Raw genomic sequence first — 136181 nt, 5'->3', positions numbered from 1 at the left:
TATGTACTTAAACAAGCCTCTTGCCAGTGGTATAAAAAGTTAAATCACCTAATTTTGAACTTTGGATTCACTTAAAAGGTTATTGATCAATGCATATACCTTAAGGCTAGTGAAAAGTAAGTTTATAATTTTGGTTTTGTATATTGATGATATTTTTCTTGCAACTAATGCTTTGAGTCTTTTACATAAGACAATTGATTTTCTTTCTTCTCATTTTGATATAAAGGACATAGGCAAGGTCGCATATGTCAATAGTATTAAATCTGTCGTGATAGAATTAAGGGTGTACTCGGTCTCTCTAAAAAATCTTATATCCTTAAAGTGCTTAAAAGATATTGATAAAGAATTACTCTCTAAGTTATGCACTCATAGTGAAAATGGATAAATTGAGACTAAAGGACTGTCCTTAGGATGATAATAAAAAAACTCATATGGGAAATGTCTTGTATGCTTTGGTGGTTGGGAGTTTGCAATAGGCACAAACCTGCACATAGTCAGATATCACATTTGCTGTAAGAATGCTTGATAAATATCAGTCTAATTCAGGCATTACACACTAAAAGACAACGAAGAAGGTCATGCGCTATTTGCAAGAAACCAATGACTATATGTTAACCTATAAAAAAGGGTGATCACCTAGAGGTCATTGAATATTTTGATGTAGACTTAAGAGGATGTCTTGACAGTAGAAAGTCTACTACTGGATACATCTTCTTACTAGCAAGTGGTGTCGTCTCATGGAGATGTCAAAAGTAGTTTGCAACTGCAACTCATACCATGAAAGTAAATTTTTTTGCTCTATAGAAGATTTCATCTCTGCTATTTATTTGGATAAGAAACTTCATTACAGGTCTTGGTATTGTGGACTATTGAGCGACCACTAAAAATCTTATGTCATAATTAAGTTTTTGTGTCCTTCTCGAATAACAATAAGAGCTTCACCTCATGTCGACATATAGAGTTAAAGTATTTTGTTGTTAAAGAAAAGGCTGTCAATCATTTAGTGTGTATTGATACAATCGATACAAAAGAAATGACTATGAATCCTTACTAAAGGGCTAACACCGAGATTATATTTTCAATATGTAATGATGATGGGTCTGTTTGATTCCTTCTGATGTATGATAATATATTATGGTTATATGTGATCGTATTTGTTAGGCTAAATTGATTCTCTATGACTATATATTGTTGATTTTGTATATAAAATCTCTCATTTGGGTGAAGAAAATAATAGAATAATAATATTAAAGGACCAATAGAATGAGTTAAAGACCAACATATTCATAAAAGTAATCTTAACATGCTAAACCACTAAAAATAAATTATATTATAGTGCATAAAAATATGATATTTCATAAAGAGGTGTTCATCTCTATGATTCATATGATTCATTCTTGTGATATAGGATAACATGTGAACCCCCATGAAAATTAAATCAAGATAATGGTAAAGAACTTCAATTATATACTTTTCGGTGTTAATGAGTCAAGTGAAAAAATGTTGGACTTTTTGGAGCAGGTCCAGCCAGATGTAACCCGATTTGACATAGGGAACACCAAAAGACAAATAATGAGAGTGGGGAGGGTTGTTACATGAATGTGAAGGGTTTGCATAAGTGTCATGCATGTAACTCTCACTCTCCTCCAACTATATATAGAGATCTATGGTAGCTTGATAGGGACTACCAATTGTTGATTTTTTTCTCACAATGGGTTCAAGGGCCTTGCTCACCTTTTGACCTGATGGCTTGAGCTCATTGAGGGCGTTGATAGGCTGAGGATAATGCCAACCAATCACGTATATGCAAACTTTCACTAAACTGACGATGGTGGCTTCTCCAACAACTAGATCTAGCAATAAAACAATACAAACCAAGTGATTTACATGTAAAAAATGCAATAGGATTAGATTTTAATCTGAATCTGAACTCAAATCTGACATATAATAATATCTGAATATGAAAGAAATCTGATTTGGTAATTCTGAATGTGATCATTATCAACATTTGGATCTTATTGTAAGGATCTGATTATGAAAACAATTGGTTGGATTCATATTAGATATCCGATTATATCGGATCCATTTGTCCTTCTAGCACATGGCGTTAGAATCTTAGGGCTGTCAATGGGACATGTCTGTAGAATTAATGTAATAGGTACTCGACACAACCCAAATCCATATATTTGGATATCCACTTAAAAATGTCAGCCTGAATTTGTATTTGGGTTGACCCAAACCCGACCCAAAAGATATGTGTTGGGCTGGAGCGATGATTTTTGTCAGATGTGTGACCCCTCTCTCTCTCTCTCTCCATCCAGAGGTCATGGCCGGGAGTGAGAGGGAGAAGGAGAAGGAGAGAGGTGTGTTAGGGTTTCACAATGGAGAAAAGTTAAACATATAAGGGATTCACCTGGGGCGTCCGATCAAAACACGATCAGACGACCCTGGTTCATTAAGCATGTTTAGCGTGGAGTCCATTTAGCAGATTCTCTCTCTCTCTCTCTCTCATATATATATATATATATATATATATATATATATATATATATATATATATATATATATATATATATATATATATATATATATATAAAAGGAGGATGGTCCTACCGTTCTTTTCATTAGGTTCCCTTAAGACCCTCCAAAAGTCATACTTTCAGATATTTTTTTCTTGATTTGAACAAGTAAATGTGTTTATTATTATTTACTAAATAGAAAACATGTATTTGATTGAATTTTTTAGGCTCATATGTGTATTTTAAAGAGGTAAAAAATCAACGGTTGATATTATACTAAAATTTAATAATAAAATATTAATATTTTACATCAAATAAATTTGAAAGAAAGCTTATTTCTTAGTAAATAAGTAATGATAAACACAGCTAACGGTTGTTACTTAAAAGTATGATTTTTTCTAGAGTTGTTCTAAGAATCATTGAAGGGTATATGTCGTGAGACCAATCTGCAACCCAAAACTCCTTTAGCCATTAATGGGCATGTTTGAAATCAAGAAAAATTCTCACAGGAAAAGGAAATTTTGCCTATGAGAAGTTTCGATATGATAACTTTTCTAAATAAATTTTTTCACTAGTTTGTATAGCATGAGAAAAACGAAATGAAAAATGTGAGAAAAACGATATATAGAGAGAGAGACCTGAAAATGATATGGGTGAAAAGAAGATGATGGAGGAAGCTCATCCTGTGACAGCTCATGGGAAGCTCATCCTGTGATAGCTCATGGGATGAGATATGTTGTTGGTGAATGATTGCCCTAATAAAAAAATTCTTCTACTTTTATAGGGAAAATAATTTTTTCTATAAAAAAACACACTTGTTAGAAAAACTTTCTTTTAAAAAAATCTCTCATTTGTAATGGTTGAAAAAAATATTATTTTTGTTTCCGAACTGTATTTTCCTATCATTTTCTCGCTTTGAAACTTACCCTTAAAGAATCAATCTTTCCATTACAGAGCCAACCGCCTTGCATGGAATAGCATAGGCCCTGTTTAGCAATTTCTGATCCAACTTCATCACTAAATCCGAGAAACTAATTTTGTTAATTTGATGAATAGCCCATAAAATGGCTACGGGAATCCCATGACCTACTCTTCTCAATTGTATGGTTCATACATGACTGAGGCACCATGGAGTAGTACTAACAACATGTCCTTTTACATGGAGATATTTTTGGTGGTAGTGGTACAAATGGGTTCATTACAAACACTACCAAGTTGATGATTTAACCCAAGAATGTGCTCGATGTGTTATTTGGAAATCTGACATTTGTCCAAAAAAATAGTGTATAAGGTCAGAGGCACCTCTGATGGGAGTAGGAATGTAAACTGGTCGGACTCGGGTCTGGTTTTGGCATTACTAAAACCGACTTAATCAGGTATGGTCTAATCGTGTTTGGATGGAATTAGATAAAACCAAACTGGTCGGACTTGGGTCAGGTATAGTCTAATCTGATATAAAGATCTTTCTTATTGGTTTCAGTTTTTTATTTTGATTAGTGAAGGGTCAAAATTAATGATTCTTAATTTAAAATATTTTTTATTTAGATTTTGATATGTATCAATTATATATTTATTTTTTAGACAATCGTTATGACATAAAATGATTTGCATTTTTTTTAAAGGCAAGCTGGGTTTAGGTAGACCCCTACCATTGGGTTTTGAACTTGCAACGTCCCAACACAAGGTGACGTGCCCTGACAGCTCCTACCAAACAAAAAGGGCAACAGTTGGCAACTTTTTGTATTTATGTGTATTAAAATTATATAGAAATAAAATCAATCCATGAATGTTTTACTTACAAGGGTGATCCATAAATATTATAGTCTTTCACATATTCATAATTAATATATTTATAAACCCGATATTTACACTTAATCAGGTCGGGTTTTAAAGGTTCTGGGGTTTTGGTGACTTCGGGCTTGAATGCAAAACCTAAAACCAAACCTGCATCTGATTATTCATCTGTTGCTAAGTTTCCTACCAAACCAGAGTAAAAGGGTTCAGTTCGGTCGGGTATCAGACCCAAACCCATTTTGTTTTCATCACAGGAAGGGAGAGGGGATCTAGTGCCCAATGATGTGACACATCCAATCATATGACAACGTTTCATGTAGGGGTGGCAAAACCAGACACGACCCCCAACCCACCTCTTAGGCGGGTTCGGGTTTGAAAAAATGAACCCGTTTAATAAACGAGTCAACCCGCCTAACCCATTTATTAAACGGGTCGGGTTCGTGTTAGGGGTATGCCAACCCGCCTGACCCGTTTAATAAACGGGTTAGGCGGGTGGGTCAACCCGCCAACCCACCAACCCGTCTGCCAACCCGCCAACCTGACCCGCAAACCTGAGAACCCGTTTACCCAACCCAACCCATTTATTAAATGGGTTGGCGGGTCATGTAGGGTTACCCGTTTATTAAACGGTCCGGGTTCGTGTTTGCCACAGCCAACCAGTTTAATAAACGGGTCGGGTCTGGGTTGAGGTATGCTGACCCACCAACCCGTCGGGTCGACGACCCGTCAACCCGACACGATTGCCACCCCTAGTTTCATGTAGGGTTTGCAGTTTGTTTCGGTAGCCCCCATGCAAAGCTGTCATGTGATTGGTTAGTATCACATAATCATGCACTTAAGCGTTCCTTGGATCCCAACTCATCGTTAATCCATGTACCGTTCATCCTGTGGGTCCAGTGGGCGTAGCTAGGATTCATGTGAAGGGGGGAAACAGGGGTGTAGCAAAAAAGAAGTTTTTTTGTGTGATAGTCAGGGGTTCGGGGGCAGCGCCCACCCACCCCCCCCCCCCCCAAAAAAAAAAAAAAATTTTTTTTTTTTGAGATAAAATAAAAAATGGCTACAATTATTAATAAAAATCTATTTCATATGGACGAATCAAACTATTTGCTGCAGTCAGGGCTGGGCTAGGACTGGGCTTTTTTTTAAAAAAAAAAGTAACTGTTTGGGGGAGGCAGCCCCCCCCAAGCTACGCCTTTGCTGTGGGATGAACGACCTCTCAAACATTGCAACTGCGTTTTTTGAATCTTAGATGAGTCCCACAAAATTTCAGTCATTGATGCTTTAGATGAAAGGCATCTAAAGCATTAAAAATGGACGGCTATAAATAAATCCCAAGTCTTGTGTTCAAAGCATTAAAAAACTGCCATTATTATATTCCAAGCGTTAATCATACCACATAAAAACGCAGAAACATGGGTACTCTTGACAATTAAATAATAACTGTCATTAAACTTGATTTGAAAACAACATCACTCTTTCTTCATGTGATGTATGAAATTTTAAAGTTTTCTTGGCTGTGCCCTCTGCATAAATTTTGCATATTTTTGTTAATCCTATCCAAAAAGAGCTTAACCATTAGATTATATGGTTTCCGATCCCGTATCACCTCTCTTCCACGCTCAAGCACTACTGGTTTCTTTTATTGTGGCCAATTCATTTTAACTTGTTTTATTGTAGTATTTTTTATTGGATAAGATTCCAAACGACAACCCTTTATCATCCCTTTTCACTTTGGGGGTAAATGTTGCCTAAGCACTTCTCAAACTTTACTTGGTACTTCTCAACCATAATAATTATAATTAAAATTAAAATTAATTTCTCTCTCTCTCTCTCTCTCTCTATATATATATATATATATATATATATATATATATATATGAGGAATGAAAACCTACCCAAACATGCCAAAACTACATGTTTTATTGGATTTTTGGTATTTTTTCAAAATTCACACTACAAATGTGATCTATATGCTATTTTTTATAGGAATCAATTCTTGGAGCATTTGATTCCGATGCATGGATAGGTTTTTATAAGTTTCAATAATCAATGGCGTACAATTTTCATAAATTTTTGAAGCAACAAATACCACTTTCTCTATCCAAAATTCATGATCCAGGTATTGATTTCTAATAAATCAATCATGCTAAACACATCTGTATAGTTAGAATTAAAAAAAATACTATTTTTTTTTCATTGGGTAGGTTTGGCATGTTTTTTTAGTGGGTAGGTTTTCATTCCTATATATATATATATATATATATATATATATATAGGGTGATGAATAGCTGCTGACTCATTAGGTGCTCAAACAGAGGTTACTCATGCTGACCGTCCTCGATGGATGCTTAATGTCTTTTTTGTGAAAAAACTTTTACTGACGTAATTTTAGTATCAATAAAAGTCAAAAAGTGTCTGCTAATACTTTTAGCAGTGCTATTTTGGTGCCACTAAAAGTTTTTTTGCGCATTGAGCATCTCTCATGCCGCGCGACGTTCAGCATGAGTGACCTCCGTTTGAGCACCTAACGAGAGTGAGCAGCTAGTAACTCATCACATTGGATGAGCAAATCGTTCACTGTTATCAGACACATATCTGACATTGATTGCGCACAGATAAGCAGCAGACCATTTTTTGTCAAAAGTACATTTGGCGGTGATCACACCGCCAATAAACATCCATTTTCCGCCCAGAGCATTAGTGGCAGTTGTGACTACTGCTAATGCTCTTTTTTGTGCAAAATCAACACATCAGTGAGCATCCAGCATTGTTCGATGTTTAACCCGTCTGACGTTACAAATTTTCATATATATATATATATATATATATATATATATATATATATATATATATATATGTGTGTGTGTGTGTGTGTGTGTGAGAGAGAGCAATAGTTAAAGAAATTGACAAAACTATCAATGAGTTTTTTCCTTGAAGTTCAAATAATGAAAAAAGTGTGATTTTTTATTTGTAGTATGCATTTTTTAAATAAGAATAGTAAATAACTTCAAATTTATAATTTATTGACATGACTGCATCTTTTTTTATGAGATATTTTGTTTTGTTTCTACAACAAAGTTTTAAATGAGAATATAGGCGTTTTCTACCTTAATTATTTAATGATTTTTACTTAACACAAATTTTTTACCATAGAAATATTTAAACTAGGTACCATACTTGTTATTCCATGAAGGTTATGTTTGGCTATGTTTGGAAACTCGTGTTGGAGGGATTTGCAAGGAGTCAGAGAAAGTACAAACTATTGGAATTCTAGAGAAATGGAGTTATGGACTCTATTGTTTGGAAGCTTAACTAACTATTTAAGGGTTCAAGCTTTCAACTACTAGTAATTCTTCACATGTTTGGAATATGTAACATGATATTTGATTTGCAAAGTATGTAGAAAAACATTATATTATATTTAAATGCATCATTGGCATATAATTTTTTTTTTGACAAACAAGTGACATTTAACTTAAACCTACTTCAATATTAAGTATTCCAAAACAAGTCCAAAGTATGAACACAAAAATAAAAGTCCATTATAATGACTTTATTCAAAAAGTGTTCTCACACTTCATATATATAAAAACCAAACCCATTTGACTTCATGACCTCAAAGCGAGGCATGTATCGGTGGAAAGTGGAGCTAAGCCGTCATGCAGCCCCAGTCTAACGGTTTTGCAAACTGATACGCGAGGGAGAATGGGATGATTAACTCTTCTTATTAGGGTTTGTAAACGAGCCAAATGAACCAACAACAATCCAGAGCCTAAAGATTGAGAGAAAACGGTAGGGGAGCTCATACTAATCTGGGTGCCACCCAGGTGCACGTATCAATTTTCTCCCAATCAAAGGAAGGAGAGGGCCTTCAATACAAACTTGTATGTACAGAGAGTAAAATGGAGTGTCCGGGTACCGTAGCTCAACACTCACCTTGCACTGCCATATTCCATTGCAACTGCTGGAGTTACAAGCTAGTTAAGAACATAATTCAGAATCGGCAATAGGTAGTGTTCTAGTGTACAAGTAGAATGCCTACAATTCTGTGAATGTCCCTATGTTGCCTTTAATCCTTCACTAACTTCCAACGAGTGACCTTGTTCTGTTCATATAGAAGCTTCTTCATGCCATAGTTGCAAGGCCTTTCAACTTTAGTTAACCCATCATATGTCTTTAATGAAATGCAATCAACAGAAAGTTTCACTACCTTCCATTCTACAATCCATTGAAACAACGAACTTGTGCTATAAAGGCCAATAATGGAGTCCTCCCCACTCCAGTAGATGCTCAAATTGAAGAGCACTTGGGTTTTGTAATTCAGATTGTTTATTTCAACATCGCCATGCATTGATAAGTATTCAACAGAAACTTGGAATAACGACATTGTGAGAACTTGACTTGATAATCATCCTATAACAAAACTTAACACAATTCTCAAAGATTCGAGCACCATTAAGTAGATGCTTTCTGGTTAGCAAATTGTTTGGCCATGAGGTGAGGTGTCTTTGAGGTCTTTCCTCATACATGTTGCACGGAAAGATTTTTTCCCCATGATTATCTTTAAATTGATCTTTTTTCTTCACACATTGATCATCCACTACCAAGGGGCTGCAACTTTCTACATTTAATTAATAGCATACTGATGCTTTACAGTCAAAAACACTTAAATGCTCCTTGCTTGTTCCATCCTAGTTCTTAGTTTCATGAGTGTAAGGAATTAACTTCTCCATAAGCCAGTGATCATAATATCCACGTGCATCTTTCAGAAGAGCAAATGACACCTGCTTACCTTCTTTCTTGTGTGTAGTGACGTACCTTACTTTAGAGGGAGTATTGTCTATAAGCAGTTTGTTGGGTAGTTTCTGAGGCCACAACACTTCATTCGACTGTGGCGTTTTGCCAAATACCTGATAGGATTATGAAGATACAACATTCCAGGTGTTCCCAATTCGGTCAAGCACATCTCGCGTGTCCACGAGTTGGTGAGATATTATGTCGAACACGTCAAGTGCAGCCTTCTTGAAGACCCAGTCCGAACAACAACGAGTTTGAGGCATTTCATCAAACACTTCTCAGACACACCTGCGGGAGTTTCAGTTAGTAAATTGCATATCAAAATCAACTTCACAATTCAATTCTTGCAATCCTCGTGCATCGGCTCCCTATCTGATTAACAATCTGCATCTAACTGCGAGGCACACACAAAAGCAACAATGACAAAATAACAGGCACTATCTCTTTCCTGTTCAAATTGAGAATGCCAATGAAAGACAACGATTGAAGGGACTTTGTGTGAACAGCATAGCGGTGTGTTAAAAGGTACATATAGTCCAATGAGGAAGGAGGAGTGACAATACTCATAATTGTTTCGTCTCTTCAATTCTCAATAAATTGACTTCAGTTAGTGAAACTAGCAAATCATGTAACCAGAAGCAATTGAGCATTGTACATTTGGGTACGAACATGCTTTGTGGGCTAGAATACACATCTACTATAACACTCTGTGTGGATTTGGAACACAATGACCTACATTTGGGTAGAATCAATGTTTCATAAACTCACACACAATCATAATAATGAATATTAATACGGTCCAAAGAATCTTAATCAACACGACTCATATCACTTTGGTGATAACATAAATTGGTCAATCAAGATCTTTTACCGAAAAATATATTTGTATTATGGAGCATGCCCATGCACACATATTAATGCTTGTATATTCATGACAATATATACTTTATATCGTCAAAAAATACAAGTTCATGCTTTCACTTATATGCATAAACTAATTTTGATGATAAAATGTCATGAATTTTGTCATAATCTATGCTTAATGCTTAAAACCATCATGCATGACTTTACCAACATGAAACACATAAATTAGTATGCATAAGTTATGCTTTCTATATAATAAACACTTTATAAAGCATAAAAAATAACTAAAACAAGTCCATATGGGTAAAATCCAGAGTCCTTAAGCAGAAACTAGTCTTATATAACCCCGAACCGGTCTAAAAAAACTCTGAACCAGTCTGAAACGACCCTAAACTGATCATCCAAGGGTTTGAACCGGTTTTGAACCTTATGAACTGGTACCAAATATGAACAAAAGTTCATAAAAATCTTATAATCGTATGCCAAAATCCATGTATCTTCATAGATTCTTGAAAATAGGGTCTTAACATCTCGAAACTGGTGAAAGATTGGAAGAAACCGATCAAAAAATGGCTTAGAATCGGTTTCGAAAGGGGTTGAATCAGTCCCTGATCCGGTTCAGGCCAAATAGTGTTTGAATCCTACTGGATCCAGGTCAGAACCAGTTCAAACTGAATCCGGGATGGACTCGACTTTAACTGGATCCGAGTCGGGCCCGACTTTATCTAGATCTGGGTCGGATCCGACTTTAACCGAATATGAGTCAGACCCGGTATGAACTGGATCTGGGTCTAACTCGGTACTAACCGAATATGGACCTCCTGATTAGATCCAGAACCTGAATACCTGATGGGTCTGGATCATAATCCGATCCGAAGAGATTTGTATCTCAAAACTTGGTTCAATCGGATTCGACTAGACCCAGAACCAAATGGGTCTAGATAATAACCCGATTGAAAACTGAATTTGGGCCTCCTAATAAGACCCAGACCTGAATACCTAATGGGTCTGGATCACAAACCAGTCCAAAATATTTTAGATCTTAATTCAGTTCAACCGAATCCAACCAGACTCAAAACCAAATGGGTCCGACTTCGATCCAACCGGGTCAGATCCGATCACTGACCCAGACCCCAAGTGGATCAGGGTCCCTCAGGAGATCAGATCCTAAACTCGATCCAAAATAACAATTTTGACCCAAAACTCTGACCTAATACTAAATGGGTCTGAGTCTACATGATCTGACCCAGACCCGATGTCTTATGGGTCTGGGTCCGGTCCTGGGATAAAACCGCAGACCAGATCCAAATCCTAGATATGGATTCAACCCCAAAATGGATCAGACCTAGACCCAAACACCAAATGGGTTCGGGTTCGATACTGGTATCAGTTAGCCAATGGATCTAGGCAGACCCGATCCACCAAAATTCGGATATGGATCAGGTATGCTACTGGGTTAGAATACTCGGTCCACACAAGACCCGATTATGTTATCAGGAGTTAAAATAGAAACATGAGGGTTTCTGTTTACACAACCCTCAGAAACCAAAACATTTTCTCTCCTCCTGATGTCACGACGACCCACGTCGTCTGAGGGAGGTGCATGTCGCCCCACGACGACGTGCCGATGCAGGGACCAACGCTCCCGCCGATTGACCATCGACGATGGCGACCCACTGTATGCCCAACTGCTTGACGAAGCAAAGGTAAAAGGGTACGACACTAGCAACGACCCAAGTCGTTCAACGATGACTCACATCGATGACCTGCTCATGGCGGAACCTCCATTGATCGGAAAACCCAGCCCGACGGCTGAAGAAGCAGGGTAGAGAAAGGGGGGTTTTCAAACCTCAGTTGCCGACCATCCAGCGATCTCCAACCCTGGCAACACATCTCTGGTGACCTTGGCATAGGACGACCACCCTGCAACCTGACGACGCAGGGGATCTCAGGCGACGACCCATGCGATCAAGGGACTTTGCCGGTGCGACGACCCAATGGCCGCTTCTTCCGGCATATCGCCCCACGACGATCATCCCGATTCTCCGACGATGGCTATCGACTCTACAGCCCCATGGCGGAAGAGAAAGGGGGTTTTTAATCTCCGGATTCTATGCGTCGCCAGACGGATGCCGGCAATCCGGCAGCTCCCCCCCCCCTCCCCCCCCCCCCTGGCGACGTCTGCGGCGACACTTTAGGTGATATCCCTAGCGACATCATGAGGCAAAAATCTGGCACCCCCCTGCAGCCCGACGACCACATGTAAAACCCTCGATCTGTTTTTTTTTTTAATGAGGGTCACCAGGGTTGCTACCGCCATCGGGTTACGGTTGCCGAGAAAAGCAGTCGCCCTACGACGACTGTCACCATTGTTCGGTGACCAACGTCGCCCCACGGCGACGGGCAGTCACCACAGGGTGGCTCTGTTGTCGATAAGGGTTGTTGCCCCATGGCAACAGTCTGCCGGGAAAATTTGTCACCCCACGACGATAGTAGCCATTTATTGGCTACCAATGTTGACGAGCTGCTAGGAAACATTGTTGCCCCATGACGACAGTTTCAGTTTGTTGCAGTCGCCTCACGGCGACAGACTGCCAGAAAAACAATCACCTCACGGTGGTTGTCACTGTCAACCTGCGACTTAGGTTGCCCCACGACGACAATCACAGCAAATGCCAGTAGGCCTGCATGCATCCATGGGCAGCAGTATGCGTGATCGTGTGCCCATGATCCATTGTTGGAGTTTGCTTGCATCAATATACACAAAAAACATACCTGAATACGTATTCACTGATGCCACAAAATATGCGTGCGGGTATCCGGCATTCTCCTTATCCGGTCGACGGTGAGCAGGACCCTATACCACGTAAACCTGAATGTGGAATTTGGGTAGGCCATTGCCACGAATCTCACATCATCTTCGTAGCAGCCAACCCCCTTATATAATGGGGAAAGAGGCAGTTACATACGTAACTGCCACCCACTATCTCCCCATTATGCGATCCACTAATGTGACCTACTAATGGTGTCAAACCGGGTCACCCAAATGGGTTAGACCCAGATCCGTTATGTCCAACAGAAACGAGTTTCTTCTTTGTTGATAACAGATTGGTACCAACACCTAAAACTGGTACTTCTTCTAAAGCAATAAACTTTAGGTCATTGCGTCTATGAAAAAAATTACTATTATAATTTACATTTCTTCTTATGTGCCAAGAGGTGCCACATTGACCGTGCATCTGTCTTCATGTCGATGATGTAAAAACTCCATGAGTACTGTTCTTATATTCGAACTTGCAAAGTCTTTCAACTAGAAAATCTTAGGTCGATTCATCTAACCACGTGTGTAGAGCTTGTAGGATGAGCATGTCTATATCTTTTATACATTCACTCACAAACAAAAGTAGGATAAGTTAGGACACCGCAATGTGAATTACAAAGCAGTTTCCTGACTTATCCTACACTTGTGGATAAGTGGGTGCATCTATATACCACCTTAAGTGGATTTCTTGACCTAATCAAAGTGACCAACCTTTCTAAAGGAAAGAAGAAAGGAGGAGGAGGAGGAGGAGGAGAGAAACCAAAGTCAGGGATGCCGCCCAAGCCTCCTCCTTGAGAAAATCGATAAAAAAAAGAAGGAAAACACGGATCCCACACCTTCTCTTCTCTTTTAGATCCTCTATGTCTTACTAAAGCATAGTGGCAAAATTAAGTTAAAAACTGCAAAATATGGGCAGCAAAAAACTCATGAGAATTTGTTTTTTTTTTTTAATCTCCCATTTTTGGCAAAATCTCGGTAATAAAAATTAATATAAAAATTTAAGAAAATATAAGAAAATTATTCAAAATTTTAAACCACAGTTTTTCATGATAAATAGCGGATAAAAATATAAATATCTCATTTAAAACATGAAATTGTCACAAAAAATTGAAAATACCATGAGAAATTACTGTTTTTAACTTTCGAGAAATTTCTTGTGATATTTTCATAAATGTCCCCATGAATTGTCACTATGAGCCTAAGTTCCTACACGTGGGGCCCATATTTTGCCTTGTTGCATATAGATGATAATGTTTGTACATCCACACTGACATGTGAAGCATTGGTATAAGGACAAGGCACTATTGTAGCTACTGTCCCATTGTGGCCATGGATGCTGTGGGGCTGCCTCCCTCAAGTGGTCGCCACAAAAAATGAGTTGATCATGAACACCTCAAGTTTGGTTCGTAAATCTTTCGGATTCCAATCAAATATGGCCAAATATCAATTCCTACTAATCTAATGTTGGCTAAACAGATTCAGATTTTAAATAACTCATACCAACTTCAACCTTTTACATGTAATTAGATTTGGATATTCACCAAGATATCGCTTAAATTCGGCAGCCAAAAATCAAAACCATAATTGCATCAGTCGGATTTTGATGAATATTCAGATTAAAAAATATTAGGATAAAATCTGATCCATTGACATCCCTATTTTCGATACCGGAGCCTGATTTTTTTTTCAATTGGATCAAAACTGACCCGGTAGGACTTCCATGCTTAATCACACAAGGACACGTGACTACATCACAGACAACCGCTCTCAACGATGAACGATGCCCAAGCGATCACGCACGATAACTACCACGCGGAGTCCCCTACACCACCACACTCCCTCTCCACCCAAAAGAAAATTTCAAAAAAAGTCAAAGGCTCCACCCTCCCACCACTACACCGACAGAGCGTTACTCCGTTCCCTAACCGTTGACCGGAATCGACGCCTATTTTCGTCCTAAAAAGTTAAAAAAACTAACCCAACCCGCTTCGGTTTTGGCGCCACTATTTAAACCATCCGATCGCTCCTCTCGAGAATCTTCCTCCCTTTTTCCACGCGAGAGAAAATTTCACCTTCCGTTTTTTTCATCGCTCCGGAAAAGGAAAGGGAAAAGAATTCCTCAATAATTCCCCTCTGCAACTCGTCGTTTTCTTCTACTGCAGGTGAAGAAAAAACAGAAAAAGTAAAGAAAGTAACCCTAATGCGGAACGCTCAAATTCTTCGCTCCGATCACGCGAAGGCGACGACGTGCGCGTCCCTACTGGAGGAGTTGCAGGTATCCGCTGTTTCCATCGGTTTCTGGGGTTTCCTTTTGGCGTCGTTTGATTCGAGGATTTCCGCGCTTTTTTCGTTCTTCTTTTGCTTTTTCTTGCAATGGATGTGATAATGTTAGTGATGGGCGCCCTTTTGTTGCTCCGTTTGCTGTTTTCCTGTGTGAATTTGGTGAAAATGGCGCTGATTTGCTTTCTATGGTAGGTGTTTGATTTAATCTTACAATGCCGATCTTGATCGTGTGTTTTGTAGGCAGAAGCCGCAGAACGGTGAATGTAGGTTGAGATTGTGGTTTATTTGGCTGGATTGTAGATTACACTGGTGTGTGTTTTTGTTTGTATGTGCGCGCGTGCGCGTGTGTGTGAATACACACAGATATGAAGATATGTTTGTGTGTACATGTACACAAATTTATGCATGTTTTTGTTTGTTAAAATAACTATAACTGAAATGCGGGTACTGTTTTTGAATTCATTGTTTATGATAACGATTGAATTACAGATACTGTTTGTTAAATTGTTTGTTTACGATAATAACTGAATTGTGGACGCTGTTTGTTGAATTGCTTGTTTATGATAACGATAATACTATGTAGTTTTTTTAATCAATGAGATCGATATGCAAAATTTTCATCATAGAATGTATGTATGTATAGTTTTGCATGTTAAAGTAATTATAAATGGAATTGTGGATACTGTTGATTGAATTATTTTTTTTTTACGATAAAGGTAAAAAAGTGATGTAATTTTTATTTTTTGAATACAAAATCTCCTAGTAGGCTCTTGAAGATGGTGAATTTGGCCATCTCTTTTGTTTTTGTTTTAATAGCATTATGTTCAGTGATGTTTCTTGTTATTGAATGTTATAATGATTGTTCATGTTCAGCTTTTTACTAGCATTTCATAGTTATTGAATGTTCTAATGATTGTTCGTGTTTCTTGTTTTGGTTTAATTTCACCAAGGTTGTTAAATGCGATGAGGCGAAGCGAGGCGTTGAGCCTGCGCTTCGCCTCTGAGGCGTACGCCTCAGGTACTGAGGCGTACGCCTCTCACAACTGGAATGGAAGTGAAGCGGTGGGAGGGGAGGCAGTAAGAGAAGGACCACCCGCCCAGCTGGTACGGAAGCGAGGGATATGCCGGTCGTCCGGTGGTCGGAGAAGACTGAGCAGCAGCTGCAGCACAGCAACTCCGGTGGTTGGTGGTCACAACTGGTCGGAGGTTGATGAGGGGCGCATCACAGCAACGCCTCAGTACCTTGAGCGTGCGCCTCGCCTCTGAGGCGTACGCTTCAAGTACTGAGGCGTACGCCTCTCACAACACTGAATTTCACCATAATGCTTTTTAAATATTATGGTGTACATTAAATTGATGCCCTTTTCTTTGAGTTTATTTTTAAGAAATTTATTGTGTATCCATACAGCATTGTTGTGTGCACATTGTGTGTATTTTTCACTGCAACCGCTGCAAAGACCCTGTTGTTCATGTTAATGCTTTTGTTCTCTCTCTCTCTCTCTCCTTCCAATGGTTTGATTTAAATGCTTCTGTACTAATTATTCATTTGTATTTAAAATTTCATGTCATTTTATCTGTTTTTGGCAGATAGGGTGCCAATGTGTTAGTTATAGTTGGACCTAGTGGTGGACACAACACTTGGGTCTGTTACCCACAATTGGATCCAGTTATAACTGGACAGACCTTTTCCCACTTCTTCTTGTTATTGTGTTCATAAGATGATGACAATGATGAATATCAATATTAACACACACACACACACACATCTTACTTGCATGGACTACATAACTCTTTATATACCCAAACAGGGCCCTGGTCGTAGTGAATCATCCCCAACATGACTGTGTAATCTTATGGGATGGTTCAATCTTGCTTTGTGATTGAACCTGTTGGCAGTCCAGTCAATCTTGTTTTTTTCTATCTTTGTTTTTCTAAAATACTTATGGAGGTGTTGTTGGTGATGGTTAGAGAATATGGGATGAAATTGGTGAGAGCACTATTGAAAGAGATAATATGTTGCTACAATTAGAACAAGAATGCTTGGATGTATACAGAAGAAAGGTCGATCAGGCTAGCAAGTACAAAGTGGAGCTGCACCAGGCACTGGCAGATGCAGAGGCAGAAACTGTTAACCTGGTTTCTGCACTTGGAGACCCTCCTTCATCTAGTCGGGTGTGTTATAGATTTCATGTTTCAATTTTATTGGCTCATGGATTTCTCATATTTCTTGTTGTTTAGTTCATAATGCTGTGTGGTGAAAGGATCTGGTATATATGTGATTGATGAGTACAGAGTACCTGGATGCATGCTTTGCTGCAGATTACTATAGATGGTTAGGCAGTGCTTTCAGAACGCTATTCCAATGTTTGTTGCATATTAATCTTCATTATCTGATTGCTTTGTTTTTCTTCCCTAACAATTAGAGCTCATTTCTTTTGCTTCCAATAGATCACAAGGGCTCCACTCATCTGGTAGGGGAAACTTGTGAATGTCACCAGGTTGACGGGACGTCACAAGTTCGAAACCTGTGGGTGTCATCCCTTGCGGCAAGGTTGAAGCTGGGTGTACTCCCCGATGGGCATGGGGGACCTCAAGGGTTTTACCAACCCGAGGCCAGCCAATGTGCGATCAGTGATGGGGGGCTTTTTTCCTTGGATTATCCAAAAAAAAAATACAGGAGCTATTTTCCTTTTTTTTTCTGCAGCATATTATTCTTTGTTTTTGGTTTTGTCTATATTCATTGCCTGTTGGTATGCATTCATGTGAACATGCAAAATCAGTTATTTCACAGCTAGGTCATTCTACACATTATACTTCTGTTGCTTTGCTGTGAATTGTTGTTTTTATCTGGAAAATTTTACCAGGTAGTGGAGTCTTGTCGTGCCATTTCCTATTTCTTATTTTATCTCATTCTACTCATTCTATTTGGGTGCATTTCTAAGACCTTCGGCTAGCTACCATGCTACTTCTGATTGATGTACCATTGTTGGATATGGTTGGCAGTTTCATTTTCTTTTCTAGTTTTGTTATTTTGACAAATACATGTACGGAAATTCCCCTCACCCTATATTAATTAGAGAAAATCTCGATAACATGGAGATCTTTGGAGGAGAAGCTAGAAATCAGTGTTGTGAAAAGCGTTGAGGCGTAGCGAGGCGCTCCACCAAAATTTGAGGCGAGGCGTAAGCCTCGAGGCGCAAAGCGTAAGCCTCAATTTTTTTTTATTAAAACTTAAAAAAGACTATAAAAATTATCTAAAATTATAAATAAATAAGAAATGCTTTATTGATGAAGCAACAACCAACAAAAAATAAAAAATCTCAAATAAATACGGAAAAAATATAAACTGCAACATAGAATATCAGTAAGCATCCTTGTGGACAAAAAACAAATGAATTATTCTTTTCTAAAAAGAATCAAAACTGCTCTGGAACTTAACACATAGATCACTTTCTGTCAATGTGCTTAATACAGAAATTCAAAACTGCCATTAGGCTTAATACATCTATATCCTGCTATGGAACTTAACATAAATAAATTTCTGTCAATATCCTTAATACAAAAATTCATCAAAACCAAAAACATGCAAAGTAGGGATTTCTACGTAATTATTCTTTTTATCAAACACACATATCAGATTATTAAGTCTATAAATTTTTTTTTAATGCTGGAAAGGCATATCAGATAGACTTGCAGATTATCATCAGAAGCAAAACACACAGATGTAGGGATTTCAACTTATTATATATTTTTTTCCTCAATGTCAAATCCGCATATCAAAATTTTTCCCTAGGCTGGTAATGCATATCAGGTGTATTTGCAGATTTTCATTACCAACAAAAACACGTAGATACCACAATTTCAACATATTATATCTTTTTCACTGTCAAACACGCGTATCAAAATTTTCCCCAATGCTGGAAATGCATATCAGGTGTATTTGCAGCTTTTCATTAAAAACAAAAACACGTAGATACCACGATTTCAACATATTATATCTTTTTCACTGTCAAACACGCGTATCAAAATTTTCCCCAATGTTGGAAATGCATATCAGGTGTATTTGCAAATTTCCAGCAAAAGCAAAAACACGCAGCTGCAGTGATCGTATCCATTAACATACAAAAAAATTAACCATCTAATGAAACATAAAACACAGACATTTTTTAATGTAACACCAGGTTTCTGTACATAAAAGAAAACGCAGGACCCCTAGCAGAAACACGACAGAATGTATTTGGCACAGAATCATCCGGACAAAAATAAATAAAATCACGCCTCTTAGCAAAGTGCGCAGGTTTCTAATCTTTTGTTTTTCTTTTATTTTCAGATGCATATTGAGAATGCCGAGCACATTCAGAGGTGTATTGAAAACGTAGAACACCTTTGGATGTGTATTGAAAACGCAAAACATACTCGGAAGCATCTTGAAAACGCAGAGCACATTCAGAGGTGTATTGAAAATGCAGAACACATTAACTGAAAACAAAAAGAATAAATTAGAATAGTTGAATGCATTTCTTTGCATGAACTACGGCAAAAAGAGAGACAAAATCTGTGCATTTTTTTGTATCACGCGAGAGACGAGAGAAGTGATAAGAAGAAGAGGAGGAGAACGAGAGAGCAAAAAAAATCCATACTTGTTTCGGGGCTCCACCACGCGAGAGAGAATGTTGTGAGCCTGTGAGAGCCGTGAGGGAGAGAAGGCTGCCGTGAGGGAGAGAAGGCTGTGAGAAAAAAAAATCAAAACACATAAAAGGATTAGGTAGGGCTTTGTTTAAGCCTTATTTTTTTGGTCGAATGAGGGTTTTGACCCTCATTTGACCAAATAAATCGAGGCGGGTACGCCTCAGTCCGAGGCGCGCCTCGCCTCAAGGCCTATGAGGCGCACGCCTCAAGGGCATTGCGTTTCAAGCCTGCGCCTCAAGGCACAAAGGCCCTCGCCTTGAGGCGAGGCGCGCTTTTTGCGCCTTGAGGCGCGTTTTTAACAACACTGTGAGAAATAACGCTCGTTATTCTCTGCATGGTCCTGTCATTTGCAGAGAGAGAAGAGAGAGAGGGAGAGGGAGAAAGAGAAAACGATATCAAGAGAAAAGGGGTTCAGTACATCGTGACTGCCCTCTCATTCTATTAATACAATTAGTGTGTAAAACTAGGGTACGAAAATACCCTTTAAAAGGAGTTAATATACATTCTATACTAATTGGATCTGGACCCGATCCATTATATAAATGGATCGGGTCAGACATATACAAATGACTTCTTCTTTTCACCCTCCCTCAAGTTGTGCATGGTGTTGGACCATGAACAACTTGTTCTTCAGAAACCAAAATCTATCCTTTGTCAAGCCTTTAGTGAGGATGTCAGCAACCTGTTCTTCAGTTGGCACATACACAGGCTCAATCTCCTTGTCTTCAACCTTTTTTCTAATAAAATGTTGATCTATTTCAATGTGCTTTGCTTGACTATGGTGGATGGGATTGAATGACATGTTGATGGCACTTTGATTGTCACACAACAACAGTGACCGAGCAATCGGTTCTCCCATTTCTGTCAGGAGATGTCTAATCCATGTGCCCTCGGCCGTGGCAGTGGCCATCGATCTGTATTCAGCCTCGATGCTTGATCTAGCAACAACCTTTTGTTTTCTACTACTCCAGGATACCAAGTTTGGCCCAATGAAGCTGCAATAACCGGATACTGATCGTCGTTCGTCTGGATCACCTGCCCAATCAGCATCAGCATAAGTGACGATCTCATGGCCCCCTCCTGGATCTAATTCTCTTTTCTTGTATACCAACCCATCACCAACTGTACCCTTCAGGTAACGAAGTATACGTTTGACTGCCTCCATATGTGACATACGAGGTTCATGCATAAACTGGGATACTTGATTAACCGAATATACTATGTCAGGTCTAGTAAAGGTCAGGTATTGCAACATGCCCACTAAGCTACGATACTTAGTGGGATCTTCATATATATCCCCTTCCTGTGACCTCAATTTCTGATGAATGACACTTGGAGTGGTTAACGGCTTACAATCTGTCATGCCTGCTCTGCCAAGAATGTCCAACGTGTATTTGTGTTGAGTAAGGATAAGGGTATCATTTCTGTTATCAACTTCTACCCCAAGAAAATATCGCAGCTCTCCCAAATCTTTCATCTTAAATCTCTGATTTAATAACTTCTTCACCTGCTCAATGTGACTTTTACAGTTCCCTGTGATGATGATGCCATCAACATATATCAACAGAAGAGTAGTGACTCCTTGTTCATTGTGAATAAATAATGAGTGATCCAAAAGAGACCGAGAGAAGCCATGCCGTTGTATTTCTAGAGAAAAACTGTCGAACCAGGAACGAGAAGCTTGTTTCAAATCATAGAGTGCTCTCTTTAATTTGCATACATATTTTTTGGCGTCTCGTTCTGCATATCCAGTGGGTTGTTCCATGTAGACCTCTTCTTTTAAATCCCCGTGTAGAAAGGCATTTTTTACATCCAGCTGGCTCAATGTCCATCCATGTTTAATGGCTAGACTCAACACAATACGAATGGTCCCCATCTTAACTACAGGGCTAAATGTTTCATCAAAGTCTTGGCCTTCCTCTTGTGTGAATCCCTTGGCTACAAGTCGAGCTTTGTACCTTTCGATGCTCCCATCTGGTTTATATTTTATTTTGTACACCCATTTTGACCCAACGACATTTCTGTTCAGTGGTCTAGGCACAATATCCCATGTGCCACATTCATGTAAGGCCTCCATTTCTTCATTCATTGCTTCTACCCATCTTTTAGAGCTCGCAGCTTGATAGAACATAAGAGGCTCATCCTCTTTACATATGGATGTCAAGAATAGCTGAAAGTCCAATGAAATTTTTTTATAACTTACCCACCTGTCAAGCGGATGTCAAATCCGTGAAGATCTTCTGATATCCATTTGCTGCGAAACAGATGATCCATAAGGATCCGTGTTCATACAAGAAATGGATGAGGGTTCTTTCTCTCGCCGAGTGTATACAATACCCTTATACCTTGTTGGCTGCAAGTCACATGTGACAGTTTCCTCCGTTTGGGTCTCATTGGCTGAATACTCATGTGGCTCATTCTGACTGCAATTTTCTGAACATTCTACTGTACCATTGGAGAAGAGTTCTGAATTTAACCATGGGTAGTATACCTCAATGTTGGAGCTTGAGTTATCAGTATCCACCATAGTTGAATTATTATCCTGATCAACAAAGTTCATTTCATCGAAAATAACATTCCTTGATATTTTGACACGCTTACTCAGGGGATCATAACACCTGTACCCTTTGTAATCTTCGGCATATCCTATAAACCTGCATTTCAAAGCTTTATCTTGGAACTTGTGCCTGAGTGAGCTATCAATGTGCACATAACAAACAGACCCAAACACACGTAATTCATGATAATCAGGTTGTATGCCAAAAAGAGAGAAGTATGGTGACTTATTTTCTAAGATAGTCATGGGCAAGCGATTTATCACATGAACTGTGGAGTGGAAGGCCTCAGTCCATAATGATGTAGGGAGATTGCTCCCGTGCATCATGCTCATTGCAGTCTCAACAATATGTCGATGCTTCCTCTCAGCAATCCCATTTTGTTGAGGTGTATGAGGGCAAGACACTCTTCTCTTTATCCCATTATGTTGAAGAAAATTAACAAAATCACTCGAGGAGAATTCACCTCCTCCATCACACTGGAAATTAAGGATGTTGGTAGAGAAATGATTTTGAACGAAAGAGTGGAATTTCTGGAACAATCCAAAAACTTCTGATTTGTGCTTCATATAGAATATCCAAGTATAACGTGAATAACTATCAACGAAAATAAGATAGTATTTACTGCCAGAAAAAGAAGTAATTGGAGCAGGACCCCAAACATCTGAACAAATGACCTCAAATGGCCTTGAAGCTCTTTTATTAATGGAAGCAAAAGGTAAGACATGACTCTTACATAAATGACAGCTAGGACATTTTGTATCAACGACTTCTGAACTCAGACTGGACTTAGGAACAAGATTATTCATGACAAGTTTTTCAATAAAATGGCGACCACAATGGCCAAGACGACTATGCCAAAGTCTTGGCTTATTACTTTCAGAAACATTAAATAAAAAATCAGAATCAAAGACTTGGTGAGGCTTCAAGGATGAATAGTTGGGATGAATGAAGGAAGGATCTTCTTGAAAGATGTACATGTTGCCCCATCGTTTTCCTTCAGCGAATGTCCTCCTCGTGCGAAGATCCTTGACATAAACAGAAGAGGGAGTAAATTCAACTGAAGCATTTGCATCATCAACAAGCTTTGAGACAGAAACAATGTTCTTTTGAATATTAGGAGCATGGATGACACTTGGAAGTTTAAGAGAGGACTTTGACATGTGTATAATGGCATTTCCAGTATGTGAGATGGCATGATGTGATCCATCTCCTGTGACAATGCTATTCTTTCCAACATAAGGTGTAAGAGTCAAGAGTTTACCTACATCACCTGTAACATGAGTAGCTGCTCCAGAGTCGACATACCAAGTTCCTTTGTCATTTTGTTTCATATTCAATCCTGCCAAGGCTGCCAACAACAACTCTTTTACTTCTCCATCCTTTCTAGCCTCTGCTTGTGGAGCTTTCCCTTTGTTTTGAGGATTAAACCAACAGTTCGCTTTAATGTGCCCTTTCTTGTTGCATAGAAAACATGTGGGAATGGGTCTTTGTCCCTGAACATTGGGTGTTGGAAGTATGCCACGACCTCCATAGTTATTTCTCCCTTGTCCTCCTTTTCCTCGAAAAGAACTTCCTCTACCTCGACCATAACTCATTCCCATAGCCAACACATCTTGTGTTCCGGAATTCCCATGAAAGACTTCAGAGGAAAAGGGTTTCAGAAATAGGAAAGAGAAAACCTATCCTTGTGGAACCGACGTCAACCAGCCTCTTTTAGATCCACACAGATCCACTCACCTGTGCCTGCTGTTCCCTGATTCACGTTGATGCCTCAGTCGAGTTTTTTCAGAAATAGAAAGGAGGTAACCTGTGCCTTACGTTCCAGATTCACGCTGTCTGTGCCTTACGTTCCAGATTCACGCTGATGGACAAGAAACGATGCAGCCCACGCAGATCCAGACCGAGGTCAACCAGCCTCGTTTAGGCCAACCACGCTGATTCACGCACCTGATGCCTTACGTTCCCAGATGATAGCTCTGATACCATGTGAGAAATAACGCTCGTTATTCTCTGCATGGTCCTGTCATCTGCAGAGAGAGAAGAGAGAGAGGGAGAGGGAGAAAGAGAAAACGATATCAAGAGAAAAGGGGTTCAGTACATCGTGACTGCCCTCTCATTCTATTAATACAATTAGTGTGTAAAACTAGGGTACGAAAATACCCTTTAAAAGGAGTTAATATACATTTTATACTAATTGGATTTGGACCCGATCCATTATATAAATGGATCGGGTCAGACATATACAAATGACTTCTTCTTTTCAAACACTGCTAGAAATATAAATGAAATTCAAAAGAATTGTTAATATTTGAAATAGAAAGTGGGAAATTCTTGATTAAGTGTAACACAATTTTTTTTTGGATTGATAAGCTGGGGTTAGGCAGACCCTGACCAAGTACATCAGAGATCAATTACATTTGTCCAACAAAAGGAAACTAGTTTGGTGGTTTATCCTTCTAGCAACGATCATCACCAAGGACCACATGATTTGCCAGGTGCATCATAGTGTACCACTATTTTTAGAGACTAATAACATTATTGGATGTAAATAATCATTTTTTAATGTTTATTAAGATTTTTGGAAAGATTACTTTGGATCATTACTTGTAACAAGGAATGGGGCTTAAAACTGTCAAGATCCACTATGAACTACACTTCTGATGGCTCACCCTGGCATTGAAAGGAGTGCGGGTTTTCCAGTAGGGTACCAATATACTTTGTACTTCATCCATTTATGTATGATGTATATCTTAATAGGCTATGCAGGAAGCTGAAAAGTGAAAACAAGGATGATACCATTGGGCACTGTTGGTTCAAAGTCAATGTTCGGTGGGTTGAGCTCTGGAGGTGTTTTAAGAAGGAAGAAAACTAAGAATAAGAACCTATGGACTTTCTTTGGGACCAGGGAAGAAAGCAGGTTGGATATGGAACCATACATCTTTGACCCAGCACTAGGTCGAATTTTTGGTGGGACCTGGTTCTATATATAAAACTAACTTGGATGTGCCAGTGGGGGTTTTAGATTTGGAAAGTATAGAAGGCACTATGGTATTGAATCCACTAAAACAACTAAAATCTTTGATTTTCAAGCGGAAAAGATGAAATAGGCTGGGTCAAACCCAACTCCAACCCAGGATTCAAATATACAAGGCGTTGATGCCTTGTATATTATGAACTAGACTTGGATTTGGATATACACTCTTCGGAACCAATGATATGGGTTGGATCTAGGCTGAAACTTGGACTCATTTGCATCTCTATTTGGGGATTTCATGGGCATCATCTATTGGAAACTACAAAGTAATGGATGAGAAAAGAAGTTGACCAATGTTGTAAGTATTGTACCATATCGTACGATACTGTACGATACATATCCTTGCTAATGGAAATAATGATATAATACACACTTATATCACGATATCAGTATCGTACGATACAACCTTGTATCGTACCATATCATTTAATACAATGTGTATCATACGATACACCTTAAAAAGGGTTGAATCGTAATTTTTTTCTTTTGGGTTTTAAAGACCTCTTGAGGGCTGACTCCCTCATTTGTGTAGAGGCTATTATAAGGGTATTCATGCACCCTAGGAGTCGTGAGTACAATTTGGGGGTCGATTTGTACACAAGGGAGAGGACTTTTGTAGGTTGCTCAAGCAAGAGTTCATTTTCACTCAATTTTCACTCAAGGAAGTGAAATAAGGTAAAAAATCCTCATTTTTTGTTTCATTTATGTATGATTGAACTTGAAAGAAGGTAAGTTCCTTTATTTTTTGGATGTTTTTAGAAGATATTACTTTACTTTTAGTTTTTTTTATCCTGAATCTTATTTTTTTTGCCCATAGAACCCAAAATTTCTCCTTAAGTGTGTTATTAAGCATTGTTTTACATCTTTGTAGTGATTAGATTTTGTAGTCCGTGTTCTAGGAGGTCGATGGAGAGTGAAGGTCTTGGAGGATGCCTCTCAAAGGATCTTGTGTTGAAATATTGTACACCAGTTGACTTGGAGATGTGTTTGAAAGAAATAATGAACTGTAACTTTTGTGGTTTTGTAATGCATGAAGGATTATATAGATTTAAATGTCATGTTATGGGGCATAACAATTCCACTTTGAAATTATATAAACATTGCATTCCTATTGATATTTGTGTTGAGCTTCTTACTAGTCTTATAGAAGATGGTAAAAGAAAGTCACGAGTACGTGCAACATTTGCGCAAGAAAAATTACCAGAGGTGGTCCCTGATTCAAAAGATAATGATGACCCATCATCATCTCAAGCTTCTAAACAATGAAATAAATGAAGAAAATAATTGAGCTGAAGTTTGATACTGAACATGACTTTTATATATAGACATATATTTTTTAACTCTAGCTTGGATGCCTTTTCTCTTAACATGACATTTTGTAACTAAAAAATGTAACTTTAACTTTTGTAATGAGTTATGAAAACTTTTTGGCTTTTGAATGTATCATTATTTTGTTTTAACCAATTGTATTTGTGGTGATTATATGCGTGGCTAAACAACCAAATGCATAACTGTTTATTGTTTAAGAACATATCTATGTTTAGTTATTCTTATTACGTAAATAAATTGTGTACTTGTATTATATGATTTTTTTTGTTTTTTCATATTTTTTATATTTTTTAAGATTTTTTAGTGAAATTTACAATTTTTTAAGATGCTACGATACGATATGCTATGTATCTTACTTTGGGGCCGACCGATACGGGCTACGGTATGATACTTACAACCTTGAAGTTAACTATTAGATTTTCAATATTTTAACTCTTGTGATCCCTCTTCCTAGGAAAAATCTGTATGGTATTGGACCAATTTAGTGAGCAAATTCATTTGTGTGTTTGGTGGCCTGCTGTAAATCTTGTCCACTTGTTAATCTAAAAGCAACAGTTTACCTCATTGTTGGAAGGACACACATTGTGCTTGCCCAGTGATAAAAATGGTACATGTAATTGGATATTTCCTGTTTCATGAGTTTGTATTCCACCATTGGATAATTTGGAAGGAAAAAAATGATGATATTTTCAAGGGAAAGATGGCCTGTTGTTTGCTTATGCATGTGCTGATCCAAAATTTCAATTCTGATTGTGGACCTATGTCACATAGGTGCGTGTGCGGCAATGCGGCACTTTAAAGAAACTTGGGTGCGGGGGTGCAGAAGGATATATATATATATATATATATAATTTTTAACATTTATAGTAACACTAATGAAATAAAAAACAATTATCATAATATCATCAAATCAATTCATCATCATGCATGCAATAAATCAAATTAAAAATCTACAATTCTATTCTTTATCATAAAAACTAACACCACAATTAAATCAACCTAAATATATTATAGAAACAATCAAATAAGTAAAAGCAGAAAAGAAGTAAATTATACAGTATATTAATAAAAGAAGCAAACAATGCATAATTACATACCAAAAGTATATCCTATACAGTGTATATGACGATGAGGTAATGAATCATAATAATTTTTTGCTTCATCATCAAGGAAGACTAGGCTCAAATAAGTTCATGTTTGTAATGTTGAAATCATGATTTCCTCTAAGTCACACTCTTCTGGGTTTACGTCCCAAAATTTGGATGATCCTTGTCTGCATTACAAACCCAATTTAAAAATGTTAAATACAAGTATATTTAAATGAAGAAACTAAGAAATAGTCAAATAACTAAAAGAGCAATTAGTACCTGTATTCATCATTGGTTCACGAAAGTAGTCGAAGATTAGAATGAACATATAATAAATCCTCTTCACGTTTGCTGGTGAGTTTGTTTCTCTTCATGTTGTGGATTTGAGAATATGTGCTCCAATTTCTTTTACAACATGATGGACTAGTAGGTTGAGATAGCAATCTCAATGCAAGACGTTGGAGAAGAGGTGTTTCTAATTCAAATATTGAGCACCATGTGATATGATTTATATTATCCTCCTCTTTCGCTAGTAATGCCTATCCATATAATGTCGAAGATGAAAATTTTTCAAAGTCTTGTGTGACTTGATTTAGAATATGTGATTCTCGATAAAGTCTTGCCATACACAACTATCTATGCCTTGATAGCTCTAGATCTAAATCTGGAGGGATACGACCAACACCACCTTTCTGTAAAATTTTTTTCATAATATTTTGGATTGAGAGAATGTGCCATGCAATGCAAAGGAGTGTTGCTCTTATCCCATCTTCTGATTAAAATTGAATGAATATGATTAAACATTTTTGAATCATCCAATGCAAAATTTTTTTCCTCAAACTTGAAAACTACAACTTGTATTTTTTCAATAATATTATCTCATATTGCATAAACTTTTTGAAGCATAGGATCATCCTTATCAACTTCTCAATATTTCTCAAATAGGTTGCGTAAACTGAAGGAAGTATACGACTCTATCTTAAAACTCATCATCAATAATGAATTTCTTAATTTCTTGAGTGTTGACAATATTATCAGCACGATAAAATATCTAATTCTCATAAGTCACCATGTCAATCAAAGCATTCTTCATTTCCTTAATCCTTTTTATCATCACAATGATGGATGCAAAACATGTTTCAACAACCTTCAACAATTTCAGGTCAGAATGCCTATTAAATATAGTATTAGCATGATGGTGGTTGACAATAAAATTTCTAATGCTTTTGACATTCTTTTCTAATTTCTCAATCCATGAACATAGAGCATATGCTGGTGATTTTTCTTTTTCTTTGGGGTTGCAGATGCTCTTGAGGGCTAGATTCAAACTTTATGCTACATAGGAAGTCAAAAAAATATGAGGATACTCACTCTCCAAACTCAATGCTGCACTTTTACAAGCTGAAGCGTTGTCTGTGATGATTTACACTACTTTTTGATCACCCACTTCTTTTATTACTTCTATAAACAACCATTTCAAATATCAACATTTTTATATTGCCTAGATGCATCAACTGCTTTCAAGAATACTAAGTCACTAAGCGAAAAAACAATGAAATTAATCAGTAGACGCCTTTGAATATCTGCCCACCCATTAGAAATAATGAAAACTTCATTTTGTTTTCATGAATATTTTTTAATTTCTAGCAATCTCTCAACATTTGCCTTCTCTTCTGCAAGAATTGTCGTTCGTAGTTTTTCTGAGTTTGGAGGTATATATCCACTTAAGTTAAAATTTGTCACTGAAGTAATTAAATCCTTCCAATAAGGATTTCTAGCTGCATTAAATGGAAACGAACTAGATTAAAAATACCTTTATACTTTTTTATCCATCTCCTCCCTTCCATATGTATTGAATGATGCTTGTATCGTTCATCTTCCTCTACCTCTTACATCCATTTTTTTAGCATCTTCTTGGTGGTTTAAAAATGGTACACTAATTGCACAAGAATCACTCATTGTCTTCCTCTTCTCATATTTATCTTGTATTTTCTTGTATTGTCTTTGCATTGTCTTATCAAGTCTTTTGTATCCTGAAATGCCATGTCCTGGTATCTTCAACAAATGAGCCTTAACTCTTGTATAAGATCCAACAAAATCTCTTTGAGAAAGCTTGCATCAAAATCTCTTGTTTCCTCTATCTCCTTCAATTTTTGCAAGCTTATCCACATGTGCCTATAATGGCCTCCCATCATCATATGTTGCAGCTAACGAACTTGAATATACACTCCCACTACCAGCAACACTAGCAACAAAACTTACATGTGGGGGCGAGGAATATACAAGTCCTTTCTCTTTATTCGTCATTTCTGTCCTGAAAATAAAAAATATTATATTAAAATCAATTATGCACACAATCAAGATTGATAATATTGAGTGCAAGGTCAATAATAATAAGTTAAACATTTGGATGCATTCACAGTAATACACTTGCAAAGCTTGTCTGACCTTTCTTCTAAAAAATATAGTAGTAGTATGTAAAATTGTGTTTTAGCAATAATAAAAATATGACAAGCCCCTTGCATTAATAAGGGCAAGGGATAAAACATCGTAAATTTGGCTAGTGCATGTTGTGAGAATGGCCCTGTGAGAGAGAGAGAGAGAGAGAGCTGCGGCAGTAAATGGGGAGACTCCTCTATCGAAGCCGTGCCCTACTTCATGTATATAAATATACAAAGTAGTAACTGGGTTGGTCCAAATGTTTAGATCCATACCCAAACATAAAGTTATATGTTACATTAAAGAACCCAACATAAACTGGAAAACCCGATCCAGTTTATAATATAATCTTAATACCCTCCCTCAAGTTGTGCATGATCTTGTACCATGGACAACTTGCCTTTGAGATACCAAAACCGCGCACTCGTAAGTCCTTTGGTAAGTAGATCAGCAACTTGATCTTCTGTTGGTACATAGACTGGAATAACTTCTTGGTCTTCTACCTTCTGTCGGACAAAATGTTGATCTATCTCTATGTGTTTCGTTCGACCATGGTGGATAGGATTGAAAGCAATTTGAATGGCACTTTGATTATCACAAAACAGATTCGCAACCTTCACTTTTTCTCCTATCTCTGTTAATAAATGTCTTAACCACGTAACTTCGGCAGTGGCAGAGGCCATGGATCGGTACTCAGCTTCTGTGCTCGAACGCGCAACAACACGTTGCTTCCGGCTACTCCACGCTATTAAGTTGTCATCAACATACACACAATACCCAGAGACCGACTTTCTATCGTCTGGATCTCCTGCCCAATCTGCATCTGCATACACTTCTAGTTGTCTATGTTCTCCTTTTGCCTTTGATTGACGATAAGCAAGCCCATCTCCAAGAGTACCCTTCAAGTACCGAAGAATTCTTTTAACTGCATTCATGTGTTCTGTACGTGGATCATGCATGAACTAAGAGACTTGATTCACTGCATATACAATATCCGATCTCGTAAAAGTAAGATATTGAAGCATCCAAACTAAACGACGATAATATTTCGGGTCCTCATAGATTTCCCCATCTTCAGCACTGAGTTTATGGTTTAACACTCTAGGAGTATTCAATGGCTTGCAGTTTTTCATTCCTGATTTTTCCAAAAGATCCAGAGCGTACTTGTGTTGAGTCAACAAGAGGCTAGTGTCTTGTCGATCCACTTCAACCCCCAAGAAATATCGTAGGACACCCAGGTCCTTCATCTTGAACTTTTGGCTCAATAGGATCTTTGTAGCCTCTATATGCTTACAAGAACTTCTTGTAATAATAATGTCATCTACATATATGAGAAGTAAGGTGTTGACCTGATGTTCTTGAAAGATGAACAATGAATGATCGAGTTGAGAACGGACGAATCCATATCGTTGTACTTCAATGGAGAAACTGTCAAACCATGATCTAGATGCTTGTTTTAGTCCATAAATAGCTCGTCGCAGCTTGCAGACATGTGTCTCAGGACTGTTTTCTGCATAACCAAGAGGTTGCTCCATGTAAACTTCCTCCTTTAGATCACCATGTAAGAATGCATTTTTAACATCAAGTTGGCTTAGAGACCATCCATGTTGAACCGCCAAGGATAACACAAGTCGAATGGTTCCCATTTTTACAACTGGACTAAAGGTCTCGTCATAGTCTTCTCAGTATGCTTGTGTGAAGCCTTTAGCAACTAGTCTTGCCTTATATCTTTCAATGGATCCGTCAGGTTTGTACTTGATTTTATATACCCACTTAGACCCTACAACATTCTTATCCGGAGGTCTAGGAACTATTTCCCAGGTCTTACATTCATGTAAAGCTCCCATTTCTTCATTCATAGCATCTGCCCATTTTGATGACAAGGATGCTTGGGGGAAATCGATGGGTTCTTCCTGTTTCTCAACCTGTGCAACAAATAACTGCATTTCTGTGGAAAAATTCTCATAGCTTACCCATCTTTCAATAGGATGTCTGATCCTTTCCGAACGTCTAACCTGCTCAGTTATGTGGGGGTGTATCCCTTCTTCTGGCATATACTGCCCCTTTGAATCTTCTGTCATCTGGACGAGCAGTACCAGATGTCAAGGTTTCTTCTGCGATGGGAGGCACAGTAGATCCCTGAGTAACTGTCAACATGTTCCCACTAGATTCTGCATTGGTTCCCATGGGCTCACACTCATCTATCACTATGTGACATGGAGCAGAGTTATCCATCTCTAGCTGATCAAACAATTCATTCGCTAGCCATGGCTGATAGCTTTCTTCCTCCTTAGTAACCCTTGCATCTTTGTTCAAGATCTGGACATTACTCTCATCAAAGACAACGTTTCGTGAGATTTTAATGCGTCGAGTGTCTGGATCATAGCATCGATATCCTTTATACTCTTCAGCATACCCAACAAACCTGCATCTACAAGCTTTATCCTGAAATTTGTTACGTTGGGAACTGTCAATGTGAACATAGCATACACATCCAAACACTCGTAGTTGACTGTATTGAGGCTGAATACCAAATAACACGAAATAAGGAGTCAAATTATTCAACATTTTCATCGGTAAACGATTTATTACATAAACCGCAGAGTGAAAAGCTTCTGTCCAAAGACTTAAAGGAATGTGAGTGTCATGCAGCATACTTAGGACACTTTCAACAATATGACGATGTTTTCTTTCTGCAACCCCATTTTGTTGTGGTGTGTGTGGGCAAGATATTCTACGCCTTATCCCATTGTTTTGAAGAAATTCAGTAAATTCCTTTGATAGATACTCTCCCCCTCCGTCACACTGGAATTGTTGAATACTTGTCGAGAATTGATTGACAACAAGAACATGAAATAAACGAAAGAATTTGAATACCTCAGATTTGTATTTCATAAAATAAATCCAAGTATATCTGGAATAACTATCAATGAATGTGACATAGTAGCGACTGCCAGACAAAGAGGGTTGGGGAGCAGGTCCCCAAACATCAGAATGAATAAGTTCAAAAGGAAAAGAAGCTCTTTCATTTATTGAATTGAAGGGAAGTACATGACTCTTACACAACTGACAACTAGAACAAAGGGAACCATCAACCTTATTATGCGAACTTAACCGTAAAATAAAGCCGCTCGACACCAGTTTCTCAAGAGAAGCATTATTACAATGACCCAAACGACAATGCCAAATATTTGGCTTATTATACGAGGATAAACTCAAACAATCCTTAGATGAATCCAATTTGAATGGTTGACCAATGGACGATTTTGATCCAGCTCTACGAACAGGTGAAGAAGTCTCTTTGAGGATATACATATTTCCCTTTCGCTTTCCCTCAATGAGCGTCTTCTTCGTGAGTGGATCCTTGACACAGACAGAAGAAGGAGTAAATTCGACGCAAGAATGAATGTCATCAACCAATTTAGAAACGGAAATGATATTTTTGACAATATTAGGAGAATGAAAAACATTGGACAATTTTAGGGAACCATCAGAAAGAGGAATATTCACATTTCCAGTGTAAGTTATTGGATGGAGAGCTCCATCTCCAGTTTTAATACTTGCATTTCCATGATAAAGGATAGGTTTCAAAATCTTACCAATATCACCTGTCACGTGAGCTGCAGCTCCAGAATCAACATACCAAGTTCCCTGATCACCCTGTTTGAAATTCAATCCTGACAAAGCTGATATTAAGAGGCTCTTGACATTGTCTTCATCCCATTGATTTCCTCCAGCTTTTCCCTTGCTCGATGACCCTGTGACATTCATTTTCCCTTTGTTTTGCGGGCTGTGCCAACAATTTGCCTTGATATGCCCTTTTTTGTTACACAAATAGCACGTTGGAACATTTTTGAAATTGTGATTTCCCGAAAAGCTACCTGACAGCATGCTAGGCGTGGGCAGTAATCCACGCCCCCTTGATTATTTCTTATTTGTCCATGTCCTCCTCGAAAGTGGCCCCGTCCTCTCCCTGAGTTGGTCCCTGTAAACAATACTTCTTGGTTTCCTGAATTGTTGCCTACATCTTCTCCTTTAATGGAAATTTCATATTGTAGTAATTTCGCTCGAAGGTCCTCAAAGTTAGGAAGTGAAGGAAGACACAAGAGAGATGTTACCAGCATATGATAATCTGATCCAAGTCCGTTTAGCGCTTGTTGAACTTTATCCTTATCAGAAATCACACAGCCCACCATAGCCAATTGATCTGTGATGATCTTCACCTTGTTCATATACTCTGTAACAGTCATGCTTTCTTTCTTTAGGAGTTGAAACTCCCTCTTCAAATGCATAATCCTTGCCTCTGAGATCTGAGAATAGGTCTTCGCAAGTTGTTCCCACAACTCCATTGCTGAGCACTCATCTGGAATACCTACAAGAACCTCTTGCGAAAGAGTAGAGGTAATGTAGGCTACAACTGCTTGATCTCGTTTTCTCCAAGTGGTGAATTCAAGATTTCGAACCGACCTACTAGAAGCCTCTCCCTTATCGTTCACAATTTCCTGCACAATAAATTCTGGTGGTGCGGAGATCGTTCCATCTAGGTGTCCATAGAGATCAAGACTCTTAATGAAAGGCAGTATCTGCCTCTTCTAGGTCAAATAGTTGTTATTACTCAGTTTGTTCGAGATAAGTTGACCTAGAAAACTAGATGGCAGGGTAGGAGAATCCATGAAAACTGAACCAAAAACTGAATGTATCTGACTACTGCTAAACACTTAAGGAATGACTTTAGAACTGAAATAAATTCAAACCAGATTAAATGAAGAAAAAAAAAAATAAAGAATAAAGAATTGGTATTTTAGGTCTGGAAGGAATGACTAGAAATCAGAAATCGGGAATAAAGGGATGAATTTGGATCAGAAAAAAAAATGATTCGCTTCAGATCTGAAGTGAACTCAGATCAAACCGTGACAGGGGAAGAAGACGCAGCAACTAAGAAAACATATCTGATATCAAAATACACGTCTGGGCAGATTCGGACTTCAGATAGTCTTTGGGTCCGACTGTCTGATCCAAATCAGATGTGATGAACAAAAAAAAAGGGAATATAGGTAAAGAGGACAGCAGTCACGCAGGGTAAAGAGATCTACGATCAGATCTGACCGATAGTTGAAGAAAACAGAAGAAATAGAAGCAGTCGATGACTAAACAGAGAGGAGGGGAGAGGATGATCGACTAAACAGAGAGGAGAGGAGAGGATGGTCGACTAAATACCAGGGCACGGTAATAGAAAAGATGGCAGATGGAAGAACCTGGAAGAATCAGCACCTGGGACGTTGATCTCGCTGGATAGTCCTGGACGAAACAGCACCTGCAGTGTCGATCTCGCTGGACATGCCCTTCGGAGTCGATTCACGGTGCAGAAGCCCGCTCTGATACCATGTGAGAATGGCCCTGTGAGAGAGAGAGAGAGAGAGAGAGCTGCGGCAGTAAATGGGGAGACTCCTCTATCGAAGCCGTGCCCTACTTCATGTATATAAATATACAAAGTAGTAACTGGGTTGGACCAAATGTTTAGATCCATACCCAAAGATAAAGTTATATGTTACATTAAAGAACCCAACATAAACTGGAAAACCCGATCCAGTTTATAATACAATCTTAATACATGTCGATCTAATTTGGCACTTAAAATAAAGGTCAACATATTAAACCAAAAGGACAAAATCTTAGGATTTGCTAGGTAACACCAAGCACAAGAGAAAAAGACCATTTAGATGTATTCACGAGTCGGGAGACACGACTGCTATACATCTCTTAATGAAAAGCCTTATAGCTAAAAAAAATGCAAGTACTGATTGGCTTTTTCTTTAGAATAGCTCGAAAGCGCTCACCTGATTCTTGCCACTGTATTTAATTATTGAGCACAATTTCTGACCCATGGAGATTGGAGGAGAAACAGGGAAAACATTATACTGAGAAACAATGGTTCACGTTATAAACATGAGAACCCAGTCAGGTTTAACCAATAACTCTTTTAGTCGCCAAAAAGTTTGAGACAATATCTGGTGCTCTATAGTCAGCAGAAATTAGTTTATTCTTATCTCCGAAAAAGTTGTCATTTCTCACCAACTTTTGATATTTCAAATCCGGAAAAGTTTAATTCAACTACAAATTGACTATGATTTAAGCATTAACAAAATCATGTAATTGTCAAATATAGATGAACCACAGAAATCACATGAAAAAAATGAAGAAAGTTTACAAAATTTTCATCAATTAATGGGCTTCTGAATCGCACATATATGGACCAAGTACTGGTCAAGAAAAGACCCAACACTAGGTGGTTGGGCAGTAGAATACACACACACACACACACACATTGTATGGATACACATTATTTATAAATTATAAATCATACAAAATGGATGAGTTCAACATCATCACCCCACAGAATAGAGGCCTTTGTAGCTTTTTATACAATGAAAAAATTTATCATCCAAATTAGATCAGCATGCAGTGGACAAATTTAGTAAAATGAGGGAGTGATTGCGGTATATAACATCGTAAATTCATAACACTTAAGAAATAACCACATGATAAAAAAAGTGTGCGAGGGGAGAGAGAGACAGAGGGGGCGGGGGTTTAGCCGAGAAGCGCGAGAAAGACGAGGGGAAAAAGATTGAGAAAGAGAGAGGTACACAGAGAGAGGGGGGCAGGGGTTTAGCCGAGAAGAGCGGGAGAGACGAGTGGAGAGGGATTGAGAGAGAGAGAGAATGTTGACATACCTCCTCGCCGTGCCGGAATCGCCACGCTGGACCGGTCGCCTTGCCGCTGCTGGGTTGGAGACAGAGAAAAGGAGGCGTCGGGGTTGAGAGGAGGGGGGAAAATGTTTTTGCCTGAATCCCTCTCCCAGCCCATTTCATCGGGCAATTTTTTTTTCAAGTCCAAAAATTGGACACTTAAGACCCTGGGTGCATTGACCACACCCAGGGTCGGTTTGACCACACTACGGCACCCGGCTGGCTGAATCCCTGACATTTGGTACGGGTGCTGATGTAGGCATGATGTGTATGGTATTGGAATTTCTAGAAACATGGGTGAGTGGGTGTGGCTATATGCATGCATACACATGTATGTATGTATGTATTTCACGACATGCATTTACAATTCTCTGAATAAAATATAAACAATTTTGATGTTATATAATTACTAGTCTATTGATTCTACCAATTATTAATCATTAAAAAGCAAATCGAGCTGAAAAAATGTCATGGTTACACTAAATGAATTAGTGAACTTCTAAAGTTTCTAATGGTTTTAATAACCAAAACAAAATCAAAATTCAGAGGGTGAACATCATGCATACCAAAACTAGAAATATAGAAGATTAATTCTATGAGAATGAGCGCAAGCCATAAGCTTATGGCTCATTTTCTGCTTCTTCATCAAGCACATCAAAAGAAAATAGATGGTCCGGATCACTCATGTCCATGTTGAGAGTGAAGTTGAACAAATCATGTTGTCTTTCTGAGTGAAACTCTTCTAGGTTGACATCCTAAAATTTGGTTGATCCACGCCTGCCACATTGTTAAAATTTAATTTTTTTTAGATATATGCACCATGTATATGAATTCTTAGGTAATAAGACTAGGGTGTAACTACTTCTTTTCCACTTTGTTTTGTGCACTTCCCATTTTCTTGTTCACCAGATCCATTCTGTATTGTTTATCTTATTCTTGTTGGGTGTAACATGTGCACACATTTCTGTAAGCTTTATGTATCTTATTTATCTTTCTTTTATGTAACAAGTAGTTTATCTTATTTCTATGTCCCTTTTGTGCTGTTGATGCAGTTCATTTGTCTTGTCCTGGGCATAATGTTTTATTAATCTTTCTGAGTGGAATTTGAATGTGAACATGGCTACATCTCTTTGTATATGTCCATCTCTTTTTTCTCATTTCTTTTTGTTCTCTTTGTTAAGTTGGAGAAGCCAAAGGGCACATTGAAGCTGCAAATATCCACTATAAGTCCTGTTCTGGAGGACCTCAGGCATAGGAAAGAAGAAAGGATCAAGGAGTTCTCTGAGGTTCATTTCCAGATTATCCGTATTTGTGGAGAAATATCTGGCAATGTTCAACTCAGTAACTCTGTAACATCTCCACAAGTCGATGAATGGGACTTGACTTTAAAGAAGCTTGGAGAATTAAAGGCACAACTTGAGGAACTCAGAAAAGATAAGGTATCATGACAAAGATGGTGATGGTGTATTCATCTTGTGGGCTTCATAGTTTCATCCTGTATACAATTCTATCTCTAGTCCATATGCATTGGGTCTTTCCATGTAGATGTTTCTATGAGCATGGGCTTCTTGTCTGTATGTTGTTAGCTGGATAGACGTGTATGGTCTTCTTACCTGGGCTACTTCTTCTGCAATGATATATGGTGCCATAGCTGTGATGCAATCTCTGTGTTCCTTCTGGTAAAGTTTATAGGGTGTTTGTGTTTTTCTGAAACATGCTCATCAACTTCTTTTTTTCATGAATTTTTTGCCAGAATGTTCGGCTGCAAAAGGTCACCAATTATATTCATCTCATACATGAGCTATCAGTTGTCATGTCCCTGGATTTCTTAATGATAATAACTGGAGTTCATCCAAGTTTGGGAGATTCCACAAACAGTCAGACAAAGAGCATTAGCAATGACACTCTCGCCCGTTTAGCTGGATCAGTGCATTCGTTGAGGCAGGAGAAGCAAGAAAGATTGCAAAAGGTGTCACTATTTGTTTCTTTTTTCTTTCCTTTGCACAGCTAAAGACTTGGCTGTTGGCTGGATAATGTTGCCTTCAAATCTCTCTCACCCACTCTCTCTCCCTTTTTTTGTGGTTTGTTTTGTTCCATTTCTTCAATATATTAATGTAGACAAATTTCATTATCAGTTCCATTTTCTACTTCACAAAGCATCTTAAACTATGCTTTAAGAAATTTTGTTCTCTAGCTTGTTTATGCGTTAGTATTGAATAGTAGCTTGATAATAAGCAACTGTATTAAGCACATAATGGAGTAGAGGGAAATCATTCTGAAATATGCATAGTTTTAGTAAGAATTAAGAATTGGTTTTTCTCTGAGCAGCTGGGTTTAAGAAAGAACATTGGATCTAATTCTTTCTGCTTCTTGAAATGAACAAATTTTTCCTGTAAAGGAGTACTTCTGTTTGGGGTGTTGAATGAAATGGTACATTGTAATTTTCTTGCAGCTTATATTTTGTCTCCCACAATGGTTTACTTCTTTCCTGTTTTTTTTTAAACTCTCAACTGGATTATTCTGCCATGGAGCTCATGCCATGACTTGCATATGAAGCTTATGTTGGGAATTTATTCGCTGGAGTTCGTTTTTTTTTTGACAGAGAAAGCTGGGGTTAGGCAGACCCCTACCAGTTATACAAATATACCATAGGGATTCTAACTTGCAATGTCCCGGCACAAGGTGAAGTGCACTAACTCCTCCTGCCACACAAGTGGAGCCCCCGTTGGTTGTTACCTGGCTATCATATCACCAATCTATTTCTCTCATTTATACCTCATTGTGCATATCTAACTAAGGCCATAGCCATGAAAATTATAGACTTGGCTTAATCATCTACCTAGAAGAGTGTCTCTACGAGCACACTTGGTTTGACAGATCAGCTTGAGGAACTTGGTGCCTTGAGGTGGGGTTGGTGTTGAGTAAGATGGTTTAGGATTGGGTGGGATTTGTTGTTTCTTCAATTTTCTGTTACATACGATGTATTTTTGGATCTTTTGCCTGGGGCCGTCCTTTTCCTAATGCTAAAATCCCTCTACTCCCATTTTTCACCTCTTAAAAAAGCCACACAGACTCAGTGGTTCTTGCTACAATGTTGAGTCCCTCCATTAAGGTCCATGCATCTATCTAATTTTTTTCTCTGGACTATTTTTTTATGAAAGGAAGCTTACTCTCATGATCATGGTGGTTCTCTGCTCAAACTGTACATTGACTGCTTATGCATGTTAACTTTTTAAGGAGATTGTGAGATACATTGTCTCATTCAGTTATAATGACCTGCACTTAACTAAACACATTGTGTACTGTTTAATTTTGGGAGTGTGGAATTTAAAGCTTGCATCTTTCCATGAGTCACAGTTCTATATCTTCTTTGTCTTCCTTGTGTGTGCTATTGCTCCTTAAGTTTATGATTTACTTTTGTTTTGGTTGTTCACATTTGGGTGATGTAAACTCTTTCCTCGGTTGTAGATGCAAACACATGCATATTGACATTCACACTGATAACCAAGAGAAGCTGTTATTTGTGCTGCTTATGACACATCAATAAAGGAATATGTGGTCAAATTGTCTCAAGGAATCTGTCCCTTATTGTGTGGGCACTGTTGTTTTTACTTCCGCGATGAGCTTGTAACACCATAAAAAATTTGATAAAAATTGGTGGTTTAAGTTTTAACTTTGGGAATACTCTGTTCTTATATTATCCATTTTGTTTGAAGCTTCAAGATCTTGGCAGTACATTAGTAGAGCTGTGGAATCTTATGGATATTCCTGTACAAGAGCGGAAGCGGTTTGACCATGTGACACGCTTGATTTCTGCTTCCGTTGATGAAGTGCTTGGGCAGGGAAGTCTTGCTCTTGATTCCATTGAGCAGGTAGTTTCCTTCATCTTTCCTTTTGCATTTTGGTAATCAAGTAGCTATATCTTGCCTGACATTTGCATATATATATATATATATATATATATATATATATATGGTGGTTTCTGATTTGTGATCATTAGGTGGAGGTTGAAGTTGAGAGGTTGGATGTTCTGAAAGCTGGCAAGATGAAGGAGCTGATCTTGAAGAAGCAAGATGAGCTGGAAGAAATCTATAGAAGTGTCCATATGGATGTTGATACTGAATCTGCAAGACAGATTCTTATCAGTGTAATTGATTCAGGTTCATCTGTTTTTTTTTTTGGTCATCCTTTTTGTAATCATCCTTTGTGTTCCTTTTCCTGTTTAATTTGATTTGCTTTTGTTGATTAATTGCAGAATCTGAATTTATAAGGGCTCCTGCTCACTTATTTTCTTGTTTTTCATTGCTTATTTTACTTTTTAGTTGTGATCTGAAGCTGATATGGTTCCAGTCATTACTTCCTATATTTCTATTTCTCCTACATCATGGTGTGCATGGTGTTTATCTTGAAATTTTGTGGCTGGTGTAGAGTTTTTATGGGTTCTATTTGTAAATTCTAAATTTTGTTGAGTTTTCCTGCTTACCGTCTTTTCTTTACATGCAGTGTCCAATATTATATCCTTTCTGGTTATTTACTTTCTGTAACCTTTAATTTTGCAGGTTCTGAGTAGTTTCTCTGTTTGCTATTTTTTCTTCACATACCAATAGCATTTAGAAGTCTTTTTCGACTAAACTGATCACTTCTATTTTGTTTGAAAGCAACCCTTCTTTATTTTTCCCTGGAGCTTCCTTCATACTTTTCCATTCTTGTTGGAATATTCTATTTTTCCTTGTGAAAAGTTGTTCTTTATTTAGTGCAATAATTTTTTATTGTTTTTATTTATGTTCTTTAAATTGAAAAAAAGTTAAGGGCTGAAACATGTATTGCATGTAAGCTTGTGTGAAGCTTCTGGTTGAATAATCTTTTGGTGTGTTTGTACTCTATCATAATTATAACACTTAAGTGCTTTGGCTTCTGTCTGGGTGGTTTTCTAGGTACCGCAAATCTTTCTGAGCTGCTCGCAGGCATGGATGATCAGATTGGGAAAGCTAAAGAGCAGGCATTGGGCAGGAAGGATATTATTGAAAAGGTGGATAAATGGATGTTTGCTTCTGAAGAGGAAAGCTGGCTTGATGATTATGAAAGGGTAAGTGCCTTAATAAATGCTTGCTAGTGATAGGTTGTAGTTGGATCGTTGTGGTAAGTAGATGGTTAATTTGATATGTGAAGATGACAGAATAATTACAGTATTTGACTCTGAAGAAATGAACATGATGTTAGAAACTCTTCTGATCAATTTCATTCTTATGTCGTCCTATTTCTGCACTGTCAAACAAATGGTGGTTTTAGTGTTTCACAGTTATTAACAATTACTTACTTGCATGAACCTGTGTTAATTTTCTAGTTGGTGAAGTGCCTTAAATATTTACCCAAAATAGAATGAACAGTTGGAAGTGAGTATATATGAAACATGGTCAACTTGTTTATTTAGTTTTTTGTTCCTGTTACATTATGATATTTTTGATAGTTAATGGTCGGTGCAAGAATCCATGAATAATTTCAGCATTTGGTAGATCTGTAATTCCTTTCCTGTGTTGTTCTATCAGTAACTTGAAAAATCATTAACAGGATCAAAATCGGTACAGTGCTGGTAGGGGAGCACATAAGAATCTAAAACGTGCAGAAAAGGCAAGGATACTGGTCAGCAAAATGCCATGTGAGAAAGAATTCTTGATGTATTTTTAGTTCTGCTACTTGAAGCAGTCTATCTTAGCTCTATTCTGAACAAGCTGATCATCTTATTCTGTTTCTGGTTATATAGTTGTTTGAGCCATCTTCTCTGATAAAACTAGCCTTCCCTTTCACATCCATCCACTGACGGAGGACAATAAAGTTTGGGAAGGTTTTGTGAACTTCTGAGCTGTGTTAGTTTATATGAAAAATTGATTTTGGACCCCTCCATAAAGAAAAGTTAAGGTGGGGTGCTGCATTGCAATCCATTATGCAATACCCTGGTTTATCGTTATTTTTCTGGGAGACTTCTTAATTTGCTGTCTGATATCAGGTTTATGTGCTCAAAGCCTCAAACCCATGTGGCTTTTGAAATTGCAAGGATGTGGCAGAGGCAAATCTTTGAATAGGAACATGCACTTTTTTCCCCTTTTTTTCACGTGGTTCACTGGTCAAAACATTATATGGTGTACCGACATTCAATCATCTTTTATTGCTTCATATAGCTCTGTTGGAGATGCTCAAAGCCAAGGTTAACACATGGGAAAAGGAGAAAGCGGTGCCATTTTTTTATGACAAGGTGCGTAGGCAGTTCACTATAATAGTTTGGCTTTTATTCTCTAAAGTTGAAGTCAGTGAACACAATCAACAATAATTCTCAATTGTCAGAATGCTTTCTGTCCTCCACTAGTGAAGTTTTACATCTATTACCTGAAGCAACATGTTTTCTGAGCATTCTTCTACCATTTTTTGCATGGTGTCCATCGTAGATCTAGCATCATACTTGAGCATTGACCCTCTCTTTTTAAAACTCAGGTGCCACTGTTAGAAACATTGGAGGAATATTCTGCTATCCGCCAGGAGCGAGAAGAGGAAAAACGAAGATCCAGGGTATGATGCTTATTTCTTTGACAAGATAACAGTTGGGTATTTTTCCTTTTTTAATTACTAGTTCACATTCACAAATGCTGGTGGCATGGAATCATATCTATGTTTTTTTCATATATTTTGTGTTAATTACCTCGTTAGGAGAAGAAATGAAGCAAAAACTGTTCAGCCTGCCTATGCACATGCAATTTTGGCTATATAAAGAAACTAAGAAAGTGAAAGAGAAAATTGTGAACACTTGGGTTTCTTGCCTAGATAGAAGGTGAAGCAGGAAGAGGACAATATACATCAGAGTTTACTATGCTAAGAGACAGCATTTGTCGTTTGAACTGTTATGTTTCCAAACTACTAAATCATTAAATGACATATTGTAGAGGATTGGCCTTGACGGGGAAGGCTGATTTAAGCTGAATATGGGAATGCCAGGCCATGTTTGCTGAAAAAGGACAGAAAAGAAGAAACATTGGGGAAAATAAAAAGGCTAGAAAACAGAAAATTATGGGAAAAGGTAATCTCCTATTAGGCAGCTTTCTATTGTAGAATTCAAAAGTTTCCTTATTAGCTCCTGTACTTACTGGAGTGTCAACCATAATTACTGGAAGCCACTTGTCCCCATGGAGCCTGTTTTAGAGTGCCGACTCCAATCCCTTGTCAAGGACCCTCCACGAATAGAGAGTTTCTCCTCTGTTCTTAGTTAAAAAAAAATCACACCATCAATTTAGCTCAAGTCCAACATAGAAGGCTTCACACCATCCATTTTCTTGTTTGTTTCATTGTGAAGGTAAAAATATGCAGAAAAACTTCTTCCTTGCTTAGCAATTGCAGTGAAAGTGAAGCCAAGACTAAGGAAAGTAGTAAAATGTGCAGGCACCACATGTATGTGGTTCTGCTCTAATTTGATCACTTTGTAGTGCAACTTGATTCCTAGAAAGATATGCCTTCCTGTACGCTTGGTAAATTGGGCTGCATTGTGGATATGATCAAATGGTAAAATTTCTCTTTGCCAAGGAGAAGATGCAAGTTTGATTTCTGGATGGATCCCTTCTCTCTAAAAAAAAAGATTTCTGTATTGATCCTGATTCCATTCAGTTGCCTTGATTTTGTTTCTAGTCCTATTCTGTGGCTACTGATTTTGGGTGAGGCCAGCTACCATTTAGTCTTTAATGCTGAACTTAGGCTAAGCTGTATGACTCAGCAGTTCCTAAAATGCTGACCATTATATCTTGAGAGCCACTTTATTGCAAAAAACTATATGGTGCAATTGCCAGAACTATTCAGAGTCCTAGTCCCACCTACTTTTTATCTGTTGGTCAGGATTATTTTGGCTTTATCAGAAAGGAGGCTTTGTAAGTGCAATTTCACTTGCCTTATTTATGAGCTAAGGTGTGTGCAGTGTTTTTTATGCCTAAACCTGCTTGTTGTTCATCATCTATCATGTTGTTTCAAATTCTTTGACCTTGTGAATTTTTGCAATCCATCTTGAGAATTGTATGACAACTTCTCTGTGTCAATGTTTCTTGCATTTTACCCTCGTCCAAAGCATGGATTCTTGTAATGCAGGGAAACATCATTTGAAGATAGCAATTTGTAAGCTTTTACACATTCCCTTCTGGTCATGGCAATGTGTCGTTCTGTTTTTAATGAGGCTTAGCTTAAGATTATCCTTCGTATGACAAAAATGTGATTCTTAATTCTTCTGGTGAGTCTGTCCTCAGACTCACTGAAGTATGTTTGGTCCTTTATTTAGTATTTTTTTTTCAAGGTAATGTAATATGCCTTTTGATTGCATGTGGTGAACTTTGGCCAGGAGCAAAAACGCGTGCAGGATCAGTTGGCAACAGAGCAAGAGATGCTGTTTGGATCAAGACCAAGCCCAATGAGGACCTTCTCTTTGAAGAAGACCCTGAGCCAGAACGCAACTGGAAACACACCATCTGGATCTCCAGCGAGTCGGCATGTTTCAGTTGTTCCTCCTCGAATGGGGTTGTCGGCTGGTAAGGAGCTAACAAAGGGTGGTCCTGAGGGTATACCCATAAACTATGTTGCTCTTCCCAAAGATGACTGTTTAACTCGAAACACATCATCCGCCATGTCTCCTTGATTTGTTCTTCAGTTTTAATTTTCCTAATTAAAAGTGAGATTTGTGAATGGCAGATCTTTTCATCTAAGATTTGTAGATTCTGAAAATCCATGTACATTCTTGATCTAGGCATCAGATGATCAAATCTCTCTCTCAGAGATGCACATCAATGATGGCAAGCCCAAATTATCCATGTACATTCTTGATCTAGGCATCAGATGTTCGAATCTCTCTCTCTCTCTCTCTCTCAGAGATGCGCATCAATGATGACAAGCTCAAATTATGCATGACATGAATGCATGCATATGCTATTGATGCTTGTGTACTCCATGAAGCCATGCAGAATATTTATGGCGAGCCATATATGACAGGCTTCTCTAGTGGTGTGTAATCCATCTTGCACCCATATGCCTCAACACCCAAAGAATCATGGTTGCATTCTTGAAAAGCCGTTTGTGACAATCGTGTGTCTGTCTTCCTTAACGTGTCTGCCAACAAGAAAAACTGTTTTATTGGAGTGGAGTTTTTTTGGATTTATAACCTGAAGAAACTGCACTCGACATGAAGACCTGGTCATGTTGGCTCAGCCTGCTATACCTAGAGTCATTGTGTTGGGTGGCGTAAAACTCTGAGGCTAGGATCCCTGCCCCAAGGGCCTATGCTGGAGGTTGGCAACACCCATATGGCTGCCCGTCTACCCGCCAAGGCCCCACCCCACTATTCCAACCCCCCTTGGGGCTTATTGGAGTGGAGGTTGTGGATGGCGCCCATCATAATTGCTTTTTCTCCCCACTTTGTTGAATGAATTAAGAGTTGGACTCTTGCCATTTGATGTAGGTAAAAGAGACTGGTTCTACACATTGCTGCTGTTTGCATCTTGAGTATATTTGAATCTCTTTTTTTTTTATTTGTCACCTGAATAAACCATGTCTGGGCTCGAAGACTTGGTCATACTGGCTCAGCCTGCCATAGGGGCGACTTGTTAATGTCACCAAGCTCGAAACCCACCGGTGACGTCTTTGGCTACAAGGTCGAAGTTGGGTGTATTCCCTTGGTAGGTAGGGGGCACGCCTCGGGTTTTACTAAGCAGAAGCCAACTAATGTACGGCTGAAGGGGGGTGAGTGGGGGTTAGATTATAAAATAAAAAACAATTTTCGTGTGCTTATGCATGTCATCTGGTGCTGCTCACGATGTCTGGCACCAGTGGCAAATCCTTTAAAGTGAATTTATGCACTATGCTCTCAAATGAGTCATTGTGCTGCTTGCTCATGAAAAGGCAGTAGAGGGTCTTATTCAGCACTATTAATTGCAGAGAGAGAGAGAGAGAGAGAGAGAGAGAGAGAGAGAGAGAGTCATTGTGCTGCTTGCTCGTGAAAAGGCAGTGGAGGGTCTTATTCAACACTATTAATTGCACCAATGTCTGGAAGTTCCGATATTGCAACAGAGGGTCCTCAGCACTAGTGATTATGAGAGGGGAAAAGTACAATGCTTGAAACCACAATTTTGGAGTATTGTTTGAGGCAATCACTTGGACACGATATCGATGCGCCACGCCATCTTGAAGCACTTCTTTCATGCATAATGACTAGGAATCAAGTAACTGAATGATCCATTAGAGGAACCATAAAATGTTATGCAAGTCAGAACGCCTTGGAAGCCCTATGACTCACAACCACAAATTTGTACATGCTTATCAATAGGATTCTTATGCCTTTGAACCACCAACACACCTCGTTCTATACCTTCTAATGATTGAGACCTATGTCACACGATTTTGGTGACGTCCCTGGTGAGACAACCGGACATGCTTGGACATGACGGCACAGGCACTGGTACTTTTTTTTTTTTTGAATTTATAACCCGAAGAAAACCCACCGGGCATGAAGACCTGATCGTGCTGGCTCAGCCTACCATACCGTCGTCATGCCAGCATTGTAAAACTCCAAGGCTAGGACCCCCGCCTCCGGGGCCTATGGGGCACAGGCATTGAAACTTGAAAATATTATTTTATGTTTTTAAGAAAAGTTCAACAACAACAACAACAACAACAACAACAACAACAACTACGCCTTCATCCCAAAACAATTGGGGTCAGCGATATGAACCAAAAAAGAAATTCATTTTGGGTCTTCCACATGAATCCTTTTCCTCCAATCATTTCTATCCAACGCCATGTCCTCGGTGAGGTTCAAAGCATTCATATCCTTTCCTATCATCTCCATCCAAGTCTTCCTAGGCCTACCCCGACCTCTTTTAACTAATATATTTTCCCATTTCTCCAACCTTCTAACTGGAGCATCATTAGGCCTTCGCCGAATATGTCCAAACCACCGTAAACGATTCTCTCGCATCTTATTTTCAATGGGTGCAACACCTACCTTCTTACGTATCTCTTCGTTCCGAATCTTATCTTTTATTGTATTTCCACACATCCATCTAAGCATCCGCATCTCAGCTACACTCATTTTTTGAATATGATGTCTCTTGGCAGCCCAACATTCCGTACCATATAGTAAAGCAGGTCTAATAGTCGTCCTATAAAACTTTCCCTTCAACCGCAATGGCATTCTACGATCGCACAGCACTCCAGTAGCACTTTTCCATTTCATCCACCCAACCTTTATCCTATGATTTACATCTCCATCAATTTCTCCATACTTTTGAATGATGGATCCCAAATATTTGAAATAGTCATTCACCGGTATATCTTGCTCACCAAGCTTCACTACACTCCCATCACTACTTCGTTGCTTACTAAACCGACATTCCATATATTCAGTCTTACTCTTACTCAACTTAAAACCTCTAGCTTCCAATGTCTGTCTCCATAATTCTAACTTAGCATTAACCCCAGCTCTAGACTCATCAATCAAAACAATATCATCAGCAAACAACATACACCACGGTACATTTTCTTGAATTGATCTCATAAGCTCATCCATCACTATCACAAATAGGAAAGGGCTTAAAGCAGATCCTTGATGTAACCCAACCGTTATCGGAAAATTGGTTGTCACCCCTCCACAAGTGCGGACATTGGTTACTACTCCTTCATACATATCTTTAATTATACTAATGTACTTGAGAGAAACACCTTTCTTCATCATTGTCCACCAGAGAACGTCCCTAGGTACTCTATCGTATGCCTTCTCTAAATCAATAAAAACCATATGCAAATCTTTGTTCCTCTCTTTATATCTTTCAATAAGTTGTCTAAGAAGATGTATAGCTTCCATAGTTGATCTTCCAGGCATAAAACCAAATTGATTCTCCGATATCATGACAACCTTCCTCAACCTAGACTCAATCACCCTCTCCTAAAGTTTCATAGTATGACTCATGAGTTTTATACCACGATAGTTTGTGCAATCTTGTATATCACCCTTAAGAAAAGTTCAACAAATTTTAATAAAAATGCACTTTTGTTTATTCAAAATTCATAATAGTTTTTTAATGATTAAAAAAAGATCTGCGTTGTGTTTTTTTTTTAAAAAGAATTTTGTATTTGTGCATAGTACTCACATTATGGGTTGGGTTGTACCGGTCATAGTGACAAAGGTTAAAAACGGCAAAAAATCTCATTTTTCAAAAACTCACGAGAAATTGAAATTTTTTCATAAATCTAGCATTTTTCAGCAAAATCTCTGCAATAAAAAATAAATTAAAAGGTATAAAAAATAATTTTATCATAAAAAATATTTAAAAATAAAAATACACGGGTTTTTCATGGCAAATAGCCATTTAAAACATAAATGTTGCATTTAAATTGCAGTATTTATGTCTTTTCATAAATCTTGCGATATTTTGAAAATCTTGCGAGAAATTGCCGTTTTAAAATTTCTGGCAATTTCTCGCAATATTATAGCAAGATTTTCATAAATCTCGTGATATTTGTCACTGTGGTACCGGTATCCTTGTGTGATGGAGATTGGAAGATGCAAAATTTTAGCATACATTAGAGCATGTATCCATGTTTCAGAAATATGGACCTTTATGTAGGTAGGGACGTCAAGGGATTGGATTTAGGCATATTACCGAATCCGACTTACTTGGACTTATTTAATCAGATTCAAATTTGGATAGAAAAAGTTAAAACTGAATCAGGATCCGAATAGTTTTTTTTTTTCGATATAGGAACGAGAAAACCACCCCAGAGGGGTGTAAAACCCAGGTGCTCCGCTTGACCTCAATAAGACCCCGACTGCCCGGCTCACAGCCGAGGCTTGTTCCAACTACGTTACCCCCTCGGTCTGACTAGCTTAAAACTCAAAATTTACACTTAACCGGGTTCAGGTTTTAGTTAGATTCGGTTTTTAGTTGGCAAAACTTAATCGGATCCTGGTTTGTTACCAAATCCGACTAATCCTATTCGGGTCGGATGTCCGGTTACATGACTCGTTGACATCCCTATATCTGGGGTCTGATAGCGATTGATACATGCCCTTGATCCAGATAACCCCCTAGCATATATCCTTGCTTAGCACAGTGAGAGTTTGATAAATTGTGATCCTTTAATGAACCTATTAATGACCAAACTGCAAACATGCTCACCAAAATCCTCTAGGATTGTAAGATCACTTTTCAAACATGATTGCACCACTAGTGTTTAGAAAGTAGAACAAAATGACACAAGCATGAGCTCGTTTCCAGAACCTGTTGGTATATATGATGATAATAATCAGCACCACCATTAAGTGTTCATTCCGAAAAGACTATGATGTCAATAAAGGGTAAGTGGATGGGAATACTCTTTAATTAGTGGATGTAATATCCACTAACCTCAAGCACAAATTATGGGCAGAAATATAAACAATAGAACATGAGGACGGTGGGGGTGATGAATTTGGTGATGCTTTTAATAAACTAATCATGCTTAAAGGTGATTTATGTGCATGGAAATCTATATGGAGAGCACATATTTTAAATATGACTAAGCAACCTCGATTCCCAACATCTTTATTTCATTGTGCTGGTGATAGGAGACACCTATAAATCGAATTCTGATGCCTCATGTTCTAATAACGAATACATCTTTAACCAACTTTCGTATCTTAAGTTCTCTCTCTCTCTCTCTCTCTTGTGCAGATATGATTAAACTTGCCCACTCCAAAATCAACAAGCATTGCCCTCGTCATGCTTCCAAAAAGAAGCATCGTTTTCCTTTTCAACGATCCCTGTGCTTTTAACATAATTAAAGAAAATGCTCTCTTCTCAAAAAAAATTTAAAAAATCTTCCCAAAACATAAAGAAATGCGCATACATAATTCTCTGTGGAACACTAAACAAATCAAGTAGCTTTTCACCTTCATTCTTGAGAGCTTTTGGATTAAATATTCCCTGTTTTACGTTGCACGCCAGTGTGGTAGTGACTAGTGAGAGATTGTCAGTATTTAACAACAGAACCCGATATGGTGATATATATGAATGAATCTTCATGCCTTAATATCGGTTTCATATCATTAAGCATTTCAGTAGTATCAGGTGCTTTTATTGCATTTATTCATGACAGGTACCTACAGGGAGACGTGAACTTCACCGGTTCTCCCATATACTTTGGTGGCGCAGTGTGTTGGATTAGCAACACAATAAACAAGATTTGTTGAGGGCATGGAGAACCCAATTGCATGGTGGAATCATGCATGTGACCAAAAACACTAAACAACAAATTAAATTATACCAACATTTTCCTTTCTCTCCCTCTCTCTCATGTTTTGGATTGAGAAGAACCAAAGGGTCAAGGTAAAGTGATGATGCTCCATTAGAGAAATAAGATAATACAAAAGCATTCTTTTGATCTATGTGATGCATTATTCAACACTTTTTCAGGCAGTTGATTTGCAACGACATGTTTGTATAATTTGGATTCCGAATAATGGCTGTTTCTTCTCGAAATATGGTCCACTAAGATTATGGCAAGTATGTGCATAACATGACCGCTTATGTTGATGTAGGACGGTTCGCATGCCCTATGCGTGTGTGGAGGGAGAGAGAGAGAGAGAGAGAGAGAGAGAGAGAGAGAGAGAGAGAGACGAAAATAAGCAACATTGTTGAGCCCAAGAACATGGAAGAACAGGCCTGAAAGCCAAAGAAATAAAACCAGAACATAGATGCAAAGCAAAAGCACTGGCTGATCAGCCCGGTTCAAGAGGTAGCCCAGGCGTCAGAAAGCGTTGAAGGCCAGGGATCGAGAAATGTAAAATATAGTGCACATCTGATAAGATGCAGTGCGTCAGCTTTCTTAAAGTAACTGAACATTCTCGAAACATTGCGTTGTTACGAGACATTCAAACCGCCCACCAAGAGGTAAGAAGACACATTCTCCAGATGAGACTCCATCTTTTGCACTTTCGAACAGATTGCAGGCTCCACAACAGATCCAGAGCAAAAGACTCCTGACGCACAATGACTTCAGGCTCGTTCAGGTATGCTTGAAAATGTCCCTAAAGGTGGGACAGTCCCAGAAAAGATGATACACAGATTCTTCAGCAGACTTGCACAAGATACACCTACTTGGAAGATGAAAACCCAAGCGCTTTAAAAGACAGACAGTCTCGACCCGATCATGCACGATTAGCCAAGCAAGAAACTTTGAACGGGGAGTAGGCCCCCTGCCCTAGATAAGGCTAGCAGGAAAGCAATCAGCACCCGTCGGCAACATAGACAAGTAACATGATTTAGTGCGAAAGGCGCCGCCTGACGCGATAGTTCTTTGGATAAACTAGAAAATGGGTTAAGGGTTACCCTCCTTAGAGATGATGGCCAACCAAGCTTTGATCCAGGACCTACATAGCGATGTGGCAAGAAGTCTGTTTGAGCGAGAATCATACTGAAGCGACTCGAAGGAGCTGTACTTAGCGAGGAAGAAATTCATGCAAGTAGATCAAGGTTGGTGTGCTTGCCAACTTAGCTTAACGACGAGAATGATGCTACACATATGGGAGTCAATAATCTTCACCCTTTGCCTCGAGCAAGCGACATGAAGTTCCAACTCACCAGATGACGCTTATGCTGAGGGGAGCGACCAGACCAAAGGAAATTCGTCATTAAGCGTGAGAGCTTTTTGTGCACACCGATAGGCAACACGAACATGGACGTAATGAATTTCAGGATAGATGAAAGAACATGCTTGATTAGAGTTAAACGTTCCACAATAAAGAGGTAGTTAACTTGCCAGGATGAAATTTTGGTTTGGACTTTCTGAAGAGTAGATTTTCAAGAGGTAGCCAAGATACGCGAAAGATGTAAAGGAAGGCCCATGTAGGACATAAGAAGCTCCGTGACAGAGCAACCAAAAATCTTCTGGCCAATGTTAAGCAAAGAGAGAGATGCATTTACCATGGATATGCAGCATTTACTGTTATTCAGGGATAAACTGGACAACGAAAGGAAGAAATGGAGGACAAGCTTGAAACACAACATTTGTTGAATGGTTGCGCAACAAAAAATGATCATGTCATCGGCATAAGTAAGAATATGAAAGGAAAATTCCTCGATTTTGATAGGATCAATTATCCGGTGTAGAATGTCCTTAACAGGACAATAAGGCCTTCAACGACAACATTAAAAAGAAGAAGAGATAAAGGGTACCCTTGCCGAATACCTTGCCCGAGCTTGAACTACTGGCCTTGGACTCCATTAATCTTAATTTGAGAGTGTGCATTAGAGACAAGTTCGTGCACCCAACTAGTGAAGCGACTACCAAAACCAAAGTTGTCTAGCATGTGGAAGAAAAAAACCCAAAGAATCGAGTCAAAAGCCTTATTGAAGTCGAGCTTTAGAGTGAAGAATGGCTGACCGCTACGCTTTAAAGAGTGCATAACTTCGGAGACTAGAATGAAACAATGCAAAATCCGCTTGCTAGGGATGAATGCGAACTAAGAATCAGAGAAAATCTGAGGAGCGACGCTACGAAGCCGATTGGCCAACACCTCAGCAATAATACGATAGATCCCCCCCAACACGGAGATAGAACAAAACCTGAAGATGTCGGAAGACGCCATGTCCTTTAGAATAAGTGAGTCAATAGCCAAATGAGAATCAACCGGCAACCGACAGTTGCGATGTAATTCAGTTAGGACTTGAAGTAGGTCAGCCTTAACACCGTGCCAAAAGATGTGAAAGAAATCAACCAAAAAACCATCAAAATCGGGTGCTTTCCACCCAGACATATCCCGAATTGCAGAAAAAATCTCAGATTCAGTGAAAGAAGCCTGAAGGGATCTGGAAGTAGTGCAGCTCATGGATCAAACCAAGAGACTATCGATAGAGCCACCTGCAGACGAGTTATGAGTGTAGATATCCTTGAAGTAGCTGGTAATAGCAGGGAGGACATGATTGACTGAGTAGGAAACCCCTTCAATGGAGATGGAAGGGATGACGTGCCTCCGATGATGATGCGAGGCGAAAGAGTGAAAGAAGCGGGTATTCCCATCACCCGCTTGAAATCAAAGCACCCTGGACCTTTGCTTCCAACGGATCTCATCTTTAAGCCTCCAAGAATGCAGTCGAAGAGACAACTCAATGAATCTTGCTTTCAATCCATCAATACTGGAATCCGAGGGAGCTTTATTAAGAGACAACGATTGGTGGATGACTGACAACTCAGATTCTCATTCCACTATAAGAAAAACATGGATTAGCGGTGGGCGCTATCCATTGTTAATCCATCGCTAAACATCTTAGCGATGGATTGGCGACAGATAGCGTCTGTCACATATTTTTTGGTGCTAATTAGTGACAGAAATAATTTGTCGTTAATTTATAATAGATTAGCGACGAACATGATCCATCACGAGTCTGTCTTTATTTTAAATTAGCGACGGATAATATCTGTCGCGCGTCCATCGCTATTTTAAATTAGCGACGGATAATATCCATCGCCATTTTGTCACTAAATTTAAAAAAAAAAAAAAAATTCTCCCTGCCGGGCGGTATTCCGGCAACAATAGGTTGGACTTGTATCGCACCACACATGCGTTGCACCCGAGCGGCCCGCCTCGCCACTGCAGGGTCTTTTGCACATAACCGACGCCCTCTCTGATGCGCTCTCCGGCACACTCTTCAGTGCCCTCCAGACCTGGTTCCCTGCTTTTTTGGCCCGGCCTGCCATTGCGGGGTCTTTTGCACAATGCATGAGAGTGCACCTCTGAACCAGTGCATTCTCATGTGCGCTCTCCGGCGCCCTCTCGACCTGGTTTCTCGCTTGTCCGGCCCGACCCACCACTACGGAGTGATCTGCACAACGCAGTGGCTGCACCACCAAACCGGCGCGCTCTCCGGTGCCCTCCCGACCTGGTTCCCTCGCTTGTCCATCGACCTAAAACCAGAACTCCCAACAGAATCATTAGGTCGGGAATGGAAAGCCACGCTCGAAAAAGAAAACCACTTACCGGACTGGAGAGGTCGGCCTGACCTAGTTCTCCAGCGCCGGCGGGCGACTCTGACTCCTCTTCTTCCTCGCATTCCTTCGTCACGAAGTTGTCCTCGTTTGAGAAGTCAAGGAGGCCCTCTACGAAGTAGTCGGTTTAAATTTCACACGGGGAGAGAGAGAAAATTTTGTGCCTTAAATGGGTCAGTTTAAATCGAAAAGTAGTAACGGATTTTTTCTGTCGATAATTAGGGACAGATTAGAGACAGAAAAATTTCCTCGCTAATTCTATCGCTAATTAGGGACGAATTAGAGACAAAAAAATTCTCTCGCTAATTAGCAACACATTTGCAATGAAAATATTCTATCGCTAATTAGCATTTTTTGTAGTGTTTGGCAACAGAAAAATTCTATCGCTAATCCGTCTTTCATTAGCGACGAAATTAGCGAGAGAAAACTTTTCGTTGCTAATTTCGTAAATGTTTCGAATGTTAGCGACAGATAGTTTTCTCTTGCTAATCTCTTGCTAATCCATCGCACATTTGCGACGAAAAAAATCCATCGCAAATGTCCGTCGCTAATTAGCAATTTTCTTTTAGTGTTCACTCATATGCCTGCCTGAATTTGTTAATCCTATTTAAAGATAGAAATGTGCTGGGCTTCACGCATTCACATCTTTAGTAACAAAAAAAAATCAAACTCTCATGCAACCTTAGATAGACATCATATCACTGAATAGTTATTACATGATGGAGGCTCTTCCAGTCTTCCCCAAACTCACACCCCTTTGTTGTACCACCCTTGGGTTCTCATTGTTGCAAGTTTGTTTTAATCAAATCTAACCTTATAGATAGATTCAACATGGTCGATTTGATAGGAAAAGATTATTGAATCATGCCATTAATTTTGATGAAAAATATGATTTTTAAAAACATAAAATTTTAGTGTACACAGTCATTGATTTTTTAATCGCCAGAATGTCCAGCACACAAGCCGGATTCTAGCGAAATAAATGTTCACTAAACAGAATATGTAGATCACATTTACAGGTCAGATTTGATGAAAACAACTTGCACCAATGAGATTCCAGGGGTGGTATGAGAAGAGTATATAAGATTTCATGAAGGTCATGAAAGAATCATCATGGCATCAATACGTGGGCCTGTATTGATGATACAAAAAATGATATTTTTGGGATAAAGAATATACACGTTAAAATTGGAAGAGCAAATTCGAAAAGGCACCCAACTTTTTTTTTTCTTTTTGCAGAAAAAACCTAACACTTAAGTGCTTCTGAGGTTTTCCTCCTTTGTTTCAAAAACAGTCTTGGTCCTAAATACCCTCGATATTTATTTTTTAAGTCCAGAACAAAAAAAGAGTCATTTTTATAAAGGATGGAAAGGTGATCATTTTATTCCTCAGGAGGTATTTGAAACGCCTAAAGAAAAAACATGCTGCTCAATGCAATATTAAAAAAATCAAGTCCATTTCTTCAAATAGCTGATAAGTTGGGCGGCTTTTTCTCATAGTAAAAGATATTGCCGGTATTTGGAGAATATCACAAAATTTTCAATGGACAATATTATATAAAAAAATCGATATTTTCAAATATTCTGTTTAGAAAATATCGTGCTTTTAACTCAATAATAACGCGATAAAAATAATTTCCCTAGTTTTTGTATCACATAGGTGTTCAATATTATTATTTATAAACACCGATATTTTCCAAGGATTTTTATCAAGAAAACTCGATTTGTCAGAATATTACAAGATTTTCCTTCTGTCATATTTTCCGGATAACGAGATTTGCGACTATGCTTTTTCTAATTTATTAAAAAATGAAAGCACAAAAAATACATAGAGATACCCTTTTTTATTTTAGTAGTGAAAAGAGAGTGTAGTGTTCCTCCTAATGTTTTGTACTAGCCTGCTTTTACATTTTAATTTTCACGTGTTTATTAATCTCGTTAAAATATCCCGACTTTTTGTTTATGTGTAAAACCAGAAAAGGGTTGAAAGTCTTGAAACATCAACAAATTAAAGCCATGCATATGCACCTCTAGAAAGGGTTGTCTAGCTCCGGCTAGACAATCAAACATAAGGTCAACAGGACAGCACATGCTTAATTTTACCATGTATTTTAACGGGATAATAACGCCACACATCTCAAATGCTATTTTTCGGTTTGGCATGCAAAAGCAACTTTATACCAAATATGTGTGAAACCCACCTGTTTAATAAAGTCACAGATAAAATTTAGGACATTATTGAACACGTATAACATGATAGAATCCCAGTCAGTAACCATATTGGTTTTCACAAATTGGATAGGACAGGGCAAGCTTAACTGGTTATTATTATCAGATCAAACATCATATGGGCCCTTGCCAAAGCACATAAAATAACTAACTAGGATTTTTTTTTTGAGGCAAATAAAACAACTAAAAAGGGTTATCGGTTGTCACTGCTTAGTAGGGGTCACTGAAATGCAAAAATATGCTGCACTCTTATGTAGCCAGACTTTAATGTTCAGAGAACTTCAATTTTAAGGTGATGTCCCTTTGACCCCTCGGTTGTGATACTGTGATTTTACCATGCACACCTTTCATTCATCCTGTTTGGTCTTTATTTTCCTTCACTATTCTGAAAATAATATAGAGGAAAATGATTTCGTGACCCGGTTGTTGAGTTTGAGGGAAAAGCCCCAACAGCTGTCACCCTCCAAGTTCACAAAACTATGCCAGCTTTTTTCTCTTTATCTTTTTTCTTAATTCGAAAAGCACCACCTCATAAGTGGCAGCATGACACCGTAGGCTTTATTGTTGATTATCCAAAGTCCAAACTATAACAATAATCAAGTTTAAGACCAATGGGCAAACATAAATCCAACAAATTACTATATGATAATGACTGACAATGATGCAGATGGCACAAAATTTTAGCACAATACCATAACTGACTGTGAACTAGAAAATATAACAAACATGGCCAATTTATTGTTTTTTTGGCAGTTTTACTCTTTAATTTGTGTATTTGAAATCATGCAGCTTGATTTTTTCATGAGACATATATTACATGGTGCCTGATTTTTTTCAGGCGGCAACTTACGTGGCACCAGATTTTTTTCAAGAGACAATTTAGACAAGTGATTTGACCAAGGCACTTAATCTTTCAGGTGACTAAAGGGTAAAACTGTTGAGGAAAAAAACAATTGGTCAGAATTGTCATATTTTCTGTGGTGAATTGGCCATATTTGTCATAGAATGGTATCAAAAGTGAGTGTCATCTGTGTTTTTGTCCGTGTTCTAAATGATTATTAGTTATATTTGATCCCCCACCTGACAAGAACAGATCTCACCATCTGATGTATGAGGGATCCATCCTACACTCGGTCCACTTTCTCGCTTGGATATGTGGAGTAATCTTAGCCATCCACATGCATCAGTTGGACTGCTAGAATAAACACAAATCATGAATGAGTTCCGTTTTGCCCACTGGGATCTCACTTGGAAACCGTGCATCCCACTAGAGAACCGTGAGAGTGGGGTTTACATACCCCTCCATCAAGTGAGATATGCGGTGGGGATTGTATACTCAATCAGTATGTCACCTGATCTCCCTCTGTCGTAATCATGTGAACGTATTCTTCCATTGCATACAACAATTACTCCTTCATCCCAAAACAATTGGGGTCGGCGATATGAACCAAAAAAGAAAATCATTCAGGGTCTTCCACATGAATCCTTCTCCTCCAATCATTTCTATCCAATGCCATGTCCTCGGTGAGGTTCAAAGCATTCATATCCTTTCCTATCATCTCCATCCAAGTCTTCTTAGGCCTACCCCGATATCTTTTAACTAATATATTTTTTCATTTCTCCATCCTTATAACTAGAGCATCATTAGGCCTTCGCCGAATATGTCTAAACTACCGTAAACGATTCTCTCTCATCTTATTTTCAATGGATGCAACGCCTACCTTCTTACGTATCTCCTCATTTTGAATCTTATCTTTTATTGTATTTTCACACATCCATCTAAGCATACGCATCTCAACTACACTCATTTTTTGAATATAATGTCTCTTGGCAGCCCAACATTCTGTACCATATAGTAAAGCAGGCTTAATTGTCGTCCTATAAAACTTTCCCTTCAACCACAATGGCATTCTACGATCGCACAACACTCCAGGTGCACTTTCCCATTTCATCCACCCAACCTTTATCCTATGATTTATATCTCCATCAATTTCTCTATACTTTTGAATGATAGATCCCAAATATTTGAAACAGTTATCCATCGGTATTTCTTGCTCACCAAGCTTCACTATACTCCCATCACTACTTCGTTGCTTACTAAACCGACATTCCATATATTTTGTCTTACTCTTACTCAACTTAAAACCTTTTGCTTCCAATGTCTCTCTCCATAATTCTAACTTAGCATTAACCCCAACTCTAGACTCATCATTCAAAACAACATCATCAGCAAACAACATACACCATGACACATTTTCTTAAATTGATCTCTTAAGCTCATCCATTACTATAGCAAATAGGAAAGGGCTTAGTGTAGATCTTTGATGTAACCCAACCGTTATAGGAAAATTGATTGTCACCCCTCCACAAGTGCGAACATTGGTTACTACTCCTTCGTACATATCTTTAATTACACTAATGTACTTGAGAGAAACACCTTTCTTCATCATTGTCCACCGGTACTCTATCGTATGCCTTCTCCAAATCAATAAAAACCATATGAAAATCTTTGTTCCTCTCTCTATATCTCTCAATAAGTTGTCTAAGAAGATTTATAGCTTCCATGGTTGATCTTTCAGGCATAAAACCAAATTGATTCTCCGATATCATGACAACCTTCCTCAACCTATTCTTCCATTGCATATGTCTACAAAATCAAATGTTGATTTTAGCAACCAAGAAAGACGAGTTAAGTAATGTATATAAGCAATGAATAATATTTTGACTGTTGGATATGTGGTAGGATATGTTGTCATTTCATGAGAATACATCTGTCTTTTCTTAGTGATTGTCTGCTATCATGTTTGTGCCTTCCACAGTTTTCACTAGATTCTCCTTTTCCTTTAACCCTCATTTTAAGTATGCTTGTGTTAGTTATGGTTAAAGCAAAAAATATGGGAATCAGATGCAATAAGGGAATCAAGTGTCGTGTTCTCAAATGGCACCAAGGATCAACCACTCGGCTCAGTGTCCATATTAATGAACACTTGATACCACCACTAGAATAAAGGAGAAGGGAAAGAAAACAATCAAACTTCCAAGCACCAAGTGGAGAAGAAAAGGATTCAAGATTTGTTTTTTTTTTTCAGTCAGAATATGATAATACATGAGACTAAAAGCCCATTCAGACAAACCGTTAAAGGGAAACAAAAAAAAAAGACGAGAGAGAGAGAGGCCCTTCCAATGGAAGGTGGCTAGTGGAATAAACAACCCTCTCTTTCTCTCTCTACCTCTCTCTATGATCTGTCTTTCTCTCACCAACTAGCAAATGAGACAAAATGGAGCTACTAATTAAGCATTTGGTGATTGCTTTGGCTTGGTGGGTGTTTCTGGCATTGAGAGGACAAAGGAGTTGTCATATGAGGACAGCTTTGCTGCATTTGCCTTCTCTATATCCACATCATTCTCCTCAATCTGGCCCACTTCTTCACCATCCTTTGCAGGGATTGACAATGCTGCTGGTGTGTTCTCTGCTGCTTTGGCTGCCTTGGTGTCTTTGTATTTGCCCCACAAGACAGAGTATAGGCCTGCAACAATCAATATGGCTCCAAGAATACTGAAACCATAAAAACAGTGTTAGAAAGACTGGCTGCAAGCCTGAGCTTAATTTAATTAACTTGAGGATATTTAGATAACTACTTATAATGAGATCATTTGGTTGAGAATGGTAGCAGATACTAATGCAAAAGGGTTGACAATTTAAGTTGTAAACTATAATTGATACAAAGATAAGACATTATATGGCATGTTTAGAAAGGTTTTGAGAAAAACAGAACAGAGAGATGCACTTGAACAATAAGAAATTAGATAATTGAATCTTGATATTAAAAAATTTATAAGTTGGTAAGGTTTGTTTCAAGGGTTAAAAAAGATTTGGTGTTAATAACACAGAAAACATATTTTGGAATATGGAATAAGGAATTTTGATGTATGAGGATTTTGCTTGAAAAAGTTACATGCGTGACAGGGTCATGTCCCAATAAATATTATTCAAGAAACCATTCGTGCGTACACACACACACACATAGAGAGTTGAAGTGTCATATTGGAATATATATGGAATTACCCTCCAAGATAAATGACTTCTTGTAAGATGAAAGTTCCCATGATAGCAACAACGATCATCATAAGAGGGCTGAATGCAGTTGCAAAAACTGGGCCCTTTTTCTCCATAACTAGTCCTTGAACATAATATGCCACTCCAGAAGCAATTATCCCAGCGTAGGCTGCAGCCAAGAGGTTCATGTCCCAGCCAATGTGCCAGACTGATGGGGAGTGTTCCACCACAAGGGTGACTGCAATGGACTGGAGAGTACCCATAAAGCATATCAAGGTTGTAAGAGAGAGCTGAGCAGTGTATCTCTTCATTGCTATTGACTGCCACCCACAACAAAATAAAAGAAAGAAAATAAATTATTTATATGAATCAGTTCTCCAAAGTTCTGCATATCTCACAAAAGAATCATGACATGTCCTTGATTATTGGTTTTGCTTTACTTGGTATTATGAAAATGAGAAATATGGGTGTGACAGGATTTTTATCCTTTTGGTGCATATGACGAGAGATAAAAAGTTTATCTTTTGCCCTTTTTACCTGTACTATGAAGAAGGCTGCCCAAGCTAAACAAGCAATGATGAGAAAAATTGAACCCTTGACCCAATCCTTGTCTGTTGATCCTGCTGTGGTGGTGGCTGTGCCTGTGGTATTAGGATGGGCATGCTTATTCCACACCATCTCAAGAACTGGCCCTTTGTACAGAGTCATAAGCATAGCCCCTGCTACTGTCAGCAATGTTCCTACTATCTTTGCTTGGCTCCTGAGCTTTTTCAGGTGAATTTTCTCCATTCTAATAACACCAATTAAATGAAACTATTATTTTCTCACTTTAAACACACACACACACACACACACACACACACTAGATGAATACGTTACCTGCAGAGGACAGCCATGATAAAAGTAAGTGCAGGTAGAATATTGCTCATGGCACATGAAAAAGTTGGAGAAGTGAACTTCAGTCCAGCATAATAAAAGTTCTGATCAATGACAGGCCTGCCAAAGCCCATGAAAAGTATATTGTTAGATTGGCCTGCAAATTTTCATGGCATGATGCACACACAAACTATAAAAACTAGTCTTTTTGAGCTCACCCCAGTGCGCCTAACAGAAATATCAGTAAGAAAGTTGAGAATGTCATCTTTGGCCTGACTTTCCTGCACGAACATGCAAAACAATCTGTTCGATGAGCTAACGTCAAATTTTTGATCGTTCGATTCGAAAATCATTTACCACTTTACTCAACATGGTGTATTACCTTTCTACAAATATGGCAAAGGGAGCCATAACAGCAGTAGCAAAAGCATGGCGGTACACCACTAGAACATAGTGGCTCATTCCCCTGTTTAGGGACACCTTGGTGATGATGTTCATCCCAGCATAGCCAAACTGAAGGGAGATCATTGCAACGTAGGGCTTGCTGCTGTGCAGTGTGCTTAACCAACTTCTTCTGCCTTCCATTTTGTGTTGTAAGGGTAGATGCTCACAAACAAACACTCACAGAGGGCCTCAAGGAGCACTAGGGAAGGATTTCACAAGTGCCTCTTGAGGAGCAATATGGTGCACCAACAGGTATTTATATTGCACCCCAAGGCCATGAATACTCAGAGATGGATTTATCCAAATGGGGTGGGACCCCCTTAGAGTGCGAGCACATCTGACGTGGCACCAATAAGAGGTGCTCTTGGTGGGCATGTGGGACCTTGTGGTGGGCCCTCTACATGTGAGGTTATAGTGGAGTGTGATTTGATAACCATTATGTGTGCTTGGGTGACGCTGGCATAGGGCCCACTAGTTGGAGTATGGTGCGGTGTGGTGTGCATGCATGGAGTAGGCACAATTAAGCATCCTCCTACGTCACAAAGATACGGTACTACTGACAGGTGACACGATTTTAAATCATAAGTTCGGATTTTTTTTTTTTTTGGAAAATAGGACACGAGAAAATTTGTTTTAATCTTTTTATCAATGAATAAATAGTTTTAGGTATTTAATATTCAAGAATTTCATTTCTATTGAAATACTATTAAGAAGTGCTAAAAGTTATGAACAAATATTAAAATAATACACATACGATGTCAGTGTTCGTGCCGTCCGGTTGTGTCACCAGGGACACGCAATGAAACTAGCGTGTGCCTGTGGCAGTGATTCCTCATGTCGCTATGGTTCTGGTTCTGGTTATGGTCTATGTCATGGCATCTGAGCCAGCAGGGATTCAAATTAGAGAAGGAATTGTTTGGTCTGTTGCCATTTCAAATGAAAACGAGGGGCATTCCAACCATTTGGAATGAAAAGTTGAGCACACTTTGATCATTAGACACTAAAAAAATTGACTAGATCCTACAAAACAAACACTTGCACATGTTGGCAAGTGTGCCGTAACTAATTTTTTTTCCTTTAAAACTGGAAGTGGTGTATCTAACTTCAGCTAAAACAGAAACGTTTCCCTCATACAGCAACATCTATCTTTACATAATAAGAAATTGGCCAAACCACCTCCTACTAGGAAGTTATGTTTTGCTAAATATATAAAATACATGTTTTTTGGTATAAACTCGAGTCACACACACACACACACACACATATATATATATATATATATATATATATATATATATATATATATATATATATATATATAGAGAGAGAGAGAGAGAGAGAGAGAGAGAGAGAGAGAGAGAGAGAGAGAGAGAGTACGGGTAGCTGCTTAATCTGATGCGTGCCTACCGCTAGCATACTGAGCTTCTGAGGTTTTTATATTCAATGTTTTTCTAAAATCTAACTGTATAAATGCATTCTACATGCTTGATTTTATAAGAATGAACTCTTGAATCGGCCAATTCTGACACATGAGTAGATTTTTATAAAGTTTGAAAATCGACAGTCTAAAGTTTTAAAAAATATGTCAAATACATCTGCGAAAAACACCCCAAAGACCCCCATCCGCTCATGGTAGGAACCTAATCTTGTTAGGCACTTGCTCCTCATTCTCTCTCTCAATCTGTGTGTGTGTGAGAGAGAGAGATGTTCTGGCCAGTTTTCAGTCATAAGGATTATAGCCTTTGGTGTGGATACGTAAATCATGAATTTGGCATTAACGAGTGGAATTCACAATTCATGCGCTTGCAAGTCGATATGACTGTATAGACGGATTTGCCATGGAATTCATTTGACATAAGTATGGTTTAGATTCTTTAGAATAATAAATGTAAATAGTAAAATATTTTAACTAATAAAGAAGTGGATGTTAAGATTGTATCCAAGTGCAACTATAACAAATGACATTTTGCATCTAAATTGCTAGATATGGAGCACCATTTGCTGTGCCTTGTTAAGAATAACCAGAGTAGCCCTTGCACCAAATATGGTCACAAGTCATTATATCGGCAACTTATCGTTTGCCGGCAAAATCGGCGATATATCGGCGACACTGTTACACTAACACCAAAGATGGCACACAGTATCAAATGATAAAAAATACAGCTTAAGCATAAAGAATCAGCAGTACTGGACTACTTGGTGTCTCAACACCAGATGCTGATTTTGAACATGTATTAGCAAGATGCCTTTTGAGTTTGAGCTTTGACATCCAAACAAACTGTATCATATGAGACGGGTGCTAAATCGATTCAAGGATGCGAGTAGTCAAAATGACCAAAATGCCCTCGGGGGCCGTGAGAGGGTTGGTGCTGGTACGATTCCCTTTGGTGGTGTAAGCCCCCCACAGTTGAGGAATTTGGGATGTGTGTGTAAGGGTGGTGGCGAGGGTCGGCTGGATTCGGGGCGGTCATATTCCCGGCTGCTTTGAAAGACAACCTCGTGTGCTGGTAGCTCGCTTTGGTGCTGTTGGTGGTGGGGGGATTCTTTGTCCTTGATTCCCCCATTCAGGGGTATTTTGGTAACCTAACGATGATACTGTTGGGGAATGACCAGCATTCGCTTTTGTTTACAAAATCGCCCCTGCAGTTTTGGTTAAGGACAGGGCGAGAATCTTTTCAGGTGAGAAAGTTAAAAATAAAATAAAAAAAAAGGAAGATGCCATTATATATAAAAATAAAAATAAAAATACACGTAATTGTAGAGAAAATTTTCAAGCATAAAAATTATTTTTATAGTTAGTGATAATTTGAATACTCTTTTTTTTTTTTTTTAAATACATCAGCCTTTGAAAATATAGCAATAAAATCATAAATTTTCAAAAATGCCACCTATTTTTGTGGCGTAAGGTTGTGGTTGAGATTCTCAGGCTTTGGGATCGACTAAAAAACAAACCCTCACATTTGACCAAGATTTTGTGATGAGAATGAGATAGGTGGATGCTTAGGTCACAATATGAGGGATCTCGGGTTCAAATCTCGCTGAAGTTATCTTCGGCCGAGTTTGTCTAAGCACCACCATTTTTTCCTATGCATTTTTCTTTAATTACATATGGAAACAGGTGTACTCCCCGCCCCGGTAGGCAGGGGCGCCTCAGAGCCTCCATCAGCTAATGTGCGGTCGGTGATGGAGGCTTTTCTCTTGGATTACTTTTAAAAAAATAATCCTTGCAGGTATTGTTTTTTTTTAAGTGCACATATCAGACTGAAAGTGCCGCTGAGGGTATTTTCGTCGTTATAAATTTTGATGAGGGTCTTTTCTCACTCAGACCAGGTTTTCGTGCACCTGGCAAAAATGACAATGAGCTGACCATCTGACAATACCCAAACTACCCTTCTACACTCAAAAGCCACATCGTCACCCAAAAATTACGTCATCCTCGCACCAAAATATCCATTATATTCCTTAGTGCTCCAAGTCAGACCCGAGACTCTATTTTATACTGGGTCGGGTCAAGATGCTAAACACCTTAGTTCCCGTAATCACAATCAGGTGAGCACAGATCCACTAATGGGAGTAATCATCTTCTTATGTAATTGCCACTATTGCGGGAAAACGAGACGAGCAGCTTGCCATTCGGCTTGACTCTGAAATTGAGCTCGGCGAGATGAGCTACCAGCCAGCTCATTTAGGTAAACGAGCTAAGCACCAACCTGGCAAGCTCGGCTCATATAGGGTCATTTTCATATAGGGTCATTTTACATATTATATACTTATATATTATATATTTTGTACATATTATATGTGTTTTATATATTTTTTATATATATTATATGTATTTCATATATTATATATTATCAAGTTTTAAAAAAAAAATGAGCCAGATCGTAATGAGCTGAGCCTGAACAGCGCAAGCTCGGCTCATTTACCAGCCCTAATTGCCACTAGGGGTGGCAATCGGGTTGGGTTGGCAGGTTGACCCGGCGGGTTGGCAGGTCAGCATACCTCAACCCGAACCCGACCCGTTTATTAAACGGGTCGGCTGTGGCAAACATGAACCTGACCCGTTTATTAAACTGCTAACCTGACACGACCCGCCAACCCGTTTAATAAATGGGTTGGGTCAGGTAAACGGGTTGGTGGGTTGACCCGCCCGCCTAACCCGTTTATTAAACGGGTCAGCCGGGTTGGCGGATTGGCATACCCCTAACACGAACCCGACCCGTTTAATAAATGGGTTAGGCGGGTTGACCCATTTATTAAACGGGTTAGTTTAAGCCCAACCCGAACCCGCCTAAGAGGCGGGTTGGCGGGTGGTGTCAGGTTTTGCCACCCCTAATTGCCACTTTGAGAAGTGAAAGTGTGCCTCCATGAGAAACTGTTTTCGAAATGGGAAACGTTCCATTTCTGAAATGCATGGGAAATGCCAAATAATTTATGGGAAACACGTTTTCCATTTTGTGAGAAACGTATTTCCTAAAGAAACACATCTCTCGAGTGTTTCCCTTTTGTGGAATACATGCTATTTATATTTGAAAAGTTTGTTGTTCTTATTAAACTTTTTTCTGTTTCACGTCAAAAATCTAGTTTCTCTGTTTTGTTTCTCAAGACGTTTCTTGTTTCTGTTTCCCTTTGTGGCAACCTTGATATGAACTCATAAGTTTTTTTACTTTTTTAGTTTAGTGGCACGGAGTCTGGCAGCAGGTAGATCATACATAAAACCTCTAAAGAGAAAAACTCCGTGACCTAATGCCAGGCATCGATTTATGCAGAGAATATGACACCCGCAAGATTCGAACCTCAAACTGCCTGTATGACTGTCTCAGCCAACCCCCTCAGGGCTAAGTGATTTATAATTGAAATTCATTTTTTCTGACTGGTTATTTTCTCTCCCATGACCATGCAGTTCACTTGCAAAAGGTCTTACTCAGTTTCTTCTTTAGCAGGTGTCTTGTAAAGGAGTAAAGGTGATACCAAAGGGGGACTCCTGCTGTCTGTCTCTGGTAGGAGCAGTGAGTGCACGTCACCTTGTGTTGGGACATTGCAAGTTCAAATCTCAATGGTATGATTGTATAACTGGTGGGGGTCTGCCTAACCCCAGCTTGCCTATCAAAAAAAAAAAAGTGTGATGTTTTTTAGTTATTTTTAGGGCTTGTTTGGAATCTTGCGCTGGGATGGGCATTTATGTATTTGGTGTTCTCAAGGCAAAATCTTGGTCAAACGCCCATGGTGGTTCCGTTTGGAATCAGGGGGCTAGGATGGGTGTTTACGCATTTGGGATGGGAAGTGAAGCCCTTTATCCTTCGTATTTTACAGTAACGGATGGATTTAGTAGTTGGCAAAGCAGCTACCAGTTTCTCAAATGCATAAACGCCCATCCCGGCTATTGATCCCAAACAGGCCCTTAAGAATGAGATCCGTGTTAACTTTCTAAAAGAGGATGATCACTTTAAAAGTTTGATCCAATTACCGAATTAATGTTCAAATTAGGTACGAGATCGCGATAATGGCAGCCCCCATGTGCCAGCAGGATTTGATCCTGAGCCTTCAGCTTGACACAAGACCCCATTGACAACATGGATAACCACAACGGTGGTAGTGTCCTCGACCAAAGATGTCTTAAGAGTACAAGTCAGTCTATAACCCCAAATAATATGCAATAGTGAAAAATAAACCAAATGAAAATGAGAAGCAATGTGGAAAGCCAATGGAAAACAAAATGAGAAACGTTTGAAAAGCAAACAAGTGAATGAAACGCATGCTTCCCGTGATACATTAATCTCTCTTTTTACTAATGACAGAAACCTGGTTCCTCCCTCACTTTTAAGCCTTAATTCATAGGACCTATGTTCCACACCTAGATCCACTTGACCAAGTCTTTTGGCTGCCAATGACTTACCGCTGACCAAAGCCCTTGCGGGTGAGCCCTCACCGGGTACTAGTTTCCGGACTTTGACCAAGCTCAATGCACTCAGTGCCCCAAGTACAGAGCCAAGACTTTACTAACATGCTAGTCAAAGTCACCTTATGACCCATTCAAGCCCGTAAAGAGTGACCAGGTCACCCTAGGGAAATTGCCCTATGTTGACAGGTTGATCAATTTGACTATAGGGACCCTTCTTCTTGACCTTGGCAACCAAGTCTAGGACCAGTCCACTTTACAACTCGGACCAAGTTGAGCCATGGGCTGATAAAAAACCAAAGAATTGGAGCCCCAAATTGGATTAACTATTTATCTTTCCTAAAGGAGTTGGCTAACATCATCCCCTTTTGTCGGCCATCTATCAATGCAGCCACCATGAAAAATTATCAATAGGTGCCCCCAACGAGTGGCATTCTTATAAATATCATTGTGGTCTGAAAAAATTATATTAGAATCAAATCTAGTCATTGTCATTAGCACTAATCATAGGGATAGAAATCAATTTTTTTTTCAGAATATCGTGAAAAAAACAATATTTTGGTTAACAAAAGAAATGATGATAAAATATCGGGATTTTAACATTGATTTGAATATATCATTACTTTTCTTGTAGAGTCACGAAACATGAACTTTGTTTCATTTTTTTCATATATATATATATATATATATATATATATATTTAAATTTTTGTACGTTTAAAATTTAATATATTTTAAAATTCACCAACGTTTTCATTGAAACAGCAAGAAAAATGAAACCTTCAATAACCTCAGGAGAGTTTCATAGCGGATAAATTGCTGTTTTAAACTTGAGTCACTATGGCAATCATAACTTTTTCATGTATTCACGATAATACCCTAAATGCAAATATGGCTTTCTTGGTCCTAAATACCCCTACTCAAAGGCCTCAAAAAGTGCTATCAGCCAAGGGTACTTTTGTCAATTTTATGGGCCCCACCATGTTGCAATGACCACAAAAGAGGGTTATGCTAATTAAACCGTCAGAAGCGCTCTCAAAAGTTAGGGTTTAGTGAGAACTGAGAACAATTTTCTAGGGCAGTCTTATAGGGTATCTTTCACAATGCAGCTTATCAAGGAACACATGACCGTCCATCATGTGTAGTAGTTCTAGAGATGAAGGGCTCTCAAGGTCTGTCTGGTTATCCTTGTATGCCCACCCACCTATCATATACAAGGGGATGAAGAAAACTCATACAACGTTACAACTTTATCCCATCTGCATGAGTGCCCTCCATCATGAAAATCATTACACATGGACGGTTGTCAGGAAACCGCCAAATAGATCATCATAAAATACCTTTCTTTTTTTTGTTTTTATATTTACACAGAGAAACCACCACCAAGATCAGAGACCTAGCCCCGTTGGCTTTGCCTGCCAAACTTACCGTCGCTGTCCTGGCAATATAAAACTCCGTTGGCATACCCCTTGCCCCCAAAAAGTCACCATGCTTCCGCTTGGGTAAGAGGTGACACCCATGAGATTTGAACCTAGACCATCTGCCTAGCGGCCTAGGTCCTATTTTACTAAGGCAAACCTCTTTGGGGCTAAAAGCCTTTCTTTTAGAAAAAAAAAGACTTTCTTTTCCATTAATGTTTCTCTCCTTAAATCAGTACAGATGGACGGTCGCCAGAAAACCCCCAAATAGTTCATAAAAACCTTTCTTCTTTTTTTATATTTACATGAAGAAACTACCACCAGGATCAAAGACCTAGCCCGCTGGCTTTGCTCCAAAAAGTTACCACGCCTCGGCTCGTGTAAGGGGTGACCCATGAGATTTGAACCTGGACCATCTGCCTACAGACCTAGGTCTCATCCAACTAAGCCAAACCTCTTTGGGGGCTAAAAACCTTTCTTTTTACAAATAAAAAAAAAACTTTCTTTTATATTAATGTTCCTCTCCTTAAATCTAATTGAGGTATTGGTAGTAGTGTCATTGGGTGTGTGTGGGGTCGCACGTGTGAGTGACTGGGAGGTGGAGCACCAATATGGAATGGCAATCTACTCACCTCAAGCATTTCCTTACACTTTTTAAGTATAAAACAAACGGTGTCATCCTGGGGCCCACAGTTTCCCCCATCTGATTTAAGCAACAAACCACAAGAAAAAGGCAAGCTTTTCTTAGGGCAATGATGAGGGTTGAGGTGCTTAGTCACTTATGAAGAAAGGGAGAGAGGTACACGTACATGGTTTGCGTGTTGCCCTAAACCTACAAGAATGCAAGAAGTGTGTCCTACAAAATGGAAGGGGGATACGACACATAGTGGTCGCTAATGGGGGGTGGTGGGCCAGTTAGAAACACGTGTTGAAAGATTTGTGGAACTAAAACCTTTAGGGCAAATGTTCTATTTTCTTGTCTTTTGGTTTCCACTAGATGATGGAGTGAAGATGTGGGTTATTCTTGCTAGTTGGTTGTGTTGCTGTTAAATTGTTAGGCCTAAGGCCAGGGTAGGTAGAAAGAAATAGCTCTATGTCTGTCCGCGTGTTAGCCACAATGATCCAATTAAGATATAATGAAAACTCTCTCTCTCTCTCTCTCTCTCTCTGCGTGGGCTTAAGTCAGAGATAATACTGAGCAAATAAGCAAATAAGAAAATGAGGAGTGCATTCGCTCCACCCAAAAAAAAAAAATCATCTTGGGGGTACTTGTAAGGGTGTCAATGGGTAGGGTTTGACCCGGATCTGACCCGTAATAAACCCTATAGGGTCAGGGTTTGGTAATAAATGATGCCGGATTAGAATCTGGGTCTGACTCGAAGGGTCCAATTAATATATGGAGCCGATTATGGTTTGTAAAATTTCATACCAGACTCGCCGGATCCAAGTCTAACTAAGATTTGAAATTTGTCAATGTAAAAAAGCTAAAAATATATATTATTTTACCGGGTATATGGTTTATGTAATCTTTATAGGATCTGGGTATGATTTCTCTTATGATGGTCATCGGATTAGACCCGAGTCCATACCCAGTACCATCAACTCAAATCAGGCCTGTGTCTGGTTCCACCCGGGTCCAAACCAAACTCGGCCCATTGACACCCCTAGGTACTTTTCATGCACGAGAGCATTATCCACATGAACCGCAAATATGCAGTACTGCCATAGTAAGTTGCATGATGAAATAATCCATGCATATGGGGATATGACACAAATACTAAAAACGCATTGCAAATGCTAGACATGATTCAATTGCCCTTTTTCTTCTGCCAAGTTTGCAACCCTCGACCAACGGAGGCTCCGCTTGTTTGGTAGGAACTGTTAGTGCACGTCACCTTGTGCTGGGACGTTGTAAGTTCAAATCCCAATGGTACGAATGTATAACTGGTGGGGGTCTGCGTAACCCCAGGTTGTCTATAAAAAAAACAGTTTGCAAGTCTCTCTCTCTCTCTAAAATTATTGGTCTTCGTGGTTTTGGATGGTCTAAAAGTGTTGCTCTAAAAATATCAAAAGATGTAGTGAAGCTCTCCTTTCTAATTCTCAATCCTAGCCGTCCAATAATGTAGCATTAGTTATTTGGCACTTCTCGTACAGTCCTTGTAGTTTATGAGTGGCAATGAACCAGGCATAATTGAGGCTAAAAGAAACACAACTTCCATAAACATATTAGAATATCTAATTTAGTTATTGACAAAGGACAAATGGGACCTTAACTACAATCATGGAATTAAAGGTTATTAGTTTTTTCCCTTCAATGTAATAGGTACCCATTTGAGGCCTCAAAGGGGTTTGGCTAGTGGGATGGGGCCTAGGCCGCTAGGAAGACAGTCTAGGTTCAAAGCCCATGGGCGCGTCAACCCTTATGCAAGGCGAAGTGTGGTGACTCCCTGGGGGCAAGGGGCAAGCTCACAGTGTTTTACGCTGCCAGGACAGTGATCTTAAGTACATCAGGCAGAGACAGCTAGGTGTCTGATCCAAGGGGTGGTTTTCTTGTGTAAATATCAGAAAAGGGTACCTATTTGAGTTTAGAGAGCACAAGAAAACACTCAAACTTGGAAATTCCATGTGATTTTTTAAGAGATCCCGGCCAAACTCTTCATAACATGTACCAGTTTTTAGATTATAGTGAAGGGTTAATTAGTTCTACAACCCATTGTACCTACAATCAACTTAGCAAAGCTCATTTTTTCTATTCTTTTGGTAAATCTTACATACCAACATACTCCATTTAGTACAAATTGATTTTGGATTGCCAGCATCCAATGTGTATAGGTCCCAGCAATGCAAAAATCGACAGTTGTATCCGCCGAATTTTTCACTCATAAAAACAAAATTTTCAATTAAAAAAACATTTAAAGGTTGATTCCCACTAAATCAACCACGCACACATCTATAAGGTTAGATTGAGTGAAAACAACTTGCAACATGAGATCCCAACTAAGATTGTAGGAACAATCTATAGTAGCAAATATATAGCTTATAATCTCTTCTTTTAATACAAGAAATAATCTATCTATGAAGTTTGTCTTAGAGCCACTTAAGATTGGCAACTTGATGTCGATGGCATCTCTTTATTTCCACTTCTATTCTTTGTACCCCATAAAAATGACATCATAACTTGGGGCTCCAACTCTTCGCCAGCATAATGTTCAGTCTTCTCAGAATGAGAAACTATAATAGAAGAAAAGGCCAACCGCCCTTCTTACCTAGGCTTATAGATTCTATGATATGTTAAATTCCCTCCATTATTTGATGACTGTCTTTAGATGGTAAAGAGTGCAATCTTGTTGGTCAAAGATTCACTTTCTCCACCTCCGGAAAGGTTCTTTTACTGCCAATCGTGTATGCCCTTTTTCCTTCATAATTGTCCAGTCAAGTATGAGCTCTGATGTTATTGGCCTTTCTTTAACATGAAGGGGAGCAAATTCACTATAAGAACAGGCTGTAAGTTATCTCTTGCATCTCACTTCTTCATTAGAGAAGTGCTGTCACAACTGATAAGATTTTGTTTAGCTTGATGTTTCGTTAAGCAACGTAAGTGCACCGATCGTTTTGGTTGTTAGCGTGCTCCAAGAGAGATGAATTGTGATATCATATCGCATTAGGGTAGGAAACACCAAGTGAAATGCCAGTTAAAAAAAAGGGCATGAATCAAAAGTTAGTCAAATCCATCAACTCTAACCACTTGAACAATCTCTGCTTTCCCTCCATCTTTGAACAACTGGGATTCACTAATGCATACGGATACCTTTTTCAATATACTTTACATAGCTTTCTCTTTTTAGAAGGATGGGTATGCGAACCATAGCTTGTCTGAGCCTAGATCAGCCAATATTGGTACACTTTATTTTATTAGAGGAATGCAGATTAGGGGAATCTCCTTTATATATATATATATATATATATATATATATATATATATATATATATATAGAGAGAGAGAGAGAGAGAGCGAAGCAGGTTATATGTTCCCCCCCGAACAGGGCAGTTAGCTACATCTCATGATCGGGGGTCCCAAAGAGCACCATGTAAGCATGTGCGTCTCGTATCCCCATGTTTGTCAGCATTAATTAGCGTTGGAGTTTGATAAGATTGCAAAGACTTAAGTACCCTCTCCTCCATTCGTGCAAAAAAAATGACGGTTCTTGAAAAGGAGTGATTGTAAAGACTTAAGTGCCCCAAAGATGATTATTTAAGACCCAGTCTCTGCACTGCAGGATTATCCGAGAAATAAATCTCCCCTGGAGGAGGCCATGAACATCAACCCTCTCACTCTCTCTCTCCTTTCTATTTCTGCTTCTGTGCACATCCATTAGAAGATCATACATTGCTCCATCAAGCACCGACTGACCTATACATTGACTCTTGTGAAGCCTGATTCAGAGTTTTTACCCTTACAGGAGGAGGGTTTGGGAGCTCCTCCCAACGTGGGTATCATCATTCAACTAAATGAGTTGTAGATCCTGATTCAGAGTTTTTACCCTTACAAGAGAGGGGTAAAACCTCATCTCACTCTCTCTCCCTTCTCTCTCTACTTCTGTGCACATCCAACAAACGATCCAACATTTCTCCATCAAACACCGACTGATCTGCAAACTAACTGTAGCATCGTTTAACTTGATGAGTTGTGGACCCTGATTTAGAGTTTTTGCCCTTACAGGAGGGGGGTTTGGGGGCTCCTCCCAGCGTGGGTAGCATCATTCAACTTGAAGAGTTGTGAAGTCTGATTCAAAGTTTTTATCCATTCATATTTTAAGGCATTAGATCTCATTTTTGAACATCCACGCATGTGCAGTTTGTTTTCATCATATTCAGTTGCTTTCTAGATTATACTTTGAATTCTTGTGTATTTTAGATCTATCGATTTGTATATAACCAGAGCTCATTTTAACTTGAATTTTTTACTGCAACTTCATGCATATGTCTTCATGCTCTCCACCAAAAATCAGATCATTCTGAGTTTGTTTGACCCACTTTAAAAATCGAGATTCAAAACCTGTTATTTTGCACCATCAGGATTTTAGCAGAATCAGGACCAACTTGCGGAAGTGATTTCTCCCTAACCATAGATGATTTTTCCGATCCGTAAAAAGGGTTGTTTTCTAAATTGAATCTAGTTTGTTCATACCAAATTCCAGCGATTTCTATGGTGTTTTCGTACCAGTTTTGGGTCAAAAACCATAACCCTGTCACCCCTGTGTCATTTTAACGGCTCAGATTTTGATCCATTTTGTTTGAATTTTATTTTCCTAATGGAAGATCATTTTTCAATTCTGTAAAACGGGTTCTCTTCGTTTATGTGTCTAGTTCATCCCTGTAAATTTTCAGAATTTTTCATGGTCAATTACTATTTTATTTTGATTAAATACCAGAACCTTGTATTCAGATTTTATAAATGTTCTGATTTTAGCCCCCATATCATGACTGTTGTAGCACTTCTTCAACAAATCGTTATTTGATTGGCAATATTCTTCAACAAATTATTGTTATGATTTTTTTGAGTCTCTAATGAGTCTCTACTATGATTTGTAGTATTTTTGGGTCTCCAACGAGCCTCACAATGATTTATAGTGTTGTTCGATCTTTTAACTATGATTTATAGTGCTTTGGGGTCTTCAACGAGCCCCACAACGATTTGTAGTGTTTTTCGGTCTTTTAACTATGATTTATAGTGTTTTCGGGTCTCTAACGAGACCCACAGTGATTTATAGTGTTGTTGGACCTCGCTATAGCGATTTGTAGTGTTTCTCGCTAAACACTACAACGATTTGTAATACAAATCGCTATCCGAATCATGACCAACTTCTCAGGGTCATATCTCCCTAACCAAAGATCAGATTTCAAATCCGTAAAAAGTAGTGTCTTCGTTATAAAGTCTAGTTTATTCCTGTAAATTTTCAGCGATTTCTATGGTCATTTAATACCCCATTTGGATCTAAAACCAGTCCCCTATCAATCTGCCTTATTTGAGGGACATAGGTTTTTTTTTTATTTTGTAAGAGTCATATCTCCCCAACGGAAGATCATTTTTCAAATCTGTAAAAAGGGTTTTCTTCCTCTATGTGTCTAGTTTATATCTGGAAAGTTTTATAACTTTTTATGCTCATTTGATATTTCGAACCTGTTAAAAACCGAGACATGTAATAAAATGTTATAAAACTTAAGAAGTTTGAAACTTCCTCTATGTGTCTTGATTTTTAACAGGTTTGAAATATCAAATGAGCATAAAAAGTTATAAAACTTTCCAGATAAAAACTAGACACATAGAGGAAGAAAACCCTTTTTACGGATTTTTAAAATGATCTTCCGTTGGGGAGATATGACTCTTACAAAATGAAATAAAAACCTATGTCACTCAAATAAGACAGACTGATAGGGGTATGGTTTTAGATCCAAATGGGGTATCAAATGACCATAGAAATCGCTGAAAATTTACAGGAATAAACTAGACTTCATAACAAAGACACTACTTTTTACGGTTTTGAAATCCGATCTATAGTTAGGGAGATATGACCCTGACAAGTTGGTCCTGATTCGGATAACGATTTGTATCACAAATCGCTGTAGTGTTTAGCGAGAAACACTACAAATCGCTAAACACTACAGCAATTTGTGATACAAATCGCTATCCGAATCAGGACCAACTTGTCAGGGTCATATCTCCCTAACCAGAGATCGGATTTCAAATCCGTAAAAAGTAGTGTCTTCGTTATAAAGTCTAGTTTATTCCTGTAAATTTTCAGCGATTTCTATGGTCATTTGTACCCCATTTGGATCTAAAACCAGACCCTTATCAGTCTGTCTTATTTGAGTGACATAGGTTTTTATTTCATTTTGTAAGAGTCATATCTCCCCAACGGAAGATCATTTTCCAAATCCGTAAAAAGGGTTTTCTTCCTCTATGTGTCTAGTTTATATCTGGAAATTTTTATAACTTTTTATGCTCATTTGATATTTCAAACCTGTTAAAAATCGAGACACATAGAGGAAGTTTCAAACTTCTTAAGTTTTATAACATTTTATTACATGTCTCAGTTTTTAACAAGTTCGAAATATCAAATGAGCATAAAAAGTTATAAAACTTTCCAGATATAAACTAAACACATAGAGGAAGAAAACCTTTTTTACGGATTTGAAAAATGATCTTCCGTTGGGGAGATATGACTCTTACAAAATGAAATAAAAACCTATGTCACTCAAATAAGGCAGACTGATAGGGGTCTGGTTTTAGATCCAAATGGGGTATCAAATGACCATAGAAATCGCTGAAAATTTACAGAAATAAACTAGACTTCATAACGAAGACACTACTTTTTACGGATTTGAAATCCGATCTCTGGTTAGGGAGATATGACCCTGACAAGTTGGTCCTGATTCGGATAACGATTTGTATCACAAATCGCTGTAGTGTTTAGCGAGAAACACTACAAATCGCTAAACACTACAGCGATTTGTGATACAAATCGCTATCTGAATCAACTTGTCAGGGTCATATCTCCCTAACCAGAGATCGGATTTTAAATCCGTAAAAAGTGGTGTCTTCGTTATGAAGTCTAGTTTATTCCTGTAAATTTTCAGCGATTTCTATGGTCATTTGATACCCCATTTGGATCTAAAACCAGACCCCTATCAGTCTGTCTTATTTGAGTGACATAGGTTTTTATTTCATTTTGTAAGAGTCATATCTCCCCAACGGAAGATCATTTTCCAAATCCGTAAAAAGGGTTTTCTTCCTCTATGTGTTTAGTTTATATCTGGAAAGTTTTATAACTTTTTATGCTCATTTGATATTTCAAACCTGTTAAAAATCAAGACACATAGAGGAAGTTTCAAACTTCTTAAGTTTTATAACATTTTATTACATGTCTCGGTTTTTAACAGGTTCGAAGTATCAAATGAGCATAAAAGTTATAAAACTTTCCAGATATAAACTAGACACATAGAGGAAGAAAACCCTTTTTACAGATTTAAAAAATGATCTTCCGTTGGGGAGATATGACTCTTAAAAAAAAAAAAAACCTATGTCACTCAAATAAGGCAGATTGATAGGGGTCTGATTTTAGATCCAAATGGGGTATCAAATGACCATAGAAATCGCTGAAAATTTACAGGAATAAACTAGACTTTATAACAAAGACACCACTTTTTACGGATTTGAAATCTGATCTTTGGTTAGAGAGATATGACCCTGACAAGTTGGTCATGATTCGGATAGCGATTTGTATTACAAATCGCTGTAGTGTTTAGCGAGAAACACTACAAATCGCTATAGCGAGGTCCAACAACACTATAAATCGCTGTGGGTCTCGTTAGAGACCCGAAAACACTATAAATCATAGTTAAAAGACCGAAAAATACTACAAATCGTTGTGAGGCTCGTTGAAGACCCCAAAGCACTATAAATCATAGTTAAAAGATCGAACAACACTATAAATCATTGTGAGGCTCGTTGGAGACCCAAAAATACTACAAATCATAGTAGAGACTCAAAAAAATCATAACAATAATTTGCTGAAGAATATTGTCAATCAAATAACGATTTGTTAAAGAAGTGCTACAACAGTCATGATATGGGGGTCAAAATTAGAACATTTATAAAATCTGGATACAAGGTTCTGGTATTTAATCAAAATAAAATAGTAATTGACCATGAAAAATTCTAAAAATTTACAGGGATGAACTAGACACATAAACGAAGAGAACCCGTTTTACAGAATTGAAAAATGATCTTCCATTAGGAAAATAAAATTCAAACAAAATGGATCAAAATCTGAGCCGTTAAAATGACACAGGGTGACAGGGTTATGGTTTTTGACCCAAAACTGGTACGAAAACACCATAGAAATCGCTAATATTTGGTATGAGCAAACTAGATTCAATTTAGAAAACAACCCTTTTTACGGATCCGAAAGATCATCTCTGGTTAGGGAGAAATCACTTCCGCAAGTTGGTCCTAATTCTGCTAAAATCCTGACGGTGCAAAATAACAGGTTTTGAATCTCGATTTTTAAAGTGGGTCAAACAAACTCAGAATGATCTGATTTTTGGTGAAGAGCATGAAGACATATGCATGAAGTTGCAGTAAAAATTTAAAATTAAAATGAGCTCTGGTTACATACAAATCGATAGATCTAAATACACAAGAATTCAAAGTATAATTTAGAAAGCAACTGAACATGATGAAAGCAAACTGCACATGCGTGGATGTTCAAACATGAAATCTAATGCCTTAAAATATGAATGGGTAAAAACTTTGAATCAGACTCCACAACTCTTCAAGTTGAATGATGCTACCCACGTTGGGAGGAGCCCCCAGACCCCTCTCCTATAAGGGTAAAAACTCTGAATCAGGATCTACAACTCATTTAGTTGAATGATGCTACCCACGCTGGGATGAACCCCCGGACCCCCCTCCTGTAAGGGCAAAAACTCTAAATCAGGCACATAAGTAGAGAGAGAAGGGAGAGAGAGTGAGAGGGTTGGTGTTCATGGCCTTCTCCAGGAGGAACCCTTTACCTCCCTTGATTTCTTCTCTAGAGAGAGAGAGAGGGTTTTACAGTGTTTTACGAAGAAGGAAGAAGAAGAAGATGACGATGGAGCAATGTAGGATCGTCTGTTGGATGTGCACAGAAGTAGAGAGAGAAGAGAGAGTGAGTGAGAGGGTTGTTGTTCATGGCCTTCTCCAGGAAGAACTCTTTGTTTCCCTTGATTTCTTCTCTAGAGAGAGAGAGGGTTTTACAGTGTTTTACGGAGAAAGAAGAAGAAGACATGTTTGTCCTTTTTTTGAACAGAAAAAGAAGAAGACTTTGAAGAGTCAACATCATCCTCGACTTTCTGGATGGAGGACATGTTTGTCCTTTTTTTGAACTGTTTGTTTTTTTCTTTTTTGAATGAAGGGCATTTTTATCATTTTCTCAAACCATCACTTTATGAGAAGAATAGCAAGAAAGGGTACTTAAGTCTTTGCAACAACACCAGAGTCCGATGCAAAGTTATGTCAACATACACGGGAATACGAGCCCCATGTGCTTGTATACGTGGTGCTCATTCAAAGCCCCGAACACAGACGTGGGATTCAGTAAATCATCGGGGGCGAACATACACAACCCCCTCTCTCTCTCTCTCTCTCTCTCTCTCTCTCGAGAGAGAGAGAGAGAGAGAGAGAGAGAGAGAGAGAGAGAGAGAGAGAGAGATCCTACTATGATTGAGCAATTCGCCAAGAGTGTAGATACAATACATTAATATTATATTAGCAAGAGGACTTCTAGACAGGGATGCACAACGAACAGAGCCGGCTCGAGCTCTACTCAGTTAAGCTCGTCTGAGCCAAGAGTGTAGATACATTAATATTATATTAGCAAGAGGACTTCTAGATAGGGATGCGCAACGAACCGAGCCAGCTCGAGCTCAACTCAGTTAAGCTCGGCTTGAAGCTCATCCAAGCTTGAACATGGTTCTAAGGCTTGGACGAACAAACGAGCCAAGCTTGATCAGCCTACCAAGCTCAATAAAGCTCTCGGATACAAGTATATATATAATATATTTGCAATCCTATTCAACAAGTTATTGTTAGTGTAGGGGTTGGCCGTTGGGTTTTATCAAAAGGCTCGTAGTTAGTTCAAATCTCGGTTTTAACAGAGATTGATGGATTCTCAAAAGGCATCATGCATGTGAGTGTGCGCACCTGAGAGAGAGAGAGAGAGAGAGAGAGAGAGAGAGAGAGAGAGAGAGAGAGAGAGAGAGTACCCTAGTGCTAGTGATTGCTTAGTGTCCATGAAAACTTCAAAACGATAAGAGCAGCCAAACTCCAAGTCGTTATCCAAAGTGGTGTCGGTGCGCCACATCTAATTTTCAGATTTTCAAAATTCAATTTAGAGACGAGCAAGAAAGAATGGGATTAGGTGATCAATTTAAAGCTACAGTGAGAATGACAAGGACCTAAATTATTGATGAAAAGAATCTGATATGAGATTCAGTTTCAATGGCAAATTTGCTTGTGTGCACACCTGGGTACGCATGGATGGGTGGGTGGATGAGTGGGCTCCTGAATATGCATCCAAAACCAGCACTGTATAAGAATAACTGCAATCAAATAGTTGCACGGTGCCTTAGGATTGGCCAAAATAACAACAAACGACCATAATAGTGTGTCAATTCTTTTTCAAACACATGAGATGGTGCGTGTGACATCTCAGTGGACCATACTTTAGACCATAGGTCAACACCTTTAAGCCGACTTGATGAGTGGAAGACTCACATGCATGCTTGCAGCATGAGGTTGAACATGCCCATGTTTTATAAAAAGAAAATAATTCATTCATGAGCATATGATAGGGGAGAGTACATAATATAGAAGAGATTCAGGTGACGAGTCACCCTGTAGCAGAGACAAAAGACTACCCTGAATCATGCCCTCATACAAAGAAAGGATTCCTGAAACGACAATAAGACGACAACCAATTCCATTGCCTCTGATCTGTTCCTTAGTATAGTCTCGTGTCTTTCATTCAGTCCGAAAGAGTTGAAGTCGCCTCCAACACATTAGCCAAAACCCCTGCTTGTCACGGCTACCCAAGCCGCAAAAATTCTATACTGCAAACTTCGTAATTCACTTGCTATATACGTCCAACCCCAGCAACATGCCCATGTTAGTCATGATCATTCTAGAATTCGTTGAGAGAGAGAGAGAGAGAGGGGTCTCCTCTCAGCAAAAAGGCTTAAGAATATCACACAGCAGATGATTATCCACTGCTCAGCACTAGTTACACTGGAAAATTGTTATAATGCAAGGGTCAATGGTGGTGGTGCATAATAGGACATGATATCATAATGATATTGATGAACATGATATGATGATGATGATTAGTGATGCTTTTCATTTTTCGATTTATAACCTGAAGAAACCTCACCCGGCACCAAGACCTGGTCGAGCTGGCTCAGTCAGACATACCTACGGTCATCATAACAGCAGCATAAAACTCCGAGGCTAGGACCACAGTCCCCCAAGGCCTATGCATTTTCGGCTTGCACAGAGAGGTGATTAGTGATGTTGATATGGTAGCAACGAACAATGAGAATGATTATGGTGTCTGTAGCTGTCATGATCGGCTTGTCACACATGATCATGGTGACCAAATGTGGTATGTGACAATGGTGGCACAATCGAATTATGATAGTGGGGGCACTTTCAGGTCTTGATCACATGAAGATGCCAAGTTACAATAATTCAAGCATGCACCACAAAGAAGTATTCCAAACAGATGACAGTAGTGAGGGGAATTGCTTGGTGAGGAAAATGACATGGGTAATGAAAATGGAGATAACTGCTAAAAAAAATGGAACATGATAACAACCTATGCTCATGGTGCTGATAATGGCACTGGCATTAACAACAACCGATGATAATGATAGCCTTTAGTGGTATAGAGATGGCCACACATGACAAAGATGGTTGATATGATATTGACAATGATATAGGTCGAAACACGATGAAGCCATATTTGGATGTTGACATCAGTGGTACAGTTGGTGATCCTAGATGAATATAAAAATGATGAATGATGTTGCTGCTAGTAGCCAGTTGCTGGCCATTATGATTGTGTGATTGTTGGCATACTTGCAACACCAAAGTGGTGATGATCAGAGGGGTTTCAGCAGTTTAAAATGATGATAACTAATGGAATTAACTGCAGTGAGTTCGATAAGACAAAGATGGCACTGCAAGAACACGGATGACAATTCTGACGATAATACATGATCATAGTGATGATGATTGATGGCACTCAAAATTGGGACAGCACATGCGTTCAGGATAGGGCGTGTGATGATGGAGGCGGTCACTAGTAGTGTTGGTGACACATGAACATGAATGTGATGCGTTAGGACGTGCCTGAAATTTGATGTTGACACATTAAGATGATAGTGCACATGAAAAGAGCATAATCCATGAAGATGGTTGTATGTGCATATCAAGGACGGACATGATGATTGATAATGAACCATGAAGATAAGACAATGACAAGAAGGCAGCGACAGATTGCCCAAGTTTTGAAGCTTCAGTGTATGAACAATGGAAGTAAACAAAATATGACCTTAGGCAAAATATGCTTTCCCGACAAAAGAGATGTTTTAGACATTGATATAGAAGTTTTCCCATATGCATGTTTTGGTCGCAATATTGCAGCACCCTGCGTATATTCCTGATTGCGATAAAGTGGTAACTAAACAAAAGAGTGCTCTGTCTTGATGGCTTGGATAACTGATAAAAATCATTTTAGCTATGACTGACATGATTAAAATATATATCTGAATGCACAACTCACATACACATATATACACACAAGTGTGCGGGCTAGCACACACACGTCTGAGAAAGATTGGGAACAAATTCATATGAAAGCCAAGCCAAACCGAAAACAAGATGCCAAGCCAATTCATTCTGGGCATATTTTTATATCATATTTGCTGCAAACTTAAGACAAGTCAAGCCAAACTGAAAACAAGGCTGCCAAGCCAACTCATTCTAGGCATATTTCTACTTTGAATAGGATCAGTCAACAAATTGACACACAAAGGCATCCATCTAAAGTATTCATGGGCTAGACCAGAGTTACCGGAAACGCCTAGGTAAGTGGGGAAGTGCGCTTCAAAAGCGCAAAACGTCACACTTCCAAAACGCGCGGGGAAGCGCCATTTTTTTTGGAAAGCGCATGTCCCTTTAATGGGAAACACACTTCCCTTTTATGGGAAGCGCGCTTCCCCCATCGCTTCCCCCGCACTTCCTCCTCGCTTGCCCCATTTTTTCCATTTTTTTTTTATTTTTCATTCTCTTTTTCGCTTCCCCCTAACTTCCTAGATCGCTTCCGGTTCGCTTCCTAGGTCGATTCCGAGACGATTCCTGATTTGCTCCTAAGTAGTCCCACGCTTCCCGCTTCCTAAAATTTTGAAAATGCCTTGCTTCCCGCTTCCGCTTCCCGCTTCCTCAACTGGCAACCATAGGCTAGACTACTGTGATATCTCATTATGAAAATCGGACCTCACATATATGTCTGGCCTGTCGACTGGCATTCAACAAAGTTCACATCCAGTTTAGCTGCCATCCAAGTTAAATATCAAAAACAGCAATAAATGTATCACTGTCATAATGAAAATCGGACCTCAAATGTATGTCTGGTCAGTCGGCTAGCATTCCATCCAAGTTAATCATTCAAAACAGCAATAAATGTATCACTGTCATCTCTTCAAACTACTGCATTAGCATGAATGATATGAGGAGACTCACCACAACCTCCAAATAATTTCCCAAGGTCATACAAATTAATTTCAGGTGGTGAGGCTCTAGATTAAAAGGGTAGCAGTAGAGATTCAACCCAAATCCTCTTTGGGGTTATAAAGTTCCACATGAGATATACAACCTAGTCTACACACTAGTGTGCAAAATAAATTAGAGTTATACAAAAAGACGAGTAGGTCAATGAAGCACAGTCTTCATGGTATGTTGGTGATTCTTATAGAAGTAGAATGACAGAATAGGCAGTCAGTAAGGTGGTTCAGGTCCACCTAATTCAAATGTCATAATTATCGACTCAGAAGCATGTATCACATATAGAGAATACTGCAGCAAGTTTTAGAACGGCTGGTTGAATCATACTTGAACATATAGGTACTTGATGACTATTGAGAAAAAACAAAGAATTCGGCTACCATGAGACTTGTTGAGCAAGGTACAAAGTTTGTTGAGTGGCTTGCATTCTTTGATGATAGAACTTACTCCAGAAAATTAATCCAAACAATGATTCCTTTGAAAAACCAAGAAACACATGGTCTGCTGAAAGATCAAATAGCTCAACCTTTTTTATTTCATCTTTTCTGCTCCAATGAAGTACTCTCATTCTTCTTTTGATATCTCCTTAGGGATTGAATAACTTGATCTCTTTTCCAGTTTTTTCTCACTTCTGCAAGCTCAATACTGGTTATAGGGCAGCAACTTTCACTCCATAACAGAAGAAGCCAAGACACTTGTCCTAGAGGATATGTCATACTACACAAAGTGACAGGTACTATGGGAAGTATGCAGCAAGTTAAGTCATTAGTTTAAAATTTTCATCTGAGGTAAGACTGTTTAATCGAAAAATACAAGGCATGACCACAAGCATTTCTTTTTACAGGCAGATATGTCCACCATTGAGAATGGGAACCAACGGAAGTTGTTCTTACAGTGATCAGCATCATACATTCAGTTCATCACTTTAAACAAAATGATTGTTCACCAATCATTGACAACTTGGATCTTACTTCCTACCTAGTCTGGAAGAGAGACTCAAACTTGGAAGGTACCAGAAGCTTCGTTAGCTATCTTGAAAAACACAGCTCTTGCGTAGTCACACTTTCTGTAAAGGCAAATCATCTCAAAACCCGCTTTCGAGCACAATCCATGAATCTGAATTCCCAACCTCAGGTTGGAATCTGAAACCTACTATTGGTGGCAGTACATAAGTTGGCACATAGAAATACATAAGAGCAGGCTTCATGCACATTAATAGAAGGATCATGTTTGGTGAAAAGAATACCAACTGAAAGCTCTGTGACATAGCAGAAGCAGACTATGTTTCATCTTGTTGACATAGCACATTTTCTTCATGGAAGTTTTCATGAGGGGTCAAAATATTCATCTGGATTTTTGATGCATCTCACATTCCAATTACAAGAGACACTATGTTCCCCAAACAAACCTGTGGCTAAACCTGAGAAGTTTTTAGTTGTAGGAATCTAATTTCCAAATGATAGTGACACTGTATGACGTCAAATAAATGACTTTGGGTTGGTTTCAGCTCTAGTTGTACGCCTGAACAGAATCACCCAATTTTATTTATATTTTCCTATATTGAAAGGAGAAGTCTATGCCTCACACACAGAATATAAATAATATACATATATATAAATATATATATATTATATATCATAGACATCTGTATCATTCAAGGTAATTTCTTGCAGAATGTTTTTATAGGAGAGATTTATAATAAGTGTTTTTTCACAGAAAAATCTCTGGAGTTTTAAAAAAATTTAAAATATAAAAAACAATATGATAAGAAAATAATAGGTTTTGTATCACTTTTCTTGCAAAAATAAAAGGGAAGAAGTTTGAAAAGTTTTTAAAATACAAAAGAAACAACAAAGTACAAAGTCTGAGCTTAAAATATATAAAATAAGAATTTTATTAAAAAATATTGTGATATTTTCATTTATAGTGATATTTTGAAAATATCGCAATATTTTTCCAATATTATTGGCCTACTTGATTTTGCCGATATTATAGCAATAATTTCAAAATATCAGCGATATTGGTGACAGTGAGTGTGAACTAGCCATTTCCTATACTTGCTTTTGCAATTCCGTCCCTGCAGATGCCTTCAGCATGGTCCATTTGCTAGGAATCAACTCATGGAATATGGATTATGCTTTATAAACAAAAAAGAACAATACTTTTGGATGCTTGAATATTTACAAAAATTCCGAGCCATTGATTCTCAAGCATAAAAAAAACCTGTGTATGCATCGCAATCGGATGATGACAGACCATTAGAATGGCTATAAGCCCGGAAGTGCCACCTAGGGGTGCAAATGGAACAGATATGGTAGGATATCCAATCCAAATCCAGCATACTATTTCTGGATTTGGATCCTTCAAGTAAGATCTAAATGTGCATTGTGATCAGACTCAGATTCACTAAATTGGATGATTTCGGATTCATATCAGCATTTTAAGTTATATATAATTCAGATTCAGATGAAAATCCAATCCAATTGCATCTTTTTACATGTAAGAGCGTCTTTGGATATGTTTTTAATGGATTCAGTATTACCACATGTAGTTCAGGTCGGGATTCAATCTTAAGATCATCGGATCTTTGCCAGATTCAGATTCAGATCAAGTGCAAAAAGATTGCATTCATATTCGGATCAGGCAGGACCTAGCCTGTATCCATCCATTGGAAGCCCTAACTGCACCTCACACTTCTAACAGCACGCTCAGCAGAAGAGATTGGAACAAGACCAAACATAACTAGGATTTGCATGTTAATCGGTTTGCCGAAGTAGACTATCCTAGTTAAGTATCGATTGAGTCTAGCATTTTCAAATCCACCAGAGCTATAATCCAACTTGCTAAGAAAAAATGTTCAAAAGCTAGAAATTCAGAGGTTAAACGTTTTGCAAGCAATATCAATTATTAGGAGCATATATGAAATTTTCTGCATTCGCTTAACAGATTGTAACATGTAATTGTACCAGGAATAGTTCCACAATTTTCTTCACAATTGTAATGAGTTAACGCATTTGTACTGCAAAAATATTTTAATTTTACCAAAAGAACAAACGCCATGAAAAAGAGAAATGAGCTAAAAAATAAAAACTAAAATATTACAATAATATAATAGAAATAAAAAGCGACCAAAGTATAAAATAAGAGGGAATAGAAAAGTAGAAAAACACAAATGAAGAGGACCCAAAAAGGTGCACATAATACTAACAATAACAACGAAACAAACCCACCAAATTTATCAGAAAAATGGAGTAAAAAACAAAAAATTGAAGGGACTCAAGGCATGAAAAAATCACAATTCAAAAATGGTATGTTGGACAGGTCTCCCAAAGCAGAGCTAAACCTAAATCTGGTCCATGTACAGAGTCAACAAAATCCTGTGTGATTGGTCACACTGAAGATTGATTGCTATTTTCAGAAGAAAGTTATGTACAACAACTACTAATGGTCATATGACCCTAGCTGAAAGCTGGTTAGGGTAGAATGTGGGCAGAAATATGCTGAACAAACCAGCCACGGATTGGTCAAGGATGCCGGGCCTGACATAAGCACATGGACCTAGATAGCAAGATTTGATAAAGGCACCAACAATTGAAAGATTTGGAGAGGCAACATTAAGACCCACAGCATGAAATCTCCACATTCTTAACAGAGAAGGGAAAAGGAGGGAAAAGAATTTCAATTTTTGACCTAACTAGAGGTCCAATAGAAAAACCATTAGCAACAATGATTGAGGATGCATGACTTGCAAGTTGCAACAGTGTTTGGTCAACTTCCATAGATATGCCAACATGCATAGATCTATGTGGCCATATGGAAAATATAACAGACACTAGTTAAGATCTGCACAATCTGATAGCATACATTTGAAACAATGGCCAAACAGAACAGAAGATCCTATGCAACACATGAAGCTGCAGATATTTTGCTACGAGACAATCAAATGCTAACAGAATTTTCTGATGCAAAAGTTAGATCCAATGAATATGCAGAGATAAAAGAGGAAGATCATAAAAAGCAGTTAACCAGAAAGGCATAATAACAGAGTGGAAGAAAATAATATGCCAATGCATACAACATATGATGACAGTCTCTTCATTTCTCTGGAGCTATGCTGATGGTGACACATCTTTAAGCTTGTAATAGGACAAAGCAAAAAGTAGAAACCCGAAATACAAATGGGAAGTTAAATTATCAATGCACATGGGGTACCTCAGGAACATGTGTTTCAAATCATTTTCCTCAGTATAGATAGGAGGAGCGTAGACTGAGGTATATTGATGATGCAACATGTTCAAACTTTCAAGAGGATAGAGCACAAGTAGAAAACATAAAATACAAGAGGAAATTTAAATTGTAAATCCACATTGGGTACCTCAAGGATGTGTTTCAAATAATTCTCAACATAGACAGGAGAAACACAAAAATAATAAACTTTTGGTTGTCTATGAGAACTAGCCAGAAGTGCGAGAACTCTAAACTACCATTACCAACAAGTTGAGGAGCTGAGCTACAACTAGCTGGTTAGTTGAACTACACTGGATTTCCATCCACTGGCTTTTTGTCATAGAAGGCTACCATGGTTGCATTGCAGAGAACAATAAAGGACTCGGCTGCATGAATGCACACTCATACACCCATGGACAGAGGGAAAGATGTGGCTCATGTGAACGAAAGATAAAATATTTACAGGAAAATAAGTCACTTTCAATAATCTATTGCAAAATTTGAGTAGCGAAATTCTACACCAGAACCGCATGAAAATCCTCTTGGAGGATCTTCAGACCTAAGAAGAGAACGTGAAATAAAAATAAAAGAATAATCTACTCTCAAGAACCAAAATCTGGCAAGAAACTTTAATTTTATAAATACTCTAAAAAAATTAAGTAATATAATCTGCATGTTCAAGGAAATGCTCATACTCGGTTCCTTTCAATGCCTTGTATACATCATTCCAATTCTCAATCTGTTCTGATGGAGGTCTTGTGTGAATCTTCACCTGACGACTTTCCAGTTTCCTCACAGGCACTCTTAAAAATTCCTGTACTGCATATAGTTCCTGCATAGAAGTCCAGAATTTAGTGATTTTTTCAAGTACACCCAAGGCGAAAATAGCAGAAAGACCTGCAAACGGGATAATAAACAGTGAAGAATAATACTAGTGAAAGTAACAGTAAAAACCTTTTGATTGTTTATAAGATCCTCATAGTACAAAACTATATGGCGTGTGCTCTTGAAAAACTTCATCGAGTCCTCCAACACTTTCTCAACACCTTTCAGATTAGCTAGCAAGGTTGCAGTATTAATTACCGGTCTGTACATAGCAAGAACTTCTGCCTGTCTCAATGATTAAACCAGGTAAAGTTTAGCTCATCATAAATCCTGAGGATTGACAGTAAATAACAAACGAGGGAAGAAACAGAAGAGAGACCTCTTTTGCTGAATGCACGTGTGACTTATGTGTTCCATTAAGCAGCTTTTTTTCTCTGTCATAAGCATTTGCTAGTACAGAGATGAGTCTGCGCAAAAGATTTCGCCGAAAAAGAAAAATGACTGAAACTCCCCGCCGATTGAAGTACTTGACGATTTCTCTGTGATATTCCATAACAGCCTACAATTGATTACTAGAAACATTAACACAATGGGAAAATCAAAGGACAAACAAATGCAGATGCATGTGAAAAAATCTGATCCACATCAAATATCTAAAACCAGTGAACTGCCTACTATGAAACTTTGGGAGAGGGTGATTGAGTATAGGTTGAGGAAGGTTGTCATGATATCGGAGAATCAATTTGGTTTTATGCCTGGAAGATCAACCATGGAAGCTATACATCTTCTTAGACAACTTATTGAGAGATAGAGAGAGGAACAAAGATTTTCATATGGTTTTTAGTGATTTGGAGAAGGCATACGATAGAGTACCTAGGGATGTTCCCTGATGGACAATGATGAAGAAAGATGTTTCTCTCAAGTACATTAGTATAATTAAAGATATGTACGAAGGAGTAGTAACCAATGTCCGCACTTGTGGAGGGGTGACAACCAATTTTCCTATAATGGTTGGGTTACATCAAGGATCTGCATTAAGCCCTTTCCTATTTGCTATAGTGATGGATGAGCTTACAAGATCAATTCAAGAAAATGTGTTGTGGTGTATGTTGTTTGCTGATGATATTGTTTTGATTGATGAGTCTAGAACTGGGGTTAATGCTAAGTTAGAATTATGGAGACAGACATTGAAAGCAAGAGGTTTTAAGTTGAGTAAGAGTAAGACAAAATATATGGAATGTCGGTTTAGTAAGCAATGAAGTAGTGATGGGAGTGTAGTGAAGCTTAGTGAGCAAGAAATACCGGTGGATGACTGTTTCAAATATTTGGGATCTATCATTCAAAAGTATGGAGAAATTGATGGAGATGTAAATCATAGGATAAAGGTTGGGTGGATGAAATGGAAAAGTGCAACTGGAGTGTTGTGCGATCATAGAATGCCATTGCGGTTGAAGAAAAAGTTTTATAGGACGACAATTAGGCCCGCTTTACTATATGGTACAGAATGTCGGGCTGCCAAGAGACATCATATTCAAAAAATATTTTGACAGCTCTTACGTGCAATCAAATTTCTATGCAACAAGAGAAAATATTCATATGTAATTCACCTGGTTAAGCATCCACTTCAATCCAACTGCAGCCACACATTCATTCTTTGCAGCACTACTCATCCATTCTAAGTTATACACTTTGTCTAATGTCCTTTGAATGGTTGAGAAATTCTCTCTCCTCTCTTTCACAGAAAAGATCTCTCCATTTGAGCTAACATTTGGATGACTGTTTAACAAAGTTTCGAACCATCCACTTCCAGACCTTTGCACAGATAGGATGGCAAAAGAACGTACAGGAGAGCATGCACATTCGTCCCTATTGAAATCAATTTCACAAGTTTAATCTTCCTGCTCATAAAAACCAAGACCGAATACACAGATACTGAGGAAGATGGAACAAGTACAACCTGCTGTAAGTTTTAGGCTGTGGGAAATGTACAAAAAGTATATCTTCCTTTGGAACATCTGGTATTTTGCAATGTCCTTCTGTCGCTTCAAATTTAGGCAATGGTACATACTGTGGTGCAATCCTTGTGCTTATTTGCTTCAAACAGATATAACAAATATAGACACCGAATGTCATAGCAAAGAACAGCACTACCATCCTTAACACAAAGACTGATCTCTTGGATGCCTTTAATGGAGAACCATCCTGCAAGAAGTCACAGTAAGAAAAGTGCAATACTTCATGGTGAAAAGATAACAGTGCATGGAAGGATCAGTATGGCCATTACCATGTTTCTGATACTGTGGATAAAAATAGATCATTATGTGATTGAACCTCTTGAACCAATCTCCTTTGCGGACTTCCTAACTGCATTTTGCATTGGTGCACCTCTCAAATTCAATCAGCAACACCTCATAGAAAGGAGCTGAATATTTCACAGTTCAATCAATGACAACAAATACCTGAATTACACCCAAAAAATTTAGAAAGAAAAAAGAACGGATAGTTTTATTTGTGTATTCTAAGCAAAAAAACTGTAGGCAAATTGCTTTATGTAACTGGCTACAATTGAAAAGCTAAAATAATTGTCACTCTGAAGTGATCAGAGTAGGGAGATAGAAAAGGAATTGATGCAAATGAAATCAAGGCCATAGAAAGCAAGACAGACACAGCAAGCCACAATCAAGATCTACAAGGAACACTTCATTATAGCAAATAAGCAAGTAGACACATGTACAAAGAGCGAAGAATCAACAGACCAGACAGAAATGCTCATAAAGAAAAGCCTTTCCTTTAGGTCGCTTATGCATGATGAAAACCACCATAACTAACAAACAAATGCCCACAATCTCCAGCAACGAACAGGATCCATTTTCAAAGCGAGAACGCCAAAGCTATGATCAAATAACTAAGTTCAATTGCTAGAATCCATTTTCAACATCAAACTACAAAAAATCCATTCCCAACGCAACAACGACACAGCGTCGATCCAAGAACAATCCCAAACACCACAACCCATCCCCGACGTCACAATGCCGCATCTTCCGATGGAATAATTTGCTCAAATGCTAGAATCCTTTCTCGACGCACCGTTGCCGTGCACTACGAGAATAAAACTACACATTACACTTACCAACAAATCCCAACACTCCCATGACCTAATCCCTCTCTTCCCCGTTCCAAAAAGCCTGGCTTAACCATTTATGATGTCCTAAAAAGAACACCATTATAAAAGACAGAGAGAGCGAGAGAGAAAGGAAACGAAACAATGCAAAGAACCAACCAATCAGACCCTAAACCCCAAACCAACGGAAACATACAACACAAAGATTAGCGCGTCGAGAAGTTTCCTCTCTTTCACATGGAAACAAGCTCTTCTATCGCGAATTCCCAACAAATACAAACTAAAAAAAAAGATTCGCTTATACACATAAACAGGTTCAAGCTCGTACATACCAAAATCTTCATCTCATCAAAAGGGAAGAAATCTTCAACCACGTTTAACAACTCAAATCCCAGAAAATATAGAAATCGAGAGAGAGAGAGAGGGTTACTCGAGTGGGGGGAGGGCCAAGATTTCCGCCATTATTGGGAAAAACTGGTGATGGAGGAAGCTCGAAATCCGCGAGATGTAGGCGAGAATGGTTCAATCGAGAGAGAGAGAGAGAGGGAGAAATTAAAGAAAAAAAAGAAAGAACGAAAAAAGGAAACCCGAAGTTTTATATAGTTTCTTTCTTATTTTATTGAGAAAAAAAAGGCGGGGAAAAAAGGGGAAGGGGGGAGGGATGGGCGAGAAAGTCTGTCTGTTTGTACGGCGGACCTGGTCTCCTCTCCTTCGTCACGTGTCAGAGCGCTGGTGATTCACGTGCGAACTATCAGCGAAAAGTCTTGTTTGGCCTTAATAACTCCAGTTATGCCATCCGTGTGTTTTTGTTTGGTTTGGGTTGAGGTTCACTGATACTAACTAGGTTCTCACCCTATTTGGCTACTGGTAGGACTGAGAAATGAGATGAGAAGCTCATGGTTCGGTTTATGTTGGGTTCGTGAAGAGCTCATTCTAACTCATGAAATGGGCTCAACTGGGCTCAACAAGCTCGAGCATGAACAAATGAACAACCAATGATGGTCTTGGATCAGCTTGTAAAGACTCGTTCATTAATAATAATAAATATTTTTATACATTTTATATTATAGAATGAGGATTAGGGATGGCAGTGGACCTGGGGACAACGGGGCTTGGCCCCGCCTCACCCCGTTTGGACCGGGGATGAAGGGCATGAAACAGGGATGGAGGTTAAAATCTATCCCCATGCGGGGATGGACTTATGCTTTTCCCGGCCCCGCCCCGTCCCAATCCCTGCCTATCCCCGCCCCGCCTCGTCCCCAATCCTTTAAGGAATGACTATAGACTAAGGGGAAACAGGGCTCCGCTCCGCCTTGCCCCTGTTTGGACCGGGGATGGAGGACATGAAACGGGGATGGAGGTGGGGTGGAGGTTAAAATCCATCCCCGTGCGGGGATGGAGGCGGGGGGTGGAGGTTCGGATTTTGAAACGGAGAGGGGGCGGAGACCTTGTCCCCCGCCCCGGTCCACTGCCATCCCTAATGAGGATGGTTAAAGTGTTTGGCCTCCAAGCAATAAGTTTAAAGTTCGAATGTTATTGCTTACAACTATGAAACAATTGTTTACTTTGTAAATGAGCTAGCTTAAGCTTGGTTTAGTAGGTTTAGGGTTCGAATTCTGTCAGTGAGCTTGCTTGTGTTTAGCTCATTTAGTTTGGGCTTTTCATGAGCACACGAGCCTGAGCCTGGCTCGGCTCAATACAAGAAACAAGCAAAGCTTCAACAAGCAAAGCTTCAACACCCTCTGTTAGGTTTGTTAGGCTCATTTACCAGCTCTACCTACTAGGGTTATATTTTCGAGTTTGATGCAATGTCTCAATTTTTGTTCTCGGCAAAATATCATGATATGTTCCAAAAACTGTTTATATTTTATGAAGAAAATACATGTATAGAGATAGATGATATGAAAATATCACAAACTTTTTGTCTTATTAAATCAAGATAAATGCATGATATTTTCAAAATAAATGTTTTTTTATAAAGATAGTTAACAGTTTCTGTGGCATTGGTTTGGAACAGTTGGATGTCAAAGAGCCCGGTTGGCTAATTTGGTGAGTAAATTTAGCCCAATTGATACAGGCATGGTTTGAGCCAGACCAGTACGAATCTGCAAACTCTTAAGCTGGTGGGCTCGGCTGGTATCTAATTCAAGCTCAATGTTTTTAAAGAATCAGGGGAGTCAGTGTATTGAACCTAGACCGAGCACGTAACAAACGGCTAGGTCAAGTTGATCTTATTGAGTATCATACTCAAGTCATGTTAGACCTTTAGGCATGCTGACTTTGCTTGGTTGACTAGCCCACCGAGCCTAGCCACTGACTTGACCTAGACCAGGCTGGTTTAATCTAGGTTCAGTGATAGACCTGGATAAAGTATAGACTCCACAGAAGACTGCACCAAAACCGAGACAACTAAACCAAAATTAAGTTATTTGGTTCGAGGAATCTAGCCCAAAATGAACCCAACCCAACACAAGGATATAATTGTCATTTTTCGGCATCAAAATACCCAACTGTTAGGGGATAGGCAGATCATTTTGGAACTTCAAGGGACACACATGTCATTTATGGTAATGTGATTGATATTTTGGACTATTCCTCCGTTGCAAACTTGGCAGTAGGATCAAGGACGGTGGCGAATCTAAACCTACTTAATCTAGGGTTTGGATCAAAGGATCATGATTCAGATCTTAATTAACGGATCCAGATCCAATCTTGATGTTCGGCTCTTGATTCATATAGCTCATGTTCTATTTAGGCTCCATATCATGCATTTGGGCCTGATCAAGAGGGAAATGGATGCTACATAGCCTGATATCAAGTTGTCAACTTCGGCTTTGATCCGTTTGGATCATGGAGGGCATTCTTATGGGTTTTTAAAACATGGGACAGATCCAAACTCGATTCGGATCAAATGTAAATCCAGTGAGATTCCTAGTGATACGGGTCGGATATAGACCGATTCTAGCCAGATTCAGTAAGAGAGATGACATCCAATTAATAGTCAGAATTGGCTTCGGGTTCCAGAGTCTAAAGCGAATCTAGTTATATCAAATAAAAACTAAAAAGCGTGTCCTAACTATTTAAGCTGGTACGATCCGATTCCTCTATGGTTCTTTTAAAGTCCAAAATCTGAATCTGATAAGGTCGGATTCAGTAAGGATTACATCCGAACCAAATCCAACCCGTTACATCCTTACCTCAGACAATTTCACTTCACAACAAAGTAGGAGAATCAATAGATAATAAGTTTGACTAGGTCTACGATCCATATTAAAATCCAGTGTCCGGTATGGTTTTTATATGATGAAGAACCCTCGCCGAGAACTGGGTCACTTAATGGATCTGACTTCCTTCAAGGTAAACCCGGGGTGGGGTCAATGAAAACCAAGCTCTTACTGAGCCCACCAGTTAAAGGCACACCTATGATCCAGGCCAAGCATGCATGAGTTGGATCTCAGTCTGCCCGTTTTTATATTGTGTATACCCAACAAAGAAAGGAAGGATAGGGATAATAGAGGAAAAGAAATGGATCCGAACCTAGGTAGACCTCATTTATGCCTGGAGATGGTTCAGAACATGAACCACATCTGTCAACCTAGATCTGGACCATTGAGGGACTGGCCAGTGTGGACCCCATATCCACGAAGGAAATTGGTCATGCTAAATTTGGTGTTTCCCTTAGGAGCAGGAAGATACCCAGATCCAAATCCGTACAGGAAGAGGATATTATTGCCTTGGCACCTCGTGCTCAGAATTAGCGAAATTATGTCGTGTCCAAAAAATGATGGTTTCGGACCCTCGTGATTGTGGGAACATGCTCCTTCATGATGTGTAGGGTCCATACTCCAAGAGAACAACCCTATTGTTTGTAGCTACCAATCCACATTTTAGGTCTTTAGGATTCCCTCTAGTTAAATTATGGTCACATGTGAATGGGTCTCACTTTGAACTTCGAAACAGATACTTGCATGGTCCAAATCATGGATCAGATCCAAGATGAACCATTTGATCCATATCATTCTACACCAGATTTGGAACTAATTCCAGATCTAGATCTCAACTAGTGTTTAGTTACCAAATCACATACACAAATTCATGCATGCATGGAACAAAAGGATGCACATAGAATATATAATATTTGATAATCAGGACCAGATCCAAATCCAAATTAGGTTGGGAAAAAAATCATAGTGTCTGCGTCTGATAAATATGGAGAGTCCTCAGCTCTTTAAGTTTGGGTCTAAAGTTGGATCCATACCTTATGTTTGTGTCTGAACCCATCTCAAGATGGATCACCTTCAGCCTGACAACATGACTTCGACCATAGGTGGACACATGGTCAGGTACCTAATGGATAACTGGGTACTGGATCGGGCTTGGGCCGCCTATGCAGCCTGAGGCACCCAGCATAACCTGGTCCAAGTAGTAAACATTTAAGGCCGGTTTTGGATATGGGTGAAAAAAGGTATCCCTGTAGCATGACCCAGCCTGGCCCAAGAGCAGCCGGATCTAGAAGAGTTCCACCTGAATCAAGCTGATCCGAGTCTGACAAGACACCTGGATGAACCCGAAGATAATAAAGCATTAAGCCTCTCAGGTCATCATGGGCACCGGTTCGGGTCGGCCCGATATCCATCCCTACATTGGATACAGTGGCACATAATCCAGGTGTTTTCTTATGTTTGAAATATACCCTAAGATATACCTTATCTTATTTTTTATATTTACACAGGCCTGTGCAATAGGCCATTGGGTTGCGAGAAGATTGTCTATTTATTGCAATAAACAAATAAATAAATGGTTGTCTCAAAACTTTATGTTCTAGAAGACAACAATGAAGAACCATGATAGATCATATTTCATTTGTCAACAAAACCATCATGTGGGGAGAATGTCTTTAGTGTAATAAAAAAAAACTTTTCCATGCATGTCCCCAAGTTGGTATACACTATACACAAACTCCTGGCTGCCCTTCATCTTTGAGATGAACGGTGCTCCTTAAAAGTTAGTGAAGGCACCACTTATGGCTTATCATTATATAGTTTGCAATTTATTATAGCTAATTTACCACAATGCATTCTCTAATGATGATTAGGACAATGAGATGAAGGTGATCAACGTAAGGTGCACGTCCCTATGACAGTACAAATAAATAGCTGTCCTCTTTTAACAAATATAACATGACTGATGCAGTTCATAAATTAAATAAGGTAGAAATAATTAGAACATTGGAACTTTGTAAGTTATTAGCTCATCTCAAGTTTGTAAGTTGCCATTTTAATAAATGCGTTAAAATTAATTTTGGTCCCATTTATTATTAATAAATGCCATAATTAACTTTTTCTTTGTGCTTAAAATCCATCGAGTTACTGGTATCACAAATGCTTAGTGTAATCATGATTAGGTGTAGGAGATAATTACCAAATATTAGCTTGAGCACTAAAGATGCATTATGTGTACGGTCCTCCTCTTTTTGACAATTATAACATGCATTAATGCAATTAATAAAGACATTGTGGAAAGCTGTTAGCACATGGGATGTGGTAGGCTCATATTTTTAAATTTATAATTTTCTCATTTCAATAAAAACAATAAAGTACATCTTGTCCCCTTTTATTATTATTTCATATCTTTAGGTTACATAATTTAATTTTTATATAAAATACATAAGAGTAATTTGTGATCCATAACTTCTTTAGGATCGCCCAAAGGCGTTAGCGCAGTTGGAGTGGGCCTTGGCTGTCATACATGTAGTTGTTGTTCGATTCTCGCAAGTGCTACCTCCTTGCATAAGTCAAAGCTTAGCATAGGCCCTGGGGGTAAGGGTCCTAGCGCGGTGTTTTACCTTTTATCGCACACCGCCGGGTTTTCTCTCTGTAACAAATAAAAAAAAAGTGTTCTCTCTAGGATCGATCCTTGGATGACCCCTACTGAAAATGGAGAACTCCTAAGTGATGATGGTTTCATAACCTAGTTTTTATCTATCAACTAAATTATGAAGTGTCATCAAATATAATAATTGAGATCACTATTATTCTATTGAAAATACTATAAACTGTATTATGATTCGTGCCTCACGACACACCATTTTCTAATAAAAAGGCTAAGATTTTTTCGACTTTCTAAGAGATGTTCAAGAATTGTTCACAAGACAAAAAAAAATGAAACTGGTTGTATTATTAAATAAATGATCACGCCCAAGAAATCACCATGGGCCACGCAATATTTTTATTGATAATTATCAATCTTTACATATACATTTTTTTAAAATTTAACATGGAAAAACTATTGCAATGGTAGATGTCACAATTGAAAGAGCAGATTCAATAAAACGTTGGGTGACATTAGCAGCATTCACAACCACAAACCCCTGCCCCTTTCTCCTGTAGCTCAGTACAAGCGAGACCCACAAAGGGGTGGGGTTTGTGGTTGTGAACACTCGGTGACATTGTAAAACTCCACGAGGACTCCGCTCCTATACACCAAGAGTAGTTTTCCACTTGACTTGAGCGCACCCTGAATATCAAACTCTCTACCTCTTTCAACTTAAAAGCCTTAAGTGACCCATGTGCTAAACTTGGGCCCTGTTTGGATCTGTTTTTGTTTATTGCTTACAAAAATAAATCAGCAAATTTTATAATGAGGATATTTGCCCTCATTTTTAATTAAGTGAATGTTTGGATCACCACTATTTAAATTTTAATAAACAAGAAAAAAAAAATTAGCTATTCGCGGTGATGGTGGTGGTAATGGCAATGGTGGATAGTAATGGTGGTGCTGATGATGGTAGTAGTAATGGTGGTGATGACATAGTGATTGTGGCAATAGTGAACGTAGTGGTGGTGTTGGGTATTAGTGATAATGATAGTGATGACAATGGTGATGGTAGCAGTGGTGAGTGATAATAGTAATGGTGGTGATGACAATGGTGATGGTGCTAGTGGTGATGGTGGTGGTGGTGGTGGTTGCAATGGCGATGATGGTAACAATAGTGGTTGATGGTGAAGAAGCAGTGGCAGTGATGGTGATAATGGTAGTAATGGTAATGGGAGTGGAATGAAAAAAACAAGCACTTAAAAAAAAAAGTCTTCTCTTATCTTTGAGTTTTTTTTTGAAATTTATAAATATCATTAAAAAATAAAAGTCAATAATTCAAACTTCAAGACGTGCTACTTAAAATAAACATAAAGGAAAAGAACAGTTTATAAAGTGATCCGAACAAAGGATTATTATATACATTTAAGGTATAAATACAATGTTTTCATCTTGAATCCTCCTATTATTATTTTATGCCGATATATATTTAATTAATATAAAAAATACATGAACTAGTTTGTGTTCCATAACTTCTTCAGAATTGTTCCCAGGGTGACATCCCCCACCCCCCCCAAAAAAGAATGAGTTTTGTTTATTGATCAGATACTGTATTGTTTAGTGCTATGCAGTAATGATTTTTTATGGACCAAAGGGCTAACCAACAATATGGGAAATAATATAATGGGTAAGAGTATGAGACCCATGACCAGACTTCAAATCTATCAGCTAAATCATAAATTGCCACTAATAATAAACTATTCCATTATTATTTTATTGAAAATATATATCAGCTACCAACGAGGGGCTCCGCTTGTCTTGTAGGAGCAGCTAGTGAAAGTCACGATGTGTTGGGACGTTGCAAGTTCGAATCCCAATGGTATCATGTATAACTGGTAGGGGTTTGCCTAACCCCAGGCTTTTATATATATATATATATATTGTCGTTTAATAACAGCACAATTTTCAAAGAAAAGGATAGATATGCAAACTTCTCATTACTTGGAAAAGATGGTAATGCAATGCAAGGATCATAGTTGCCGGAACAAATATTGGCACCGGTTCTGGTACAAGTTACTTTGCTCATGCCTAAGGCTAAAAAGTTTTAGGTACTTTTTTATTTGAAATACATATTGCTACAAGTTCAAAAACTATTCATCATTCTAATAAACAATGTTATGGTTTTTACAGCAAGTTCTACCGTATGGGTTTTTAAAAGTACCTACAAATTAAAATAGTTAAATATACATATACAATCAATCATTTTGTATAATAAATTTTTTATAAATCATAATATTTAAAATTTTTAATAAAAACAAAAATAAATTATTGTTCATGCGTGTAGATTTTAATAGAAACGAGCTTGATAATCCTTTTATAATGTAATACGAATGAGTTTTTACATTAACACATGTTTCTCAAGTAATTGAGATGAGTTTCGTTAACATTTGATACTTTTATTTATGGTTTTCAAAACAAGTTTGATATTAGTATATGGTAAAGGTATTCGGAATATGAACACGCTAGTGTATCAAATACCAATGCAACAATTACAAAGATCACACTTTGTGAGGTAATGAAGAGGGGGAATATGCCTTTTCAAAACAGAAAACCTGCCGCATGACTTGAGTCTGCAGTATTATATAATTCACAAAAGTCTTAAAATCCTTCACTTTCAAAATTTTCAATTTGCTTATATTTCGGTCTTTTTAGGTTGGTTTACTTACCTCCACTTGTTTTTATAGTGACAAGGAACCCTAGCCCAAGCGAGGAAAACCCTGGGTGGGATTCTACAACCACCCTGCCTTAAGTGACCCACTTCTAATCTAAAAGCTATGGACACACCCATGCGCCAACGGGATTTGATCTGATACCTTCATCTCAGCACCCTCTCAACAACCCTGCTGGCCATAGGGCCACTTGTTTTGATAGTGACCGGTACATCTTTCCTCTATCATGAGAGTGTCTGTCGGCTTATGGCTCCCAGCTTTCTTTTTAAAATTTTATTATTCTTCTATTTGACTACCAAACAAGGAAGTAGCCAAGTAGGGATGTCAACGGTTGGATGTAACCCAACCCGAATCCGAATACGATTAGTCGGATTTGGCAGTCAAGTCTGGATTCAATTAAAAATTGGATTAAGATCTGGTATTACTTTTCATTGAAATCGGAATCCGATTAAAACCCAAATCCAACTAAGATCCAAATTTGATTGTGTATCAGATTTTAAATTAGTCGGATCTGGATTTGGTTCTATCTTTTTTCGTCCGACTTCAAATCCGAATCTGAATCCAATTAAGTCAGCTCCGATTAAGTCGGATTCTGTAATGTCTACATCCCACCCATTGACATCCCAGGAAAGGCTTAATTGAACTTCTCAGGCACAATTCTTCTTCTTCAATTGTAACCAGGAAAATACCCTTCTCATGGATATATTCCTTAACTGTACACACCCTCTATCAAACTTGAATATAAAATTTAAATTGCACTATTTAATAAATCGTTCAGTTTTGATTGACATCTTAACTATATTGGTCAGCCAACTTAACTTGCTCAAGTGACTATATATATATATATAGATAGATAGATAGATAGATAGATAGATAGAGAGGAATGAAAACCTCTCTGAATGAAAACGGTCCCAAACATACCCAATGGAAAAAAATGGTATTTTTTTTCAAAATTCTGACTTTATAGATGTATTCAGCATGATTGATTTACTATAAATTGACACTTGGATCATGAATTTTGGATAGAAAAAATGGTATTTGGAGCCTCAAAATATTATAAAAATTATATGCCATTGATTTTTGAAACTTATAAAAACCTATTGATGCACGGAATCGAATGCTCCAAGAACTGATTCCAATAAAAATAAGCATATAGATCACATGTACGATCAGAATTTTGAAAAAGAATACCAAAAATCCAATAAAACGTTCATTGAGTAGGTTTGGGAGGGTTTTCCATTTATAGTAGGTTTTAATTAATTCCTATATATATATATATATATATATATATATATATAATGGCCCACCATACGGGAGATTGGAGAATTGTAATGGGTTTACATCTAATTTAACCACGATTTGCATTAGGGTTTAGCAACTGAATTCATAAAAGAAAAAGAAAAAGAAATGTATAACGCGAGGGATGAGATTTGAACCCACCACCTCTTGGATTGAAGAAATGTATAACCTGAAGTGTTGTCACAATTCTTGGTGTTTTTTTTTTCGTAAAAGCATGAAAAAACAATATTTTGTCCGTCATTTAAACAGTAAATGTCTGACTTTTTCATAACAAAACTTAGGGAATTAAGGCACCCCCTCCTTTACAAGAGGATCAATCAGCCAAAATCCAAATATAGAGGTTGTTGGCACCAAGTCACACGGTCTCTCCACACGAGGAACAAATTTCAAAAGTTTGATGACCTCCGGACAAGGATTACAAGAAGTCACACAACACCAATGAGAGAAAAGTGATTTGGAATCGGAAACTTGTTACCAACCGATCTTCTTTCCTCACTCAGTTGATGACGCTAAATTCTAAAAAATTTGCTATAACTAGAGTTAATGATTTTATTCAACTAGATTTCTAAAACAATATTTTTTTAAAATAAGGTGTTTTAGGTCATTTTTAAGTTAAAATTAGGTTAAGTGCTTTTTTTACCTTCAAAATGACATGCTCAAGGGTCTTGACCAAAAGATGAATTAAATTAGAGTCTTAACTTTTAGATGTGATAAAATGACATTGAAGTAAAGAGTTATGGCAAAAAAACAAGGTGACTTGTTTGACCAAAATCTTGTTTTCAGGCAGACCTCACTTTGAATACATTTTTATCCCAAAAATTATTTTATTTAGCTTTTAACTTAGAGCATGAATTAAATTATAGGATGTTAGCTTTCCAATGCATCAAACCATGTCTCAATCTGACACTCGGATAATGAATTATAGTCAAAATAAGTTGACTTGTTATAATAGATTTGAAGTATGATTCAATTTAAAACATGGCGATCCAAAATCAATCAATAGAAACCCTTTAGAAGCTACATCCATGCCCTTAGATTCATATTTTCTTAAAAAACGTTATAAGCTACCTAAAAACTTTTCTCTTTCTCTTAAAAAAGCATGTATAATCTCTTAAAGATTGCTCGCACCTTAAGTTCATTGAACTTGGTCAGTTTTACGTTGCTTTAACCAAGATGATTCAACTTAGTATCCAGAACCAATCAAAAAAAGACTTCAAAACTTTAAACTAATAGGATTGTGCTACATCATCAAAAGCTGAATCTAGATCTTTAGACCTAAAATTTATAGGATATTAACTCAAATCAATTTCAAAATCTATAAAATAGGGATCCACCTCTTTAGCCCAACCATCTATATATAGATTAAAGAAGCCCTGTAGCATTGAGAGCCTAACCCAACATGAGTATCTTCACCCTGTTTAACCTACTTGCTAAGTTTAGGTCTAGATCACCTGTCCTAGGATTCATTCTGCTGGATCTGAACCTTTCTGTGTCTGTGCTCTGCAGAGGTGGTGTTGAATTCGTCGTTTGTTAAAGTCAATATCTTAGGAGGGCTGCTTACGCTTGTGGTGAGTTCACTTCTCTCTTATTTTTAATTAATTTACTTATTTAATTTATTTAGAGTGTGTTTGCCTTTAATTTTATATATTTGTCTTTGTTTTATATTTTTTTGAACGTTGGTGGTGCCTCACACCAACCTCATATTTTTTATAGGATTCAAGTACGAGATACGAACTACCTTGCAAGCCAAAACCCAATTATCAAGTATTTCAAGTTCTTGTTGTGACTGATCTATGCTCAATTTTGGAGGAAAGGTGCTCAACTTGAAGAACATACTCCACATCTCTCTCATTCTTTTAAAAATCCAGATCCATTTTGAATCCAAATATATTTTCTAATGTACCTGGTTTTTTCTTTTAAAAATTTAAGGATCCACAATGATACTCAATAGAAGTGAGACTTAGAGCGTCCTCTAACACCGAAACTTCCAGTAATAGAGCATTTGTGTGTATACACTGAGCCCATGCTACAATAAACTCTTGATTGCTCTTCTGAATTGCAAAAGCAAGAGTGACTCCCAATGAGAAACTGAATATTCCTTCTATAAACTAGAGTACTCTCTAGACCACTTAAACTTATAAAAATTCTCGCAACATAAAGATCATAAGTAAAATTTCAAGTGTTCCCTAGTGAGGATGCTATCGTGATTCCTGAGCTGCCATAGTTTTCACACAACTAGACGAAAAACTTAGAATCAACATATTTTTAACCATTCGAACTCGAAAAACTTAGAAAACCACCATTGCAGTTCCAATGCCAATTCCCTGAAGTAGATTCTTGTTACTGCAAAATTGAAAGCAACAAAAGTCCACGTAGAGGCTATAGGACAAGAGATGAAAATGTGAGGAATTATCTCTTCTTCAAAATTGCATAACTACAGTTAACTCAGGGAATGCCCATAAACACGAGTCTATCTTGAGTAGGTAGACGATTTTTACATGCCAAGTAGGTCGTCCAAACCGCACATGACATAAGGTTTTTGTCCCAAAGTGCTTTGTGCCATGATTTCTGGAGTCTTATTTGCTACCAAAAGGCATAGGGTGATATCAACTAGGAGGAATGATTCTTCCATATTAGCCTATCTTGAGTTTGAGATAAGTCAAATTCTTATAGTCGACATCTAGAGGGAACTGATTGCAGGAAATATTATTGTCTTCAACAATCTTGTAAGCATCACCAAAGAAATACGTAGGTGCCAATAAATCATTCAAAAGTTTGTTGGGGAGTAATCATCTTCTTGAGGATGCACACTATGGATCTTGTCAGAACTTCATGTTTTCACCATTACTCACCTTCCAAGTCAATTGATGGGAGATAAGATTCCATCCCCATTTAATACCCCTGTAGGAGCATGATCCTCTAATTGCCGAGTTGTGCGACCAAATACTCTCAACTTGAAGGTCGTTGCTATTCATAAAACAACTCCATAATGAAGGGTTAGTGATGATGGAGTAGCCCCCAAAAATAGATCTCACCTAATTAAATGTAGATGGTGATTGGATTAGTTGCCATCCCCCAAAAATTGCCAAAATGTCTTCTTAAAATCCCCCAAAATAGAAAATAGTATCTTAAATGCTAGAATCCAGTTTAAAGGTAGACTAGAAAGAGCATGCTTTGTCAAGCATACATGTTCAACATAAGATAATAAGTAAGATTTCCAACATGTCAATTTACTCTCCACCTTACCAATGATATATTGGCAAAGTTTGTTGAAAAGATTACCATAGAATAGAGGAAGACCAAGATAGTGAATCAGTAAGATTCCCAAAGTCCATCCAAGTGCACCATTCAGATGAACAACTTCAGCAAGAGAGATATTGATCAAGATGAATTGAGTTTTGGAAAGGTTCACTTGCATTCCTACCACATTTTCACATAAGCTTTCTCGAAAAATATCGCAAAAGGTGAATATCAATCTCCCATAAGCTTTGCACATAAACAAGGCGTCATTCACACAAAATAGAGAGGTGATGTGGAATGAACAATGGAAAACTTGGGAATAAGTAGATCGCTCTTGTCAATTGTTGCAAGAATCCTTCGATTAAGAAAAAAGCAGATCACCCTGACTTAATTTGCAAGAACTATGAAATCATTCCCTAGGTGAATCATTATACATTACAATAAAAGAAGCTGAAGAGGCAATCAACATGATGAGATTGACACATCATTCATGAAAACTCAGAAAGAGAAGACTCTTTTTAAGAAAATCCCAATCCACTCAGTCATAGGCTTTAGAAAGATCAATTTTGAGACAGACCCAGGGGATCTTATAAGTAAAAAGGGAGTAATGAGTTCATGAGCTAGAAGAAAACTCGCCTAAACAGTAAGACCTCTCAAAAAATCTCTTTAATTATGAGATATGATACGAGAGAAAATTGTTGGATCAATTTTCGGATCACACAGTTTCACAATCATCATCATGATATAAAACATGATATAAATCAGGAAATATAACATTATAAACATCATGATCAACAGACGATCGAAACAATAACAGGGAGCAAACATGTCAGGTTCCACCATATACCAAAATCCAGACATATGCAAATGAACAAACATATGCATAGAACATAATATAAACAACAAAAGCATGTTAATACTGTATAAACGGCTAAGGCGTACTAAAGTACTCCCCTTAGAGAAGATTCACCCCACATACAATGCAAATAGGGTCCGACGTCCTTCCCCCAGGATACAATAGCCTCGACGATCTGGATCGGTGCACGCCGATGGTAGATCACCATTCGAAAACAACCTCAGGAACTACTACTGCAGACCTCACAGTTTTAGCAAAGCAAGAGAGAGAGAGATGATAGAGTGTACATTCGTCCCCTTGGAACCTCTTTAACCACGTTTATATAGACGTGGAAGAGATCTGTTTGAAAGGACATGACTCTTGAAGAGTTGCCCATTTTGAATAGACATGACCCTTGCAAAGAGTTACTAGATTTAAACAAGTGTGACTCTTCCAAGGGTCACCAGTTCTGAATGGGTGTGACTCTACCAAGGGTCACCAATTCCAAAAGGCATGACTCTTCATCAAAACCAAACTTTTTCCAAATAGGAAAAACACCCCACGTTTCTTCTTCGAATTTCCTCTCCCCTCTCTTCTTGCACCTAACATTCCCCCACAAATTCAAACAATGAAACAGGAGGAAACCAAGATGCAAGATGAGATAATCTGTAGCAGGACATATCATGCTTTCAGTAATGGTACCTTCCAGTTTGAACCACTACCTCAATTGACTAACTTTACCCCCACAGGAACGAAGTGAACTGAAGTCTGAACTTGAACTTTTGGTGTAGGATTGTCCATTAGCAACAACATGATAAAGGTTCTGGTTGTAATCTTTAGGGGCGGCGCGTTAAGGCCATGTGCCCGAATCCTGTTTCATGAGTAACATTGAGAATAACCCAATTCCTTAAACTACGGCCACACAGTCACACTCACATAGGTGGGCTTCTCTAGAAATGCACTGCTAACATCTCGCCTAGAAGGCTTTGAACCCATTCAGAGTTTTAACTCTTCCTTAACTACCAGCTACAACATCTTTCCAAAGTAATCAGGGGAACAGACACAGATATATAATATCACATAAATAAGGTGCTATCCAGTTCACTCTACAGCTTGTTATTACCACATTGAACCTACTTTGTGAGATCTCCACTCAGATAGGTTGGGTTGCTACTGTAGATGAACTACTGATGAGTTGCAGTCTCATCCCCTCTTTGGATTTTAGGACTAATGACTTATCTAGTCCTTTAGTTAATGGATCAACTGTGTTCTCTTTTGATCCAACATAGTCCACAACAACCACTAACTGAGACACCAGTTCCCTCACAGAATTTATTCTGACTTGGATGTGTCTCCTCCACTTTTGATTATATTTTATGTTTTTAATCTTTGCAATAGTGGCCATATTGTCACAATGCACAAATATTGCAAGAATTGGTTTGCACATTAAAGGAATTTCCTCAAGAAGTCCCTTTAACCATTCAACTTCCAATCCAATGACATCTAAAGCACAGAGTTCAGCCTCAAAAGTAGACCGAGACAAGATAGTTTGATTTACTGATCTCCAGACGACTGCACCGCCACCAAGGTAAATACATAACCTGTCACACCATAACTCTCAGAGTTCATGGCTATCCAGCTCGCATCACTATATCCCTCAAGGACTGCCGAGAATCTCTTGTAATGCAAACTCAAGGAAATAGTTCCTTTCAGGTACCTTAGTACCATGTCCAATGCCTTCCTATGAGTGCGATTTGGACAACTTGTGTATCTACTTAATTTTGTCATAGAGAACGAAATATCTGGTCTTGTGCAATTTTCAAGATACATTAAACTTTCAATAATCTGGGAATACCTCAATTGAGACACATGAACACCAGTCGTATTCTTATGAAGAGGGATATAAGGGTCATGTAGAGTTGCTACAGATCTCCCTTGGTTATAGCCAAATTTCACAAGTACTTTCTCAATAAAGTGAGATTGAGAAATGACTATCCCTTCAGCCGAACGAGTCAGCTTTAAGCCTAAGATCACATTTGCAACACCTATATCCTTCATATCAAACTTACTACTAAGAAATGACTTTGTCTCATTCACAATTCTCATATTGGAACCAAACAATAAAATATCATCTACATACAAGCATAAAATAATACAACCATCACTTTTAACTTTGCAATAAACACATTTATCAGATTTATTGACAGCAAAGCCAAATAATAAAATAATATTATCAAACTTTTCATGTCATTGTTTAGGGGCTTGTTTTAGTCCATATAATGACTTAACAAGTCTATAAACTTTATTTTCATTACCAGGAGCTACATAACCCTCAGGTTGATCCATATAGATCTTTTCTTCAAGATCGCCATGCAAGAAATCAGTCTTCACGTCCATTTGATGGACCAAAAGATAATAAATGGAAGCCAGTGCAATAAGCAATCTAAATGTGGTCATCCGGGTAACCGGAGAATAGGTATCAAAATAGTCTATTCCCTCCTTTTGTTTGAACTCCTTGGCAACCAGTCTTGCCTTGTACTTGTCAATGGATCCATCTAGTTTCAACTTCTTCTTAAAGATCTATTTGCACCCAATTGTGGAACTACCACGAGGGAGGTCAACCAGTTCCCAAGTGTCATTAGAGACAATGGAGTCCATTTCACTCTTTATAGCTTCTTTCCAATGCCTTGCTTCAGGTGAAGCCATTGTATCTCGGAAAGTGGGAGGATCATCCTTGATAAGTTAAGTGATAAAATCACTTTCCAAATCCTTGGTAATTCGTGGTCTCTTGCTCCTTCTAGGTTCAGCCACTTCCTCAGACTTAATGGATCTAGGATGGGAACAAGATGGTTTTACTCTCACATCTGTCATCATTTCCACATGTTCGGGAATGGAACCAGAAGTTGAAGGTATATCTAAAGAAGAAAGATCCTGAGGTACACCAACTTTCATGGGAAATACATCTTCAAAGAATGTAGCTTCTCGAAGCTCAATAATAGAGTTTACATCTATGCCAGATATCTCAGACTTAATTACTAAGAATTTATAGGCATAGTTGTTCTCTACATAACCCAAAAAGACAACATCTACTGTTTTAGGACCCAACTTCTTTCTGTTGTGCTCTAGAACAAGTACCTTTGCAAGGAACCCCCACACTTTAAGGTATTTCAAGCTAGATTTTCTATTTCTCTAAAGTTCAAAAGGGCTACTATCCTTATGCTTTTGAGGAATTCTATTCAGAATATGACAAGCCGTATTCAAAGCATCCCCCCATATATAAGTAGGTAATCTAGAACTCCCAAGTAGAGTATTTATCATGTCAGTTAGGGTTCTATTCTTTCTTTCTGCAATCCCATTAGATTGAGGATAATATAAAGCAGTAAACTCATGAACTATGCCAACAAATTTTCAATATTCATCGAGTTTATTAGAAGTATATTCTCCCCCTCTATCAGACCTTAATGTTTTAAGTTTTATACCAGTTTGTGTTTCTGTTTCATTCTTAAAAATAAGAAACTTATCAAAAGCTTCATCTTTTGATTTTAGCAGATACACATAACAGTATTTAGTGCCATCATCTATAAAAGTGATAAAATACTTTTTATGATTTCTGGTTAACACTCTATTAAACTCACAGATATCTGTGTGCACCAGATCCAATATTTCAGAATCTCTAACAATCGTATAGAATGGTTTCCTACATTGTTTTGCTTGCACACAAATTTCACATTTCTTAGTTTTATCAATGAAATGCTCATGAATCATTTTCAAGTTCATCATGCGTTTCACAAAATTGAAATTCACATGACCTAATCTATTATGCCACAAATCAGATGATTCTATATTATATGCAACATTAGACAATGAATCAAAAGAAACATCATTTTCTAATTTACCACTGCAAACATGTTCAACACGAAGTTTAAACAAACCATCACCTAAATACCCCTTGCCAATAAATGTTCCAGAATGTAAAATAACAACTTTATTACATTTAAAGTTAAATTCATAACCCTCTCTAACAAGACATGAACCACTTAGAATGTTCCTTCTAACTATAAGCACATGGTGCACTCTATGTAAAGATAGAACTCATCATGAAGGAAACTTCAGATCCACGCGTCCAATCCCTAACACCTTTGCAACCGTTGAATTGCCCATAGTCACGGATCTGCCTGCAGCAGCCTGGTATGAGACAAAGACAGACTTATTAGCACAAATGTGCACATTAGCCCCAGTGTCAATCAACCACTCTGTTGGCTCATAAATGTGATAGATTTACAAGTTAACAGAAACATACTCAGTACTGGTCCCAATGACCTCAGTCATCATGTTGACTTGAGGCATTCCATATGTGGTCCCATGAGCTTTGGCCTTCTTGGAAGGACATTCCTTAGCCCAGTGCCCAACCTGCTCACAGTTCCAGCACAGTTTGTTCTTTGCCTTTTTATGGATTTTGGCATTAGGTTTAAACTGGGTTTTCATTGCAGATTTCAGTTTTTTGTCCCTTGCCCTTAAAAGATCCGGTCATCATGTTCACCTTAGGTTGTTCAGTTGGCATCACGATTTGTTTCTGGCTTCTATGCTCTTCTTAAATGGCAATGGCTACCATAAGATCATCTAGGAAATTTTCCCTCTACGGTGCTTGAGAGACATACCAAAGTCTACTCAAGACTTAGGAAATTTCTCCACAATGGTCATCACTTGAAACTTCTCAGGAAGTTTCATCTCAGCCTCAGCCAAACTATGGAGCAACAACAGAAACTCGTGTGCCTGCTTAGTGACCGACATGCCCTCTACCATCTGATATTTTAGAAACTTGACAAGAGAGTACTTTTCAAGACCTCGGTCTTCAGTATTGTACTTCTTATCAAGTTGATCCCATAGGCCCTTAGCAGTGGTAGACGATGAACAATACACATCGAACAACGTGTTGGACAAAGCCAATAGTATGCAACCACAATATATAATGTCCTTTTCTTTCCACTCTACAGCCGCAGAAACCGCAGCATGGTCAGGGTCAGAAACTGAAGGGCAGTCGAGTTCCAGAACCGACAACAGCCCTATCGTAGTGAACCAGATTTTCATGCGTTGCTGCCAACGCTTGAAATTCTGACCGACAAACTTTTTTGGCATCCCGGACATATCCACTTTTGGTACAAAAGCGAAAGAGGTCGACATACTTAGAATATTCTCTAAGACTGTTGGATCAATTTTCGGATCACACAGTTTCACAATCATCATCATGATATAAAACATGATATAAATCAGGAAATATAACATTATAAACATCATGATCAACAGACGATCGAAACAATAACAGGGAGCAAACATATCAGGTTCCACCATATACCAAAATCCAGACACATGCAAATGAACAAACATATGCATATAACATAATATAAACAACAAAAGCATGTTAATACTGTATAAACGACTAAGGTGTACTAAAGTACTCCCCTTAGAGAAGATTCGCCCCACATACAGTGCAAACGGGGTCCGACGTCCTTCCTCCAGAATACAATAGCCTCAGCGATCTGGATCAGTGCACGCTGATGGTAGATCACCCTTCGAAAACAACCTCAGGAACTACTACTGCAGACCTCATAGTTTTAGCAAAGCAAGAGAGAGAGAGAGATGATAGAGTGTACATTAGTCCCCTTGGAACTTCTCTAACCACATTTATATAGATGTGGAAGAGATCTATTTGAAAGGACATGACTCTTGAAGAGTTGCCCATTTTGAATAGACATGACCCTTGCAAAGAGTTACCATATTTGAACAAGTGTGAGTCTTCCAAGGGTCACCAGTTCTGAACGAGTGTGACTCTACCAAGGGTCACCAATTCCAAAAGGCATGACTCTTCATCAAAACCAAACTTTTTCCAAAAAGGAAAAACACCCCACGTTTCTTCTTCGAATTTCCTCTCCCCTCCCTTCTTGCACCTAACAAGAATAAGCAACATCTGAACAACCATCATCTTTGATGCAATTTTGTAAAGAAAATTACATAATAAAATAGGTTGGTAGTCAGCAAAAGATGAGAGATTATTGGATTTGGGAATAAGAATGAGGTGAGTGCCATTAACATGATAAACAAGCTTACCTTTCTCGAAGATGTCCTTAATTAATGGCTAGAGAAACATCAGGTCCAATAATATCCCAAAAAATTTGATAAAAGCTTTCAGGGAAGCCATTTGGTCCCTGTGTTTTGTCGTCTTTTGAAGCAAACACCACATGACGAATCTCCTCATATGTGACGAGTCTCAAAAGGGCTTCATTCTCTTCAAATGAGACAGATAAACCCGAAGTTAGAGCATGAAACATGGCTTAGTATTGTCACCCTTAGAAAGCAAATTGGCGAAGAAAGCTTTCCCAGTAGGCTGGATAGCTGAAAATTTAGTAAGGACAACTCCTTCAAAATCAATAGAGCATATGTTATTCGTGCACTGTTACTCGCAGACATGAGCATGAAAATATGAAGTATTGGATTTGGAGTCACCATCACACAACTAAGTTCGACACGACTTTTGCTGTCATAGCACTTCTTCTTCGACATGAAGAAGGGCAGATTTGAGAGACCCTCTGCTTATCTTTTCATTTGCAATCGCATCATAGTTTCTAACATCAAGCCAAGGCGGTAAGCTCTCCAGTTGCGCCTGATATTAACTGATCATGTTTACTATTGTTCCAAAAAGGCTCCAAAAATATCTGCTTAAATGATCGGCAAAGAAAACAAACTGATATTCACCTCCTATAAAAAAGGTAAATATCGGCAAGTTTTATATTTTTTTGGTCGATAAAACATGGGAAAAAGAGAAAACGCCCACTTCACGTGACGAAATGGATGCTGTTATTTTTCCGTTTTAAACTTTTGTTACTATAACCTGAAGTTATTGAAGAAAAACAAATTAACTCCATTAAATATTGTTATTTTCATATTTAAAGCATTTTAAACCCATATTTTGGTGCCGTGGCAACATTGAAAATCTTGGGCGAGTGAAAATCTCTTGATATTTTGAAAATTCGTGTTTTTCCCAAGAAAGTATCGGCATGACGTTCATTAAAAATACAAAAATACATGAATTTATGCACAAAAATAAATAAAAATATGAATAAAAAGAATAAACTGTGTTTATCACGTTAATACCACTATAAAAACTCATTACTTTTATAATAGTCTATATTTTCAAAATATTGCGGCTTCGGCATTATATCGCCCTCTCAAACTATGGCGTTAAATATCCGACATTTATAAAATATCGGCCGACATTTGTGACGAAAAGGCTAGAGCAGTTCGCCAACTTCATGCATAGAGGAGCCGGTCCGAGTCTCCGACTCAAGTGGGTTGCGTGTCGCTGTTTGATGCATCCATGGGAGCTAAGAGCGACGATCTCTGCCTTCTTCCACCTCCTTCACTCTTCCCCAAATGAGCCTGCCACTTTTGTGGTAACCCCTCAGATACCTGAGTCAATGGCCACCTTGTTGCTCAACCCACCAAGGTATAAATGGCGTAGGGCCAGTTACCTGTGGCGGTGATTTGTTCCGGACAAATCGGTTTTACTAACTCCGCCTGTGTATAACTGTTTAGTTATACACTGCCGGTCCCAAGCCCGGATAAAGGAGGAGGGTTGCGGTAGGCCTGTGACAGCCAGCATAAAAACTTAGTCATACCCTATGAAAATGAACCAATATGAGAATTTCGTTGGGGCGTTCCCTACTGAGCGACGCGCTGTACTCTCTAGGCCCGGAGGTAGTGATAAATGGGCAAGGGTTGCTAGGTCGTCGCCCAGAAGCGACGCGTCACACCGGCGCCCGGGTGTGGTGTCAAATAGGCAAGGGTTCCCTCACTTTGTTGGACGGGTGGGGGTAAATAAGTTAGTCCAAGATCATAAAATTAGGTTAGCCACTTGGAACATAGGGTCTTTAACTGGTAAGTTGGTAGAGTTAGTAGATGTTATGTGTAGGAGAAAGATTGATATTTTATGTCTACAAGAGACCAAATGGGTATGTGAGAAAGCAAAAGTGATAGAACCTTGGGGATATAAGATTTGGTATACAGGAATAAATAGGAATAGGAATGGAGTATGGATTGTTATGAGTCGTCAGTTTATAGATCATGTAGTTGAGGTCCGTAGGAAGGGTGATAGAATTTTACTTATTAAATTAGTATTAGGTACGGATATTATTAATATTATTAGTGTTTATGTACCTCAAGTAGGTTTAGATGATTCCATTAAGCATCAATTTTGGGAAGATTTAGATGAAGTAGTACAAGGGATATCTTATGGATAAAAGCTTTTCATCGGTGGTGACCTTAATGGACATGTAGGCATTAGTAGAGATGGGTTTGAGAGTATCTATGGAGGCTATGGTATAGGAGAAAGAAATGAAAGTGGAGAAAGGATTTTAGATTTTTGTTTGTCCTATGATATGATCTTAGCAAACACTTGGTTTAGGAAGAGGGAGTCTCACCTAGTAACATTTAAAAGTGGGGTTAATACGAGTCAGATAGATTTTTTATTACTTAGAAAGAGAGATAGGGGTTGTTGCATCGATTGTAAGGTTATACCGGGAGAAAGTATAGCTACACAACATAGAGTCTTAATTTTAGATCTTAGAATTAGACAATGCCGCAAAAGGGATAGACATAGGATAGATCCTAGAATTAAGTGGTGGGCACTGAAAGGAGCTAAACAAAGAATGTTTGTAGAGCAGGTAGTTAAGGAAGTTGATTGATGTCTCGAGGAGGATTCAGAATCAATGTGGAATAAGATAGCGGGTGGCATTAGAAAAGTGGCTAAGGAGGTATTGAGTGAGTCTAAAGGCGGTGCACCACTAGGTAAGGATACATCATGGTGGAACAAGGATGTCAAATTAGCTATTAAGGTTAAAAGAGAGTGTTATAGAAATCTAAGTAAGAGTCATGATAATGAGAATTTGGAGAAGTATATGATAGCAAAAAAGGAAGCTAAAAAAGTAGTTCGTAACGCGAGGGCTAAGGTATATAAGGAGGTTTATGACAAGTTGGATACCAAAGAAGACGAGAAGGATATTTATAGGCTTGCAAAGATGAGAGATAGGAAATCGAGGGATTTGGGTATGGTTAGATGTATCAAAGATGAAACACAAAGGGTTTTAGTCAAAGATGAGGAGATTAAGGAAAGATGAAAATATTATTTTGATAAGCTATTTAATGATAGTCATGGTCAAGATCTTGGAGACTTCTCCATTCCTTTTCAGGAGATAAATCATGACTTCATGCGCAAGATTCAAAAGAAAGAAATTGCAGAGGTTTTGAAGAAAATGAAATCAAGAAGGGCAGTTGGCCCAGATGGTATACCTATCGAAGCTTGGAAATGCTTGGGAGAGAAAGGTTTAGAATGGTTGACAAATCTTTTTAACTTGATTTGGCGAACAAATAAGATGCCTAATGAGTGGAGAAAGAGTACTTTGGTGCCTTTATATAAGAATAAGGGTGATATACAAGATTGCACAAACTATCGTGGTATAAAACTCATGAGTCATACTATGAAACTTTGGGAGAGGGTGATTGAGTCTAGGTTGAGGAAGGTTGTCATGATATCGGAGAATCAATTTGGTTTTATGCCTGGAAGATCAACTATGGAAGCTATACATCTTCTTAGACAACTTATTGAAAGATATAGAGAGAGGAACAACGATTTGCATATGGTTTTTATTGATTTAGAGAAGGCATACGATAGAGTACCTAGGGACGTTCTCTGGTGGACAATGATGAAGAAAGGTGTTTCCCTAAAGTACATTAGTATAATTAAAGATATGTATGAAGGAGTAGTAACCAATGTCCGCACTTGTGGAGGGGTGACAACCAATTTTCCGATAACGGTTGGGTTACATCAAGGATCTGCATTAAACTCTTTCCTATTTGTTATAGTGATGGATGAGCTTACAAGATCAATTCAAGAAAATGTGTTGTGGTGTATATTGTTTGCTGATGATATTGTTTTGATTGATGAGTCTAGAACTGGGGTTAATGCTAAGTTAGAATTATGGAGACAGACATTGAAAGCAAGAGGTTTTAAGTTGAGTAAGAGTAAGACAAAATATATGGAATGTCGGTTTAGTAAGCAATGAAGTAGTGATGGGAGTGTAATGAAGCTTGGTGAGCAAGAAATACTGGTGGATGACTGTTTCAAATATTTGGGATCTATCATTCAAAAGTATGGAGAAATTGATGGAGATGTAAATCATAGGATAAAGGTTGGGTGGATGAAATGGAAAAGTGCAACTGGAGTGTTGTGCGATCGTAGAATGTCATTGCGGTTGAAGGGAAAGTTTTATAGGACGACTATTAGACCCGCTTTACTATATGGTACGGAATGTTGGGCTGCCAAGAGACATCATATTCAAAAAATGAGTGTAGCTGAGATGCGGATGCTTAGATGGATGTGTGGAAATACAATAAAAGATAAGATTCGGAACAAGGAGATGCGTAAGAAGGTAGGTGTTGCACCCATTGAAAATAAGATGCGAGAGAATCGTTTACGGTGGTTTGGACATATTCGGCGAAGGCCTAATGATGCTCCAGTTAGAAGGTTGGAGAAATGGGAAAATATATTAGTTAAAAGAGGTCGGGGTAAGCCTAGGAAGACTTGGATGGAGATGATAGGAAAGGATATGAATGCTTTGAACCTCACCGAGGACATGGCATTGGATAGAAATGATGGGAGGAAAAGGATTCATGTGGAAGACCCAAAATGAATTTCTTTTTTGGTTCATATCGCTGACCCCAATTGTTTTGGGATGAAGGCATAGTTGTTGTTGTTGTTGTAACAACCCTTTGTAGCTAGAGGCAGGTGCTTAGGTGGTTGCAGGCATGTTTTTTGTTGCCCTGGAACTGCTTGGTCAGTAAGAATTGATTACTGGCTGTGCTTTCTTGAGATATCTCATGATCTCAGTAGCAAGAAACATTTGTGGCAGTAACATGAGGCAATGCTGTTGTAAGAAACTTTTATATAAGAGTTGTGCCTGAGGGATGGAGGAAGTTGTCTTTTGGACAAGGGAGCAGCTTGATAAACAATGGTGTTTCAAAATGTTATCGAGGAAACAGTAAACAATTTTTGTCTCAACAAGACATACTCCTTGTTTCAAGATCTTGTTGCTTATTCAATATGTTAAGTGGTAACTGCCATAGAGCTTGGGAATGCGTGTATGGCTGGGAGTGTTGCCTGGTGGGAATGGTAAAGCTGATTTGGACAAGGGAAGAGTGATGGAGTTTTGCTATTCTAAATACTGATTTCTAAAGAATGCAAAGTAATGCTTCCATTTTATTAGAATGGAACATTTATGTTTATCACAATATAAAATAAAAAGTATTGTTTATCATAGCTAATGGATGGTGGTGGTGCGTATACAGTATACTGAAATAATGGAGAAGGCAGGGGGGCGGTTAAAGAGCTTTCATATTAGACAGATGACAGAAATGACTAGTGAATCCCAGTGAATGGGATAACACATGGATCTGCGCTATTCATAGGCATCTCACAAGTTGTGTACAGTTGAAATGTATATAATGTACACAGGCTTGTACGTTATGAATAACATTGATTTATGCATATAGAATAATTCCACTTTAGTCTCTTTATGAATTTCAGTTTAAAGTATGCTTTACTGTCCTTTAGTATTCCATAAATGTATCTAATTTGCTATGATGTTATCCAATAAAAAGCATTTATATGCATTCAGTTTCATGCTTTTTCGGCTTTTCCCCTCCTTTAACTTGTATATATATAGTTGTAAATCATCTGAAAATGATTTCCTGAACCAGAAATGAGTTTTAAAAGTATGTATTGATGCATATGAACTTATTGAAATTTGTATCTAATTTGCTATGACTTTATCCAATAAAAAACAGCAGACTTATAAAGTCGCAGTGATTACTTAGGAAATCACTGTTAATTGGGGTCGCTGCTGTTGGCTGAATCAATAAGAGCAACTGGGAAAGTGGTTGCCAATAGAGCTACCAATAGCAGCAACCCAATTTTTTGGCTGCTGAAGAGCAACAAAAGCCAGGTACATGTAGCAAAAAATCTCCTATTGACTCAATAACAGCCACAAATGTTGCTGTGAAACTCCTTATCCTTATAGTGAACGGACATAACAAAATAGTTTTTTTTAAGAAAATATTTTTCAAATAAAAAATTGTTTTTTTTAATGAAATATAGCATAAAATGGTTTTTTTGCACACTTTGTCGGATCGAGTATTTGACCTAAGAACTAGCTTTTATTGGAAGCGGATCAGATATCGTAACTGGATTGAAGATTAAGATTCAGATTTGCAATGGCAAGGCCATGACCTGAATCCGAATGCATACTCTATTTTGGTTGATCGGTTGAAGTCCTGCCCATGTTTACACAGATTGGGTTTCAGTCCATAGTATTATCATTGACGAGGAGCCCTTACTGAGAACCGGGTCACTTAATGGGCCCGCCCTGCTGCAAAGTAAACTTCAAGTGAGGTCACCGACCCACAAAGCCCATCAGTTAAAGGCACCCCCACACACTCGGTGAGGGTAGAACTTGGGACAATGAGTGACAACATCTCCCCAGGCCCGCTGCCACTCTAGCTACCCAGGCATCTTATTTATGTCTAAATCGGCTAAAGTTTTTTCTTTCACAAATGAAAGAAAACCATCGATTTTCTGGAGTCCTGATCAGGTGCCATATGATGGCACAAAAAAATGTGCCTTACGCACCTGATCTCCCTCCATCTTGGCGATAGGGCCTGTCAGTTGTGGGGCCCAAAACTGATTGAGGGCTATAAGGTGCGTAAGGCACATGTTTTTGTGGCATCATATGGCACCTGACCCGGACCCGATTTTCTGTTTGCTGGAAGGTTCAATTGATTGACCTGTGCCTTATTGGTGGTGTCCATAAACCACAGGTCTATCTTGCCAATCAGAGGGTACACCCGGCTTAGCTTAGACCTTGCAGGAAGGGGACGTCCATTTCAGATTTTGCCAATCAGCTTTAACTTGAACCTGGCTAGATGAAGCCCAGTACAGTAAGACGAATGACATCTTATTTACATGGTTAAATTGGTTAACCAGTCAGCTCATTCAAGTGGGGTTTCTTTGTTATTGGAATAAGTGAATTCTTATGGATCCATCCCCTGAAGAAACCGGATATCATGATTTTTGATCATCCAGCTCGAGAAACAATCAAAGGAATGGAATGACCTCCTAATGATGCAAGTGCTCTTCAGCAAATTGTTAATGCTCTCAAGTAGAGGCAGTGAATCTCTGACTCTGCAGGTAACTTCATTTCGTTATCAGCTCATAGTAGACACATTTCTTTGTCTTCTCCTGATTGAATTCTTTTCTTGATTCAGGCGGGCTTTTCACAATCATAACCTTGGTTTGCCCATATCGGAGTGCGGGTGGTTCGCTGTGTTATATCTTATACAATTCAATATTGCTCCTAAGACTATGTTTGTGGGGTCCTCTTTCAAGTGTGGTTGGCTCTTTCATGTGCTTTTGAGGCAGTGGTGGAGCCAGAAGTTTTTTGTTGGGTGGGCAAACTTCGGGTCTCGGGGACAATGCTATGGTCTTGAAGGACGGTCCATTTACTCGGACCAGTGGCGGAGCCAGAAATTTTTTGCCCACCCATCGTCAGAAGAAATTTTGGTTGTGCGTGGTAGATATGACATGCTCTTCTAGAAGTGGCCTCCTTGGCCGGATAAGGCGATGGCCATCAAGTTGATGGTACCATCTGGTTTCATCATTCTGAGGGCCTTCATGGCATCGGCCTGCCCGTGGCTAGGCTATAACAACACACTTTCAATCCCTCTTTTCCTCCATTTAGTGAATCAAGCATAGTGTTTTGCATGGCACCCATCACCACATTTAGGTTCCACTCATCAATATTGCCATTCCTGTCATTAGGACCACATCGATGCAAGTTGTTTTCATCAAATTGGACCCTGTGCATGTGATCTACATCTCATCTACATCATCCATTTAGTGAAGATTGACATTTGAATAGACAGAATCCGACTTATGTGGAGGACTTTTTGCTGATTCAAAAATCAATAACCATTAATAAAAACATGGTTTTTTTTGTTAAAGAACACTGTCAAAATAAATTGAAAATCATGTTTTTTTTGTTAAAGAACACTATCAAAAGATTGATTTCTATTAAATCAACCGTGTTGAACCCATCGATAGGGCCAAATTGATCAAAAAAACTTAGTACCAATGAGATCCCAAAGGGAGTTATGACCACAGAGGATGATATAGGGATGAGTGGAGCCGGGTTTCCCATAAACGTAGGTTACACGGTTTCACAAAGAACAAATTACAAAAGAAGAAGCTGGGAAAAAACACAAATCTTCGTTGAATATTCACAAGAGAGAACTCCAACTCCCACGAACTAATAACCCGTCTCTTCTGCGGTTTTTACACAATTCAATAAGGTGAAAAAAATTAAGGGAAAAGATTAGCACTACCATCGTCAGAAGAAAACACACATGGACGCATATTCTTTCTTCGTCAAAAGAAAAAAAAATCTGGTTTCTAATTCTAGGGTGGGCGACCGCCCACCCTTGGCTCCGCCAGTGTTTTTGGGGCTACGGTTAGTTAGGGAACAACACTTGGAGAAAACAACCACACACGAGAACAAGAATTTTACGTGATTTGGCAAAAAATGGCTTACGTTCACGATTGCATTGAAACTTTTTTTTATTGATTGGGATACACAGTGAAGGATGCCTCCTTAAATAGGAAGAATATGAATTTTACATGAAGTCTACTAAAGTCTACTAATGTTGCTGGATACAACAAAAAGTCTAGGGTAAAATTACATAACTATCTTAAAAGAAATCTGCCTCAGGGCTAACACCCCCACCTTACGAACAAGGGCACCGACCCCCTTGCAACCCCTCTCAACTTATTGTAAAGTTGGATCCACAGAAATTGTGGATTTATATTCAGGTAGGAAACAAACTCTACACTCCTCCACCAATCTTCTACTTGAAGATTAATTTCCTTTCAACAACCACACCGTGTGACTTCTCTTCTCATAAAATCCAAAATCTCAATGTGATGACTCCAACTATTACATGTGAAGGTCAACTGAGGTTGTGCACAACCTCAATTTCTCTATAATAGCTGTCTCGATCAACATATCTGTCAAGAATTTTGATCCACGTATATTCTCAAGTGATAGTGCTTCATCAACCAACAAATCATGAATAAGTGACACTTCATCTGAATGTGCTACATTTTGGCATGAAATGCTAAATTCTTTTTCAGATGAATTACACTTTAACTATCGCAAAAAATGATATTACTTTTTTGTTTTACTATAATCTTGACCGTTCCAATTTGTTCTTCCTCAACCTTTAATGTTCAATGCAGAACCTGAGGATCCACCTGATTCTCTTCTGCGAATATCTTTACTTAGAATTAAATCCTAAACTTCATCTAACTTTAACTTGTTTGAACCCGAAGAATTGCTCACAACAATCATAGTTGCACCCCAACTCTCAAGTAGATAAGACAACAAAATCAATCCTTGAACCCCAAATTTATGAGATGCAAGTGGTATGATGTTGATTTGCTCAATTATATGAAAACATGGCCCACGTTTCACACAGAAACAAGTCATTTCACATATATGCAAGTGAAATAATAACCTGCAAATTTTAAGTGTAAACTTTGTTTATTTTGAAAAAAAAAACACTTGACCACAGATATGTTTGGCATGGATGTTTTGTTAGGAATTGTGTTTATCTTTTTGAAGTGTTTTTTTTAATAAACCTACTTATACATACAATCATGTCTATCGGGTTTGATCGTTAAACTTAAAAATAAGAATATAAATTCGTGGTTTCTATTGGATAATACTTCTTACTAACCTGGCTAATTATCATCTCAATTAGAAGGATTTAGGTCAAAAACCTGACTCAAGAACCTTTTTTTTATATACAGGATCAGGTCAGAGGCTGCTCTGACGGTATAACTGATATACCATTCTTCTCAAAATGAACGGCATCCAAACCATCACAGATAGTATGCCCATCACTTGGATGGGTCCCACTGTTTTCTCCTACGCAGTTCTTGGTCCGGATGGACAGCGTCGGAGTGGCATGAAATGAACGGCTAACAATTTCCAGGGGAAATTGCTGAGTTGACATCTCCTTTGTCACCGTGAACACGGAAGAAATTTCAAATCATCATGATGAGCAACAAGAAAACCTCATTTTTTCACTACCAAATATTTTCATTTTCATAAGAAAGCATGGCTAGGACGATTTTTTTTAAAAAAATCTGTGCCCTTTCTCCTAAACGGTCTTTTCTTTCATGAGAATGAAACCATGGGAGGAACAAATTTTTTTTTATAAAGAAAACCTAATAAATGGGCACAGTGCTAAATGAAACATGTTATGGGATTTTCAGTGTTTTTGCAAAATTTTGACCTGATCTATAGGTTTATTTTTATAAAATCACTTCTTGGAACACTTGATTCAGATGTATATATGGATATGTTTTTATAAGGTTTCAAAAAATGAACGACCTATAATTTTTTATGCTCTAAATATAAATTTTCATCCAAAATACATATTCAAATGTCAAATTCTAATAAATCAATCCTACTGAACACATCTATAGGGTCAGGATTAAAAAAAAAAACTCAAAAATCCAATAGCATATTTCATTTAGCATGATGCCAATTTATAGGTTTTCGTTTCCCATATGTCAGTCTAAAATGGCAAGGGCCCCAATTTTTATTCACATAACAGGTAAATTGAGTAGAGTTATTCATAAAATTATAAAAATTCAAAAATAGCAAGATTTTTTTTAGGAGCACATATATATATATATATAGTTAGAAAATCATGTGAAACCACACATTATAAACTGTCTTAGCTTTAGGCCCAGTTTATATGGTCTAATATAGTTGAGACACATAATATTTTATACGGTATATTTCACAATGTAAAGAGACTTATTTTGTTTACAATTATGTAATGGGCTGAATTGAAGACAAACTTTTAATTGAAAACAGATTAAGTTGTGATCTCCAAACCTTATATAATGGATTTTTCTTCAGACCCTCATGATCAGAAAGAAAATTCAGTCCCTTTCTCATTAGGTTTAAAGAAATGAATAAAATCACATATATCAATTCTGAAAGATCATACCCGGCAATGATTTACCAGAGCGCTTATGAATTCAAGTACTCTTATGCATCAAGTTATATTTTTGTTTTTTATTTCAACAATTTATGAAGGCGTTGTTGTTGTTTGTTGTATTTCAACAATTTAGTGGGAACGTGTAAATCAATCACCTTTAGCTTTCGATGATTTTTTAAATCATATATAATACTCAGGTTTAAGCCTGCACATTATGCATGTATCCTTGGCCGTTAGATCTAAATGAGATCCAACGATCAGAGCTCAAGTCATTCAAAGCAGCCTAGCAAGGATTCACGGGCTCTCCCTTTCTTTCTCCTCTGCCTCCCACTTTCACTCTTACTCTCCTTCCCTTTTTGCACTAGTTTGCTAGACGGCTTCGACCCACCGGTGTCCACCAGACGAACGCTCTGAACCGTCACCGAGTCCCTTATCCACCTGTGTCAGGTGCGTCTTTTCCTCTCTCCCTCTGCATAATGTGTAGACTTTACGCATTACTCATATAAATCTAATCTTTTTTTTGGGGGGAGGTGGGGCCGGGCCACTGGCCGCAGCCACTAGTTCTGCCCGTGAAAGAAACAAATGCCCCCCAAGTGGTGCATGTCCCTAGGGCCTAGATGCTTCTTCAATAATTCTCAAAAGTTGGCGCTTTCGGTGTGACCTTTTGCGACTTTGAGTGCCGTTTTGAAATTTCCTTTACTCGCTTACCAAAGTGAGTGGGGGACCAGCAACACACCTTACAAAAATTACCCCCAGTCATAAATATCAGATCCTGGGCATTTGAATTATGGACCCTACCGGTTGTTCATTGGATTTAATGAAGGAAAACCTGATTTCCTGAGTTTCAATCCCATTCAAGGATCACGAAGAAACAATCCCCCCCTCCCCCCAACAAGAACCGGGTCGCTCAATAGCAACCCCCCCCCCCCCCCCAAATCAACGGCTTGCTTGGTAGGAGGCAAGTTGAAAACCCAATGGTACCTTGTATGTTGTTTGCTGATGATATTGTTTTGATTGATGAGTCTAGAGCTGGGGTTAATGCTAAGTTAGAATTATGGAGACAGACATTGAAAGCAAGAGGTTTTAAGTTGAGTAAGAGTAAGACAGAATACATGGAATGTCGGTTTAGTAAGCAACGAAGTAATGATGAGAGTGTAGTGAAGCTTGGTGAGCAAGAAATACCGGTGGATGATTGTTTCAAATATTTGGGATCTATCATTCAAAAGTATGGAGAAATTGATGGAAATGTAAATCATAGGATAAAGGTTGGGTGGATGAAATGGAAAAGTGCAACTGGAGTGTTGTGCGATCGTAGAATGCCATTGCGGTTGAAGGGAAAGTTTTATAGGACGACTATTAGGCCTGTTTTACTATATGGTACGGAATGTTGGGCTGCCAAGAGACATTATATTCAAAAAATGAGTGTAGTTGAGATGCGTATGCTGAGATGGATGTGTGAAAATACAATAAAAGATAAGATTCAGAACGAGGAGATACGTAAGAAGGTAGACGTTGCACCCATTGAAAATAAGATGAGAGAGAACCGTTTACGGTGGTTTGGACATATTCGGCGAAGGCCCAATGATGCTCCAGTTAGAAGGATGGAGAAATGAGAAAATATATTAGTTAAAAGAGGTCGGGGTAGGCCTAGGAAGACATGGATGGAGGTGATAGGAAAGGATATGAATGCTTTGAACCTCACCAAGGACATGGCATTGGATAGAAATGATTGGAGGAGAAGGATTCATGTGGAAGACCCATAATGATTTTCTTTTTTGGTTCATATCGCCGACCCCAATTATTTTGGGATGAAGGCATAGTTGTTGTTGTTGTTGTAATCAGCTATTTCCAAGTAGCCAATTGTAATTTTTGGGAAATATTTTTTTCTTTTTTGAGAACTCTCTAACGACGTGTTTGACACACTGAACAAAGGCCACATGGACAAGGCGGGTGGAATTTGTCCAAAGCATGCCAGTTGAACCCCATGGGGTGCGACTGGTGCGTCCCTCCAGATTGCCTTGCACAGGGACAAAGTAGTCTTGTGTATCAAACTTAGGATACTCCGCACAAGGAGCTGCTTTGTCCATGGGTCAGAGGCATCCTACGAGTCAAACACACCCTAAGGACTCATTTCATGGTGCCGATTAATTCTGCTTAACCGCAAAAACTTTCGGTTTTGAGTGGGACCCACAGGAACCCATCAAATGCGGGATTAAATTCTCCTTTGTATTTTGTTGCTTTGGAAGGTTAAAATCCTCAAAAAATAGGAAAAAAATCACATAGGGACCGTGCCACTTTTTTCCTTAATAAACTTATCCATGATTTCAAATACACCCTAAAGGTGCACTTATTGCACTCATCATGTATCATTCATTCCTCGATTTTTTTTCTCTCTCTCTCTCATTTTCATCAGGACAACACACTGACACCTAGGGACCAGGTACAACGGCACACTCGAAAGTATGCAATGTGATTGCACCTGATCCACCCTCCAACTTTCAAAACAGGAATTTCATAAACTCTTCGTGCTAAAAAGAGGACTCCTTTATGGGGAAGAGGGAGGGTCCACGCCAGTGGCGTAGCTAGGATTGATGTGAGGGTTGGGCAAACAGGGGTGTAGAAAAAAAAATGGTGGGATAGTCGGGGATCGGGGGAAGCGCCCCCGAAATTTTTTTTTGAGATAAAATAAAAAATGGCTATAATTATTAATAAAAATCTATTTTATTTGGACAAATCAAACAATTTGCTGCAGTCAGGGCTGAGCTGGGCTAGGACTGAGCTTTTAAAAAAAAAATTAACTGTTTCGGGACGCAGCGCCCCCCGCCCCAGCTCCGCCTTTGACCACCAAGATTGGCCGTAGAACCCAGAAAAAGCTTTAAGCTAAAAAATGAACACATTTTTTATGACACCGATGATGACCAACATGCACCATATGCAGAATTCAAGCAAAAAGAGTATAAAAAATGCCTGTTAGACAAAAAAATACAGACGCCAAACTATTAAAATCTGTCAATGGCCATAGTTACTCACTACAAGAATCCTAGACAATCGAGAACAAGCAATTCACTCACACCAACTATCTGGTAGATAAAGATACACTATCCGTTGCCTTCGTTACATTGATAGACATCCATACTTTGTTTTAGCAGTAGGCACAAAAAGAGAGTCCTATGCACGCACGATGACCAAGAAAGGATCGCAAGATTGACTCTTCCAATGAGGTTACGCCCAAAAAGGAGGAAAGAAAATAGACCCACGTTCAGTTGTGCCCCAAAAAGAAAGGACCAACAACCAAATTGAAGGGTTGGCCTGTATTGCTCCTGTAGAATGGATAACTGGATACTGTTTCACCAGAGCCACTGAACATGAACAAAACCCACCCTCAAATTTAGGAGATAAGAGGGTCTTCTTCAAACTGCTAGCGATGGTCGCCGGAGATTGGCGAAGGTCCGACTGACTGCGACACCGGTGCCTCGCATCGCCGGAGATTGCAGCAGAGAGGGAGAAGCTCGGAGGGGGGCACCGCCACCGCGGGTTCACCGAAGGGAGGCCGGCGGCACTGCAGAGCACAGGGGTTGCCGCCTTGCCTGTGACAGAAGGGGAACACAGGAACGGAGGGGCAGAGCTTTAGAAAACTGGCGAGGGTTTTACCCCTCGCCCCTTTTGGCAGGCTCTAGACTCATCGAGAGCCCGGGTCTCGGTCGACTCAGTTTCACGAGTCCCGATTCAACTTAGTTTCCTGAGTCATGAGTCGACTCGGTTTTAAATTTTAGGGTGGGCGGCCGCCCACCTATGCCCACCCCGGGCTCCGCCACTGGTCCACGCGGGTTTCCTACGGACCTTAAGGTTGGCATTGTCTAAGTCAAGTTGTATGTGGCTTCATAGTTGTACCAATCTGTCTGGGTGCAGGTCAGATACCCGAGCCTGCCAATTCCATGCTGTCAGCCTCATTTGAAATAAGACCCTTGTACATCAAAAATTAAATGAATGACCGCCACCCATATGTGGCTTCCAAATCTAAATCCAAAATTCAAACAATAGCTATAAAGATCCTAATCTGATTAGATTATTTTAGCTATAAATTTGGTGTGCTTAATGGGATTCCAATCTGGTAAGAGGCCTCTCAAGTTGGGTCTGTGTCCAAACTCAAAATCCGTTTCTTGGAGACGCTAAACTATTTGGTTTTTTTACCCGTATCTGAAACCAGTTAGAAGCACTTATATGCCTAACTCTAATGACTCCTTTTCAATATATCACAAATTTAACATAATTTTATATAGTTTCATTAGTTTTTTTTTTTATCTTAACGATCTTTTTATATATTAAATTCTAACTCTAAATTTGAGGATTTACTCGATATTTTCTCAAAAGAACAAGTAATTTGGTTTGTGAGAATGCTGGAGATGCCGTTTGGCAGACGGCATAGGATACCCTTGGCATCTCATGACAGCGAATGAAGAAAGAAACAGACAAAGAACGAAATATTTTTTTACTTGGTTTTTAAAGGAAAAAATATTATTGGTAGTTTTTAAATAGCAAAATATTCCCAAGGCATCCTTACTTTAAGTGGACCATGCATCCACTAGTAGTCCATCTTTTATTTTCGAACAAGGTATAAGAGGTTTCAAGTTTATCTTAGTATTAGAATTGGTCATCTCTCTCTCTCTCTCTCTTTTAAAGGTGCATTTTGGATTGGAGTGAATTTTAGGGAATTCTTTCATAAGTGGGAATTTGCCCAAGAACCCACCTGTTTAAGATGTCGGACCTTACAAATAAATGCACGTTTTCTTGCTTAACCAGATGCAGAAATTTCACTCTTATAACAATAAAAACAGGTCATCCTCAAGCTTGAGAAAATCCAGGATAAACCCTATATATTCAACCAGAGGTTTTAAAATACACAAGTTACTCTTTGACCTCCAAAATAATGATAAACTACCTCTTCATAAATGATAGGTTTGGAAAATCAAGCATTTGCACAGTTGGTGACGCGTGTAATTAAGTGAAACTTTTTCTCTAAAATGCCTCAACTTTTTCCGTTAATTTCAAAAGTACCCTTATTTATTGTGAAACTAGCAGCAGCTAAACATAGAGACGTGAAATTTGGATGCATGCTATATCTTTTCAAAGTTTCAACCTATTACGAGTCAGTAAGGATGCTCAAACAGATGCAGTCCAATTAAAATGGACAAAGTTAGGTTTGTTTACTTTTTTAATGTCTTTAGCATTTTCTCATGTCATCTTTTGACCATTTAGATACCTAAATATTGCAAAGATGCATTAGACGGTGCACCTAATTCATTGGAATACAATAATTCATATCAATATCTTTTCATGTCAATATTCAAGGGACAATCAGCAAAACGCCATCCCTATACAAGCTTAGTCAAGATAAGGAAGCTTCCTCTCACACACTTTTGCTATATTTATGTGTGTATCGTGTTCAAGAGGGCTCAAACTCATAAGTGATTGCAGGCCTGCTTGGTGAGAGACCTGAAGTCATGGTTGCAGGAAAGCAAGTTGTTGATGAAGTCTCCGGCTGGCTCCGGATATTCGACGACGGCACGACGGATCGAACTTGGACCGGACCGAAAGAGGTCGAATGCCTGCTGGAACCGGTGCGCCCCGACAATAAATTCTTCGATGGGGTTTCGATCCGTGATGTGATCATCGATCAGAGATCTGATGCAGCGGTCCGGATCTACATGCCGGAAGAAGCCCCGGAGTCTACCAAGCTCCCAATACTTCTCCATTTCCATGGTGGTGGCTTCTGTATTGGCAGCCCTGATCAGTACTTCTATTATGCTTTCTACTCGAGGGTAGTCAAGAAGGCTCGAGCCATCTGCATCTCTGTTTGGCTCAGGCTTGCCCCTGAGCACCGGCTCCCAGCTGCACTGGATGATGCATATGCGGGTCTCATGTGGCTCCGGTCGGTGGCTCGAGCCGAGGCATCTGAGCCGTGGCTCGACTCGCGAGCGGACTTCGGGAGGGTTTTCCTGATTGGAGACAGCTCTGGGGGAAACCTTGTGCATGCAGTGGCCGCACGTGCGGGGGAGGAGGGCCTATCCCCGCTCGTGTTACGGGGTGGGATCCCGATCCACCCCGGTTTTGTTCGGTCGACCCGGAGCAAGTCCGAGCTTAGCCTGAAGTCCGACTCAGCCTTTCTAACACTGGAGATGGTGGACAAGTTCCTGGCATGGGCACTGCCAATTGGCAGCACCAAGGATCACCCGATTACATGTCCGATGGGCGAGGCGGCGCCACCGCTCGACTCACTAAAGCTGCCAGATTTCTTGATGCCGGTGGCCGAGGGTGACCTGATCCGGGACACTGATCTAGAGTACGTTGATGCAATGAAGAAGGCAGGTCAGAACGTGGAGCTCTTCTTGAGCCACGGTGTGGGTCACTGCTTCTACTTGAACAAGATTGGTGTGGATAATGACCCACATATCGCCCAGGAAACAGAGAAGTTGATTGATGCCATCTCAAATTTCATAGAAAATCATGACTGATTATGTCATTTGTGACGCTCATTGCACACAAAATAGCGTGCAGAGTGTCCATGTTGTACTACCTTTAAGAAATTTGCTGTCCAGATTATCTTTTTATCATTTTTAGTGTATGCTACATGGTTAGATTAAGAAATTGAGCTGGCCAATCTCTCTCCAAATATATATATATATATATATATATATATATATATATATATATATATATATATATATATATATATATATATATATATATATATATATATATATATATATAACAAATTTTATAGTGATGGAACTTTATGCATTTGGTAGATTAATGGTCAAACTACCGTCATAGTAGGTGTCTGAAAACTGGTAGGTGAAATGAGAGTCTATGCATTTGAGAGAGGAAGTGAGACCGTCTTCTTTTGTATTTGCACTGAATAGATTTGATGGCTACCCACCTTCCCTTCGCAGAGGTGATAGCTTGGGATGTAAACGGTTCAGGTGCAACCCGATACCCAAACCTAATCCAAGTTCATTAAGCCGGTTTGGTTGCCAAATCTGAATCCAATTAATAATTGGATCCAGATTTAATATTAAGTTTGGTATTGAAAATCCTAACTGGAAACTAAAACCTAAATCCGATTAAGTATAAATACTGAGTTTTAAGTTAATCAGATCCTGGTTTGATTTTATCTTTGGAATTTGAATCCAACTCTGATCCCGATTAAGTTGAACTTGGTAGTGGTAGATAGTTAACACCTAAATTTTGTGACATTTTGGGCTTCAAACGGAGGCTTCTCTCTCTCTCTCTCTCTCTCTCTTATATATATATATATATATATATATATATATATATATATATAAGGCCACATGAAACAGATCCGTTGATTAAAAGAAAAGGAAAGCTTGCCTTGTCGTGGGCGATGTCAGCGACGTGGACGTGGGTGGGGGTGGGGGGATTCACGAGACAAGAACAGCTAGCAACAAGTCATGGTTTCTTTTTCTTTGAATGTGAACATCTTTTCTCAATAAGGGCGTATGGCGGGCTTTTCAGAGGTTTTTAACTGCGCTTTGGGCAATTACCCTATGGAAAATGGTTTCTCACCAGCAATACGTGCACAAAAGTGGCCATGTTTGGGGGGTTGTTCTTTAATACCATGCATAGGATCGTCTTTGAATCACCACCATGAATCAGAGAGAGACGTGGCAAAAAAGGATACTGGGCGTGTGAAATCTAAAAATGATTCTGAACATAAGAATTGAAGACCCGATCGTTAACTCTGTCAACATGACATTATTGCAAAAGCAAAAACACAGAAAAATGAGATTTGGATATTAAATAGATTTAAAATTTGAAAATCTAAAATAATATACCGAAACTGCTAACCTTACTGTGCGAAATCCTAGAAACTTGGATCTTTGAGTCAAATGAATAGTCCTACCGTGACCATCGTTCAATAGATTTTTCTTTGACTTTTGATTTTTTTTTTTTAAAATTAGATCCAATCATTTTGAATCCGAACTTGAGACGTGAGAACTCTGTTTCAAGATCTTGAGCTTTTACTCCTCAGTTGAACAGGGATAAACTGACCAGAAACATGCATCTTAGTTTTGAGTCTGCCAAGTTGCTAAAGTATGTAAGACAACACAACATGAGAAGCCAATTAAAGTGTCCATGTGACCGACTGAATCGATGAAAAAGGTAGAATGATGGTGTTTTATGAGATGCAAGTGGTATGATGTTGATTTGCTCAATTATATGAAAACATGGCCCACGTTTCACACAGAAACAAGTCATTTCACATATATGCAAGTGAAATAATAACCTGCAAATTGTAAGTGTAAACTTTGTTTATTTTGAAAAAAAAACACTTGACCACAGATATGTTTGGCATGGATGTTTTGTTAGGAATTGTGTTTATCTTTTTGAAGTGTTTTTTTTAATAAACCTACTTATACATACAATCATGTCTATCGGGTTTGATCGTTAAACTTAAAAATAAGAATATAAATTCGTGGTTTCTATTGGATAATACTTCTTACTAACATGGCTAATTATCATCTCAATTAGAAGGATTTAGGTCAAAAACCTGACTCAAGAACCTTTTTTTTTATATACAGGATCAGGTCAGAGGCTGCTCTGACGGTATAACTGATATACCATTCTTCTCAAAATGAACGGCATCCAAACCATCACAGATAGCATGCCCATCACTTGGATGGGTCCCACTGTTTTCTCCTACGCTGTTCTTGGTCCGGATGGACAGCGTCGGAGTGACATGAAATGAAGGGCTAACAATTTCCAGGGGAAATTGCTGAGTTGACATCTCCTTTCTCACCGTGAGCGGAAGAAATTTCAAGTCATCATGATGAGCAACAAGAAAACCTCATTTTTTCACTACCAAATATTTTCATTTTCATAAGAAAGCATGGCTAGGACGATTTTTTAAAAAAAAATCTGTGCCCTTTCTCCTAAACGGTCTTTTCTTTCATGAGAATGAAACCATGGGAGGAACAATTTTTTTTTTATAAAGAAAACCTAATAAATGGGCACAGTGCTAAATGAAACATGTTATGGGATTTTCAGTGTTTTTGCAAAATTTTGACCTGATCTATAGGTTTATTTTTATAAAATCACTTCTTGGAACACTTGATTCAGATGTATATATGGATATGTTTTTATAAGGTTTCAAAAAATGAACGACCTATAATTTTTTATGCTCTAAATATAAATTTTCATCCAAAATACATATTCAAATGTCAAATTCTAATAAATCAATCCTACTGAACACATCTATAGGGTCAGGATTAAAAAAAAAAAACTCAAAAATCCAATAGCATATTTCATTTAGCATGATGCCAATTTATAGGTTTTCGTTTCCCATATGTCAGTCTAAAATGGCAAGGGCCCCAATTTTTATTCACATAACAGGTAAATTGAGTAGAGTTATTCATAAAATTATAAAAATTCAAAAATAGCAAGATTTTTTTTAGGAGCATATATATATATATATATATATATATATATAAACAGTTAGAAAATCATGTAAACCTACATATGTGAAACCACACATTATAAACTGTCTTAGCTTTAGGCCCAGTTTATATGGTCTAATATAGTTGAGACACGTAATATTTTATACGGTATATTTCACCATGTAAAGAGACTTATTTTGTCTACAATTATGTAATGGGCTAAATTGAAGACAAACTTTTAATTGAAAACAGATTAAGTTGTGATCTCCAAACCTTATATAATGGATTTTTCTTCAGACCCTCATGATCAGAAAGAAAATTCAGTCCCTTTCTCATTAGGTTTAAAGAAATGAATAAAATCACATATATCAATTCTGAAAGATCATACCCGGCAATGATTTACCAGAGCGCTTATGAATTCAAGTACTCTTATGCATCAAGTTATATTTTTGTTTTTTATTTCAACAATTTATGAAGGCGTTGTTGTTGTTTGTTGTATTTCAACAATTTAGTGGGAACGTGTAAATCAATCACCTTTAGCTTTCGATGATTTTTTAAATCATATATAATACTCAGGTTTAAGCCTGCACATTATGCATGTATCCTTGGCCGTTAGATCTAAATGAGATCCAACGATCAGAGCTCAAGTCATTCAAAGCAGCCTAGCAAGGATTCACGGGCTCTCCCTTTCTTTCTCCTCTGCCTCCCACTTTCACTCTTACTCTCCTTCCCTTTTTGCACTAGTTTGCTAGACGGCTTCGACCCACCGGTGTCCACCAGACGAACGCTCTGAACCGTCACCGAGTCCCTTATCCACCTGTGTCAGGTGCGTCTTTTCCTCTCTCCCTCTGCATAATGTGTAGACTTTACGCATTACTCATATAAATCTAATCTTTTTTTTGGGGGGAGGTGGGGCCGGGCCACTGGCCGCAGCCACTAGTTCTGCCCGTGAAAGAAACAAATGCCCCCCAAGTGGTGCATGTCCCTAGGGCCTAGATGCTTCTTCAATAATTCTCAAAAGTTGGCGCTTTCGGTGTGACCTTTTGCGACTTTGAGTGCCGTTTTGAAATTTCCTTTACTCGCTTACCAAAGTGAGTGGGGGACCAGCAACACACCTTACAAAAATTACCCCCAGTCATAAATATCAGATCCTGGGCATTTGAATTATGGACCCTACCGGTTGTTCATTGGATTTAATGAAGGAAAACCTGATTTCCTGAGTTTATCAGACATTATGTTTTTTTTAATGACGAAGAAACAATCCCCCCCTCCCCCCAACAAGAACCGGGTCGCTCAATAGCAACCCCCCCCCCCCCCCCCCCCCCCCCCCCCCAATTTCCACAAGCTGCTTGTTCATCTGAATGGCCTTTTAACAAATTTTGAATACAACGCACATGCGGCAGGAACTAACGGTAGATAGGTTTTTACATGTTCCGGATAATTGACCTTATCACTGTTTTTTAGTACAGTGAACGTGAAGTAACGAAAACACAACGGGGCCGCTGCTTGCTTGGTAGGAGGCAAGTTGAAAACCCAATGGTACCTTGTATAACCGATGGGAATCTGCCTAACTCCAGCTTGGCTATAAAAAACAAAAACAAAACACTAACGTATCTTGTTTAATTGGAGAAGGCAGGCATCTAGCCGTGGTTTTTACGGATGTTGGTGCGCATGATGAAAGGCCTCAAAGAGTACATGTGCTCCAGTGTTTGTAGACAACAATTTTTTATTAAAAAAAAAAGTTATACAACCATATGCAACATGTACCCTAGTTCAAGATTCATTTATGATTTTTTTTTATACTATTAGATTTTTCTTAAATTTGTATTTTAGTTAGGTTTTAGATCTATCACATATCCAAATTAGAAGAACTTTTAACTTTTGCCTATTAATATTGATTGTAAAGGATTTTTATTAGAGTTGGATGAATGAATTTATAAGCACTTTTAAAAAAAAATCTTGTAATAGCCATAATTTCAATTAGTTTCTCACAATTAACCTAATTAAATCATAGTTTAGCATTTTCGTAGCGGTAGTTTCCTTTGCAATCACGGTGCTGGGAAATTTCATCAAAAAGATATAAAGTGAAGTGATTTAGTGACTGCATGAAAGTTCAGGGAAATGCACTTGGTCTTAAAAGAAGTATGATTACAGTAGAAACCGGTCACTTAGTGGTTTGCCTGCCAGGCTAGCGAATGGAGCACACAAAGTCGAGTATTTGTTGTGACACCTGTTGGTCCTAAGCAATGTCTTCCGCAAAGAGACTCACCTTACCGGAAGCAGATCAGGTCAGGATGAACATGAGCGTTTTTGCTCATGCTAACATCGTGGCCGTCTGTTTGCATTTTGGATGAATGCCACGTAGTTTTTGTTGACTTTTTAGCTTTTCAAAATACAAATCGGACGGCCACGATGTTGGCATGAGCAAAAACGCTCATGTTCAGCATGACCTGATCTGCTTCCCATCTTACCTAACAACAAAATGAAACTCGGGTACTATTTTGCACATGGCAGCAACAGCTGTAGGGCTTGTTGCTTGCATAGCAGTGAATTCATGCAATCACCTCATTCTTTGGAAATCTTAAAATCTGAACCAATACCAGGTGATGGGACCTCAAATTCGATGGCAATAACTTTTGCCGATATATTTAGATTTCCACAAATTGTGGAAAATCATGGCTTCCTAGATTCGAAAGTCGTGGGTGGTGCAGAAGTCTGTCTGGAATCTTTTTACTGGGTCAACACTAACACAAATGCTTAACATGTTCATCATTGTAACTACGATTTTGTCAGCTGGGTCCCACTTGAGCCCAATCGTACACCGAGCTGATTGAAATATACATTACAATTAGGTTTCGAAGCAGGTTATATGTACCCCCCCCAACAGGGCCGGTAGCTCCATCTCATGTTCGGGGGTTCTCAAAGAGCACCACGTATTTAAGCCTGTGCATCTCATATCCCCATGTTTGTCAGCATTAATTAGCATTGGAGTTTGATGCGATTGTAAAGACTTAAGTACCCTCTCCTTCATTGGTGCCAAAAAAAATATCGATTCTAGAAAAAGAGTGATTGTAAAGACTTAAGTGCCCCGAAGATGATTATTTAAGACTCAGTCTCTGCACTGCAGAATTATCCAAGAAAGAAATCTCTCATGGAGGAG

At 38.5% G+C, this 136181-nt stretch overlaps 4 protein-coding genes across 5 annotated transcripts; 2 read left to right on the top strand and 2 right to left on the bottom strand.

Annotated features, from left to right (window-relative positions):
• Positions 1-14947: 14947 nt before the first annotated feature.
• Positions 14948-45706, top strand: LOC149814185 (65-kDa microtubule-associated protein 1-like). The gene is made up of 11 exons (XM_089988335.1): positions 14948-15070; positions 17047-17250; positions 38143-38400; positions 38715-38930; positions 40678-40833; positions 40962-41121; positions 41896-42047; positions 42530-42617; positions 42966-43211; positions 43448-43522; positions 45327-45706. Exons 1-9 carry the CDS (start codon positions 14996-14998, stop codon positions 43166-43168), a joined length of 1512 nt encoding a protein of 503 aa, XP_089844461.1. The 5' UTR covers positions 14948-14995; the 3' UTR covers positions 43169-43211; positions 43448-43522; positions 45327-45706.
• Positions 45707-60297: 14591 nt separating this feature from the next.
• LOC149814184 (WAT1-related protein At5g07050-like) lies at positions 60298-62811 on the bottom strand. Its single transcript, XM_089989300.1, has 6 exons — positions 62541-62811; positions 62377-62439; positions 62162-62278; positions 61820-62072; positions 61292-61602; positions 60298-60781 (listed from the first exon to the last, which is right to left on the bottom strand). Exons 1-6 carry the CDS (start codon positions 62741-62743, stop codon positions 60517-60519), a joined length of 1212 nt encoding a protein of 403 aa, XP_089845426.1. The 5' UTR covers positions 62744-62811; the 3' UTR covers positions 60298-60516.
• A 26203-nt stretch (positions 62812-89014) lies between these two features.
• LOC149814183 (uncharacterized) lies at positions 89015-93022 on the bottom strand. 2 transcript variants are annotated; one of them, XM_089989490.1, is made up of 7 exons: positions 92905-93022; positions 91638-91812; positions 91311-91555; positions 90961-91219; positions 89733-89912; positions 89483-89638; positions 89015-89360 (listed from the first exon to the last, which is right to left on the bottom strand). In XM_089989490.1, exons 2-7 carry the CDS (start codon positions 91638-91640, stop codon positions 89184-89186), a joined length of 1020 nt encoding a protein of 339 aa, XP_089845616.1. In that variant the 5' UTR covers positions 91641-91812; positions 92905-93022; the 3' UTR covers positions 89015-89183. The 2 variants fall into 2 exon arrangements, with proteins under 2 accessions (XP_089845616.1, XP_089845617.1); XM_089989491.1 differs by having other exon boundaries at positions 92807-92982.
• A 35926-nt stretch (positions 93023-128948) lies between these two features.
• Positions 128949-130236, top strand: LOC149814182 (strigolactones hydrolase CXE15-like). The gene has a single exon (XM_089989024.1). The coding sequence runs from the start codon at positions 129068-129070 to the stop codon at positions 130076-130078; it is 1011 nt and encodes a 336-aa protein (XP_089845150.1). The 5' UTR covers positions 128949-129067; the 3' UTR covers positions 130079-130236.
• The last annotated feature ends 5945 nt before the right edge of the window (positions 130237-136181 follow it).

The sequence above is a fragment of the Nuphar pumila genome, chromosome 15 (assembly GCF_984573655.1).
Source record: "Nuphar pumila chromosome 15, dmNupPumi1.hap1.1, whole genome shotgun sequence".
Lineage (NCBI taxonomy): Eukaryota > Viridiplantae > Streptophyta > Magnoliopsida > Nymphaeales > Nymphaeaceae > Nuphar > Nuphar pumila.
Note: the sequence above shows the minus strand (reverse complement) of the source record. Positions and strands in the feature narration are given on the sequence as shown.

Coding starts and splice junctions, on each gene's coding strand:
- LOC149814185 (XM_089988335.1), top strand. CDS start 14,996: ATGCGGAACGCTCAAATTCTTCGCTCCGATCACGCGAAGGCGACGACG. Junction 17,251..38,142: donor ACCCTCCTTCATCTAGTCGG/GTGTGTTATAGA, acceptor CTCTTTGTTAAG/TTGGAGAAGCCAAAGGGCAC. Junction 38,931..40,677: donor AGCAAGAAAGATTGCAAAAG/GTGTCACTATTT, acceptor TTTTGTTTGAAG/CTTCAAGATCTTGGCAGTAC.
- LOC149814184 (XM_089989300.1), bottom strand. CDS start 62,743: ATGGAAGGCAGAAGAAGTTGGTTAAGCACACTGCACAGCAGCAAGCCC. Junction 62,073..62,161: donor ATCATGGCTGTCCTCTGCAG/GTAACGTATTCA, acceptor TGGTGTTATTAG/AATGGAGAAAATTCACCTGA. Junction 61,603..61,819: donor CAGCCTTCTTCATAGTACAG/GTAAAAAGGGCA, acceptor TGTGGGTGGCAG/TCAATAGCAATGAAGAGATA.
- LOC149814183 (XM_089989490.1), bottom strand. Junction 91,220..91,310: donor CAGCCTAAAACTTACAGCAG/GTTGTACTTGTT, acceptor TGATTTCAATAG/GGACGAATGTGCATGCTCTC. Junction 89,361..89,482: donor ATCTTATAAACAATCAAAAG/GTTTTTACTGTT, acceptor ACTTCTATGCAG/GAACTATATGCAGTACAGGA.
- LOC149814182 (XM_089989024.1), top strand. CDS start 129,068: ATGGTTGCAGGAAAGCAAGTTGTTGATGAAGTCTCCGGCTGGCTCCGG.